The 141,792-nt window shown below is 41.1% G+C and overlaps 9 protein-coding genes and 1 long non-coding RNA gene across 21 annotated transcripts in view; 7 read left to right on the top strand and 3 right to left on the bottom strand.

Annotated features, from left to right (window-relative positions):
- LOC142957686 (solute carrier family 28 member 3-like) overlaps positions 1-10,112 on the top strand; it is a 10,141-nt gene extending 29 nt beyond the window's left edge. The window contains exons 1-17 of the mRNA XM_076099636.1: positions 1-40; positions 605-690; positions 837-928; positions 2,345-2,534; positions 3,259-3,403; positions 3,490-3,603; positions 3,998-4,075; positions 5,350-5,430; positions 5,665-5,745; positions 5,865-5,990; positions 6,441-6,568; positions 7,252-7,420; positions 7,535-7,732; positions 8,094-8,175; positions 8,719-8,817; positions 9,661-9,775; positions 9,995-10,112. The exon at positions 1-40 is cut by the window's left edge and continues 29 nt beyond it. Coding sequence (XP_075955751.1) covers positions 1-40; positions 605-690; positions 837-928; positions 2,345-2,534; positions 3,259-3,403; positions 3,490-3,603; positions 3,998-4,075; positions 5,350-5,430; positions 5,665-5,745; positions 5,865-5,990; positions 6,441-6,568; positions 7,252-7,420; positions 7,535-7,732; positions 8,094-8,175; positions 8,719-8,817; positions 9,661-9,775; positions 9,995-10,112 — 1,942 coding nt within the window. The remainder of the gene's footprint in view (positions 41-604; positions 691-836; positions 929-2,344; positions 2,535-3,258; positions 3,404-3,489; positions 3,604-3,997; positions 4,076-5,349; positions 5,431-5,664; positions 5,746-5,864; positions 5,991-6,440; positions 6,569-7,251; positions 7,421-7,534; positions 7,733-8,093; positions 8,176-8,718; positions 8,818-9,660; positions 9,776-9,994) is intronic.
- Positions 10,113-30,180: 20,068 nt separating this feature from the next.
- Positions 30,181-37,651, bottom strand: rmi1 (RMI1, RecQ mediated genome instability 1, homolog (S. cerevisiae)). Of its 2 annotated transcripts, none has more exons than XM_076099197.1 (9): positions 37,376-37,651; positions 36,851-37,281; positions 35,567-35,677; positions 34,673-34,822; positions 33,919-33,989; positions 33,482-33,605; positions 33,130-33,208; positions 32,792-32,981; positions 30,181-32,199 (listed from the first exon to the last, which is right to left on the bottom strand). In XM_076099197.1, the coding sequence occupies exons 2-9, from the start codon at positions 37,010-37,012 to the stop codon at positions 30,957-30,959; spliced, it is 2,130 nt and encodes a 709-aa protein (XP_075955312.1). In that variant the 5' UTR covers positions 37,013-37,281; positions 37,376-37,651; the 3' UTR covers positions 30,181-30,956. The 2 variants fall into 2 exon arrangements, with proteins under 2 accessions (XP_075955312.1, XP_075955311.1); XM_076099196.1 differs by having other exon boundaries at positions 37,380-37,651.
- A 91-nt stretch (positions 37,652-37,742) lies between these two features.
- On the top strand, positions 37,743-51,125 carry hnrnpk (heterogeneous nuclear ribonucleoprotein K). Of its 4 annotated transcripts, none has more exons than XM_076099208.1 (17): positions 37,743-37,834; positions 38,823-38,896; positions 39,012-39,178; positions 39,402-39,499; positions 40,210-40,266; positions 41,218-41,261; positions 42,771-42,843; positions 43,299-43,406; positions 43,814-43,942; positions 44,320-44,651; positions 45,245-45,292; positions 46,947-46,986; positions 47,760-47,775; positions 48,213-48,245; positions 48,394-48,461; positions 48,931-49,100; positions 50,248-51,125. In XM_076099208.1, exons 3-17 carry the CDS (start codon positions 39,121-39,123, stop codon positions 50,276-50,278), a joined length of 1,305 nt encoding a protein of 434 aa, XP_075955323.1. In that variant the 5' UTR covers positions 37,743-37,834; positions 38,823-38,896; positions 39,012-39,120; the 3' UTR covers positions 50,279-51,125. The 4 variants fall into 4 exon arrangements, with proteins under 4 accessions (XP_075955323.1, XP_075955324.1, XP_075955321.1 ...); XM_076099209.1 differs by lacking the exon at positions 50,248-51,125 and adding an exon at positions 49,690-50,223 and having other exon boundaries at positions 43,293-43,406; XM_076099206.1 differs by having other exon boundaries at positions 37,744-37,834; positions 43,293-43,406.
- A 545-nt stretch (positions 51,126-51,670) lies between these two features.
- Positions 51,671-57,401, top strand: qng1 (Q-nucleotide N-glycosylase 1). Its single transcript, XM_076099213.1, has 7 exons — positions 51,671-51,718; positions 52,804-53,005; positions 53,511-53,661; positions 54,930-55,042; positions 55,681-55,824; positions 56,487-56,682; positions 56,795-57,401. Exons 2-7 carry the CDS (start codon positions 52,820-52,822, stop codon positions 57,022-57,024), a joined length of 1,020 nt encoding a protein of 339 aa, XP_075955328.1. The 5' UTR covers positions 51,671-51,718; positions 52,804-52,819; the 3' UTR covers positions 57,025-57,401.
- Positions 54,698-73,996, bottom strand: LOC142957403 (uncharacterized). Of its 2 annotated transcripts, XR_012956132.1 has the most exons (5): positions 73,794-73,996; positions 64,513-73,319; positions 64,198-64,381; positions 58,202-64,069; positions 54,698-58,060 (listed from the first exon to the last, which is right to left on the bottom strand). It is a non-coding gene; the product is annotated as an uncharacterized LOC142957403 (long non-coding RNA). The 2 variants fall into 2 exon arrangements; XR_012956131.1 differs by having other exon boundaries at positions 64,198-73,319.
- Positions 58,247-66,593, top strand: LOC142957400 (kinesin-like protein KIF27). Its single transcript, XM_076099212.1, has 15 exons — positions 58,247-58,544; positions 58,860-59,060; positions 59,315-60,300; positions 60,618-60,761; positions 60,850-61,026; positions 61,200-61,396; positions 62,361-62,482; positions 62,654-62,791; positions 63,240-63,451; positions 63,715-63,777; positions 63,947-64,117; positions 64,274-64,465; positions 64,609-64,836; positions 65,256-65,454; positions 65,590-66,593. The coding sequence occupies exons 1-15, from the start codon at positions 58,247-58,249 to the stop codon at positions 66,195-66,197; spliced, it is 3,936 nt and encodes a 1,311-aa protein (XP_075955327.1). The 3' UTR covers positions 66,198-66,593.
- Positions 67,554-73,358, top strand: gkap1 (G kinase anchoring protein 1). 2 transcript variants are annotated; one of them, XM_076099211.1, is made up of 12 exons: positions 67,554-67,646; positions 68,082-68,343; positions 68,976-69,134; positions 69,522-69,599; positions 70,030-70,168; positions 70,289-70,317; positions 70,504-70,665; positions 71,631-71,717; positions 71,936-71,999; positions 72,089-72,159; positions 72,257-72,334; positions 72,898-73,358. In XM_076099211.1, exons 2-12 carry the CDS (start codon positions 68,101-68,103, stop codon positions 72,937-72,939), a joined length of 1,152 nt encoding a protein of 383 aa, XP_075955326.1. In that variant the 5' UTR covers positions 67,554-67,646; positions 68,082-68,100; the 3' UTR covers positions 72,940-73,358. The 2 variants fall into 2 exon arrangements, with proteins under 2 accessions (XP_075955326.1, XP_075955325.1); XM_076099210.1 differs by having other exon boundaries at positions 68,976-69,155.
- On the top strand, positions 73,759-78,886 carry LOC142957397 (ubiquilin-1-like). 6 transcript variants are annotated; one of them, XM_076099202.1, is made up of 11 exons: positions 73,759-73,996; positions 74,150-74,292; positions 74,878-75,005; positions 75,146-75,408; positions 75,596-75,757; positions 75,860-76,019; positions 76,284-76,472; positions 76,675-76,758; positions 76,919-77,034; positions 77,241-77,340; positions 77,768-77,907. In XM_076099202.1, the coding sequence occupies exons 1-10, from the start codon at positions 73,862-73,864 to the stop codon at positions 77,325-77,327; spliced, it is 1,467 nt and encodes a 488-aa protein (XP_075955317.1). In that variant the 5' UTR covers positions 73,759-73,861; the 3' UTR covers positions 77,328-77,340; positions 77,768-77,907. The 6 variants fall into 6 exon arrangements, with proteins under 6 accessions (XP_075955317.1, XP_075955316.1, XP_075955318.1 ...); XM_076099201.1 differs by having other exon boundaries at positions 73,762-73,996; positions 75,860-76,028; XM_076099200.1 differs by having other exon boundaries at positions 73,765-73,996; positions 75,860-76,028; positions 76,284-76,405; positions 77,768-78,886.
- A 1,456-nt stretch (positions 78,887-80,342) lies between these two features.
- LOC142957611 (putative gluconokinase) lies at positions 80,343-84,242 on the bottom strand. The gene is made up of 6 exons (XM_076099539.1): positions 84,027-84,242; positions 83,831-83,891; positions 83,389-83,419; positions 83,210-83,296; positions 81,795-81,838; positions 80,343-81,245 (listed from the first exon to the last, which is right to left on the bottom strand). The coding sequence occupies exons 2-6, from the start codon at positions 83,866-83,868 to the stop codon at positions 80,882-80,884; spliced, it is 564 nt and encodes a 187-aa protein (XP_075955654.1). The 5' UTR covers positions 83,869-83,891; positions 84,027-84,242; the 3' UTR covers positions 80,343-80,881.
- A 1,947-nt stretch (positions 84,243-86,189) lies between these two features.
- Positions 86,190-136,680, top strand: frmd3 (FERM domain containing 3). The gene is made up of 17 exons (XM_076099360.1): positions 86,190-86,651; positions 103,528-103,632; positions 104,718-104,760; positions 108,414-108,495; positions 111,513-111,610; positions 113,204-113,327; positions 115,219-115,306; positions 117,023-117,111; positions 117,727-117,790; positions 118,156-118,191; positions 118,800-118,808; positions 120,332-120,420; positions 122,603-122,677; positions 124,642-124,710; positions 124,966-125,090; positions 135,244-135,478; positions 136,200-136,680. The coding sequence occupies exons 1-17, from the start codon at positions 86,547-86,549 to the stop codon at positions 136,678-136,680; spliced, it is 1,917 nt and encodes a 638-aa protein (XP_075955475.1). The 5' UTR covers positions 86,190-86,546.
- The last annotated feature ends 5,112 nt before the right edge of the window (positions 136,681-141,792 follow it).

Here is a 141,792-nt window from a genome sequence, read left to right as displayed (position 1 = left end):
TCTAAAAAGGGGGAAAGACAACAAGGCCTTTGAGTCAGAGGTAAGCGGGACTAGTTTGTCAAGCTGTACTGGAATAATACTGTAAGGAAACATTGGAGAACCTCTGCAGTCTGTTGCAACAGGAAACTAAAGGCAATTCTATGTGAACAAAACTGTATTTGTTTGTTTCCTGTTGTTAAAACAACATCTCTCTGCTGTTTTTAATGAATCAGACCATTAGCTTAAATAATCGAGCAAATGTCAGGCTACTAACTTCATACCAAGTTTTGGGAATCGCGTTACAATAATTTAAATGCTTAAAGAGCAGCACCTCTCACCTGCACAAGGTGTTTGCCCAACAACAATGCCAATGTCTTTGTAGGCTAAAATGGCTTCAACCAGACACACACCTGTACATGTAGACACAGACATTCAGCATACACAAGAGAAGAAGCTCTCCTTCAACCAGTTTTCCTTTTTGCTCTGGGTAAATATGTGTCCTTGAGCAAGCAACCTTGTGTAAATATATTCCTAATATTATTTATCCTCAAGCTGTGTGTGTGTGTGTGTGTGTGTGTGTGTGTGTGTGTGTGTGTGTGTGTGTGTGTGTGTGTGTGTGAGACAGGAGCAGGATCAGATATACACTGAGGTGGACAGTGCTACCGAAGTTGCAGACGATGCACACACAAATACAGACCAACATAACAAAAGGTTACATTTTTTCCAAACACACATTCCTCATGTCACATTTTTGCAGTTTCTTCTGAATAGGCAGCCTTACTCTTGTCCCTTTGTAGTAACATTTACGTCCTCCCTCATCATCTTCCCTCTTATCTTTCTCCCTTTTATGTGCCTAGCTTGCTAGAGAAGAAAATCGAGGCATTCCAGTGCTATTTGGCAGAGCACGAAGACCAGATCCGCCTGATTATCCACCTGGTTTTAGCAGCAGGTAAAGTATCTTTGTTAGCATCTGTTAAAGTGTAACTTGGGACCCTAATGGGTTGCAGGTCTCTGTCTGGGGGCCTCCCACATACTCCACGTGTTTTCCCATAAGCGTGAGTATCAGAGTCTTTCTTAATGAATTTGAAGCATGAAAGAGTCTCATTAATGGTGAGATTTTATCATAAACAAAATGTGTGATTGTCTTAGTCGGTAATTTAGATTTTGAGTTTCTGTCTGCGTGGAGGCTTGTAAAGGGTTGTTTAACTTTGCAAACTAACTGCACTGGTCAGAATGCACCTACATGCTCTATGCCTCGTAGCATTTTGACATGAGCATACCTGTGTGTGTGTGTGTGTGTGTGTGTGTGTGTGTGTGAGTGTGTGTGTGTGTGTGTGTTCCTGACTTGGGCTATGTTTTTGGGTCAATGGTTATGGTTATGGTTATGGTTAGGTTCATGTTAGGGTAAGTAGTGGTTATGGTTAGGTTTAGGATTAGTATCCATGAAATGAATGTAAGTCTATGTAATGTCCCCAAAAGTGGCCAAAGTAAAACGTATGTGCGTGTGTGGAACAAGCCGAGAAAAATGGAAAGATATATATATATATTTATATATATATATATATATATATATATATATATATATATAAAAGTAAAAGAAAAGTCTGCAGATATAGTTGCATTAATATCTTAAAGGTGCTGTGTGTATTTGGCGGCATCTAGCGGCACAGTTGCAGATTGCAACCAACTGAAACTTCTCCTGTGCGCCACGAGTGTTGGAGAACTACGGTGGCTGACTCAAAAGCCAGTGTTTGGTTTGCCCCTCCTGGGCTACTGTAGAACATGTCGGTGCAACATAGCAGACTTTTTGAAAAGGACCACCTCAGTATGTAATTATAAATGCCTCATTCTAAGGTAACAAAAAACGATGATTATGCATTGAAGATAATATTATATTCCATTTGTGCCAATAGATCCCCCTAAATGCTACACACTGGTCCTTTAATTCAGTTGAGTATTAAATATTTGTAAATCAGAGGACGTTCAGGTTTACAGATGAAAACACACTGCATCCTTTTAGGACAAAAGATTTAAAAAAGAAAGGAAAGGAAATGAAGGACATTGACATGTGAAATGATCCTTTTAGGTGTTAAGAAGACTTCAGACTTCGTGTTTTACATGAATGCATTTTAAAAGTGCCATCATCACCATCAGAGTTACCGATATGTCAGACTTGTCTTTTAAGGTATTTCTCTGTGTCACACACCAGTCACTCCAGGGCTCACATTAAATACACTTCCTGCTGTCTTTTTAACCGGAGGAACTAAAGCAGCAAATGAATGAAAAGATTTGAATTGTTCTGATTAAAGGAAATGATGTCAGCTCTGTGGGATATAATTCATATTTAATACTACATTTGTTTCAGGCTTTGTTGCCATAGTGATAGCGGCATGTGTCCTGAACTTCAACCGGGCTGTCGAGCTGCTGGTCATCTCCTTGGTAACCGTTATCTTCCTGGCCTGGGATTGGATGATGAAACGCTATGACGACCGGGTGTGGGAGGCGCTCTCTCCTATCAGAGACCTTCTCGGCAGAAACTGGTTTTGGATCAGATGGTGAGAAATGGTTTGTTTCAGTTTTCCTACCCTGGTGTGCATCTTCCTGACCAGGAGACAGACGGAGGCTCACTGGTCTTTAAATGATACTTCAAAAAAGACATTGTAGAGTCAGTATAGTAAAAAAATCTTTTAGTAGCTGTCACCAAAATATATAATGTGAAAGACAGTTCAGACAAGTCTCCTGGCAACAAAAATGTCCTCAGACTGAGGTGAGTTCATTGTTCGTTAAATGAGCATTGAATGCAAACAGGGCAGGATAAAGAAAACAAGAGCAGTTGATGGCAAGTGAAGTGTAAGAAGACCTGCTGTGTGCACTGGCTCAAGGGCACTTACCCCAGTAAAAAGGTGAGGCAATCCCACAAGACTATTAAAACTGTTATAACAATATAACAGGAACGTAACAACTGGGTTAAATAGGCATGTAACTAATGGGGTTAAAGCTTCTCAACTCACCTCAAGGAGTTTGATCTGCTTCCATCAGGGGACCTCTTCAGGATCCTTGAAACAAATACATGCTGCACTCGTCATTCTCTTATTCCCGTAGCCGTGAATATAAAGTCACCTTCTTTTAGTCATCCTGTAACATCCTGTAACTTCTTTACAACATACTTGCCTTCCTCTTAACAATATATTAGACATATTCCTGATGTCTCCAGTCTCTGTTCATCTTGCTGGTGTCCCTCACCTCCCTCCATTGTCTGTCCTATTTCTGTCTCTCCAGGATAGTGTGTGTGTCACTGCTGGTGGCCGTGGTGGGCTGGCTGGCACTGGACACAGCCAAGCGAGGGACCAGACAGCTTGTGTCTTTCGTTGGTTTGCTTCTCCTCATCTTCTTAATGCTGATATTCTCAAAACACCCATTCAGGGTAAAGGATACACACTTACACACACACACACACACACACACAGACACACACACTACTTCTATTCATGTATTACATGTGTGTTGCAGTGGTGTTGGCAAACTTTGCTGTGCGGGATCGGGCTACAGTTTGTCTTTGGTCTGCTGATCCTCAGGACATCATTTGGCTTAGTTGGACTTGAATGGCTCGGAAAACGAGCAGAGGTAGACACTGACAAATCTTGATTTTTTTTTTCAGTGGATCTTTCCTTCCTCTCTTTCCTTATTTCCTTGTAGCCTTCTTTTGTTTCCGAGTTTCTTTCTTTTTTCTTTTGTGTCCTTATTTTAATTAATTTCGTTGATTCCTTCTTTTATTTCCTTGTTTCTTACTTCTGTTTCCTTGTTTTCTTCTTTTGTTTCCATCTCATTTTTCCTTGTGTCCTTATTTTGCACCAGTATCAAAGTCTACTTTTGTTTATGGTAAATTTGGAGATTTTCCACTTACAGTAGCACTAAAACATTCACAAACATACCTGCTGCATCTGTACTTACCAACGATACAAAGAATTCTTTCAAAGTGTTCTGTTCTGTTGTTAACCATTGAAAATCTCCTCCATAGACATTCATGTCATTCACAGATGTGGGGTCTAAGTTTATGTTTGGTCCCAATTATGAAGACCACTTCTTCGTCTTCAAGGTATCACACACAGACCTACATGATGCTCACAGACACACACACACACTGAGTGGATGACTGAATCAGGCAACAGTAAAATCAGGACAGTGACAAGAATTAAAAAGTAGTGAGTGTGTTAACATGGGCATTAGAACCCAATTATGATCGGGTTTCTGGCATATGAAAACATCATATCCTGTTTCAAAAAACAGTGTTTGATCACTTTCTGTAATGTGTGCAGGTCTTAACCCTTGTATGGTGTTCGGGTCTGTGGGACCCGTTTTCATTTTTTAGCAAAAGAAAAATGATACACTACATTTTGTTTTTTACTCAGACTCATTGGCCTTGGCTCATTTTCTGTGAAGAACATATATCAGAACACATTTTCAATGACCACACACTGTACACACCCCCTGTACACATTTACATTACATACAGGATGTTTGGGTCCACTGGACACGGAGCTAATAAAAGTGTGGAAATTGTAGGTCCTGTGTACCTTCACTCTGTCCTCCTCCTGTCTGGGCCTGCTGTTACTATGTGTAGGTAAAATATGCAAAATATGGTATAAAGATCTCGGCTGCCTGTGATGCCACTTCCTCATATGCTTGGAACTTACAACTATACACAGGGAAGACTGATGGAGGAGCCCCTGAGAAAAATCAAGGAATGAGAGTTGGACACATCACATGCGACAATTTTAAACAAAAAACGAGTAGCACTTTAATTCATAAATGTGATCTAACAAAGGCAAAGGGCAAATATTAACCATATATGCTGTTTATATTGCTTGTAATTGGGATGAAGTAAACATCTTTTGAGTATTTTAACATTAAATAGTTTGATTGTGTTGAATTACAAACCCAAAAATGCAGCGGGTCCACCAGACCCACGAACACTGGACTTAGGTAAAGTTAGAAAGATATTGAAAGATTCGGACTTCCCGGTTCAATAAATCGTTAACGAAACGTTGCTAAAATACAAACGATACCTCCCTGTTTCGTTAATGATTTATTGAACCGGGAAGTCCGGATCTTTCAATATCTTTCTAACTTTACATAACCGAACACTGGCTGTATAACAACAATATGAACACCATACAAGGGTTAAGCAACAGTAGCAGTTAGTCAGTAAAACTAAAAATATCATAATAAAAAATGAAAGGACAAATATAAATTCTGAATATGGTGAAAACCAAGAGGAGACTCAGAATCAGGGTACTAGTGTGCAAACAGTCATACTCAATAATACCAAGGATGATGATGCTGATATTAATGATTGTGGACTCTCTCCAGGTGATGCCTATATTGGTTTTTATAAGCTCTGTCATCTCCATCCTCTTCTACATTGGCTTCATGCCCTGGCTTGTTTGCAAGGTGAGGACAGAGAGAAATATTTGATGGGAAATCAATTATTACATACCATTTATATCTAACGCTGCTTTTATATAAGAAATACAGTTTAAGGAGTTAAAGACTGCTCGAAGTAACTCCAAATGAGCACAATGACATGATGAGGACTATGATTTTTTATTTCTAATTTGTATGTTTCGTATTATAATTTTCTACAGTTCAGTTATTTTCCTTTGATTTTCTGTGTTTTTTTCAAAGATTGGATTCATAATGCAGCTTACCATGTTAACATCTCCAGCAGAATCAATGGCTGCTGCTGGAAATCTATTCTTGGGACAGGTAAACAAAAGTTTAAACAAGAAACAAAAACATCAAGCAAATCACTGATGTAGTTATATTAATCCGTAAATCCACTTGTCCAAAATAGTCCAGCACTTTTCCTTATGTCTCCTTTTCAGACAGAGTCACCTCTCTTGATTCGTCCGTACATCAGTGCGCTAACTCGCTCTGAGATCCATGCTGTGATGACGGCAGGGTTTGCCAGCGTCTCTGGTAGCATTTTGGGAGTCTACATCTCCTTTGGGGTGAGGAGGCAGATGCAGTGAACGGAGGGAATGCCAGTGATTTACCTGTACGGTGTGAGTTCTTAAACTAACCCACAATTGACTTTCCAGAGATCAATCAGATCCACGTCAGATCAAAGCAAATACTTTATCTTACAGCAGGAAATACGAGAAAGAGTCAGATAATATTAAGTTATGGTGTCATAGAGTAATCATAACTTGGAATCCCTAGGTTTTGATATTGTTATGATCTCCCATTTATTCCAACTTGAACTTCTTGCGTTACCTTTCATAATTATCTCTTTCTGTAAATAATGACATTTGAAAAGTAAAAAGAAGTTCAAAACTAGTTTTTTTGGAGTATCTAATATACGAACTCTGCCAGGCAGCACAACTGTATTCAATAGTGTATTTTGATCATCATTGAATGATTGACTTCAAAATGTATGTTCTGTGTTCTTCTCTTTTGAGGTTGAAGCAACACACTTGTTGACAGCAACAGTGATGTCCATTCCAGCCTCCCTGGCCATTGCCAAGATGTTCTGGCCTGAAACAGAGACCCCCAGAGTAACAGCCAGTAGCCTCAAAATCAACCATGGGTAGGAGATACAATACAAACTGTTTTAAAAAATGTTGAAGTTTTATTGAAGCATCTCTTATCTCTTTCTTTAACGCCATTCCTCATTTGATCAATACCTAAAAGCTCATCATTCATTCCTCTATGTCTTAATCCTCTCCGCATAGCTGCCCTAGTTTCTGTCTGAGTATGCCTTTGACCTATATAGTTGTAAGAATTTTCACTCTCCTAGTTCAGAATGATTAACAGCATTGATTAAAAGTTTGATTCAATGACATCAGACCCCAAAAATTAACCAATAGTGAAACAAAGCAGTCTTGATTACAAATGTTAAGTCATAGGCAACAGAGTCGGCAGCTTTTTAGCTCCACAAAATTTCTAACATTGTAAGACACAAATAATTGATTTCGTGGATTCATTGATAATATCTCATAGGAACAGAATGTTATCTGTTTAAGGTTCTAAATTCCAAATTCTGAGTATATCTATTATCCAGGTAATGCCTCCACATGGCTCTCAACATGGCTCTGAATTTCAAATACAGCACCTTTAAATTCATTTTTGATTTGTTACCTGCATTGACCTAAGCTAAACTTGTGATCATCTACAGAACTAACCAACCACCATAGCACCGACCACGATATTTCACATGTCATCAACACCAGTATGCTGATAACCATTCAAACGTTGCCTATGTCCCCTTAGAGACAGTAAGAACGTGTTTGAGGCGGCATCCCAAGGTGCATCTTGTGCTATTGGTGCAGTGGCCAACATAGTTGTCAACATCATAGCCTACCTGTCACTGTTGGCATTTCTCGATGGGGCTCTCTCCTGGCTGGGCGGGATGTTGGACTGTCCGCAGCTCAGCTTCTCGGTGATGGCGACGACCTGACGCTTGAACTCTCCAACATATACTAACTGTAGATTTATTCAAAAATCAACCTGCATACATGCACTAACTCTTTGCTTATTTCTCTCTCTCCTTTAGCTCATCTGCTCTTACATGTTCATGCCTCTTTCCTTCATGATGGGTGTTTCCTGGGAGGACAGTTTCATCGTTGCTGAACTGATTGGCTTAAAGACATTTATCAATGAATTTGTTGCTTATCAGAAGTTGTCGGAATTCATTAACAGACGGAAAGCAGGAGGGCCGGAATATGTGGGCAACGTAAAACAGTATATTTCTGTGAGTCTCATTTATAATTGCTTGTGTTCTCACTCTTTTTTTGTAGTTCATAGCGGTATCAGTCATTGTTGGGCCTGTGTGAGATAAAAGCTAGTGTGGAAGGGCCTCAAGTCAATATTATTATCTACAATGTTATGGCCACATTAGATAATTTTATTGCACCAATGAATGTCTCAATTATGATCAACAAAGTGTTTAGCTAAAAATGTATTGAGACTTTAAGAATTTTCCAATTGCCTTCTGTTTTTGTCTTCAACAGCTACATATGAAGTAGGAAACATACATAGTGATAAGTATGGATTAATACAGACATTAGACTGTTTGCAAAAACAATTTATACAAATTTGGTTCTTTCCATCAGGTCCACTCTGAAACAATTGTCACATACGCTTTGTGTGGATTTTCCAACTTCGCTTCGATGGGGTCGGCGATTGGACTGCTGTGTGAGTGCCACATTAGCTGATGATTTAATATGTAAAAACATGTTTCCACGAAAAGAACAAAGAAACTCTCCCGAAGATGAACATTCATACATTTTAATGCCTTCAACATGTCGAATTAGTAGTTCGTCCTTGATATACTTTGAATTAAATCTCTTTGTAGCACAAGATGCAGTGCAAAAAAGTATTAACAAGTGTTAATTATACATTTGCAGGTGTGACAAAATGCCAGTCAAAAATCAGCCTGTTGTTACAAAAAGGGATTGTTATATTTATTATTTATTATAAAATTATATTTATATTTATATATTTTATCTTTTATCATTTTAACATGAAATTGTACCATTTTTCTCTGCAACCCAGAAAAGTGAATAGTGTCTTTCAGTTGTTGTTTCATCTTAGATACAAAACCTGATTAAATATTATGAGTACATATAATGTATACTTAATTAATGAATTAATTGTTTGTTAGTGTACGTAGGGACGTACCTGTTGCTGTTAAAGATTTGCTTTTTGTTATTTATCGTAAAGTTATTCTTTTTCCAGCATCCTTGGCTCCAAATAGACGGACGGACATCTGTAGCTGCGCCCTCAGATCTCTGATTGCAGGCAGCGTCTCCTGTTGTGTGACAGCTTGTATTGCAGGTGACTCTTTACTCTTCTATGCCTCTTTGCCATTTATTAACATAATGTATTTATGGCTGCCTCATTGTTGCAGTTTATAACATTATTGTTGTCTTATTTAGTGCTACTCTTAATTCCTCAAGTGGGTCTGTGGCCCATTCAGTAATGCTTAAAACATGTACTTAAAATATTTCCTCATTTCGTACATATTCCTTCTATTTTGTGCCCCTTTAAATGCACTCAACTCCTGGGTTTTAAGTGAGAATGAACCATTATTTTATGACAAAAGTCAGAGACAGCAGCATTGTCAAATAAGATTTTAATCACAACATCCAGAGCACATTTATGTAAACATTAACATGTCATATTATATTCGTAAGGCAGGTGACAATTCAAAATTAGAGGGTTCACTAGCATGCAGTAAATTGTCTTCTTTTTTATTAAATAACATATTACAATGTACTTACCATGCATAGCCATGACCATAACTATTTGTTTTATATTGTGAAAGTAATCTATAAAGTACATAAAAATGTATAGATTTTAAAATGTTTTTGATAAATTGTATTTATGTTTACTATCTTTATATTTGTATATTTACTGCTTTAAAGGTTCTCTATACAATATTCAAAGCATTAATACTGTACAGCAGCAAACTACTATTTGTTATGTAAGGATATAGTGGAGGGTAATGGCTACCTGAGCAGAGACTGCCTGTCTTACTGTATGTTTTAATCCAAGCTTCCGTGCTTTTGTTGACATAGTCAGGCCACTGGTCATCTGTATGTCCTAGAATATCCGTATATTAGATCTCCACAAAATATCCTGTCACTCAAGTGTTCAAGTGCTCTGTGGGTTTTCTAGGTGTGCTGTACATCCCTGATCTTCCGTGCCCACATTTCCTAAGCACAGAATTCATCAATGCCAATGTGACCAGCAGCTTACAACTGGTCACCTGCTGCACACAACTATATAACAGGTGCGTGTGTGTATGTATGTAATAAAGAAAACTGTTTCCCAGTTACCATATATTTGCTATAACACTATTTAGCATCGACCCACAGCTGGACGGATATTTTTTGTTATCTCTGTGCATTCATAAATCCATCACAAACTGCTTTTTAGAATGAATACAGCTGATGGAGAAGAGGGATATTGTGATTCAGTGTGTGGGTGTTGGTGTGTGTTTTATTTGCAGTGTGACGGTGTATGAGCCGTGGAACGTGACGTTCGGAGAAGGATTCAGTCACAGCAGCCTGCAACGCTGCTGTGCACTCACACCCCCCACACACTTCAACTGCAGCCTGGTGCTTTGAATCACTGTGAACAAAAACACACACGTCAATGGTGGTCAGCCCTGTGATGAGTATTTTGTTTGTATAATAAAATTTTGATACAATTTCCCTGCATTGATTTTGTTAAAAAAGAAATAATAACAATCATGAATAGAAAGTGTGTGTGTGTACGTGTGTGTGTGTGTGTGTGTGTGTGTGTGTGTGTGTGTGTGTGTGTGTGTGTGTGTGTGTGTTGATTTCTAAATATAGAAAAATGCCTATACAGGATACCTATGTTTGGGTAAATGATGTATGTATATATATTTTTTGTAATATGTATATTTAGATACATTATTTTTATTTATTATCATCAGATAATTAGGACATTATTTATGATATATCTGCACAAGTGATGAGATAATCGCTCACAAAACTTCATTTGAGGTTGACAGAAACTTTATTTTAGAGAAGCTTCTTATTTAACAATTCATTTTCTAGAACCGAGAAGTTTGTGAAGACTCTTAGTCATTCAGTTTATGAGATATCAAGTGTTAGTAAGTGATAGGCAGCTGGACACCTTTTTTTTCAGTGAAAGTAGCTAACTTTAGACTTCTACTGCATTACTTTTCAGAGGCAAAGATTGCACTTTTTTCTTCACTACATTTATTTGATACCTTTTGTTACTAGGAACAGACACTGGCAGATTCAGATTAATAATATAAAATGTATAATCTACAAATAAATTAGGATGGATCATTAGATTAAGATAAAAATTGACTGATCCCCAGGGACAATTTCACAAGACACCCATCAGAATGGAGTAATTCAAATGAATCCTACCTTTACCAGCTACAACATAAAAGTGCTACACATTAATGCGCCAATAATTATAATCCAATAATATAATACATTATAGTATATTATAATGTCAATACCTTTGTACTTTTCTACTTTTAAGTACTTCTTCCCTCACAGCTTATTTATATGTAGGCCTTTATTTGCCAGGTAATCTCCTGGTCATGAACATATGATGCTTAACAATCATTTAGGCAGCCAATCTGTATTGTCTCATTTGTCTTTGTTATGTACATCTATGTTGGATGTATATATTTGTTTGTTTCCCATCTGGCTGCTGTCATATCCTCCAAAAGATGTCATAGACAAAGAACACAATGCAAAGTTTTAAAATCACACGGGACAACACCTGCGTCAGAATCCTTTCCAAGACAAAAAGAAAGAAAATCAGCTACATATTTGATAGACAGGACCAAAACTATACCTGGAATGCAGAGTATCACAGCAAGAAGTAAAAGCAGAGTATTGCTTGGCCACTGGATGTCACTGGTGTCTTCTTCTTCCCATTCGGCAATACATGCCAAAGTGCCTGTCAGATTTGTCAGACTGGTTTGACGGGCAGAGCGATTGTCCAAGTAACAGGCTCATTAATACTGACAGAAATCATCAGGCTGGACTAAGAGGAGGGTATCATGGGTTTGCTCTTTCAACAAGTGCATGTGTGAGACGAGCATGCAGTCACAGCAAATGACAGTCTCTTCATTAAATCTACCACAAGCTAAAGGTCAGATGGCTCCCTTCTCGGCAGGCAGGAGGTGTGTTCACTTGTGTGAATTTCACACACCCACGGAGAGGAAAGACACACAGGACATTTGTATGAGCCATGTAACCATGTGTCCTCCATTAGAACAGAAATGTTTGGAAAGCTAAAACAAAGAACAGGACATAACAAGGTTGCGCCATTTGATCATTGATGTTGGTCAATACTTGTAATTCATAGACCGGGATTTTGCTGCTAAAAACAAGGGACCTTTTGAGTTCTATATAATCTTGTTGATTAATGTGTTAGGAGCCCTGCCCTTCCCTGCCAATCTGTCTCGATACCTGGTGGCAGGGGATCGTTAAGGCCTTAACACCTGGGCCCCGTGTTCCCCGTGTTCTATGCAGTATCTGGCTACATCCACTCTACTACGTTTCCGTTTTAAAACACATATATTTTGCTACGTTTACGCCTAGCGTCCAAAAGACTCTGAAAAAACCCCGACGTCATGTTAGTTTGATAACTCTGGGGTGGCCTCAGAGTGTGGACGAGCGGAAACGGGGACCTTTGAGAACGATGACGTAGATACCCGCGTTCGCTACTTGATTGAGTCTTACCAGTCACGTTGTGTGCTTCCCTGATTCGTCAAGCCGCCGGAAGAAAACCAACAACAACAGCCTTGATTATCGCTCGACTACCAGTGGTTAATTCAAAATGGATAACAGATTACAGGCGTTGCTGACCTTACAACTTTACTACTGCCTACATGTAGAGGAAGCAAACTATTGTTGGAGCGATTAGCGAGCGGCGTATCCAGTGGCGCTATCAGCCCTACTAAGCGGACGTTTGAAGTCACAGTTTGCGGCTTTGAGGAGGGCGATGGACACAAAACAAAGGACTTTTGTTTTCTTATCAATGCTTATTGTGTTCTGCACAACTATTGTGAAGTTCACAAAGAAACAATAAACGAACAAAAGCAGTCTGTCTGCTTTTCTGCTGTTGCAGCTCCTGCCATCTCCTTTCAGGCACCCGGTGTTTGTTTTGGTTTTGTTGTGTTGTCTTAGTATAAAGTAAACACTTAAATAAACACTTACGCACTTATTTTTTACTTCTGCCATCACTGATTCCCAAACTCCACACAACATTCAGTACACCTTTTAATTTGGTCTAATTTGGTTTAATAAAATAAAAATTTGGTTTTATATTTTGGTAAAACTTTATTATGGTGTGTCTTGTAGTTGTTGTGGCCTAAGAGCTGGGTCATAATATACAAAACATAATAATAACACAGTAATGACATTTTAATGATAAACAAATTATGCATGTTAGACTGGGATGAAGACGGACTATGTTTACTGTAAAGAAATACTCCTTTCATTAGTTTTTGTAATGTGTATACTTTACATCTATGTTATTTATTGTTTTTAATCCTGCTGTGACCCCATAGTTACTGTCAGTTCCACCAAAAGCAAATTTCACTGATATATTAGATTACTCTTCTGTAAGGAGCTATCATATTTGAACTCCCGCCTACATTTGTCTTATACATTTCCATAAACCTAAATGTTGTTCAGCATAACGTCATATTTAATACTAACAGTCGTAACAAAATGATGATATGAGCGACGGCGGCTCCCTCACACGAGGGCTCATTACCACGGCTGCCGCCCCGCGCTCCTACTACTACAATGGCGGTCGGGAACCTTGCATTAGCTGCTAGCTGGCTAAATTTACACAGTTAATCCTGTTACAGATAAACATTTACAAGACCTAACACAGTGCCACCACCGTACAGTATGACATTATACTAGCCCGGGGTATCTAAATAACATCACCAGCTTACCTGCAAAATACAAAAAATATGCGTTTAGGTATACAGTCGCTCCACAGCGTTTTCTGCTTCCATCATGTACGCAGAGATTCTCATTCTCTCGCGTGTTCACGCGAGACTTCCCTGTGGCTCTACGTCACAGACACTGCTCAGGAAGTGTTCATTCTAGTTAAAATACTGCCGATCTACTGCCTAAAAATATAGCTGGTGATAAATAACGCTGTACCCCAAATAACTACAACAAAGACTTCCTCATAAACACAAAGGAAACAAAATAAACTCTCTGAACTTACATTACACCCAAGAAATGATTGTACTTACTGAACTACACATGACTTATTTTGCCACACCTGCAAGTTATATAATGCCTCCAGCAGGTTCTGGGTGTACCCTGGTCTGCAATTCTCAGGTTCCCAAACCAGACACTCTCTTTCCCCCGGCTGTGCCATGAGATCCTGTAAATGGAAATCACAAACAGGATTGGTGACGAGGGAAAACTCTGGCGGACGCTAACACCTAATGGAATCGTGTTTGACTTTTAGCAGAGTATGCAAACACAGTGCTCACTTTGGTTATACAAGGACCAAATGACTGGTACCCCATATTCCTGCAGTACCCCCACAGGACCCCACAGTGTCAATTCTGGCAGCTATTTTAATTGTAGTCTTAGTCTTGCTTATTAGTTTTAGTCACATTTTTGTCATTTTTAATTATATTAGTTTTGTTCAGTTTCAGTCGCCAAAATGTCTTTTATTTTATTCAACTTTTAGTCATTACTTTTGAACAAAATGTTTTCTCTCTTAATTTTGTGAGCAATATTTTTAGTTAGTCTTAGTTCTGTGTCAAATGTCCCTGTTTTAAGTTAATTTGGTAAATGGACCTATATTTGTATAGCGCCTTTCTAGTCTTCTGACCACTCAAAGCGCTTTTACATTACATGTCACATAGATTCAACAAGGTGTTGGAAACTTCCCTCAGAGATTTTGGTCCATATTGACATGATAGTATCACGCAGTTGCTGCGGATTTGTCGGCTGCACATCCATGATGCGAATCTCCCGTTCCACCACATCCCAAAGGTGCTCTAATGTATTGAGATCTGGTGACTGTAGAGGCCATTGGAGTACAGTGAACTCATTGGCATGTTCAAGAAACCAGTTTGAGATGATCTTAGCTTTGTGACATGGTGCATTATCCTGCTTGCAGTAGCCATCAGAAGATGGGTACACTGTGGTCATAAAGGTATGGACATGGTCAGCAACAATACTCAGGTAGGCCGTGGCGTTTAAACGATGCTCAATTGGTACTAAGGGGTCCAAAGTGTGCCAAGAAAATATCCCCCACACCATTACACCACCACCACCAGCCTGAGCCGTTGATACAAGGCAGGATGGATCCATGCTTTCATGTTGTTTACGCCAAATTCTGACCCTACCATCTGAATGTCGCAGCTGAAATCGAGACTCATCAGACCAGGCAACGTTTTTCCAATCTTCTATTGTCCAATGTTGCCTCAGCCTCAGTTTCCCGTTGTTAGCTGACAGGAGTGGCACCCGGTGTGGTCTTCTGCTGCTGTAGCCCGTCTGCTTCAAGGTTCGACATGTTGTGTGTTCAGAGATGGTATTCTGCATACCTTGGTTGTAACGAGTGGTTATTTGAGTTACTGTTGCCTTTCTATCATCTCGAACCACTCTGCCCATTCTCCTCTGACCTCTGACATCAACGAGGCATTTTCGTCCGCACAACTGTCGCTCACTGGATATTTTCTCTTTTTCGGACCATTCTCTGTAAACCCTAGAAATGGTTGTGCGTGAAAATCCCAGTTGATCAGCAGTTTTTGAAATACTCAGACCAGCCCGTCTGGCACCAACAACCATGCCACGTTCAAAGTCACTTAAATCCCCTTTCTTCCCCATTCTGATGCTCGCTTTGAACTTCAGCAAGTCGTCTTCACCACGTCTAGATGCCTAAATGCATGAGTTGCTGCCATGTGATTGGCTGATCAGCTATTTGTGTTAACAAGCAATTTAACAGATGTGCCTAATAAAGTGGCCGGTGAGTGTATATAAGGTCAGTGAATCTCTCTTGGTCTGGCCCCTCTCCTGGGAGCATTTTGATATGGACCCTACCAGGAGCTATTGCCCCTGACAACACAGCTCTGCAGGGTCACTGGGGCACACAAACACGTTAAGGTGGCAATTCAAATTAAAGATCTAATCTAAAAAAGGAGTCCTGTAGAAATCTGTAAATGTGATATGTAAAATTTACCAAATGCATACGAAACATAATTTTTTGTCAATTGTTCTTTATTATTGTTTGTCTATTGGGCATATTGCATTACACAGAGAATTTTAAAATCTAATTTTAACATATTTCAGGTTTGCTTTTGTGGGATAGTGCACACACTTATTGTGAAATCATATCTCCCTGTTTTTATTATATTTTAATGTTGCGTTTACTGCAGCAGCACAGGGGAGATAGGAGGAAAGATAAAGGCGGATAGATGGAGTGAAAACAAGAAACACAAGAACAGAGAAGGAAAGGTTGAATATTAGGAGGCTGCGACTAGTGGATATTGGATTGTCATGTAGCACCACTCCAACAGAAGGAGAGGGGGATGGAGAGGAGGAGAGAAAAACTGAATGATGGAGATGAAGTTGTCATCCACCAGCACTCCAATGAGCACACAAAAGGGAGAGGAACAGACAGAGATAGTAAAAGCATTGAAAAAGGATCAAAGGATAGAGAGCATATAGCATATATATATATATATATATATATATATATATATATATATATACATCAAAACATCTTATTGATTAATCTTATCAAGCTACACAAACATTTATGTGACTAATCACTGTTCTTAATGATATGTTTTCTGCCTAAAAAACTTTGATTGCTCATTGACACATAAATAGGTGGACGTGTCTTTGTGCAAATTAAACAGGAGAATCCCTGACAAACGTGCAGATGGATAGACGCTCTACATTAATTGTGATGAACAGTGGAGAGGCATGTTTCTCATCAGAAAATTACTCACAAAAGAAGTGGTCGTGTTAGTCAAAATAACATTAGTTATACAAAAACCTATGCAGTGGTTACACCATTTTGAAAGTGTTTTGTTTGAAATCCTATACAAAACCTGGAGACTTGAAGTGTTGCAATTTGTCCTTTTCATGTCCCTTTGACTTTGATATTTTCATTGGCTATAAATATGCATCTAAACTGTATTTAGTGAAACAGTGCAGCAACTACAAGATGTTTTTTTATCTCACTGTCAATATGTCCCTTTTAAACAAACAAATAAAAATAGTTAAATAGTTTGAAATCATAATAAACTGTACTTAATCTTGGTCACTGGATAATCTTTTGTTGCTGTACTGTATGATCCCTGCTACTGTACATGGGCACACTACTGTTTTCTTCTAATATTTCTCCATCAGTTGTTTGTTGCTAAGCTGGAAAATTACAACAGAAAAGAAATTCAAGAGGTTACACTGATAAAAAATAGAGACTCTATTTTAAGGGGTGAAAGAAGTAATCCTTCACTTCAATAAAATTATTATTACCACAATGTAAAAATAGAAGTTAGAAGTAAAAGTCCACCATTGAAAATGTTAAAAATATTCAATACTCAATGCAGAAACATGGTCCATGTGAGCGTTACACTAATATATATTATATCATTATTATTGCTGACACTTTAATATGCAATCAGCGCTTTGCTGCTGTACTGTTGCTGGTTGAGGTACAGATTGGTTTGTTTTTATAGGACTGCAACTTTGAATTATTTTTCATTATGGATTAATATACTGATTATTTCCTCTTAATTGATTGATTGTTTGGTTTGAAAGGAATGAGAAAATAGTGAGAAATGCCAATTATAATAATCCAGAGCCCAAAGTGACACATTTACATGCCTGTTATGTTCAACCCTCATAATTTTGAAATGATCCCTCCTGAGTATAGCAAACGGTCGTTAATCCTGTTGAACCTCTTGTAATTCAAAATGTCTGAGAATTGAATGCCAAGATCAACACCACTCTCATGTCTGTAATAGAGCCAGCAGACAGTCAATATTAGCTCACAGTATTAGCTTATTAATAAATAATAATAATTCATTAATTAGCTGCCTGGCTCTGTCCAAAGGTAACAGAACCTTCCGCCACCTTGAAGGCTCACTAATGAACACATTATATCTCAATGCAAAAAATTCACCATCCAATGGGATTTCATGTGCAGGACTATTCTCTGGTCAGGACCAGAAACTACCTGGAGTCTACAACTGGTTGCCTGGCAACTGGTCCTGGTCCTGCCTGAGATATGATGTCTTTATTAGTGCGCTCCAGGTAATGTAGGGAGATTTGTGACCATTGGACCATTGTTTCCCTGTTTTCAGTTAATATGCTAAGCTACAACAGATCGAGATATTGTGGTAAAAAAAAAGGAGAATCTGTGAACACCAACTTTGTGTGGCCCTATTAAATATCTGATGCTCCACTTTGTTTTGTTGCACAGCTCTCCTTTGAATTATCTGCCAGGACTTTAAAGACCACCTAATCTAAACCGGGCTCTGACCCGAAAGTGGTGCTTCTATGGATCCAGTTGCATTCAGGAGTGTGGGAGATTCAGGAATCAAGAATGTGTTTGCCATTTGTTCTGACAAATAATGCCTTCAACAACGTCTGTTTGTGGCAGGTTCTGAGAAAAACCTCTGCCCTTCATCCCATGTACTTTCACCCCTGCTGGCAGAGCTAACACAGACACACATGGGCACACAAGCTGCACACAAAAACACACCAACTCGCATACGCTTGCTGACCAATGCACACTCTTTCTCTGTCAGTCACACACACACACACACATACACACACACACACACACACACACACACACACACACAGATAAATTCCCTGGAGGCCAGGCGGGGGGTCTGGCGGGGACAGAGATGGACACATGCTGGGATCAGAGCAGCAGTCTGTGATTCTCTCACTCTCCCTCTTCCAATCTTTTGCTTCCTTCTTTCTCTTCTCATTGACACCCCCCCCCCCCCACCTCTCCCTGCTCTATTCCCCCCCCCCCTCCCCGGGCCTTTGAAAACCTGAGTGTTTCAAATGTATTCTGCACACAAACTCATACAAGGACCTTTCCTGAACCTATAGAGGCAATTAGATGTTTGTGATTGAAATCTGGTGATTTTAGATATGTCTCCCTCTCCTTCAACGAGCCGTGTGTTTTCTGTCTTGATCCTACACTCCCCTCCTTCCTTCTGTCCTCATTTCATGTAGCTAACTGGGTACCAAACTCCTCATTACTCTAATTTAGAGAGCATGCTGCTCCCCTAATGGCCTCAGGGGCCCAGAGAATATCAAGTGCTGTTTAATTTTTTTTATTCTATTCAGGCTTTACACTCGTGCCATCCCTCTATCAGCTCTTCTGTCCATCTTTCCATCAATTCGGATCCCATTTACTGTCCCTCCACAAAGATGGCTCGAACCTTTTTTCTTTTTTTTTGAGTGGAGGGGAAGGACCCAAATTTTAAAAGCATATCAAAGCACCACGTCTCTTCTCTATATTTCATGAAGTCTTTTCAAGCCATCCAACAAGTGTTTACATGTTTTACTGTTGTTCATGCTGGATATGTACTTATTTAACTCTATCGTTTTCTGAATTAGACAAATCTCCATGGTTACTGAGGCAGTGGAGAGCAGCTGGAGGGCCCTTGAGGATGCATTAGGACCTTCTTGCGAAGAGGAGACGCATCCTACAGCTTCAAGCTAAACTGTGCATCGGGCCTGTTTCAAGAGCCGATGTAGACTTCATTGGTTCAGCCAAGAATCGTCCTCAGCTCGCTGCACATTTAGATATGAGATGAAGTGAGAGCAATCTGGATGACCAGGTACTGAATATGCATGTAGACATTTAAATAACATTGTAAAACGAGGTTAACTAAAGTTACTTTGAAGAAGAAAACCATTATTTGTATTTTTACTTTTTATTTCTTTGGTAAATACTATATAGATATAGTTTATATAGTACTAAATATAGTTAAATATAGTTTCTGAATTACTCTAAATTTAGCACTATAAGCCTGTATTAATAAGTTGCTTGAGGAAGCGAACAAGCGAACACAATTTTACAGCTTAAAGAGCAATGAATGAAAAGCACTATATTTGCACATTTTTATAAAAGAAAAGGTCAGACAGAGAAAAAAGTAAATAGCAATCAAATGCAGGTGAGTTAGAAACCCACTCAGGGCTTAAAAAAATTTTAACAAAACTCACATATAAAGTACATATAAATAAAAGTAACGATCCAAAAATGTCCTCCTTTCTCCTCTTCATTCTCTTCTTTACTTCTTTTCCATTGTTGTATTTAGGCTCTTCAAATTGAATTCCTGAGCAAGAGGCTTCTTAGTTTTCTTCAGTAACGGATGATTGAAGGTTTCAACATGAGGATGGGGAGGTGATTTTAAGGGGCTGAATGAAGATAAAAGGACTGCAAATGAATATAGAAACTGCAAAGTTACATCTGTTTACAAAAGCTAATTGTGGGTTGCAGTGCTGATGCATGACATTTCATTTTTGTCCAGGCCTGTGCAAACTGAGACTGAACCCTTGCTTGAAAAGTTAAGAAAAACTGCCAACAACCACCAAGCAGAAACAAAAAACATAGATATTCACTTGCATCCTTCTTGTTGGCTGTTGATTTAAGGGAAAGAGGGGCAGAAAAAAAGACCTAACCACTCTCCCTAATGTTAAAATTAAGTAAGTATTTCACTAGATTCAAGATTTACATTTTGTAACATTATGGAAAGCTCAATAAAACACAATTAGGCAGTATTGACGTCAATAGAAAACAAACATGGTTACAGGGCAAGACATTTGCAAGAGTGTGATAATGTATTCTAATGGACGAGCAACAGTTAGCAGCCAGCTGGACCATTTCTGATCGGGTCCATTAGGAAGACTTGATAATGTCCCCATTGACATCCAAGACTTTTTTCTTGTGTGAGTGTGCATAAATGAATGAGTAATTTTGATTGTTTGTATAATTTGTATGTCATTTTTCCTCCTCCTGCAACATAACCCTGCTCTTCCCCCAAATGCTACAGCTTATTTGGCTTTGTGTTTGAGTGTGTGTGTGTGCGTGCGTGAGTGAGTAAGAGAGAGAGAGAGAATAAGAATGAGATGTAAAAACAATTCCAACAAAAGACAAGTTGCATTAGCACCCTACTGTTAAGCCCCACAATGTTGGAAAGAGCCAGAGAGACCACAGTTGAAAACACTTCGACACTTCTTCGACTCTGGACGTGGACACCCCCCCCCCTCCCTGCCATCAGGCCCGGGAGGGGTGGGGGTTGGGAAATAACAGTTTGGTCCATCTGTAGGCTTGAAGGCCCACTGACAGCAGGAACATCTCCATTGGCTGAGAGGATATCAAGAACATGAGAAACACGAACCTGAAGAAGTATCTCCCTTAACTTGTTTTTAAAAGACTACAAATATGATTGATAACTCAATCCTGCACGCTAGATCTCTCCCTCGTGGCTCCGCCGGTTCAGCCTCTTCACTGGCCTTGGGTTTCTGAACTGTCCACATTGGCAAACCTGTGCCGTCTAATGTGCCACGCAGCTCCGATCTGCGATGCACCAACATGCTGAAGATATATTCCAGCAACTATTAAGAGCAATAAACTCAAAAGGAAAAGAGATTAAAGACTAAAAAGCTGCCACAATGACCCCTGCTGCTACGAACGGGGGTGATAAGGCGCCTCAGCATCCTGCTGAGAGAGATGAAGACGAGGAAGAACGGTTCCAGCTGAACCTCAACGAAGAAGACGACCATTCCGAAGACATCAGAGAAAGCCGAATCCATCGAGAGGTGGAGAGTGCGATTCAACAAACTACAATTATCCAACCAGATGCAGGTTTTCAAAAGAGGAAAAGCCACCACTGCATGCAGCTCAACCTCCAATCTGCCCATCAGAGCCATCAGGTGAAACAATACCATTCCCAGATGTAAATGAGTTGATGTTCCTTGGCCAAATCAATTTAAGTCCCATAATAAAATAATCTTAGATAGAAATATTTTAGGCCTAATAATCAAAATTAAATGTAAATCAAAACTAATCTAAAGGTACTTCACAATCTTCCCTGAGGCTTTTCAAACTCTCAGCTGCTGAATGGTGCATAAATGTTTGGAGTCAAATTTAAGGGAAAAACGTCCAACGACGAACTTAATCGATAGATATCAATCAATGATACCTACCAGCAACAACGCTACACACGTTTTCATGTGATCCACCGTTTTTTTGTGTTAGTATAAATTGGCGAAAAGGGGATATTCAGCCTGGCTCTGATTTTCTCCCAGTTTCTTTGAGTTACTCCCAGAACGCTATTGTAATACACCATTGTGTCTGAAACATAAGCATTTGCTATATGTTTAGTATCAGAGTCAGAAACCGTTTATTGCCAAGGTATGTTGCACATACAAGGAATTTGTCATGGCGGGTGGTGCATAACATTAAACAATCAACAACAATCAACACAGTGCAAGAAATAGAAACATATTAAAATTTATAAAAGAATATAAAATAAAGTGCACAACAAACAACAAACAGATAACAGTACTATAAACAAGTATGATGAAGTGTACTGTAAAGTGTCAAGTGTGTTTAAATGAAGAAACAGGGAAGGGATGTGCAGGGGAGTGATGTGAGGAATTAAGGTTGTGACCGGTAGGAAATTGTCCTTGGGATGTCAGAGTCAGTAGGGGTCCCGGGCTTTGTTGATGAGCCCGACTGCCGAATGGAAGAAACTGTTCATGTGGCGTGAGGTCTTGGTCCTGATGGACCGCAGCCTCCTGCCAGATGGTAAAGGCACGAACAGTTTTTGTCCAGGGTGAGAGGGGTCGGCTACAATCTTTCTTGCTCGCTTCAGGGTCCTTGAAGCGAACAAGTCCTGGAGGGACGGCAGATTGCAGCCAATCACCCTCTCAGCAGAGCGAATGATGTGCTGCAGGCTGCCCTTGTCCTTGGCAGTGGCTGCAGCGTACCAGACTCTGATGGAGGAGCAGAGGATGGACTCAATGATGGCTGTGTAGAAGTGCGCCATCATTGTCTTTGGCAGGTTGAATTTCTTCAGCTGCCTCAGGACGTACATCCTCTGCTGAGCCTTCTTGGTGATGGGCAGGTGGGGCTACGTTCTTCCTGAAATCCACAACCATCTCCACTGTCTTTAGAGCATTGAGCTCCAAGTTGTTCAGACTGCACCAGGTCACCAGATGGTCAGTCTCCCACCTGTAGGCGGACTCATCCCCGCCAGAGATGAGTCCAATGAGGGTTGTGTCATCCCCAAACTTCAGGAGCTTGACGGACTGGTGACTGGAGGTGCAGCTGTTGGTGTACAGGGAAAAGACCAGAGGTGAAAGAACGCAGCCTTGGGCGGAACCGGTGCTGATGGTCTGAGAGGCTGAGACGTGCTTTCCCAGGTTATTTTTATTTTGAATACATTGCTGTATTTTTCAATGTTCAAGACCACAACATGAACTTTCAGGTTCAAATTTTTTTTTCAAATGAACAAAACTTTCGACCATTTAGCTCCATAGCGTTGGCGCAGAAGCGCAGCACCACTCAGGTACATTAGTGTACGTAAAACTGTTAGCTCTGTCAGCACATCCACCATTGTTTTTACTGCTAGCGCAGTTAGCACCATTAACTATGAGCCTCCTAGCAGGTTGTCGCCATGCTGAGAACCGTTGAGAGGCAATCTAAATGCTATATTATGCACCCTTAAGGTGAGCACAGAAAAACTTTCCCCCGTTCGGCAGATGCATGTTAAAGCAGCCTTCTAGTGTCAAACTCTGCACAAATGTCAGTCTGCACAGTGGCGGTCAAACATCCAAGTGAAGAATCCATAAGCAAAACATTGTGACTTGACTGAGGGCTTTAAGTCACCAAATATATACAGGAGAAATCCACACAAATGTTCACAGTGTTTGCCAGGTAGACCTTCTAGTGTAAACGCAACACTGCAGCTGCAACTTCGAATGATGTTGAAATGTAATAAAGGAGTAAAGTTTGGGATAAACTGAAATACTGGTAAGGATAATTTAAAAGAAGACAATAGCTTCTTCAGAAGAAACATTATTAATACGATGTATGTTTCTCAAAATACACACTATTAATTGTAAATGCTATATCTGAGAGAAGCCTCATTGTACTTTTCTTGATACATGTCAGGAAATGGTTGTGCAACTTGTGGGGAACAACAGGAGAACAAAGCCCCAGTGAATGTATTTGGACTGTTATTTTTAGATGATTTGATCCTGGTATTTGCTAACACGGTGAATATGAATCATTCACTCCCTACACAGATAATAATCTGGTAAGACGCAGCAAGCTTTTTCAGTATTTGAAAATACAGCAACAAAATACAGTACTAGTTATAATACAAAAAAAGATAATTTCTTGTTGTCAAAAGAATGTAATTCTGTCTAAAATGAGTTTTGAAATTCGATTTTTTTTTCTACAGTTAAAGCAATGTGGGGGGAAACGAGACACACTGTTACTTTCAAAAAGGAAAACTGCAGAGAATACAACATCAGTTTTAATAGACTAATAGGGAGGAAGAAAATGAACCATAATAAAAGGAGAAAGAAGAAAGAAAAAGTGAAAGAAAGAGACATTGGAGGGTGAGGAAGAGATAAAAGCACAGAATAACAATACAATAACATAAGAGCAAAGGCTGGAAGGCGGGTTGTGTATAGCCTTCAGCTGTGATTTCTGCCATTTTTCCAAAACAGCCTGAGGCTTTTTTCCTGCATGCCAATCACTACGGTAACAACACAGGCAGTTGCCAAACAGCCTTTCAGTTTCTAGGTGTGTGTGTGTGTGTGTGTGTGTGTGTGTGTGTGTGTGTATGTGTGTGTGTGTGTCTGTGCGAGTGACAGGATTCACACTGATGCCACGTCAGTAATTTTAACCTTTACTTCTCTGCCTCTGCACTTTAACATCCTCTCAGACGCGAGCTAAAACATTAATTTTTTCCACTTTCTTTTAATGGTATAGATTAGAAGCTCCCCATCAGAGTAAGCATTCTCTCTTTAAGCTACATACCTCCAAATCTCTTCCAGTGGATCTCGTTTCCCCTTAAGTCTTTCTTGTCCCAATGGTTTCCTGATGGTGACCTTTCGTTTCATATCCTGCCTCATGAATTAAAGGCATTAACTCACTCACTCTCACACACACACACACACATACTCTCTCACACTCACACACATACACACTCAAACACATACTACATAAATTAACAGGCTAACATCATATACCACTGCGATGTGTTCACTTAACGTGACCGGATGACCAAAAGATCAGCTGCAGTAATACAACATAACAGGAATTCAGTGACAGTGTGCAGACCCTGAACAACTGGCTGACGACTGATAGACTGGCTCACTCTTCAAAGAGTTCAAAGAGCCACGTTGACCCGAACAGTACGTTTGATACACTGGCTGTCATGTGCCTGTTTGTCCGTAGTCTTTTCCAGCCTGCGTATTCTCTTGATATTAACTAGGGGTAAAGAATAAGGCTTCATGATGTTCAAGAGGTGTAAGGGCGCAGCGAAAGCACTCTGCACAGCTTGTCCAATTACCTTCCTAATGGCCAGCTTGTCAGGCTGCCTCGTCTCTGTGGAGAAAGAAAGGACAAGTGGGGGTAGCAATCCATTCTCTTCCTTGTCACAGCAAAATCCCCCATTCGTCTCTTTATATGGTACCTTTGCTTTCTTTTCTTTTAAGTCCTGCTGCTCAAGTACATCCTGCTCGAATCCAAATGGTCGTAATGCCTTGGTAGTATGAGAGTAGGACGTAGAGAGAGGCCAGCTGTATTGTGGGCCTGTCAGTCATTTGTCTGCACTCTTTCAGAATTGCCTGAGCTTTAATAGGCTTTCCCATTAAGTCTAGTTAACCATCATTCACCATCAGTAGGTCGAAGACCAGATTAATTGTTTCTCATTAATTGCAAGATTACATTTTCCAAATCATTACAGTCTTTTCATATCTTGCTCTACAGACATTGTTTCAAACAGCCATATTTCTGCATTTTCCATCAAAGAAAAGATGACGCATTCAAGATTAGTTTTACTGTTGAAATATATTCGACAAAATGTCTTACTTGTGTCTTTTTTTAGGGCTTAAAATGTTTTTGTCTAAGAATGGCTGGAGATTGACCCATTGCATTAAAGGTATATTAAAGTTGTGGACTTTGTTCCCAATGACTTACATGAACGCTCATTAGGGTGGGATCTTTTAATGGCCAGTATGAACGGAAGGAATGATTACATCAAGCAAAACCTGTTTCAGCGTTCATACCGGCACCTGACTATTGTTTTTAGACAGACTTGAAAAATGATCAACCTATCCCTAAATGCTCAAAGGCGATCCGGGCACCGACAGCCATGATCTGGTTGTGTTTGCAGCTGGGGGATTTTTGGTGCCCTTTCAAATGCATGTGGCAAAGTTATTGATCCGAACCCTTTGACGGCCATAAAGGACTTAAAGATCAAAGCTAACCAAGCTGTTGTTGTGGCCTTCTCTACACTGCTCGCTCAGCGACTGCAGCACCATCTCATACACGCTTGCTGGAGAATGTAATGGCCCAACTCAACCCGCTAAAGCATAGCTGCTCTTAGCTCAACCAGGAAGTTTTATAAGATCTGCAGGTGTGGAAGGTAACTATATATTTACTCAAGTATATAGCTGTTGTTAAGTACAATTTTGAAGTACTTGTACTTTACTTGAGTATTTCTATTGTATGCTACTTCATACTTCTACTCCACTACATTTTGTAATTGGGTCCATATTTACTTCCTGTCAGCTGATGTCACTCACATACACTGAAACCAGAAATAGACTGGGACACATTTAGAATATGTATGTTTCAAACTGTGAAACTATTGTATTGTGACACCACAGCTGTACGGAAATAGGTGCATAATACGAGATTGGGAGCCTTTGGATTGCCTCTCAACGGCTCACAACATGGCGACGTCTGAGCCAGCGACTCGTAGCTGACGGTGCTGACAGCATTAACAGCACAAACTACAGCAAACGTGCTCACAGAGCTAACAGTTTTTTACCTAAGGGGGTACTGGACGCTGTCAGTTGGGACGGCGTCATCAGCTGTAACCGCCATATGAGAGCAGTGCAGAGCCACGGCTGTAGCCATTGGGAAACGCTCACATGTACTAACATGCACTAAAAGCACGACAGGCCGGCCAGCTTTGTCAATAAAGCAAGGAGAAGCTTGGATAACAACACACACACACACACACACACACACACAGAGAGGGAGAGAGACTTCATTCTCTGCTCAGATAGACATTTCTCTACGATATCTTTATAGCGAATAGTTGGTCACCACTATATTAATGCTCCTGTATATTGCTCCTTTAAAGGCATAGTTTCTGAATACAGGCTTTGTGTATTTCTCCATGGATTGACCGTTTTAATTAATTAATGCATAAATAATTAATAATATATTATTTAGAAATGGGCCAATCTACATGGTGAGTTTTACTAAGTATTAATTAAGTATAGTTTTATACTAAAACCTATATACCTTTTTTGTATTTCTACGCTGTTGTATTGTTACTTTTACTTATTTATCTGAATGTTTCTCCACCACTGAAGATCAGCCAACTATTTCTGATTTAATTGCAAAATTAGACAAATCTCCATTGATGTGTATCTTTTTTGTTTATTGTTACTCTTTGATATTATGTATGGGTGTATGTGACGACTGCAGACTGGAGTTAATGCTGATAATTCATTTTAATATATTTAAATAAAAATGAAAATGAGACGTCTTGTTTCATAGAAGATCTATATGTTGAGCCATTGACATATTAATTGGGCTTTAATTTACAATACCCAAAACACCAAAAACTTTGATCAGTTAACATAAAATAACACACCAGAAAACGTTATGAGCCTTTCATCATTTCTTTTCAAATCATCCCTTCCATCCACCCAGATGAGCCAAAACAAAGTAGAAAGGTACTTTATTGTTTCCTTAGTCCGAGTTCCTCATATTTTTCAATTCCTTTAATGATTCACATCCTCAAGCCTCGGCAAGCATCCACACACACACACACACACACACACACACACACACACACACACACACGTAAAGAGGTATGTTTTTGCCATGAAGAGAAACCATTTGCTCATTTTGATGGGGGCCTAAAAAAGAGGTTGAGCTGTCTAAGTGGATTTTTCATTACTAAATATAATAGGGCAAAGAAAATTACATCTGCTGTAGCAGGAGGGGTATTAGAATTGCTCATGTACTTTTTTCATTGATATTTGTAATGGCCAAAGAGGTACAGTGCAGCTGTATATGAACATTAGAGAAATTAGCACAGTGCTCTGTCTCCAATGTGAGCGCTCTGTCCCTCCTGTCTCAGTCTCCTCCACTCGCCTGCTATTTGCAATTTGGAAAAGGTACATCCAAACTAACAGGGGAATGAAAAAGCATATTTCTTTTCTCCCTGCTACAGCTCCGGACTGAGACAGAAGTGGAAGCCTAACATCGAGGAAATAATATTGCAAATGGAAAGCTATTAGGGCTGTTGAGCACTTTCTCATGCTTCTGAAATATGTCGATTATCATGTGCTGCATGACAAACTTTTAAAGACTCAAAAATTGTAATTTCCTCACAAGACTGTGCAGTCCAGCCTTTCAATGAACCTCCGATCCAGAGTGCACATGTAATATATTTAGGAGGAAATGATCTCAGCTCTCTGAGAGTCGGATTCCTGCTCTAAGTGTTTGGTTCATGTCCTGTGTGCTGTTTTTGTTCCTGCCCACTTCCGTCTTGAATATTTATTGCCGAAAAGGCTTTATTCATATTATATATATATATTAGCACTGATGGAAGAAGTACACAGATCTTAACTTAAGAAAATAAAAACTAAAGTATTGCACGAAACATTTAATTCGAATGGGCTAAATAAATCTAAAATCTAAAAAATAAAACAAGCCACTATGCAAAATGGCCCCTTTAAGTGTGCTGTATTATTATACATGTTATGTTTATGGATTATTATTATTGACATATTACCGAACATTTAAGCATTTAAATGTACAGATGTTTGAGGTGGGATTAATTGTGACTACTTTACTGTCTCGAAAAACACATCATTTTTATAAACTCATTGGTTTGAATAAAGAGTTACTAGAGCTTTGAAATAGATAAAACTAAAACACTTCCCTCTGAAGTCAAAAGCAGAAATAAATGGAAATATTCCCCAAATTGTATTTCTAAAGTACTTGAGTAAATGCACATTATCATCGTGTAATATATTACTTCACATTATCTGACACTCAGTTGTTAATTAGTTGTAAAAAAAATATTTTGACAAAATATTGAGCTTTCTACCGATTACCTGATGTGCATCAACAGATGGAGTTTGTTTGGTTTTTCTATTTTTGTCTGCCCACTTTAAGGACTTGATGTCCACAGAGACTTAAAGGTGGAGAATTATAATTTATTCTTGACCTTTTGAAACAGCAGATGAGAAAACAGTCTAATAAGTTGTAATTTTGTACAGCAACATTCCTTTTTAAAATCTTTAATTTACATTTTCATGTTCTATTCGATTTACCTTTCATACAATCATATGAAAGGTACAATCATATACAGCTGTTTTTGACGTTCAACACAAAATTTGTGCTGAGGAAACTTAAATTGATTGGTACTTTCATTTAATAGTACTACACTTATATGTGGACCTTACGTTCTTTTATTCCCCATGTAGTAATTTCTCCCTGTTCTTCATCCTTCTTGTTTCCTTACTTAATATACACCTGGTTAATATGACACAAAAATAAACAAAGTAAACACATATTCAGGAAATGTATTTTCTCAAATAAATTAGTTGTAAACAGCTACAGGGGCCTCCCCATAAAGCCGCCTGTCATTAACTACCAGTTAAATATATACATTATGTATACGGTGATGTTTGACTGCAGGATCCCTGTGGCAACACTCCCGTTATGTTTCATTTACTCTATCACCCAATATTTATTCCACTTGTATCTCCCTATGGGATGCTGCGCTCCCCCTCTCCATCGTATCAGGCCTCATTAGCACATAACAGGTTATCTACATGCATAGCAGGGCCCCGATTTAGACGTTCAACCTGATTAGCCCGTAATGAACAGAGACCCGCTACCTGAATGGAAGTGCACACAGAGCCGTAACACAATAACAAACACGTATGAGCCCACAGACACACACAATGTAAGCACACATACGTACCAACATACATTCTCTGCTGTGCATTTCTTAGCCTGTGTCCTCAGTGTGCTCATTTTCACACTGAGGCAATTGAAGTGTGAGAGACTGACACCTAATTACATCGTACGATGGCAGACAAGACACAAATCAATTTGAGTTGCAAATTGTTGAGATGTTTCATCTTCAAGAGACATTTCCGACACCCCTGACGAGCTACACGATAATATTGCAGAGCTATACATTAAATGACCATTATGTGTGCTTAAACAGTGCATATCCCAAAGGTGCTTTTAATAAAGCTATTTCAAACCAAATGAAACACTGCTACTGTGTCCCGTTATTGTTTTTATAGTTATTCTTGGGGAATAAAATACTCATTTGACAAGGAGAAATGGAAATGTGAAATTAGCAGCGAGCTCTTACTTCAAGCATGTTTTAATAGTCAAAGAGTGAGAGAAAATTGTAAAACCTTCAGAACAGTTTTATTTCAATATACAGTAAATACAGGCAAGGCAACGAATTTGGGGTTTATTCATCAAAGACAAAAACAGATGAGGCTCTATAATGAACAGAAATAATCGCAAAGCATGGCCTCTCCTTTATCTCCCTTTCCCCTCATCTCCTCTGGGGGGAGTTTATTAAAGACCCACGCTGCCCTTGGATATTCAGTAATTTTTCAGTCAGAAGCAATGGATGTCCTGAATGAATGCAGAGGCTGGCAATTCATTACAACAATCACAGTATGAATTATTTTCTCCCCCAATTCCCTGCTCTCATCTCACATGCTGCACTCTTCTCTTCACATTAGTGTTTAATGTCACATACATTAAAAAGTTTGAACTTATATGTTGATAACCGAAAATGTAGATATTAAAGATCTGTTCACTTTGCATAGGAGTGATGCAGTGCGTGTCAAGCAGAAAATAGCTCTATGAATAGATGAATGAAATCCTTTGATGACAAATGACAGAATGTCACATTCACATATAACAGATGGGATGCATTGCAACACACTGCCTGCTGATCATCAGACATCCAGTTCACACATTCTGCTCTCCAAATCTAAAGCAGAAGGGCAGGTTGATCACCAAAATGCTTATATTTGCAATTTCCCATCTCTGCTTAAAGGCAATATACTCCTCCGCTGCCTGTAATTTTCTCATTATCGCCCACTTCCCCTCAACCAGTCCTCTGTCTATTTTCTCCCGTCTCTCAGCCTCTGCTCCAGCTCCTGGAATACTTTCTCATTGACTCGGTCCGCCTTGGTCACCACAGCCTTTCTGCCGTCTGGTTGAAGCGCGACGGTCATAACGCAGCACATGTCCACCAGCTCTTCCTGACACCTCTTCATCCCGGTGTCCAGCTCACCTCTCCGGGCTGGGTCACGCTTCAGAGCCGCCTTTCCCGCCACCGAGAAGCCCAGCAGGCCCGTCAAGACCTCATCGGACAGCTCCACGTCCAGGTAGCCAGTTCCATCGGATATTGTGGCGCACACGCGCCAAAGGCCGTTGTTGCTGCTCAGTTTCCCCACGAGAGTCACAATGAAAGCTTTGACTCGGATCTCTGCGGCGTGAGGTTGTGGTTTGGACGTCATCTCCTCTAGCAGGCACAAATATGTAAACGGTGGAGATGTCAGAGTGAGGGCAGGGACCGAGCCGTCACTCTGACGGTCTATTTTTACAGATTCAAATGCTGCATTGTTTGGGTTATAATTGTACCCCTGAGGGGTGTTGTGAGAGCTCTCAAATGAAAACCTTTCTGTTGCACTCCTTGATGAGTCGCTGGTAAGTCTATGACTGGAGCCTGAAGTTCCTGTTTTGTTGGTGAAACTCTCTCGGCCTCTACTTGGTTCTTGTTGAATAGGGAGCTGATTCGACTGTCCGGTCCCACCGGTTTCTACCTCTGCAAGAAGGCAGTCCATATCGTCATCCATGAAATCACTCTCATCATTAGCAACACAGCCTAACTCATGCGATGGCTGGAGAGCTGCTGCTGGGGACAAGACCTGCCCTGTAGCTTCTTTAACACAGCCTTCATAGTCTCTTTTCTGTGTGGTGAATCTTGAATTGCTAGAACCAAGCCGTGACCCAGAGCCATTCAAAGTGTGCTGCTCAAACTGAGCAGTTTGGGCTTTTGTTGCCCCGTTAGGATTTCCCGTGATTCTGTCGCTGCTCTGTGTTGTGCCTCTGTGACTGCTGACAGACTGCGTGGTAGCATTGTCACTTCGTTGAAAAATCACACCGTCCAACTCGTCCAGAGGAAGATTGTCAAAGTCCTCATCGGGAAAGTCATCGACTGCCATGTTGTGATCCGAGAGCTCCTGTTGAATCGAGAGGTCGGGTTCCTCTTGTTGGCTGCGGTGGCGATGACCATGGACTGAACCACCTCTGTTGCTCTGGGCCAAACCACTTCTGTAAGAGCGGGCAGAGGCTTCATTTCTGCAAGAGACCCGCCAAAAATGTTGGACTTAAATAATATAGTTTCAAACCAGCAAGTATTTTCAAGTTATTGGGCCCAATGTGCCAGAGGTATATCCCAAAAATTCAGCTATGGAACATTTTACGCTACATTCTACAGCTACAGAAACAAGGGGATCGAGATATAAGTCAGATATTACTCAAAGCGGTTAAGTCTTATCTTTGAGTAAAGCCTGAAGTTGGTAAATTTACAATAATTTGACACCAGACAGGTTGTTTTTAAATCATAAGTACTGAACTGCCTTTGTCGTTCAAATCAAAATGATCAAATTATGTGGCAATTTACTTTCATTTGTTTCCGACTGTGCAGGAAATTCACAGGACAGCAGGCAGAGATAAAGATAGCAAAGGACAGGAATCATATATAAAATATGTCCGTCTATAGGAAGTAGAGTCAGTAAGTGGTAAATGCTTCTCAAAGTAGAGGAAAGATAAACGCTGAGATTCTTTCTGAAGACAAACATTATGCTAAAATTCAAAATGTCAAGGTGTATTTGCCCGGCGGTGAACACCGAGGAGTTCCGCCATCAAAATGTCAATGTTAACCACCCACCTGGATGAGGCTGTCGAGACGAGGCTCCTGATAGAGGAGCTTCTCGAGGACTGAGTGGAGGTCTCACTGAGCGTCCCGTAGCCACTGTCTGGAACAGGCCCCACCTGAACCCTTTCCACCTGCTCCTGGGCCTCCAGACTGGCCAACAACTCTGCATCGTCTAGCTCCAGGTCCTCCACTTCCTGGTTTCCTGAAGAGAAAACAAACGAGGCACAACATCATGATTATGTTCAATTCTAAAATGCCTAGCTTAAGATAAGAATTAAGGCGTCCATTTTCCTCCTTAAACAGGCCTTATTTTATATCAAATCTAAATTGTTTAAATTAATTGAATATACCTTGTAGTGGTGCCGGGGGGGCCGCTCCCCCCTGTTGCTGCTCCTCAGGGAGTCCCAGCGTCCGACACAGCACCTTGCCCTGTCAGAGTAGAATTAATCCACTGAACCTGTACACATTATTGCATTTAATACACTGCTTTATGACAACAGCTGGGATTTTGTCACTTTAGAAGCTGTAAACGGTAACTGCCGCATAACAACTAGGTGTACTCTCAATGTTGCATTAAATAAAAAATGAATCACAAGGTGATTAGGACCAAATAGTATTCACATCAAATTTGAAAAAAACAAATTAAGAAAACACAATCGGCTTAAATCTGCTTTTGATAGACAAGCGAAACCAACAGTGTACCTGGTTATTCCTCTCCACCAGGTCCTCCACTTCACCACCCAGAACCTTGATGTTGGACGCCTTCAACAGAAGCATCCCGAGTCTGCAGACCATCTGCCCTTGCAGCTGCAGCTTCACGCCAGGCCTGAGGGTTACAAGAGTCAACAATCACAATAAAATGTTTAAAATATGGTACAAAAGTTTCAGTAAAATCAAACTGGCAGTGACGTAGCAGTAATATGTTTATTCATTTCTGATTTCTTGACATTTCCACACAAAATCTAATCTAACATACAAATAAATAACAGCATTCCCTTTATACAGTAACATAACATATTCTTAATTTTAATTATTAAAGACACATTTGCTGTAAAGCAAGAAGTAGAAAGTCATGGTTGGTCTCTTGACATGGTTAGACACCACAATGCAGTTAAATATTTGACAGATTGATTCTTAACCTTAGAGCTGTGCTGAGTGCAGGGACAGACTGATACTCCATGGCCTCCAAGCTCTGGACTCCATCTGTCACCTGTTCAACAGAGACTGTGCATTTGACCAGGAACAACTGAAATCATTGTGACGTTATTGCAGATTTAAATTCTCAAACTATTACCACAGTGGGTTAAATATTATTGCTGACCTAGCCGGAACCAGTTTCTAGAAAATATCTTAGAAATTCTAAAAGTCAAAGATCAAATGGCATAAAAACAAAGGTAGGTTGTTTCGCTGCAAAACTTCCCAAAACCAGCGAAGCTGCTAAAAGCTTATCCGAACGCTTTATTAACCTGCCGTTTGACTGTATGTCAGTGTATGTTAAACCGCTGTGGGTCTTTGCATCCCATGACTCCTAGAACTGAGAGACTTCAGGTCTCGTCGGAAACAGGAAAAAAAGAAAAAGAAAAAAGCCACTGCAACGTTTCTAAGCAACACCAGCACTATTCTTGAGAAACCATAGAGCAGAGACAAGTGTATGACTTAAGGTGAAAATTACAGTCTGTCTGCTCCTTATATTCCAGCAATTTACTCTTTTATATGCTCCCACTGATTGTACCTGTCCACTCTGATTCAGTCAGGAAGAAAAGCAGAATTCTGCATTGTTCTACCCGACCAAACGCAAAGATAAGGTCTGCTCAAAGAATATGGTTGTACAGTTGATCGAGTAGAATTGTACACACTAGCATTGTATTTACAATGGCAAATAATGGCTCTGACCTGCAATAGTAGCATTCGGGTTGGTCTGGCTTCCCAGGGCCTCTGGGTGAACTGTGTGACAGCAGACACCTCGTCGTTGGCACAATCTGAGCCCCTCCACTTCTGCATCTGACCATACGCAGGCTGACTGATGTCCAGCAATGAGTCAACCTAAAACAGAGTGGGACCTTTGATTACGTTGCCTAAGAATTTCTATAGAAAATCTAGTGAGATGAAAAACTACAGTCTTATAACAAAGCAATGTATACATACTGTGCATGAGAATGTCTTATTTGTTATCTTGTGGCTCCCATCTTTGAGCCTTGGAACCAATTCACATTTAATTACTCTGTCTCAGGGTTTCCAGCTGAGTTTCCATACGATGGAAAACTGAAATCCGGTGGTACTTTGTTAAAACATGGATTCTATTGTACTCCAATCATCTTTTCCCCACAGTATCATGATAAAGTGAATGGGAATAATTTAGACTGCTATACTATTAAGCAAAAAATGCCTTCAACCACATTTTTTAAAGAGCCAACACAACAACATACACAAACTTCAGTGAGCGCATTATACCCTGACAGCTACATTACACAATGGGAAATATTCTGTTCATTTCTTTGCTCAATGTGGACTGCCATTTCCACTGTAACATGAGTTTGTTTGTGTTTTTATTACAGGGGATATTTGTATCCCCCCCCCCCTCCTTCTCACCTGTGTTCTGCTGCAGCTGCATATATTGTCCTCGGCATGCTGTTTAGACCTAACGTGGTGGTTTTATTAGCCTTCTAGACCAACTCTGGCTAATATATAATTTTCTACTGATCAATGGGCATTGTCCCGAACATAACATGCAACAATAAACATGAGATTAAAAATACAGCGTAAAATTTATGATCAACAAGCCTGTACCTGGACACAGAAGGTGCCGCTGAGTTCAGTCTTCTGGGCCTGAGAGAGTCCTTCAGGGAGAACAGGGTAGCTCAGGTCCCTGAGGTCCGTCAGCAGCCACTGGTCCAGCGCCTAAAATGTCACGTCATGCAGAGAGGCACAAGTTTATTCCCCACTGTCAGATCTATTTTATGACACTCTGTAATATCAGTTATTTGACAAGATGTTTATACTTCACTACTTCCGTTCACTTCCATGACATAAATGGCCATCAAATTATTAAAAAGTAGGTCTCTTGTTCATGATATGAACATCCTAACCATAATCGTTCAAGTGCACTTCCTGGTTGAGATCAAGCGACCATGTCGGCCACTTCGGTGAACTGATATCATGTCATGTTCCTGGAACCAACAGGAGTTGGCCCGTGCCTTGAAAGACTGAGCATTATCCTCCTCAAGTATCTACTGAAAAAGAAGAAGACGAGATAGACTTTGGCCACGGAGGGATGCAGCTGTTCAGCAACGATATTTAGGTACACTGTGGCGTAGCAATGATGGAGGAAAACATACCCCACATGACGCCACCACCAGCTGGTGACACCAGGACGAATCCATGCTGTTTAACACAAAAGAATTGCCCTGCTATCAGCATGTTGCAACAGAAACCAGGATTTGTCAGACCAGGAGGTGTTCTTTCACTCCTCAAATCGCCCAGCTATGCCGAGGCCTACCCACTGTAGCATGATCTTCCTCTTCTCAGCTGGCAGTAGTGGAGCCGTGCACGGTCTTAGGCCGACGGCTTTTGATGCTCGTCTGCTCAAAGGTTCAATGAGTTGTGCTTTCTGTGTGTTGCATGTTTGTTTAGCGGTCAACAATATTTGAAAATTGCAGATTCATTTTTTTGTTGATTGACTAATTATTTCAGCTCCGCACAGCGATGGGGAACACTATATTGGTTAAGCGGCAAGGACCTTAAACTGAAGACTGAGTGAATACTGGAAACAGACATAATCAGCTGTATGTAAACACCAGAACCAGTTAACGCTTCAACTGGGACGAGGTCAACGGTCATCAACCAGGAGTAAATGGATGGCTGGAGAGGGATCAAGAGGACATTCACATCCAATGCAGGAGACCATCTTAAAATAGAGACAGGAGTAATCGTCTCCCTCTCCATATACGACCACCTGTTGTCATATCGCCCAAGTCTCACACTTAAGTCACACATCATATCACAACTGAGCAAACTCTAGACTGTGGTCATTTTGCATTCAGCTGCACAGACACATCCACACATCCGGCCTACCTGTTGGTTGATTTGCTGCTGTGACAGACGACCTGCGCCTCCTGCTTCTTCCTGCAGCCACTCCACGCAGGCTTCCAGCCAGGCAAAGGGCACCTGGACGTGCCAGGAGGACTGCAGCCAGGCTTGGGTAGCATGTACCACTGCCTGGATCTCAGGGGCCATCCTCGTCCTTTGTTTGTATTTGACTTAGGCCACTTCCTGAGATTTCTCCAATGTTATCTGTTATTATATGAAGCCAGTTGCGTTATTCATACTCAACTACATTTATCAGTAATGGCTTTACTCTGGATTTAAAGGGAGTGTTTATGTTAAGGGATCATCTACTCTCTGTATATCTTGTGGTGATGTATCGCCCGGAGAGACTATTATTTTGCTGTGGTCACATTAGCTGTGATAAGCCCTCTGTCTCTGCGGGTGGTCACGTCTGGGTACTGTGGAGGAGAGAGAGGACAGATTGAGTGAGAAATGCAGGCTGGGATGGCATGCGACAGAATAATAAAACGTCCAAGTTCATATAGAAGTTACCTACGAGTCATGGAGGCAGCCTCTTCCACGAAGTGTTGTGGGAAGTAGTTAAGGCGCCAAAGTTGACCAATGTTGGTGCTACTATGCCTTAGCTTTGAATCCATACAACATGTTCAACGTTAAAGAGGCTTTTACATACAACCGCAGCTGTTAAATATAACAATTGTGCCCCTACAAGTACCTAGAAAGACACCACGTAACATAAGCCTTGCAGATCATGACACCTTATATACAGGAATAACTTGAGCAACCTGCAGATCAAACTGCACCCGGAAATAGAGCTTATAGTGTTATTTTGGAAACGCCTCTGCTGTTTTGATTGACGTCTCTTCTAGCCAATGGTTACTCCCGCCTGTTTGATTTACTCTCTGTTCAACCAATCGGCACTCTTTAGCTCAACGGGTACATTTCCAGGGTCGGTAGAGAAGGAAGGGGAACGAGTAAGGTGTTGCACTGCAGGTTTGTGTTTTGACGATATTTCCCAGTTTTTCGATGCCACATTGAGCTTAATGTAGTTTCAGTGCACAGGTAATATACAAATAAATATGTATTTGGCAGTCACTTTGTTCCGGATGTCGTGTCTGGTGCAACGCTGCTTAATTAGCCTGGCTAGCGTTAGCTCCCCTTGTGCCCCACCGAACTGATTACAACATGGCGAAATTAGCTAGTCGCTAGCTTGAGTGGTTCGGACTGGTCTTTGTATTGACCGATAAGTCGTGTTTCATCAACCCACTCGCATTAGATCACAGACATATCGCAACGTCTTGCCTCCTATGTAACTAGTACAATGTTTGAAAAGGGCGTACGATCATGTATTAATAGCTAACGTTGGTTCAGACCTAACACGACGGAGCTCGTAGCTAACCCAGGCTATTTAGCAACCCTGGTAACGTTAGCTAAGTTAGCACACTTAGTACAACTGTTCGCTAACGTTGCTTCAATTCTGGCTTTAGTTATTCAGTTAGCGTTATAAGATGGCTTAAAATGGAGAACTCGCAGTGTTGACTGGTTTAGATAGCAGTATATTAGCGTTAATCGGTAAAGTAAGCGTTTAACGTCAACATTTAACATTAGCGGTAATGTTAATATTAATGTTAATATTGTTCGTTAATCACTGGCTGATTGACTCAGCTCCTGATTCTCCGAAACAGTGCAAATGCCTTCTTCGCTCTCGACGAAAACAATCTTCTTAATGTGACGAAACCATAACTGATGAGCTACGTTCTTATAATTCTGTTAGTAAGTAAATATTGTCTTTAATGCTCGCTGGATGGATGTTTATGAACCTATTTGACTTGAAATATTAGTCAACGTAAATATCATTTAAAGTCACTCCTACATGGGAATGGAATAAAATGTATTCGATCATAATTGTTGCCTTTGCTCTCGCTGAGCCTTTTTGTCTCAGTATATGTCAGTATTTCAACTAGCCTCTCCCTCCCGACAGGTCGCAGCAGCTGTTTGGTTCTTGCTTATTTAGTTCCGCCTATCAACACGCCCTTGTCCCTGTAATAAATATCGGTGAGTGCCGGTTTTCTGCCAGTTTTCCTCTCATCCCGGGCTCTTGAATAGCTGGATCTCCAGCACAAAGCTTGAATTGACTTATTTCTTTTTCTCCTTTTCACAATGCTGACAGACCTCCACAGCTCACGGGGGCCAATTTTCTGCATCTCTCTCCCTGCTGCTGCCGCCGCCTATTCCCCGGACCGCGTTGCCCATCCCGTCTCCTTCACTCTCAGAAGACCATGGAGACAGAAATTGAACAGCAAGACGATACTTCATTCGGCAACACAGAGACAAACGGTATGAAACCTAGCTTTTTTACATTTTTGGTTATGCTGTCAGAATGCACCAGTTTATTGGCAGATTTTATAAATATATACACCTTAAAATGTATCTGTGTTATGTAAGGATCGGATAGCAATAGTAGTGTTGATTCCTGCCTTCTGTGGTCTTTAATTTTAATTTTTTTAATATCTAGTGGAGGGTTATTTATGCAATGTGTGTTTTTATCTCCCTATGCCAGGTAAGCGCCCTGCTGAGGATGCAGATGACCAGAAATCATTCAAGCGCTCCAGGAACTCAGACGAGATGGTTGAGCTTCGCATCCTCCTGCAGAGCAAAGTAAATCCGTTTGCCTTTCATTTCACAATGTTTCTCTCTGTTTTGTGCAGCCCTTCAGTAAGACTCCAGATTTCTTGTACTTCATCCATTTTTTCATATTTTTAGTTGTTGCCCTAATGACATCTCTATCTTTTGGATAATTTAATTTCTACCCTTTTATTAGGGGTAGTCGTACAGACGTTGTGCTACTGCAAATTCTCGCTAAATATTGTTTAAATGTTTATGACAATATATTATAACATTTTTAAGTCATTGTAGATGGTAAATCTCAGATTTACGCAAAGGAATTTGGCCCTTGGTGTCTAAGGTTGTGAGGCAGAATGAACATGCTACTCAGGCACTGTGACATAGAAACACTTGACTTAAACGTTCAAACCTTTTCACCCGGTGCAGTTTCTTCCTTTTTTTTTAATGCACTATGGACTTGTTTTTCGCTGCAACATACAAGTCTTGCACCTCTATGGCTAGAAGTAGAGAGAACAAAAATGTCTTTAGTGCAGTATAACACCGTAATGCCATAAATCATAAGACACATAGGTTGAATTCCTTTGATAAGCTATCTCTCAAAAATTGGGAAACAATAGAGTCTATGTATCCAACATTTTTCCAAGGGTTACCAATATTGGGGGGGTGTAAACTCTTTTTTTGCGTCCTCTCTTGTCCCCTTTGACTCACTGCTGCTATAAGTTAAGTGTGCTTTGTATTTTCAGAATGCAGGAGCGGTGATTGGGAAGGGTGGCAAAAACATCAAAGCCCTCCGTACAGACGTGAGTACATTTTATACATATCATACGCCCAGAATTTTTATTTTGTATTATTTATTTTACCGTTTTTACCCAACATACCCACCCCCTCTTTGGAACAGCAGTAAAAAAAAAAAAAAAAAAAAATGACAATCATTTACCGTTGATATCTGTTTACAAACTTGCTTTGGTAATTGGCAATATTTTCTTCTGTGTTAATATGGGGTGTGGTTAGCGAGTGTCTGTATTGATATTAGCCCTCTGTTCATGAAAACGTCAGACAAACCATTTCGGGTTGATTTTACCTCTTTATTCTCATATGATAATCATGTGATTACCTCAGCTAAACTGGCCCCTGGCACGAAAGTCCAATTTCATGTCAGTTTGTTTCTCCATCTTGATAATTAATTTTAACAATGCTGGTGTGGCAACACTGATGCTTTTGTTAATCTAAATTTATTGGCACAGTGCGGTGTTCATGAGGTCACCTGAAACGCCAGCTAATAAGGCAACCTGACTAATATTTAATCTTTCAATGTCATTGCCTCTTTCTCTAGCCCTCCACAATTTGCTCTACCCCCCCTCTCTCACTGTCTCTGGTCTATTCCCCAACATTGAACTTATCATGTTCTTGATATGCCATCACCCATTTTCCAATGTCACATTTTCTCCTTTTCTCTCCTTGACAAGCCTATCTCTGAGAGAATCAAATTAAAGTCACGTTTGAACAGTGTAGAGCCTGTATATTTAAAATGTATTCCTCTTCCCTCTTCCCTCTCCCTTGTTTATTATTTTACTGTTGACTTTTGCCCACTTCCTCCTCTGTTGCCCATGTTCTGGATGGCCCCTCCTGCGCCCGCCCACCTGACACCCTGGTTGGCCCTGTCCATAATCGTGCCCTGTCCCTAAATGGGCGCCTTACTTGATTGACATCTGTGCTCGAATGGCCCTGGCCCCTGCCCATTCCACGCCCAGTTCAATGCCAGTGTGTCAGTCCCAGACAGCAGTGGGCCTGAGCGGTATGTCCCTAAGCTCCTCCCTCTCACTGCCTGACTACAGGTCAAACAAACAAAAAGAGATGAATAATAAATAGTCATCCTGCCTCTGTCAAGTCACTGTATTTTAACCTACCTGTTCTCTTAGTATTTTAGCCTGAGTCAAAATGCCTAAATGCGTTCATGTCCAAATCTGCCTGTAAAAGCCATGTCGAGATCCTTTTTATATGCCATTTTTAAAGTCACGTCAACATTAAGATAAACTTAGGATGGTGTTGTCAGGGTTTTTCCACAATCTGCCACTGTCTTTTTAAATCTTTGCTTTAATCTGTGCAGTATATCTGTTTTTTTATTATGTTTTTGCTGATGATTACCCTCCACTATCTTTGCGTTTTCACCTCCCTCCCCCCTCAGAGTGGATATACTGGTGTTCTTGTTTTTTCCCCCATTACTTTCATAAGCTCACCTGCTTCTCGCACCATCCCATTCTTTCCTTGAGATGCTATAATTGTACTGATAGACCCGTGATTGTCCATCCATTCTGAAACGCAAAAGGCAAGCTAGGATTCAAGTGTTGTGTCTGTGTGTGTTTTTCCTTTCCTGTCTTCTGCTTCATCTGAACTTTGTTATTGACTACTGGAGCTATTGAACGTACAGATTATCTCTCTCTATCCCACTCATCCATGCATTCTTTGGTGTTGCGTTTATTTCTTCTCCCATCCCCTTAAATAGCGGTGGCAACCCTAATTTTCCATGGTATAATCTGCTCTGCTGCTCTCCCTCAGTTGTCTACCATTCTACTCCCATGTACAAACTGTGCTTAAGTTACCTTGATCAGTAAATCCATTGTTTATTTTATTGTTTAACTAGGTGGGTGCAGACAACAAGATTCTATATATTATCGTTGGCCAAAATGAAGCATCTACATTTCTATCCAGGCTATTATTGAACGACGGGATGCTTTGATAAACGTGGTTAAAAATTTGAGAGAGGAGTCATTGGTTCTCTCAGTCGTCCCTAATCTTTCAATGTTGTGTTCGGCACTTTGAAGGCTTTGTGGTGTGCATCCACCCAGCTATGCTTTAGGACTATAGAGTTCTCTTTGGCACCTTTGGTGCTTATTCCTGCCAGATCCTCCTCAGATTTACGCCCCCCCCCCCCCCTCCCCCCCCTTTCTCGCCCCTTCAGTGGTCACCAAATGCAGTCACTTTTCTTTGGGTCCTTTTTTATTTTGTCTCTTTTCTTCCTTTCTCTGGATAAATGACTGTTTTCTTTCATTGCATATTTGGGTACCAGTTTTTCCACTTACAGTGGTGAATTATCAGTGACCATGACCAAGTTTAGAAAACACTGGATCTCAACAGTTCATATGGCTGTGTTAGTTTCAGTAGTGAGTTGGTTAAATGGGGTGTGGCTGGTTTTTTTATGGCATGAAAGGGGATGTTATGAGTTCTCTAATCTCAAATGTTGTTCCCTCCCCCCTGGGGTGTCTTACTGGCTACCCCAACCCCATCACCTTTGTGAATTATGAAGCATCCTGAGCATCAGTGCCGACATCGAGACAGTTGGAGAAATCCTGCTGAAGATCATCCCAACATTGGAAGAGGTGAGGACTTGTTGAACTTGGTTTCTTCTCTTCATGTCAAGTCCTTTTGAACCCAATGAACTAGACCATTTATTTAAAAGTGAAAGCAATGGTGGATGTTAACAGTTATCACCAAGCTATGTGTTGTAAATGTCCATTGTGTACCCGAGATGCTTTCTACTTCAGTTTTTTTTTTTTTTTGCGTTTTGTGCGCTTTCGGTATTGTTTGCACCTGCAAATAAGTGGTTTAATTGACTTAATTGAACTTGACTTATTCAAAACATGTTTGCTTGTGTCTGAGCTACCTTTTGAGGCTTTTTATAAGACTGTTGCCATGTGCCTATTTTGTGCCTTTTAGGTGCATGATATTGCTCTAATTAGAAATAAACCCAAGTCTTGGGCACATTTGAGACTTTCAGAGAACTAAATAGACTGTGCCGAAGTACTAACATGCGACATGTTTTGCTCAGTACCAGCAGTACAATGGTATGGATTTTGACTGTGAGCTGCGCCTCCTGATCCATCAGAGCCTGGCTGGCTCGATCATTGGAGTGAAGGGAGCCAAGATCAAGGAGCTCAGAGAGGTATGTTGATGGGGTGTGGATCTGTTTTTTACAACTAAATCAGTTGCAAAGCAGCTAACAGACTGACTTGTGTGAGTACAACATGGATTCTCACACAGCCTACGTCAGTTGTAACAAGAATACTCTTCATGAAATGAAGCTGGAGGTATAACGGGGAATGATTTTTTTTGTCTTGTTTTGTATGGTTTGTGCTTATTATTTGTTTTCCTAACTGTTATTTTCCTCTGGCTCAATCTTTTATGTCCTAGAATACTTCATGTACCTCAAAGATGTGAAAATATACCCATAAAATGACACAGTAGTGATTTGATGTGTGAACTGTAATGTTTTTCTAAAGTGGAATCAGCTGCTGTATCATTTGGATCTTTCTGTGATCCTCATGTGTGCGCCTGTATCTGTGTCTCCAGAACACAAAGACCAGCATCAAGCTGTTTCAGGAGTGTTGTCCTCAGTCAACAGACCGTGTGGTGCTGGTCGGCGGTAAAACTGAGAGAGTGGTCGAGTGTATCAAGACGATGCTGGAGCTTATCGCTGAAGTGAGTATCTCTTGCAGTGGACCAGAGGCCCTTTTTCTGTCATTGGCGAGAATAATACATTGAAGAAATGCAACATATTGAATCCTTTTTCTGATTCACAATACATTGCTTGGAAATATAAAATGTTGCGTAATGGAGGACAATCAAGTGTCAACAGCATGTCAAACTCCAGCAGATTTTTTTTATTTTTTTTTTTTATTATGTTGCATCAATACATTCAATGCCCTTTCAGTGAGATTTAGTTTTATGTCAGGAATATAGTATTGTTGTTGTTAATAGTTGCACATTTATTCCCTCCACACCTGTATTCTTGTAAACTGCATTTGAAATATATTTGAGCAGGTCAGTTGATCTCTCTTCTGTCCACCCTTTTTTAGGCTCCCATAAAGGGCCGTGCGCAGCCCTACGACCCCAACTTCTACGACGAAACGTATGAATATGGTGGTTTCACCGTAATGTTTGAAGAGAGGGGAGGAGGTCGCAGGCTGATGGGAGGGTTCCCCATGCGTGGGAGCAGGTCCAGCGGTGGAGACCGTGGGTTTGAACGAATGCCCTCTAGCAGAGGGGCACGGGGACCCATGCCTCCTTCTCGCCGTGATTACGATGAGATAAGCCCCCGCCGAGGCCCTCCTCCACCCCACCCGAGTAGGGCTGGCAGGGGGAGCGGGCGTGGACGCAGCATGCCTATGGGACACCCGCACAGAGGAGGGTAAGACATGATCACAAAGGATCTACCGTCTGGTGCTCTTTTCTGTCGCTCTCCGACTTTGCTTTTTCTTTTCTGTCCTGCAAAGGCGTGGACACTTAATTGAGTTTGTAAGTAGAGGTGTAACGGACCCTAGCCGATCAGTGAAGTGGGCATGTTTTCGATGCCTAATGCAGATACAATCTTTTACACATTCTTTGTTTTACTGAACACTGAAATGCCAAGTGACTTCATGATCCTACACATCAGTTTGAAGTTGAGAGTCCTCTTACTCCTGTTAACCTCTTGACTTGTAAGTGTTTGATATTTCCCACATACATTCTATAGCACTTGTTTCCTTCTGCATCTGCGTACACACAGCTTAATCCCTCTTCAGGGGCTTAGTTTCCAGTCGGGCTCACTTGCTCAACTTGCTTTGCATTGTCTAATTCAGAGGTTAAACTGAGTCCAGTGTTCTGCATGTAGTCCAGTGTCGCACTATGCACCCTTCTGGAAACATTTGTATTCACGGTTATCATTCCATAAATTGTATGTGCTCATCACTGTATGTCTGGGTGTGTTTGTGTGTCTTTTTCCCATCTCCATCTTGCCCACAGAGAAGATCGTTACTATGACTCGTACCGTGGCTCAGAGGACAGGTCCAAGTAAGTTTCTGTCCCCAAACCTTTGCTCGAACCTCCTAACTTATCCTAACAGGGATACTTTGATGTTCTGTCATTTGATACTACAATATAGGTAGGTGCTCTGTAAAGGCAATTCAACGAAGCAAACAGTCCTCATTAATACCATTGGGTGGTGCTTCCTCATTGTAGAGTAGCATTTTATCCTTTGGTCTTAGTGAGGATCATTTACTAATGTTCAGCATAATTTCCATTAGAAAAAAACTTAAAATTAATTAATATTAAAATTACATTGTATGTGTTGAGGTATTCCTACACATCCCATATTTTCCTGCGTTAATACTTTATTGTTGCATTTTGTTGAATATGCCTGGTTATCTACTTGCTCTCGTAACTCTTAACACTCTGTATCCTTTTGTCTTCCTGTCATCCCTAATTCTCAACACTAATGACTGCCTTACAAACATCCATTGCTCTACTCTCCGTTTGCCTGCAGTCCCCTAGCCAGCATAAGGCTGCATTCGCACCAAATCATGCATTGCAGTGATTAGCACAAGGTTGTGTGTCGATATGGGAGTGTCACTTATTTATTGCCCATTAACACCAATTGGCCGCACAACAATTATTTCCTTTGTTCCCTGGTGGCGGGGTTGTAAAGCTCTAGATCACCGGTTACGTTTTTGGCCACTGCAGCGTGACGTCTGTTTGCGTTTCTCCAAATGTTTGTTCTCCTTTTAACTTTTCGCTTAGTGTGATTTTACAGCGTCCCCACCACCGCAGATTAAACGCACTTCCCACATTCAAATGAATAAGAGGACTGCCGGTTTCGCCGCAATGCCTGATTTGGTGTGAATGCAGCTTCAGTCCCTTACCCTGATCCCAATTCACCTGTCCCACTTTGTAGGGAACTACACTAATGTTGTACAACCACGTCTTTCCTGTGTTGATATCCAATCTGCTATTCGCTCCCAGTTTTCCCCAGGTTGAGAGGAAGTAGTTGTGGTGGTGTATATGATGGTCATGTGCTGATATGAAGCTGATTTTCGTCACCTGAGTGCCCTTGCAAAACGGCATGCTGACTTGTAATTGGAGAAGTCAGTTTTTGATATGTACTGTTGCATTTGAATGCAACATTCTGGCAGACTTTTACACGTAAAATGGGAAGCTCTGCCCTACCCACTATTTACATTAGTACCATTATAGCTAATAACACCAATGTGTAATACAACGTGGCTACGGAGAAACTCTGTCAAGCTAAAGCAACAAGCCGTATGAAGTTCTGTACAGGCTGTAGTTTCACATGAAGGTAACATCCAAGAACAGCAAGAGTACCAGATAAAGCCAAACGTTTCTTCACCAAATTCCTTTATTTGAGCTCAGTTTTTTGGGGGGGAATCAGCCGCCCATGGCTCTGATCATCATCACCACCACCACCTGTCACTTCTCTCACCATAACACTGTCAGAGCTGTTCCTGTTACTGTGTGGGAAGATGGCTGAGAGGAAATGTGTTTATACTGTAATCTTGCTCAGCGTGTGTGCAGTTTGACCTAGACCACAAATTTCCTTTGGAATGTTGTCAAAAAAAATAATTTCTGAGCATTTTATGTTTCTTTCTGCCCCACCCCCCATTCTCTCTCTCCCCCCCTCCCTCCCTCCCCCCAATCATTTCATCACCAGTGACAGAAGAGGCAGACCGGATCGCTACAGCGATAACATGGTTAGTGACCCTTGCATGCAGCTCTTGGGTGCCAGTGTTCTCAGGCTTGCACACTGGTTGGTCCCAGCACGAGGCAATATGCTGCGATTGTCCATTGTGCTGTAATGATAATGGAGTTTACTGACATCACAACTGTAGCTGGTCACTCGTGTGCACACACTCATCTGAGCCCTGGAAGCATTCAAGATAGTGTTTGCATGGCGTAAGCCACCAAATAACCATAATCACCACAGTCGGAGATACCCCATAAAAATCAGCTATAATTGCTCTCTTACTGTGTACTTTTCATGGCCAGCCGGTTTCTCCTGCGAAGACGGGGAGGATGTTGGGGGTGGGGGTGGCCATGGTTGGTTGCTAGGCAATAATAACGCTTTGTTGACAGACTGGAAGGTCTCTCTCCTCTCGCTCTTCTCTCCTCCCGCCTCTCTCGCTCTCTCTGTGAGCTAGCAGGATACTGCCTGCCGTTGCTCAGCAACAGCTTTTTGAATTGCCTGTTGCCCTGGTGACAGCAGCAGTATAATAGCAGGTGAAAATGGGGGATGGATGGATGGAGGGAGGGAGGGAGGGAAAGAAAGAAAGAGAGAGGAGGAGGAGTTTGGCTTATGGATGAAAACGGGTTTTTAGTCGAGTCTGCTCCGTTGACGAAGCTGCATCATCATCATCATAGATCTGTGCTTCCAGTCCTCTGTCCATTCAGCTGGGATGTGTAGAAAGATGAAACGAATTGACCGTACCGTATGTAACCCTGTTGTGTTTCTGTTTGCTTCTTACAGAGTGGAGGAGGATATGGTGAGTACTAAGCCTCTGTCTGTTGTTTTTGCCTGTGTCATTATATGAATGTGGTTTCAAGGCTGTTGGTTTGTGTCTGTGTGGAGCCCTCGGGTTTCTCTTCAGCAGACTGTAGTGTAGCATGTAGTCTGAATGTGTTGTTCATAGACAATATGACTAAATGTGTACAGTGTCAACATGGCTAGAAGGACATTGCAGCTCACATTTAGACGTTGGAGCATTGAAACTCTAGTAGAATGACATTTTACTTCCAGGTACAATGAATTCTCTTTAGATAATCTTAGTTTACAGCAAATGTTTAGGATGACACACAGAGCTAATTTTTTCTTCAGAAGATCTTGTATGATGAGTCACATGTTTGAGTTTAGTATTTAAGTGGGTGATTTGTTTATAAATGTCAGACATAATGTTTATATTGAGTTTTCTCTCCTGCTCAGACAACACTTCCTCCTGGGATAGCTACCAGTCAGGTGAGTCTTCACACCTTCTTTCAATCAGAATCATGGGGAATTTTTGCTGAGCTGTGTGTGACAATGCTGGCGGCCGAGGATTGATTTCAAGTGCTCTACTTACTTTCTCTCTTATGTCTGTGTGGTCCTCCTCCCTCCTGGCCAACAGGCGGACGTGGCTCCTATAATGACATGGGTGGCCCTGTCATTACCACACAAGTGACGATCCCTAAAGATGTGAGTATATGATGGCAACGTAACATAAAAACCGGCACACCAAAGACAAATCTGTGTACCTCACCCACTATACCCTCGTGTCAAGAAACATTCAGTCGGACGTAATAAAAACCCTGCATTACCGTATGTGATCATGTCATCTGCACACTCTCATTAACCTATTTTAAAAATTACATTTAGTTATGCGTTTGTGTCATAGTCTACTATTTGTGCATCATGACCAATAAGTCATGTCGTCTCCCCCACATTGACCTCGCTCTAGACTCAGTAGTCTTTCAGTGTAACCGACAAACGTCCTTTGAGAAGTAGTAGTATTCATCTCTTCCTAAACAGCTTGAACTCGTATTTTCTTGAGCATGTCATACATACTATATTACATTTTTTTTAATCTTCTCCCAGTGCTTAAAATGTTTCTCCCCATGTGTGTCTTTTCTTCCCTCTCATTCTCCCCTCCGTACCCCACCGACAGCTGGCTGGCTCCATCATTGGTAAGGGAGGCCAGCGGATCAAACAGATCCGCCACGAGTCAGGAGCCTCAATCAAGATCGATGAGCCTCTGGAAGGTTCTGAGGACCGAATAATCACCATTACTGGCACCCAGGATCAGATCCAGAACGCCCAGTACCTTCTACAGAACAGGTAAGTTCTCACATTGCCTTACAATGAGTACACTTGAATTCTGTCTTGATTCAGCAGCCTAGTTGTAGTTGAACCATGAAGGTCATGAAATTGTGCTCATCAAACTGACGAGCTTTCAAAACCTCTGACATTGTCATGTAGGCTCTGGCCTGAGCTCTTGTAAAAGCTTTAAGCAACCATCTCAGAGAGTGCAGTCTTGTAAACTCATGCAAGCTAAAAGTATCTACTGATGCTTTCTTTCTCTACCTCTTTCAACCCTTTGTTCCACACATACATATTTTGTTAAGATTATAAATGCATAAATGTCTTTTTCTGAAATTGCCTCTTACTACTAGCTAGCCCACTTGTTGTTGGGTTGTGTATTTCTGTTGCCTGCTGTCTCTTCTCCACTAACCCCCTTCCTTTTTCCCCATGCAACCTGCAACTAGTACAAACCTTCCTCTTGCATGAAATGGCTGTGAATGAGTAAGCAAAGTCAATAGCATTTTATTTTCAAAGGGTCAATGTAATTGACATGCTTCTTTGCCTGTCATATTTGTAAAAATTTATAAAATTTATAATTTATAAAAATCCATCCAAGCCGTTTCAGTGTGAAGCAGGGAGTGGATTGATTCTCCCCTGGCTGCTGCTGTGTGGAAGACTAGTGATTTTGTTGTTTTTAGTTAGATCAACCGACAACAAATCACAGTCTGCCAAATAGCACAGGCTCCTCCTCTTCTGTCTCCCTTGGCAACCAGTAGGCATGTATAATGCACACTACTTCCTTGTTGATGCTAATACAGCTGTAGTGTAGTGTTGCCATGGTAACTAACCCTGCCTCCCTCTTCCTCCCCCCCCCCCCCCTTCCTCTTCAGTGTGCTGCACCTGCTTGGACACAAGGACTAACCACACCCCTCTTTTTCCTCCTCCTCCTCCTCTTCCTCGCTCTCAGTCGGCCATTTATTTCACATCTTCCCCCGTCGTACTCTCTCTGCCCGTCTGTCTTTCCCGCTCTCCGTCTCCCTTCCTGCTCTGCCTCCTCACCCGTTTCCTCCCAAGATCTCATCCTGCTACAGTTGCATAGCTATATATTGACACAATCGTTGACTTGTGAATTGCAATTTTCCTCTTGTGTATTTTATTTATTTTTCCACTCTTTTTATTTCAGTGTGAAGCAGTACTCTGGTCATTTGCTGTAGACCCAGGAGACTCAGATTGAAGCAGACTCAGATTGCCCCCCCCCCCCCCCCCCCCTTTCCAACACATCCCCTTCAGACTATTATTCTGGATTGTGGGTGTCTTTTTGAATTTATTTTTGTATTTTTTAATGAAACATATGTCCAACATTCCTGTGCATAAAAGAAAATGTAGATGAGCCGCATTTTAAGAGTGTGGTCCATTAGTTTATCTCATACACTTTGCTTTTTTTGTTTTTTAACACTCACATCTATCAAACTATTCTTCAGTCTCCTGACAGACAAAAATAAACATAACCTTCATTTTTTGATGGTTTTGATTTTATGACTTGTATTTGTATGCTTGTGTCTCCGGTTTAAATCTGTCGTGTGTGTGTGTGTGTGTGCGCACGTGCTTGGGTTGGGTGTGCTTTCGCTTGTCTATCGGTCCCTTCACACACATTTGTACCACATTACCACTCTGTGCAACATGCAGAATGTAAGCTACAATTCTTTTAATTTTGAACCGTTTGTTTTTATTTTAGAGATGTGGGAAATTTCACCCTTCAGAATGGATTTGGGGATGTTTAAGTTGGGACTCTTGTTCAAACCAGATACAGAAGAATTTGTAAGAATATCCATGGTAGTTGTGTGATGACATCAATTCGAATAATTTGAATACCTCTTCACAAATGGAAATGTGTAGCTAGACATTTGTTTTGACATTTTATTCGAGTTTTGACAAATGATATTGAACGCATCTATTTTGTCCCTGCAATTTCCTGTGCTCTACACTTGTTTGCTCTCCATGCTGCAGACTTCACATTGTCAAATTGTAAAATGAATAAAGATGGTGCCACTTTTTACTGAACCAATTTGCATTTTTTATTGCAAAATCATTGCAGGTGGATCCGTTTCATATATTAATCTGTAGATTATTCTCTGGACCAAGTGAGTTATAAGATTGTCTTCAATGCCAGAAAATTGTGAAAATATCCACAAAAAGCACATTTGCAAATTGGTATGTACAAACTCTAAAATATTATTTATTATCATATACGACCAAGAAAAGCAGCACATCTTCACATCAAAGAAGCTGGACTTTTTTGTGACAATTTTGCTTTAAAAATTACTGGATGTATTGTACCTCTGCAATTACACCATTTTACTTTTAACTGGCCCAGCATATCTAATTTCTATAAAACGGTTTCTTAAAATATATATTTACACGTTGTTTTGCGTATTCATAACCAAGGAACCCATACCGTGTTAAAGGTTCCATGCCCATAACATGGACATCACGTTTTCCGGGTTCCTCTCCTGGCTTCTTATGATTGGTTTATCGGCCGGCGACGAGCTCACAACGGAGGCTCTGATTGGTCAACAGCTGGAAACCAGGTAGTGGAAACACGAAGGATCACGCGCTTGCTGTAGGCGACAGCGTTACTTCCCCTGCATTCATCGGTAAGTTTAGTCAAACGTCCATTTATGAATGGAAAATAAAGCGAACATTGCCGCTGAATAGGAAGTTTGTATCGGAAAACAATCCACTGTGTGAAAGCTGTGTAATGTCCGTATTAGTGGTGAAAAACCTGGATTACTCCACAGTCAGTTACTACATGCACTTTGCTCGCCCAGTTTTCAGTGAAACGTGATCACGTGATGTAGGTTACCTGGGCATATTTTATCAACTCGCGCACAATACTGCTCTTTCCATTAAAAACGACTTTTTAAAAATAATTTGTCTCAGCACAGAAAGAAGAGTGAAAATGAATTTCCTCCAGGGGGTCGCTCTGTTTTGGCGTCACAGTGTCGTACCAGTCTGATAGGGAGCACATCATTAACACACAGCCATTGAACACCTCGGATAGATGGAGTAGATCCAGGCAGCTTTCAGAGGTTCTCTAAGAAGGATCTAATTTAGTTCTTTTGGTTTTAATAATGGGATTGGTCAGAGGGGGTCCTGTGTGCAGGGCTTTTATGTTTTGTGCACCGCGCCTGCATGAGATGAGAGTGAAGTCCTACCCTAAAAACACTGTAACGGGAGTTTGCAAAACAGCACAGATTTTCTCTTTTTAAAAAGACATGTTCCTGCTTCGATTCATCCCTCCTCTCTTGATGATGTATTTTCATTATGAATGATCTAATAAAGCAGGGAGATTATCTTCCAAATGGAACTTCCCCAGAGATGTATGGAGCATATTGGTGTTTCAGTATGAAAAGGGCACTGGCATTCACATCTCCCTCCGCACCCACCAATGCTCATAGAGGCTGCTCACGAAGACTGTAATGTCTGATTATAACCAAGACTCCTCAAACAAAATAACTTGCTTACTCAACTCCAATGTCTTTGGAGTATGAAGGAGCTGAAAATCACAAAAGCAAATTAAGTGCAAATAAATAGGCCTATCTAACACTTCTATTGATGTACAGCAGCAGAAGGAAACATGTACTTATTTACATTGTCTCCTTTGATTCATGTAGGGACTGCCGGTGAATGTATTCTACATTTACATGTGACCCGTCGGGTGTGTTTCCTTTCCATACAGTAGCACAGTGTCCATCATGGAGCCACTTCTGTTCCCACGTGAGTCTGGGCAGTTCATAGCGGAGCGGAGTCGGGACGTGTTCGTCGAAGAGGAAGGCGTGCTGAAGGTGGCAGAGATGCTCTACAACCTCCGACACAGTGACGATCTGACCGCCAGCGGCTGGAAGAAGGCGAATCCGTTGGCTCCAGCACCCACCTCTGACCAGGGGAGTCCGTCAACAGCCAGGACCACCCAGAGAAATAGAATATTAGAGTACATGAGAAGTGAATCACGTAGTGCACATTGCAACAGCAATGAATTAAAAGAGACCAGGTTACCCTAAATTCTTGATTAATGAAAACTGGCCATGAATGGAGGAAAAGCACAATTCTGGAAAAATAATGTCATAGATGTCTTAGAGGTTCATTTTTGCTGAACAGTAAAATAATAATTCAAGACAACCACTGGTGAATTGAATGTTTGTACCTTTAGCATCACCTGTGTCCACAAGTGTACATCCCCTGGTGAAAGACTTGAAAATGTATCCCCACTAAATGAAGGCTTCGAAGTGAATTCACCTTTTTTAAACAGTCTGTTATCCGTTCTTTTACCTGTTTAGTTTTTAGTGCAGTGACTGCCTCCTTGCTCACTGCACAGTTTATGCATTCCGGTTGAAGCCTCGGGTTTTGTTTTCCTGCTCTCTTGATAATTTGTGTTTTTCAACGTCGCAGGCCTTGAACTGGGTGTTTGTGGTAGACACCATGAACTTCTCCTTTTGGCCCGAGGAAGAGACTCAACAGTGTGAGGTGACCTATGAAGGGACCACGTACACGGGCTACATGACCCTGTGTGCTGCCATCACCAGGGCCATGGAGGAAGGTGAGAGCACCAACAAAAGATGAATCTAGTTGTTTTGCTTACTTTGTTAAAGGGCTCTTACAACAACATTTTATACGGTTAAAAATAACACATTGTGCTTTTTAATAGTACATTGATTCAGCTTGCACAAAACCCGCCCTCCTTTCTCAGGTGCAATTTTGAGGTGATGCATCACAGCTGTTACTTACCTTTGGTGGGCAACATTTTAGCAGGATTCATCAAACTTTCACAGGAAATAAACCAGATTGTATTAAGTAACAATCTGGGTGATAGAATGTCAGAACTATTTATCCTCTTGGTTAGAAGCTTCGTCTCTGGAGAGAAAGATGTATAATCGAGCCCCTTTTTGATGTCTCTTTTTGTTCCTATTTGCTGTGGACCTTTGTTGTGCACCGCTATTACTAATTATTGTGTATGTGCCCTTTACTTCAACTTGGACTGCTGGGAAATTGCTTGTAGCTCTGCAAGCGCCTGTGCATCGTTCATAATTGCCGTGAATGACTCCGGATATGAATCAATTATGTCTCATGTGGAATGGTGCTCTCAATGTGTGGTCGCTGTGGCCTTTATAATTACAAGAGATTGTCTCAGAAAAGCTCAGGTAGCTCTGCTCCAGAGTGTGAATCTCGAGGGTTGACAGCATGAGATCAGAACAAATTATGTCTTTTGAGCCTCGAGCGAGAATTGGCTTCTGTGGAGTTATATTCCTGTAATTATAGAATGCCATAACTTCATACCTCAGTAGCTCGAGTGTCTTCTCTCTCTCTCTCTCTCTCTCTCCAGTAGTTCTTGTCCAGATAAAGATAAATAAAATAAAAATCCATCAACCTCCCCTCCTCAGGCAGTGGTGGAAAATAACTAAGTTAATTTACTCAAGGTCACAATTGAGACAGATTGAGAGGTATGACCGCTGGAGGTACTGGTCACTTTACAATAAAAATACATATATGCTTATAAGATATGATGAAGCACTATAATCCACCCAGTGGTATATACCATATCCAAAATTGGCTCCACATTGACAAACTACAACATCAAAATGCTCTTCCATTTATTAGTTAATGATAAAAACTGAATAATAGAATATATTATTGTAATACAATACAGCCGTTTGGCACAATTAGTCAGGTTCTTTCACTTTTGATGCCTTCAGTACATTTAGCTGATAATACTTCTGTGCATTTTTTGAATTCAGGACTTTTACGAGTATTTTGTGATAGTTTTACTTAAGTGGAGGATCTGAACACGTCTTCCACCACTGTCCACAGGTTTACCCATCACTGATCCGAAGTACTTCTCTCAGATGAGTGTGGAGGAGTTGGGACACGTCCTTCGGTCAGACAATGAAACACCTATGCCCATGCTTCAGGAGCGCCACCAGGTTCTGTCCCACATCCCCTGGCACTAGAGATATACCAATCATCAAAATCCACAAGCTGCTTCCATGATTTTATATCGGTATCACTATTAATACATTCGTGCCTTGTGTTTTTACTAAGCGTAGTATTTGACACTCCTGAATGCAAAGCTGACTTCTGCATGAGCCAATGAAAACCCACTTATGTAGCACAAAGCGAAAGCAGGGCTTTTCAATTGAAAGACAAAGACAAACAGATGTGGTGAGAAAAAAGCAGGATGTATCATCTCATCTTTCTGGTCAATAGACTGAACAAAGAAGGTACACAGCGTATTATTATATCCTTACATAGTGCATTACATATATGCATATGTGTGTGTGGAGTCGCACGTGTTATTTAATACATGAAACTCCAACCTTACATACCATGATCCTTGACAGATTAGATTTTATTAGATAAATCTACTCCGTCTCAAATTTGTTTTGTCTTATTAACCAAGAAATACTGATTTTCAGGCTCATATAATTAATGTGGGTATCGGTGTTACATTATTAGCTGAACTATGTTCCCTTAATAATAGGTGGTAATTGAAGGTATGCTGCTCTTAACCTCCTCGTCGTCGTAATAGTTAAATTTGAACATAATGAATCTTTCTAACAAGGTGCTCACTGAAGGCGGCCGCGTGCTGCAGGAACATGGCGGAAGCTTCCGGAGTTTTATCAGCCAGGCCGGGAACGGCGCTCGTAAAATGGTGGAACTCGTCGTGGAGAAGATCCCTTCCTACAGGGACGACGCTACGTACGAGGTCAGAGTTGGAGAGGGCTTAGGGGGATACAGTTATGGAATATTTCAAGTTTGGGAATTTTTGGATAAGTTCATGTTTGCCAGAATAATTTCCCCATAAAACATCCATGACATTTTTATATTTTCACTACCAGTCCAAGTCACACACAAGACATGACAATGATTAAAACATTTACTAAATATCAGGTACTAAAATAATTAGGAATTCTGGTAGGTGTCTATTTATAAACACATCTAAATGTAACTTCCACACCATTTGGAGAAGAATAACCCAGAGGTGTTTTATCTTTTTAATTTTACAGAGTTTTTCTCTCAAATTCATTGCCTGCACAATGAGTGTACTGCACAACTGTGGAGACAATTTGAATTCATAGTATTTCAGGAATATACAAAATGTTTAAAAACATCTCGAAAGCATAAAGGAAGTGTACGTGATCAAAGATAAATGTGTGCGTTTGAAGAACTTAAGATGAATTCTGATGTGAGAGTTCCATCTCCTGGCCACAGACAGTGTGACAATAATTATATTCAACAGACAGCCGGGGAGCAAATTATACTCTGTGCTCGTGCGTTGGCGCCATGATTTTTAATGAAAAGCAGTAGATCGAGTAGCACTTCAAGTATCTAGCAGCGAGTGTCGAGCTGCCCCACTGTTTGTTTCAGGGGAAGAGAATCTCGTTCTACAAGCGAGCCCAGATCCTGGTGGCAGATTTCTGGGGCGTCATGGAGGCCAGAGGGGAGGGTGACATTATTGACATGGACTGGCTCACCATGTTTGCAGACTACAGGGTCCCTCAGGCTCTCGTCTACCTCGGAGCACTACGATACTCTGACGCACTGATGAAGGCGCTGAACAACGGTGAGACAGGAGTGTATGTGCACATGTGTCTCTCTGGTCATAAGGAAATGAATCCTTTAGAAACAGTAATAATCTCTCTGTGTGTTATGCGTTTGTCTCCCGTTTCTACCAGGTGAGCTGCTGAGTTCAGGGGACAGGAGAGAGGTCGAGATCCGAGGTTGTTCGATTTGGTCTGTGGAGCTGATCAAAGACCGCCTTTGCAAGCTGGTGCACGAGAGGGACGGACGGACCTGCGACATCAACTCCGCAGTCATTGACTTCTACCTGTGGCCTTATGCCAAGCAGCACCACAAAGAGATGGCCCACATTCCAATACACCACACACGTTGTATTTACTACTGACGAGCTGGCTGGCACCATTACATACAGTAGGCGTGCAGCCTTGGCATCGTCGCCTTTCCCTGGGATAAAGCCAATCGTGTCTCTGTGCCAGATATATGTACAAATGGGCTTCTCTCCAGCTGTAACAGAAACAGGTGTTAAGCTTTAATGTAGCCTGTTTGTTTAAGTGGGTAGTAACACCGTTGTCCATTGGCAGTCAATTCAAATGTTTACTGTTGTTGATGTGGAACATTTTCTATCAAACGTCTCGCTTTAATGAAGAGCAAGTGATCATATACTGTATGTGAGTATACAATGATGGACACATTGGTGTATCTGCAGCAGCTTAACCTTGTGAACTGACACTCGGCAAACAGTGAAAATAAAATACGTTCTATACATTTTGTAAGTTACTTCTTTTAAAGGAATGTTGCAATGAATTTCTGTGGAATATATTTGACATCAGTGACTGCTTACCTTAAAGCTGTTAAGAAGATAAGCTCAATGTTAAGCATGGAAAAAACAGTATTTATGTAAGATAAAAGCAGCTGGAATGGATTGATAAATTAATATTCCAAAACTCAAATTATGTGGAGGAATCAAATCAATCAGCCTCCAATAAATCTACATATAATATACAACACCTGTGGAATCAGTGTTAGTGACTGTACTTTCCCACGCTGTAACAAAAGTATGTGGATAAAGCATTAAGTTGTTACATTTGTATTAGGCTCTGTACAGATGATACATTTCCCTTGGAAAAATATCTTTAAATTAGAAAAATAAACATATGGCAGCACCAAAATGTTCAATGTCAAGTACATTATCATTATAAAATATATAATAATATTTATATTTTTCTACATTGTATTTTATAATGACATTTTGTATCTATTTTTCTTTTATACTTTCTGGTGAACAGTTTAGTTTGTTTTGTGTACATAACGTCGGACGGGGCGCTGTTTCTTCTCCGGATCACTCGTTCCCTAACATGAGGACTCTTGAACGCGTCTCAGGCTCCTTTCCTCGACTGCTGCTGCGCCGCTGAGGCGGTTTCCTGGGCAACCGAGGAGCGACAACAAACGGGAGATGGGACAAAGTTAACAACACGCGGCGTGAGGACCGCAGTGACACGCACAACACGCACAATATTTGACGGTTTGTTTCGTTAAAATGTAGCGTTAGCTCATTGGCTCACCATCACTGGTATCCCACCAGTTTATTTGTTTTACACTTCGCCGTCATGAGCGAGGTCTGTGTCCGTGTGGCGCTCCGCGTCCGTCCCCTGCTTCCCAAAGAAGTCCTCCACAACCACCAGGTGTGTGTGCGGGTGGTGCCGGGCTCCGCACAGGTGATGCTCGGCTCCGACCGACTCTTCTCCTTCGACCACGCGTTTGGACCGACAGCCAGCCAGGATGAGGTGTACGAGTCCTGCGTCCAGCCCCTGGTGGAGTCCCTGGTCGACGGCTACAATGCCACCGTCTTCTGTTATGGACAAACGGGGTCGGGGAAGACACACACACTCGGAGGGGGGAACCTGGGTACGTTGTTTAAAGAGCACAGGTGGTAGTTTGCATCTCAAGATTAGAAAGATCCAGAGGCTGGTTTTAAGAGAACAGAGATGCACTCATTACTTAGACTGTTTGGGGAAATGACAGATGGGAGCTGCATTTTTTCACTTGGAAGTGTGTTTATTGTGGGGGTAGAATGTGTTATAGCCTGTCTGTTTAGGATGAGAGAAAATGGCATGTCAGCTCATCTTTACTGTTTGTTTTAGCGGATCTTTGTAGTCTAATGTTTCACTTCATGGTCTTTGCAACATTTTGTTAATGTTTTTGTTCCTTCCAAAACCTCAGATGAAGAGGGAGGAATTATTGACTGTGTGGCCGAGGATTTGTTCTTGTTGCTGGGGGAGAAGAGGAAGAGCGGTGATGGTGTGGAAGCCACAGTGCGGGTGTCATACATGGAGCTGTACAGGGAGGAACTACGAGACCTGCTGGAGCTGCACACCATTCATAAAGAGCTTCATATCAGAGAGGATGAGAGGGGAAACACAGGTAACTAAAAAAGTATTTGTGCTTGGCAAGCAAATGTGACAAAGTATTATTTTTTGTTTCTAAATGTTTCACATATGAGGGATGTCTCATGTCCTTAAACAAAGGACATGAGACTTTCAGGCATCACAGAAGGCCAAGTTTGCCACTTGTTTGGACCTAGTCAGTTTGTACATTGGATTACTGCCCACTGGGGAAAGTAAGGTTAAAGAGCTTCACTAGAAAATACCATTGTGTGGTTTTGTTTGTGTTTTCAGTGGTGGTGGGAGCCAAAGAGATGGTTGTCACCTCAGCAGAGGCGCTACTACGTGTTCTGGAGACAGGCAATGCGCTGCGTCACACTGGCACCACAGGGATGAACGAGCACTCCAGTCGCTCTCACGCCATCCTCACCCTTCAGCTTATCCAGTGTTACCACAGCCACAACTCCTCCTTACAATCCGTCCGCTCTTCCAAACTCTGTTTGGTTGACCTAGCAGGCTCGGAGCGTGCTGGAAAAACGGGAAACACTGGAACACGTCTCAAGGAGTCTGTTCTTATCAACACGGGCCTGCTCGCACTGGGCAACGTCATCCGCGCCCTCTCTGACCCTGGTCGAAACCGCCACAGTGCACACATACCGTACCGTGATGCCAAGATCACCCGTCTCCTCCGTGATTCATTGGGAGGCACCGCCCATACGCTGATGGTGGCATGTGTAAGCCCCTCTCACCACAGTGTAGCTGAGACTCTGAGTGTCCTGCAGTTCGCGTCCCAGGCCCGTCACATTCGTAACCGCCCTGGAGCTATATCCACTCATACAGAGGTTAAAACATGTCCCACAACCTGGGACCCTGGTGAGGCTCGCCTGGGCGAGCTTGAGTATGAAGTACAGACACTGAGAGAGCTACTGAAAGAGAAGGAGAGAGAGATGGAAAGGGAGAGGACAGTTGGAAGAGATGGAGAAGGGGACAGCATCAAACAGCCCAGTCAGATGAGGATGTCTGGTCCAGATAAGAAGGTGAACCAAGAGGAACCGTCACAGTACCGTCTCCTGGCACAGGAAGCTGCTGCCCTGCTGGCAGATGTCCCTAACCCCACTTCAAGTCATTCTTTCAGACAGCGGCTGCAGGATTGGCAGGACAGACTGACGGCTGTCAATCACTCGCATCAAGCTGATGAGAAGGACTGTTCAGAGGGGGGTGGAGATCAACCCCACCACGTCACCATATTAAAGCTCAGAGAGGAACTCAGCAAATGCAAGGTAATGATAAGAAGGGGATCACAAAGGTCACAAAACATTAATAAAGGCTACATTCATTAAGGTTTGCCAGTGTAGTCAGGGACCTGCATGCTGGCACACCTGTATGGAATCAAGCCATCCTAATGTTATTAGTTACGCCTGTGTTTTTTCTTTTCCTTTTATTACAATATGACATGTCCTTAATTGCCTAAGAGGAGACCATACAATCAAAAGTTTTAGTTACACGGACAATTAAGCTATTTTGACTTTAAAAACATAAAAAAGAGGGCCTTTGAACTTTGGACTTTAAAAACACTCTCTCTGTCTCTGTCTCTCAGGAAGACCTCGCCGTAGAGGAACATCTATTGGAGCAGAAAGATGCAGAGCTGAGACAGGTTCAAAAAGAAGTAGAGAAACTTCTTCAAGAGAGAAAAACCCATCTTCAGGCCTTGGGGGAGGAAAAGGAACGTACTCGTATACAAGTGAGGAGAGGAACTCTACCACCTACACCATTGTAGTGTATCTGCAAATAAAACATCTGTGCACACATTTCTGTGTGAATGTTTTCAGACTGAACAACTCGTGGACCAGCAGATTCTGATCAACCGTCTTCACAGCGACCTTGTGACCTTTAGGGGTGCAACCTCAGGGGCAACTGTGGAAACCGGGGCTTCTGAGAACTCAGGCAAGAGACCCCACAGTGTGCCTCTGATCAGACGCAGCTGTGGGCACGGACCTCCCAGGAGGGTGGGTAGCTGCACTGTTTTGTTCTGTGTCTGTGTAATTCTTTGTGTGTTGTCCCGGTTGCACTTGACATTTGCTTGTGACTTTGATTGACGTGAGTACCAAACGATGACGCTACATACATTCACATGTTCATGGCTGTGCATCTATCTGTCCGAACGCATGTGTGTTTTTAGATTCACTCCAGTCCCCCAGCCTATTCACTGGAGAGGGTGATGGCAGCCTTTAAGATGCGCAGTCATCTCCTGCTGGCTGAGATTGAGGAGAAGGATGAGGTGTACTGTCCATTTATAAAACAACACGCAGAGAGCAAAGATGGGGATCAAGAGAAGGAGGAGCAGGAGGATTTCTTCATGGGAAGAATGGGATTTAGGTGAGAGCCTGTATAATACAAGCCTACTGTCTTTGTCAAGCCACCAGTGATTCACCGCAACAAATACAATTTCAGCTAATAGGTGTGGAATCATTTATTCCTCACCTGCTCTCGCTTTGTAGAGCAGTGACCTCTATGCACCGAAATTGGAAGAGAGGCACAGTGGAGGGCTTTTCATTGTCACTCCAGTGACAATACAATTTTGGTGCGAAGGATGACTGCATTTTGTGACAGGTCAGCCACCTGCCTGTTCAGAAGAGGTCACCAAAACACTTGTCATTTTAGTTGGTGCACACAAGTCACACAAACCCTGCATGTGATGCTTTTCACTGTCACCTTTTTTGTACAGTACACGTTTCAACTAGTAGAAACATTTGAATCAGCAAACACGCTGTTTTAATTCTGGTCATCTCTGGCCATCTGTAGCCTGCAACTTTAGTCCTGCATTTAAGTACAATGCACTACACACGCCATAGACAGTGCAGTTAATTCATTCAAATGTGTGCAACCAGCACCAAGCTGACGCAAAATACTGTTTCTAAATAACCACACCAATATCTGTGCCCTTGTGTTGATCAAACTGATATAAGACCTGGTCTTGGTGTTCCTCATAGCCATTTCATGCAGTGCATTGGGCATATAGGAGATGTGACATCCCTCAAGGCGCATTGTTGAGATAAAGAAAGGAGCACAGTGCTTTTAAAGAAGATGAAAGGAGTTGTGTGTTCCCATTACTGATGCCAGGCTCTTACATACATTGTTAATGTATAACTGTTTTTTCTAATACCAACCCGTTTCCACGTGTCACATAGGTGCGGCGTGCACCACAGGAATACAAAAAGTGCTTGACCTCCATTTCACACACATCAATACTCTTAACTTTCATTCAGACAATCTGTTTTTCTTACAGCAGTGAGTTGATCTGAAATGATCTGCGTAATGAAATGTTGTGACGTTACTCCAGGCGTTCTTTAAACCGGACATGGACCAGCCGGCAGAAGAAATCCGCCGTGAAAGAGAATAACTCTGGACTAGACCAAACCTCTAATGGAAATCCATCAGCACAACAGCCTCAGCGAGCCACAGGTATCATTTACATGTATTTGACTCTATTTTGCAGTCTGTTGTTTCCTTGTCCTTTTGGCTTGATAAACGCGTGCTTTCTTGTCTCAGAGCTCTTCTGTGACTTACGAAGAAGTTATTACATATAAAATAAGTTGTTTCCTTTTCATATTGTCAGTTGCTATTTCTTCTCAGGGACCAAGGAAAACCACGCCAGGCAAAGCCATGTGAGGAAGGTGAGACTTAGAGCCAGCGTTACTCAGAGAAGGATCCAAGATCTGTCCGTCAACATGCGCATGAAAGAGGAGCTCATCAAAGAGCTTGACAAAACTGGTGGGTCTATAGAAAAACACACTGTGTGTTCCTGCATTCCTGTGTCTGTTGGTTTGTAGTTTTTCTCAACTGGGTATAGTGAGTCAAGCACAATGGCAATTTTGTCCTTATTTCTTTGGGTTAGCCAAGGTTGGTCAAAACATTCCTGCAGTACTGATTAGAACTTCGTTCAGCTTTCAGAGACTTCTGCTCTGTGAATTGAGAAATTCAGGAACGACAACAGCAACACAGAGGAAGACTAACTGTAATGCTGATGATATTTTAGCAATACATACACGTGACTTGATTAGAATCCTGTACTGTTTACAATGTGCATGCTACTTCTTATTTCACCTTAGATCAACTGGGCTTTTGTACTGAAGCTCAACACCAGTGAATCATAACATAATAGTTTCAAAACCTTTGACCTTCATATGAGCATCTCTAAATGTGTGTATTTGTCTGACAGACAAGGAGACCCAAGCAGCGGACAGACATGGAAGGCACTGTGGTGATGGCAGAGAAGCCAGCGTGTTGGCAAGCCTTTCCATGCAGAGCCAGCAGGTCCGAGCGGAGATGTACCGCAGCCTGCAGCACATGAGACTGCAGAGAGCACAGCTTCAAAGCAGCCTCGGGCAGACGAGAGAGACCAACACCAGCAAAGAGCTGGACCAGAACGGGGTTAGTCGTACTGATTGATGAACCCAGAAAAAACCACTACGTTGTCTAGACAGTAAAATGGGAAAAGAGATGAACATGTTAAACTACAATTCAGTCTACCCGGGTCCAAATTAAACCTGGCTAGAAGTATGCAAGTCACCCACACACAACATCTCAGTTGAGTTGAGTTAGACTCATCGGGAAATGCAAGACTGAAAAGATGTAATAGTTGACACGCAGCACGGGTAAATCATTCAGTAAATGATTTGGGTTTTTGTTTATAGGAGCAAAGGGCAGGAGTTTTGACCGTATGCAAAAGCAATCACCTGGAAGAGTTAAAGGAAAAGGTAAATATGGAAGCAGTATACATTCTTAAAACGTTTTTATTTTATTTTTTTTACCTCATTGTCATTGTCTTCTTATCTTAATTCCTCTGTCATCCTCCTTTACCCCGTCCCCCTCTCTGCTCCCCTCTTCGATCCCCATACGCCTTGCTCCTTCTTGTCGTCACCGTAGCTGCATGACTGCGTTTGGCTGGAGGAGGAGGAGGAGCGGGTGTTTCAGAAGAGAGCAGAGCTGCATGAGCTGGAGGAGGAGCTGAGGAGGAGAGAGGAGGTGCTCCTGCGCAGAGAGGCCTGTCTGCAACAGAAAAGCAAACTGGAGATCAAGATGCTCCGCTCCAGTCAGGTCAGCCTGTACATGTGGTGGTGCCCCTGTGGGATTTTTGTGTTTTGTATAATTTAGAAAATACTGTGAAGTCTGTTTACCAATGACACTTGTTGATCTGGGCAACACGTGTTGTTGAAGCTGGAATCTGGAAGTTTTTTATCAATGGCTTTTCAGGCTCTCAGTCGGGACCTGCTGCGTGTGTCGGTGCGGTTGGAGTCTCTGGAGGAGCAGCTGCAGAGCAGCAGCGGTTTGAGGCAGACTGGAGAAGTCACCATGGAGGAACTGGAGAAAGAGAGAGACACGATTAAAAAGAGGAGGGACACTCTGGACCTCCAGCTGAAGGACAACAGAGTGCTCACTGAGGAGGTCAGAAAACCATGTATGATAGACGTGATGTATGCATTGCACAGGACCTTATTTCATGATGCGTTTTACTTTCATTATTCATCGTTTGCATTTTTTTTCTTTTTATTTCCTTCACCGGGGTGTGTGTGTGTCTTCATGTATAGGAGGAGCATTCCCTGCTTCAGCTGGAGGAAGCTATTGAAGCTCTGGACGCAGCTCTGGAGTTTAAAAACCACTCCATCCAGGACAAACAAAAGAAGTTGTCAATCACAGACTCATCTTTGCAGCAGCCACAAAGCGCTGAACCCGCCCAACTCTGTGACGTCATCAGGAAGCTGAAGGGGCTCTCACCACCTGAGGCTTCGGAGCTGCTCGTCAAATATTTCAACAAGGCAAGATAAAATGCATGCTCTCCACTCCAGTTTCCTTACCACTGCCTGAATTTGGCTTTACTTCCTTTTACTCCATTTTCTATTACCTTTCTTTTTATTTGCGAGAGATTTAAGTTTCTCCTTTTCTTTTCCTTCGTTATTTACCTTCACTTGCTTCTATCTCCAGGTGATGTTAGTCAGAAATATGGCTGCACTGTTTCTGTAATGCTAACTAAATTATACCTTGCTTAATGCTCCCTCCATTGTCCATCATCTTTCCAGCTGACTCCCTCCTAACTGTTTTGCTCTGTCCATGATTTTTTTCTCTGCAGGTGTGAGTATAAACAAAGGTACAGCCAACATCTTTGTGATTGTGTGTGCAATAATGTGTTTCTCTGCTCTCTTCTCTGGCTCCCTCCCACCTTTTTCAATCTGCCCAGGTTGTTTGTCTTCGTGAGGAGGAGCGCCATTTGCGTTTGCGTTGTGAAGAGCTGAAGCTCCACGCCGGAGACCAAGAGGTGGCGCTGAGGGAGATGGAGGTCGCCATGCAGCGCCTGGCCCTAGATGCAGACCGCAGGCTCACCCAGCAGCACCATGATCACCAGAACAACATCCAGCTACTGCTGCAGAAACTTAAAGGTGAGGAAATTAGATCAGCCTGGATGAAGCTGTTTAAACATTTGTCCTATTCCTCTCCATAAGATTTGAACAGAAATTGAATGAGCAATGTTGTTTCATTAACTTTTCTCTCCCTGTGTGCTTGTGCGTGTTTAGAGGGTGATTCAGGAGAGGCACAGCAGGCTATCGAAGACAGACTGCAGCATCTGGAGAAAGAACTGTTTTTCTATAAAAGCTCCAGTCGGCAGCTTAAAAAGAAACTCAAAGAGATTGTCAGTGACTCCCTTTACCCCGTCGATCAGCCCTCACACACACAGGAGCACAGACAAAACCACGATGTGCAGATACACGCAAATACAAAGGAACCCCAGACGCACAAGGATGAGGTACAGAGAAGGACACATATTGCAACAACACACAGAAAGATGCACGCTGAGCACGATTCTCATGTGAAGAAACATGCACACCAAACCTCCTGTCCCTCCTGGTCTTCTGACCTCCAAGCACAAAAAACTACAAAAATGCCCGAATACAACCAGGCGCACACACAGTCCCAGGGGAGGAGTGAAAGGAGGGCGGGTCACTCCGGGGACAGTTTAGAGATGACACCAGTCCGTGTGTGTCGCAGAGAGCTGAGACAGATCTCTCCAGCTGACCTGCAGGTCTGTAGTTCTGCCACAAGTAGGCGACAGTCTGTTGTGGAGACCAGCACTGAGTCAATATTAGAGGACTCCATAGAAGTGCCCAGAAACACTGACAGATGATGACCTATCATGGTACCTATGAATCATTTGGTAGCAGCAGCATCAGATTACAGTTGGGTACTAGTAAACAAAGGAAAATATGTGTCATCAATAACCAATCACAAAAATGCATTGAATATGAACGAAACATCTTCTCATCTTGAATAAGCCTTGTGAACGTTTCCATGGACTGTTTGTTGTTGCCTTGATATAATCAAAATACTGGTGTTTATGTAATGCATGTCCATATTCACAATATGCTAAAGAAAATGAAGCATCTATGTTAACTTAAACAAGTTTTGTTCTCAGTTTTTCTTTATAAATTGTCCTTTGTGGAACATGGTTATACTGCTGTCAATGTAATACCACAAAATAGTGAAACCACGAAAAATGTGGTTAATATCGAAATGTCATTCCTGTGAACCAGTTCAGTCTCTTGTCATTGCACTGTCCTCCTATTTATCTGTCTTCCTTGGTGGTCAAAGGCAACGCTGAATGTTGAGGAGTTTAGCCGTTCAATAAGAGAAGAAAGGCCAGCGCTGTCATGACAACAAAGTGGCCTTGATAAATCACTTGGCCGTGTTTTGCACTTGGAAATAGAGAAACTTACCATTTTGAGATTACAGACATTTTCTAAGCTCTTGCCACACCCAAATACAACACAGCACATTACATTTTCCATTGGATCTAGACAAGGACATAAATTAAGTTTTAAGACTGTTTCTACATTGTATTATTTAATTCAAAAAGCAGTACTTTTTAATATTATTTCTGTTGTCGTAAAATAGTAGCTCACCTCACGGTTATCAACAAGTGCTTCCACTAAATTGATTCTCCTCTTTTTTTACAAATACTAGTTAAAAAGATAAAACGTGTTCATCAACCTTTTTTAAATGTAATCAACTAGTGCCTTGGAGAAGTTATTTGTCTTTCGCCTTTATTTCCAGCACTGTTTAGCGCTTAAAATGACCACTAGACTAAATGCAATGCTTCCTGCACTACAACAGTAATATAAAGCTTGGTAGTGTATTTTGATTAATTCAATTTTTTTGTATACAAACTTGTTATATCTGTGTGCACTCTGTGCTGTTTGTTATATGTTGATTCTTGCTGTGTAAATTATATTTTTTCATGTGTGACTCTTATTACAGTCAAATGTATTAAACTTACTTCTATGCATATCTCACTGTCATGCCTCTATTTTGTGTGCTCATTCCCCATCCCACCTAAAGTATTACAGTACATGCTGCAGCCTAAACTGGGTTAACGAGACAAAAACGCTTAGATCTGTCATACTTTTATTTTAAACGTGTTTACAGTTATACAAAGGGGATCGGATAGCAAAAGAGCAACGAGCGAAAGGGCGATCACCAATCGCGTTTATCCTTTTTGGCCCCACCGGGCTGCTGTATTCAGGCAATCACCACTGATAGCAAACCCGACAGTACCCGAAAACACCTTCACGAACAGGTGAAAGTATTCTCTAGCAACTTTTCTTGTGACTACTGTCTTTTCAAAAACAACCCAGCTAGTGTACTATAAACATAAGATTACTGTGAGTCCATTAATGTGTTTTTGACTGTCATGCATCGCTACTTTTGCACTTGTTTCGAGCTAACGAGACCTGCTGCACAGTTAGCTAGGTTAACTTACTGCTATGTAACGCTAGCAGCCAGTCGGCTACTAACTGAGCAGTTGACATCTCATTTCATTTATTACGACGACTGCTTGTTAGGATTAAATACACCTACGTACAGTCTGTTGATATGAATAGAGAGTGTGGCAGATCTATAGTATGTATTTATTTATTTATTTGAAAAGAGCTCGCAACTAGAAGCTAACTCGTTTCACAACCGGCTCCAAGTTATCCTAACTGTATTGTTCTTTGTCTCCTTTTGCCCTCAGTGATTTTTCCTCTTTGAGAATGGCATCGTCTACAATGATCACCGTCCCCACCACCGCCTCCCGCTTTGCCCTGCTCCAGATAGACTCGGATTCGGACTCCGACGCCTCCGACGCGGGGAAGACCACCACCAGAACCGGACGGGACGGGAAGCCTCGACCAGGGAAGGCAGGAGCAGCCGGGGGCAAAGCGGCTCAGTGCAACGACAAGAAGAAGGACAAGAAGAAGAAGAAGAGGGAACAGCAGCAGAGTGAGGCAAACGAGGTGAGCGACAGGAGCATCTCGTGACCCTCTGCTTCGTGCATATATCTGTGGTATTGGGGAGCATGCATGGCTTCCGTTTTGTCACAGACACGATTGTTGTTTCACTTCACCTGAAATGAAACTGCAGAGGATGGTTCAGCCCCGCTGTAAACAGATTGTGTTTTTGTTTTGCTTCCGGTTGTTTTAGAGCAGGTGTTAAGCGTGTAACCAATGTTTAAGACACATCACCAACAACACCAGGCCCTCAGCAAGGCGGTGCAATTTCATTAATATGTCACATTTTATAACAAATAACTGATAACTGATCAATAAATCAATTAGTCGATCCACAGAAAATACACCTGCAACGATTGTGATAACTGATTAATCTTGGAAGTCTTCTTGCTTCTTCGATTTGCTGCTTTTCCTTGTTTTATATTATTGTAATAGTATTTGAAGAGGTCTCTTGGGTCTGGGAAAACATGAAGTGAATTGTTTTTGTTTCATTTGACTTAATAAATGGAATAAGTTATCGATTAGCTCATGCACACACATGGTGATGCTTTCTACAGCTAACAATAGAGCAATTATAGCAATAGTGGTCATAACGAGACACAGTGTTTGAATTAATCTCATATCTTGCTTTTCATCAGTTACGCAATCTGGCCTTCAAGAAGATTCCTCAGAAGTCTTCTGCGCCGCCTCCCTGCATGACACTGTCCGGGATAGCCGGTGAACTTCTCAGTCCTGCTGCAGGGGACCACAAAATGCCTGCAGAGGGGTGGCAGCAGTGGAAGCAGAGGGATGAGCAGGTCAGGAGCGACAACAAATGTGTGAGCTTGTGATCCATACAGCAGATAATGCTCTCTTCATAATTGACATTAATAATAATCCACAGTACGTCCGGCTGTTTTAGTAGAGCTGCTCAGAGGTCAGCAGTAGAGGGCTAGTTTTAGGGTGGTGTGCAGCAGTATCAGCCAGAAGCAGAGTGTTCTTAGAAGTGATTAACATGTTTTAGATGCTACTACTAAAGGTGTCGCGTCCTTTCTTCTCCTGTCACTGCAAACTTGTAGGAAGAGGAAAGGGTACGCCAAGTCTTGTTTGGATTCCGGCATTAGGAAAGAGCAGTGACGTCTGATTTTACAGACGGTAACAACCATTTGTCTCCAATGTCTCCTGTTTCCCTCCTTCCTCTGTAGATAACCTCTGAGCTTTATGAGGCTGACTTGGAAAAGGCTTTGATTCTAAGTCAAATGGATTTTGAACAAAACAAACCGGTAAGTTTCCCACACACACTTATATTTGCAAATTTGAGGCAAGGGGTACAGTAGTCAGACGTATCTGCAAAATTGGACTCTTGACATAAACTTGTCTCTGCTGAGTCTTAGTCCGGAGAGGTTTTGACTACGCTGTCTTTATTTTTGTGTTTTGTAGAGTTTTGTATGGCTCTTGATTCATGCCAGTGTCCCTATGTATGACATTGCAAGGGTTCCTCATAAGAGTGAAGTCATTATAAATATTCTAAATCATCACTCTTGTAAACTCATCATCTGATGAATCTGGTGGATTCTGGTGAATCCAATTTTATAAGAAAAGACAGTACAGTATAGAGTCTCCCTTATATCTGTTTTTTAATACTTACTCAAGTTGTGTTGAAGTTAGGAACCTTAATTCTAAGTTAAAGTGAAACGATGTGCTCTCACTCAGCCCAAAGACACAAACGCATCCTCGCCAAAGTCTCGAGGAGGAAAAGAGGTCGGAGGGAAGAAGGACAAAAAGAAGAATCAGCAGGCAAAGGACAAAAAGACCGTTTCACTGCAGGACTTCCAGGCTGAGGGCAGTGCAGGTGAGAGAAGCCTATCGATCAGTTTCTAAAGCCATCAAACTATGATCCGGTGTGCTGCTGTCTTCAGCTCAACAGGCTCCCAGAATAATCTTCATGTCAACGCACTTTGTCTCTCCGCAGAACATTTGAGTAAGAAACAAGAGAAAGAGGTGAGCAAAGTCCTCGAGAACTGTACTGTTGTCAAATCAATAGAACATTTAGCGGAACATTATTTATTATATTTGAATATAGAATAACTATTTAAATTACCTGTTGATAATTTGCATATATATATATTTTTAAAATGTATTGTTTGTGGCATATCCCGACTGTACACTGACCTCGCTCCCTTGCAGGACGCCAGAGTGGCTAACGTAGCGCTGGGACTCGGGCAGGAGGAGCGTTTTTTCAACAAGCTCGAGGATGACGTCACTCGGATTGTCCAACAGGAGAAGAGACGTGAGCAGTTCACCAACAGCCACGGACAGGAAGTCGCCATCACGACGGAACACGAACCGGTGAGTAGACGGGCAGAAACACACACACACACACACGCACATGAACAGACAGCTGTTCATATTCTGCCTCAGGTATCTACAGAGCATCAACAAATCTTGCACGTGTTGTTGAATTTTATTTGTATTTTTGTTTAGGTTAAAATTCTACAGGGTGACGAGGTGATTCTCTCTTTACCTCAGAGGTTCAGGGGGACGTTGTGTCATTTCTTTTTTTTTTTGCTTCAGATTAACTTTTTATCATGTTGTAAAAGTTCCCATCCTTGATCTGATCAACAGTCACGTATCTAGTTAGTATTCATAAAACTTGAGAGAACAGCGACTTATTGGAGATTTGGGTGAATAGTTTTGTTGTACGGTGAATTGTTGTCCTTTATACTACATTTTGTTGGGTTATTTTGAAAAACGTCCACTTTTTTGCCTTGCCATTTCACACTTTCCAGGTTCATACTTTTTTTCTCAGACCGTGTGTCTGAATACACCTGTATTCACACAAATGCTCAGCTTTAGAGCATTTCCGCCTTTTCAGTTATGAATTTTGTCGTCACTGCCACATTGTAGTGTTGGATATTTATGCCAGCGTAGTGTAATGTGTGCATACTGTAATATTTCACCGGAAATAGTGTGCAGTTCACGTACAATCGGTTTAATACTAAGGATGCCCGTGCTGGTCTGGTGACAGGCTTAAGACGGAGAGGGGAGAGCTGCAGAAGCAGGGTTGTTTTTTTTACCTTTTCCAGAAAACTGCCCACCCTGAGGTACCACTTGAATTACAAAACGCTGAAAGTTTATTATGGCATTTTTGATCAATAATGCCAAGAAATACATTGCCTACCCCAGCTTTAAGTCTGTCCACACGGCTGCGTCTCAACATTTTTAAGTGATTTATTAAACGAATAAATCCACCAAGTGAAGTTTGTGTTTCCTCCCGTTGTGACTTGTTCTCGTCTACCTTTCCTTCCTGTTAGGATCCCCGAGCAGAGCAGCTGAAGTACGATCTGGAGAAGAAAGACGAGGAAATCGATAAACTAAAGAAGAACATTTCACAGTGGGAGGTCAGCAGGCATAAGCAGATTCCACATTATTCTATAATTACACCCCGATCTTCCAGAAAAATGCTTAGAATTATTTTATTTGTTAAAAAAAAAAAGAATATGTCCATCTTTTTCTGTATATAAATGCATTTGCTAGTTAGTTTACGGCCCTTTTAATGGAAACACAGTTACACAAAGTTACACAAAAATGTTTTTTTTCTTGCTTCTCAACTCTGCAGGGGAAATACAAAGAGGTGAAAGCAAGAAATTCCCAGCTGCTTAAGATGCTCCAACAGGGAGAGAGTGAGTTGAACTACATTTAACGGCTCTTTTCTTTCCCAACAATGATTCAGAACGATCCGTCATATATTCATGCTGTTTCTCTCCTTCAGTGAAAGACAAAGCAGAACTCCTTCTACAGGTAGAAGAGCTACTACACATAAAAGAAGAACTGTCATTACAGGTGTGTTATGGTGGTGTAAGGATTATGAGAAGAGGAACACGAGTGTGTGAGATGTTTGTATCTTTATGTGAATTTGATTCATTTTTTATTTATTTAGGTAGCATCACTACACGGTGCCCTTGAACAAGAAAGGTCTAAAGTCAAAGGTCTGCTGTCAGAACAACCAAAACATCAGGTGAGAGTTCAAATCATTTACTTCTGATTAGTAAAGTCACCGTTACCAAGGAGGCATAAAAGAAGAGACGGCGCTGCGTCGTCATATCGTTGGGGTACAACGCGTGTGCAGGTCTGCACTGCCAAACGGCTCACAGGACATGTGGATGCGTGATTTATTCACCGAGCCATTCGCAGGGAGGGTGTCATAGTAGCCAATGTTATGGGGGAGAATTCCAATTCTGCAACTATTGAAAATATATTTAATAACAGACCAGAAACAAATGCTTTCTATTTGAAATGGTTCTATTGTGTATCGACCGCCATCCATTCGATTTTACCCCGAAAGCTATGTCAGGCCGAGTGCAACCAAAGAGCACCTGAGCAGACAGACGCCCTCCATTTATGTCTAGTGCCGTCCGCTCAAACCCCCCAACGTCACGTGTGTGACCGTGTCCCAGCCTTCATTCAAGAGACAAGTTCTCATTTCATTTGTAATGTATTTTTATTGACCCATAACTATGAAATGTGTTTTATTACTAATAGTTAATAACTGTGTACTTTCTTGGCTTTTCTGGTTGGCAGGGAAACAGGAAAGGGAAGAAAGGCCCAGAGATGGATCTATGAAGGTCCCAACTGGCCTTACAAGTCAAATGAAATAAACAAATTAAGAAAAGCACTGCTGATCATAATCAGGGTTCTCTTACCTTGTTCTTTTTTTTTAGCTTGGACTCCATGTCAGCATATAATGCATGCCCCCCCTAATTACACACACACACACACACACACACACACACACAGAGAGAATACACTCCAGAGGCAGCAGGATGTATTACACAGCTGAACAAGAATTGCAGATGCTTTTAAAACTGATTTAAGTTTAAACCTTGTGTTAAAATGGTGGCCTGGCAGTTGGCACGCGGTGCTGCCCCCTGCAGGCACAGGCATCTTTCTGTTGGGTGTTGAATGCCAAAATGTTCGGTTTGTTCTTCTTTTTTTTTTCCTCACTGTTGAGTAAATAAAATACTTTTTCAGTGAAAAAACAATTGTCCTTTTTTTGTGTAGTGTCAGAAATCGAAAGCGCTAAATGCTAATCTAAGAGCGTTGAGCTGAAATACAGTTTTTAGAAGAGATTATAAAAATGTACTTTTGGACCCATAGTGTTACCACGTTGGAGACATTTAAAGTAGCCTGTATATGTTTTTTGACGCTGTGAGAAGATGTCTTTAATGTGAAAGGGAATTTTAAGAGCGTAGTCGATTCTTATTACTGTTTTTTTATGTGCTATATCTTTAAATTGACTCCGGTTTCATAATTCTTCGGCATGAATTAATTTAAGCAGATTACTCGCAGACACCCATGTAAGGAACTGTACATTATTAAAGGTACTAAAGAGTTTGTTACACCACCCTGCGCAGTCGGGTCAAAGCTGGCGCTCATCCACACAACTTTCTGCCGAGTCATCGGGACAAGACGCGCACCTCCGCACCGTGACTGCGCGCCCCTCCTCAGGTCCGCTCCTCCTCCTCATCGTCAGTGCGGACGGGAGATGTCAGACGCGGTGAAAGAGGAGACGAGAGCGCCCGGTGATCGTCGCGACCGGACTGAAATGATCCACGTCGCTGTCAAAACTCTCACTGAGAGCAAGGACTTCACCGTCACAGGAGGCGGCACCGTCAGACAGGTCAGGAGGCCAAACGCACTCACTGGTGCTTCATGCGTAAAATGACTTGATTTGGGCTTCAGCTGTAGTCTTACGTCTTTTTGACAAACGTGTCTATTGATTTTCATGCCGTGTTTCTGCCTGAGAAGCTGTGATGTGTGTATTTGTGTACAGCTGAAATGGGGTCTAGCAGAGCGCCTGGGGGTCCCGGCAGAGCAGCTGGTCCTGATGGACTCGGGCCGGGTCCTCAGAGAGTCAGAACTCCTGAGTCACCTTAAAGCCCAGGATGAGTCAGTCAGCCTCCGCATGATCCAACGGTACACAGACACCTATATGGAATTTACTTATTTTGGTCACAGCAGGCAGACTAGAGACTAGACTAGAGATTACAATTCATTATGTGTCGGGATTTGTTTTAATAATGTACATGCAGCCTGTGGACTGATTTTTAAGGTTTATCCTCCTTTTTAAATACGTTACATGTTAATTTTGTGCACTGAGAGTCTGGAGAGTTTGTAAACCAGCACCACTTTCACCTAAATCATACAGTAAGCCATGTGCAATGTCACATTAAGGTAGAATATGAAGCTCTGCAAAATTTAGACCTGCACTATATTGTATTGAGGAAAAAATGTCTGCACTCACTTCATGTCCTAACTTTATGGAAAAGTGGCACATGTTAGTAAGTGTAGACTGTCCTGTTACGGCACACACACACAAAAATTCATTGAAATTCAACCATAATTTTACATAATGGGGAAATCAATACATTCATACGCCGTATCAGTGTCAGACTCACACAAAAAACATCCAATATGACTTCAGCCCAACGCCTCCTCCTACTGATGCATACTCGGTTATTACCTGGAGCTCTAGATTCAGATTCAGTCCTTCCCTCTCAGGCCTCAGCATCCGTCTGCTGCGCCCACCTGTGATCCAGCACCAGAAATGGTCCAGTCAGAGCTCACAGCCGTTCTGGATCCTGACCCTGAAAGCTTCACACCCTCTCCCACCTCCCCCCTTTGTCTGGGTAAGAACTTCAGAGCACCTCCTTTTTTCCCTGTCCTCTCTATGGGGACTTATATTGCCGCTATGGGTTGATCAGATCCTACTCACCTCTCCAGTTCCTCTACTTACTCTTGTTCTTTTGATCTGATCTTGTTTCCATAGTGGAGTGTCTGGATAGTCTCGGCCTAACAAACAGCGTGCCTAGCTTCTTCCCTGCACTCCAGCACCAGATGGACAGACAACTGCTGGCTGACCCGGAGATGATGCGGCATGTCGTGGGCAGCCCCTTCGTGCAGAGCACCCTCTCCTCCTCCAGCCCTCAACTAACTAGACAGCTCATTCTGTCTAGTCCTCAGATTCAGCAGCTCCTGCAGACGAACCCAGAGGTGGGAGATATGCTTAACAACACAGATATCATCACAGAGGTGGGTATAAAAATATGTTATGTGCTTATGTATTTTAGAAGTAAGACAGGTGTGTGATTTGAATTAGTTAAAAGGAGAAAAAAGGGTACTTTTTCTATTTCACTGCGACTTGAAATTAGTTGCTTTCTCCTTGACTAATTTCTCCCACCCATATGTTCAATATCTTCTGCTCTTGCTCATCTTGCAGGTGCTGGAGCTCGTCAGGAACCCTTGCATGATAGAGGATGTGATGCATAGTGAAGACAGAGCATTAAACAATTTGCAGCCAGAGCAGGAAAACCCTGAGACCATCACTGGTGATTGTGCTGGCCTTCAGAAGACTGCCGCCAAAAGACTCAAATCATCACAGGTCCAGGTTTCAAAATGATGTTTTCCCGAACTGTCTGTTCAGATGATGTCAAACTAATCAGGTGTTTTTCATCTGTTGTTTGTGGTGTCCTTACCCTCTCAGATCCAGATGGGAGCAGCCCCAGTAGTGACTGCATCACCTGGGACTCAACAGCCAACTGAAGGAGAAAGCGACGCTACTCCACCTGTCTCCAGTCCCTCCACAGATCCCCTCAGAGAACTGACCGCCACGCCCAGAGCTGATCCAAACCCTCAGAGCACTGGTACTGCAGGCAAGGAAATACAAATCCACACAGTTTAACTACACCAAGAGAAAAAGTAGAACCTCATGGCCATACGCAAGCGCCATGCAGTAGTGGGGCAACCAAACCAATCTGGCAAAGGTCTGCTTTCTCAGCTTCGTGATGTATTTGAAGTTATTTTAAACAAATCAAGAAACAGGTCATTGTTTTAAATTGGCTAAACTATAAACATTTCTCCCTGCTTTTCTTCATCTTGTATCTGTGGTCTCCTCCCTCTTTCCTCAGGCATGCAGTCACTGGTGGAGGGGATCACAGCCAGTCCAGGACTGATGGAGAGCCTGCTGTCGGGGCCCTACGTCAGCAGTGTCCTCAGCTGCCTCAGCCAGAACCCTGACCTGGCTGCACAGGTGACGCATACACAATTTATGGGTGCATGCGAACACATAAACATGCATGACAGGAAATGCATGACAGGTAATCACATTGCTTATTTTCATGCAATTTATGTTTTAGGTTCCGTTATTTATGAGCATCTGAATTGCTGAATAAAAAGAAAATCAATCCAGAGGTGCGGAACCAGGCTACAATCCTCCCCTCCCCACTTCTTGTGAACACATACCCATAAATCCTACACACTCTGACAGGTGTCCTACGTCTCGTTTTCATACTGTTTCAGATGCTGCTGAGTCACCCTTTGTTCTCAGGGAATCCACAGCTGCAGCAGCAGATGCGGCAGCAGATCCCTCTCTTCCTGCAACAGGTGAGTTTATTTGCCTCACTACTAAACAACCTCTCTTCTTGCAACTAGATAACCAACAGTGTTATGACTGGTCCAACATTAGAAAAATATCTTTTTTCCTACATGGATATCCTTAAAACAGATATTTATGTTGTGAGTGTTATTAATGATAAATATGTAGCTACAGAATCCAGAGCTGCTGTCAACCATGTTGAACCCCAAAGCCATGGAGGCTCTGCTACTAATCCAACAGGGCCTACAGACTCTGGCTGCAGAGGCTCCTGCACTGATACCTACGTAAGTATAAATACGCACAATGAACACTCACAGTACACCTCAACCTGAGGATTACTCAAAAGATGGTTGAGTTGCTAGGTAGAAGCAGTACTTTCATGCAAAGTGCATTAAAGAAACCGTAAAAACATTTGACGAGTTACCACCATATCTTGCAGAGCCGGTGTTAACGATGCCCCTGAGCTGCCATCTGACTCTGTCCTTAACAGCCAATCAGGAAATGGTCCTCGGGTTGCCACGGTGACAGAGCAGCAGCAGCAGCAGTTTGTGCAACAGATGCTACAGGCGCTAGCTGACACCAATCATGGGGTATCTCAGTGTTTCCTTATAACCGTGACTGCTTCTGTAATCGATCTGTACATCTCCTGGATTTGAAATGTCACCAATAAATGTAAATAAAATTTTCAGGCCAAAAGTTGACTGGCCACGTCCAGATGTGACGTTTGATGTGGGATGTCACCTTAAAGCAGTCAAGGATATTTTAACCCATAGAGGCCAGTGCAGCTGGCACTTCTTGTCGAGATGCAATCTAACAAAATAGACTGTGTGATCTCCAGAGAGTCCTTTCATCTTTGAAACTCTATTCATCTGTTTGTTGTATTTATTTAAAGAAAATTAATTCAGCTGAGACACGCATGGAATTTCATCAAATTTTATTTTCCCTCCAAGAGGCACAAAACCTCTTTAGTTTGATGATGTTATTGTAATGAGTAAGACTTTAAATAACTCTCCTCAGGTCCATGTTGACGAGGCTGAGTTCCAGGACGAGCTGGAGCATCTGAGCTCAATGGGCTTCAGAGACAGAGAGGCAAACCTTCAGGTCCTCATCAGCACTGGAGGAGACCTCACCACCGCGATACAACATCTGCTCAGTCTCTGACAACTACACACAGATGTTGATCTGTGCATATACATATTACATAAAATCACTTACACTCAAACATAATGATGTAATTATCAACGCTTGCAAAGTGCTTTACAAAAATAACACAGACTTGCAAGCCATATTGTTATTGCTGTGCTTTCAAAGATATTCTTATATTTATTCCTTAACTCCCCTCACTAACCTCTGTCTGAAGTAGTAAATTATATTCAGTCTTAGTTCAACAGTCACACTCACCTTCGTACACTTTACGTGCTATATCCGTCCCCTTTGTCCTTTAACAGTGAGTACTTTGGGTTGATATTAGGGCAGAAACCAAAGAATACAATCACAGGTCCGTACAGGTACTGAAATCCACCTCACACACTGTAGACTTGTAGCAATTGCAGACATATTTAGCCCCAGGTGATGTATAATTCATCTCTGTCCATGAAGCTCAGGCCTCTTTTCATCTTGCCACCTGGACAATATTGAGAGCTTGTAACACCCAGAGACCGTCAGATGTTCTTAGAAGCTGAGCTCCAAAAAGATTTCCCCGTTTATCACACAGGCACAGAAACTCTGATCTGCACAGTTGTCATTTCACTTTGTATTTATGATGGTTTCGTGCTTTAAAAAGCGTGTTATGTTTCCTCCAAGCCTCCCATGTTCACTGTAATGTTCACAGTTCTGTAATAGGGTTAACTGTACACTTAATTCAACAGTAGTTTTTTTTTTTTAGAGCTGCTACAAATGATCATTCTCATTATCAATTCATTTGATGATTATTTTTGTTTTATGATTAATGTATTGATAATGAAATCTATAAAATGACGTACAATAGGGAAAAATAGTGATCACAGCTTCCCAGAGGCTCAGGTGACGTATTCCAGATGTTTGTTTAACTACGAGTCCAAAACCTGAAGCTTAAAATACATAATGTTGTACCCTGAGTTGTTGTAGTGATCAATAAAGCTGGAAGACAAACACAAACTGGTTTATCATCTTTGATTGATAAGAACATAGTCATTTATTATGTAAGTGACAGATGCATATAATCCACCACTCCTTTCACTGAATTTGAGAGAAAATCCCTTTTTCAAGTAGGTATACATGCTATTCTCTGTAATGTTGTACTATTCCACTACGAACACTAGAGGGCAGTTACACTCAACCTCCACAGTAACATCAGCTGTTCTATTCAGCTGGAATTATGTACAAAATAATAAAATGTTGTTATTCTCATTATTTACATGTAATGTAAGTCACGTCCCTGAAATCTGTCTCTATATTTAGCTCAAACATGACATACCAGCTGGCTAAAACTTCTATATTTATGTATTTAAACTAATATTAAATGTGTGTGTGATTGTCTGAGGGTTGCGCCCTGTTTTCCATCCCTGCTTTTGTGTCCTCACTCTTAAGAGACCGAGTGGATTAACTAACACACGCGACACTTACTCCGACATCAGATATGTGTGAATATGATCCCTTTGACAACCTGTGTGTGTTTCTCTGTTGCTGCCAGACTGAAGGGGGGTTTAATCTCTAATGATGTGTGTGTGTGTCTGTGTGCTGCAGTGTGTGCCCGTTCGTCTGGATGTGTGAGATATGAGAGTAGCCAAAGGGTTTTTTCTGGATTAGAAGCTCCTAAAATATTCGGGTTGAGGTTTGCAAATGAGTCACATCACAAAAACAGCTCGACAGTGCTGAGTGTGTGTTTGAGTGTGCTGGGGCGTCGAGGTCATGGTCACGTATGGGTGTGTGTGAGTCTTCTGAAGAGGCTCATAGATCATGAAATGGGAATCATGAAGCCGTGACCTGATCTGACCTTTAGTATGGTACCAAGCTATTGTCAGAGGAGCTAGACTTCCCTCACACAAGTGTGTAGCAGTTAAGAGTTAAAACTAAACCTTTAATCCTTCTACTGCATCGTATTCAGTCTGAAGATTGCACTTTAAGATGCGTTTGTGCATTTGGCAGGTGGTGTCAGCGCATGAGAGCTGTTTTGACTGATCAAATGATACAAAAACATGGATTTGCAGTCATTTGCAACTAAATTTATCCATTTGCTGATGTTTAAGTGTCAGAAACTTCAGCAAAGCCGCTTCGATTTTTTTAAATCTATTGAGCAGACGAGAGAAACCTGTAAGGCTGAAGGGGGGAACAGATGGATCATCTTGAGTCATGTGGAACAATAAAATTGTATTAAATGAAGTACAATTAGTCAAGAAAGTGTTAAATCATTATAGATAGCTGTAGAAACACTGCATGTGTGTTTCCACGGGTCTTGGATTCTGTTGTCCAGAAGTTAATTGTGTCCTCTAGACTCTAAACTGAACTTTCAGGAATTAAGAAAAGCATTCTTTTCTGAAATGTAAATGAGTTCCCTATAGAGCTGAAGCGATTAGTCTAAATTAATAGGTACAATTAAATATTAAACATGGGATTCAAAAACCATTATCAGTTTATTTAAATTCCATCGTCCCGTACTGAATCAGCACAATACAGTGACCACGAAAAATACATTTTTTTTTCATAGTTAGGTTCATTTTCTGTGCAAAACATTTTAAAAAGCCTTTGTTCTTTTGTAAGACAAAATGTGCTGAAGGCATTGGTCCATCATAACATGCCGTCAAAAATAAAAGTAAAAAAATGACTCTTTATATGTTCAAAAAGAGTTATTATCCAGACTACATTTAACTGCTTGTGTGAACTTCTAGCCTTTTTCTGTGTAGCATACTATTGGACGTTTATATCTCATTTGCACCAAAATAACACATAGTCCTAATTCAAACCTTTGCAACACTCTGCAGCAAGAATATAGTGGAATGGCACTTTCACCAGAGGATCATAAAGATTCTCTACTGAAGCACTAATCGGAAGATAAAATCAAAACTCCCGCTACTGCACAAGCTTCTCTGTGGCTTTGCACCACAACTGAAACGGTGCTTTATTCTAAGACGTGAACTAGATATGGACTGTGGTTTATGTTGAGGACTTGAGGCGAACGATGTGCGTCTGGACCTCCACGGCCATGTCAGTGACGCTCCTGCTGATCGCCAAAGGCAACACGTTCTCTTCATCCGACGGAGGCTCTAAAACGTCAAACTGTGAACGCAGCAGGTCTGCTTTCATGTAGTGTCCCCTCCGGGCCACCATCCTCTGCTGAATAAGATCGTAGTCGCCGTGTAGGAAGAGAAAAAAGACATCAGGAGGGGTTGGAGGCAGGATATTGTGGTCTGGACCGGAGGAGGAGTCCAGGGCTTTGGAGCCATAGAGCAGAATCTGTCTGTACAGGCGTTTCAAAGCGGAGCACGCCACAAGAGCGTCAGAGCGGGAACACCGTCCTCTGGGATGGGAAGACACAAAGTGCAAATAGTTAGCGAGGGCAGAATTAGTAATAACTGCTGAACTGAACACCGTAGTGTTGTGTGGACATGAAAAAGGAGAACTCTGTTCACAAACAGCTACAGGGAAGAAGGAGGTGAAGAGAGTAAAGAAGGGATACAGGGACGAGAGGATAAAGGCTGACTGAGTGTGGAAGAGTTGGAAAAGATCCTTTGATGTCGCCGCAGTCGTTTTAAGAGAGCGATGGCATACTTCTCAGCTCTCCTCTACACTCTCGCTCAGTTAATCTGTTTTTACTCTCCCAAGCTCCCTTTCCTCGCTCCCTCGTTTCAATTTTCAAAACCATCTTTGATAGTTTTGATCTTTTTTTCCACGCCTGCATATATCCTTACCTCACTGCTCGGCTCTTCAGCTCCCTCTAAAAACACACACCATCTTCTCCATTTCTGTCATTTCAAAAGTGTGTTGCGTCTGCGGTACAAAATGTTCACGTGAGTGTGCGTGTGCATGATAAATAGTCTGCGTGTATGAAAGGTCTGTTTGCTTTTACCTCTCAATGACTTCATGTAGTTTGAGAAGCCACGGCAATCTGTCCTGAAGAAAAACAACAACAACATAACTGTTTTATATTTTGTTATCAACAGCATGTTGTGTATTTATTTCATCATTGTCAGCAGCAGTTGTACTTGTTAAGAAATGTTTTTAATCTTTGTGATGATGTTTTTTTAAATTGTAAGATTTTTGTTTACACATCCAGCATTTGCTAAAGCACCGTAAAGCTGAGGGGAGCTGCAGAATCAGCTGTTTATTCTCTGTCGGTTTATCACTACGAGCAACCCCTTTACCGTCGTCATTTGATACGTTGTCAGCACAAAAATAATGATTGTAGCCGCTTTAAAGACGGAAAATAAATCATATTATTTACTCTACCGAAGGAAGCACGAGAAGGCGCTGACTGACGGTTTGAGGACATCAACACTAATTCTGCCGTTTATCACAGCATCGTCCACCAGAGTAACATCACGGGACAGATTACCAAACATATTTTAAACTATGTGAAGACATTGCTCCTCTGAAAAAATATTCAGATATAAAAAACATAAATTAGAAAAAACAAATACTGACGACACAGAAATGCAGCAAAAGCTGTGGAGAAGTGTTTGGAGTGGATCTTACTATTCAAAGTCAGAACTCACCGCCAACATTTTCTGTGTAATGGACTTAAGTCAAAAAGTCTTTAAAAGAACCAATCAGGGAATCAAACCGAGATCAGACAGACGTGGCAGCACTAACGCATCTTTGATTACACAGCAATCAGAAATAGAATCAATCCTAACTTGGTAACAACTGATCTGGAGTAACAAGTATTTCACACTGCTGTGCCTTTTAATATGAAGAGCTGAACTCGAATGAGAGGAATCAAATCCTCTCATGTCCCAGTCGGTGATGCCAAGCTCAACCTGCCAACTCTAATATTGGCATGAAAGAGACATTTTTTTGCTGCAGCCTAACAGTAATCCCACATTTACAATCATTCTCAAACTGCCAACTGTTGAGTATTTTTAAAACATTGGACAGAGCAGGTCCCGGGGTACTTCTACCTGACAATCAAAGCAGATTTCTAAGTGGGAGGTTATCATTAGCCACCAAACACCGCTACCAGCAAACTGCTGCCAAATGTTGGCGGGGGTTGCTCTGCCTGTGTAAGCTTGTAGATTCAACATTGGCAGGCAGCCAGTCAATTGTTTGCAGGTCTACCTTTATTTTGAAAGTCAGCATGGACAGGAAAAAAAGATAAATATTGAACAAAGTGAAGCCTTCTCCGGCCACTTGTTGAGTGAGTTATCTGTGGCTGCGATGATTTACTAATGACAGAAGAGAAATGGCTCACACTGTAAATGACTGACATTCGATTAGAGCTGACAAGACACACTCACACACACACACACACACACACACACACACCTGGTCTGTGAGTGGTTCACCACGAGCCATCTTCTCAATGTTCCCCTGTGGGTGGAAGTGATCCCCTTCATGCAGGGGCCAGCCCAGCTGATGGGTGCATACAAACACATATATGCAGTGTTAAGTCATACTGTGTGCAGATACATTATGGAGGTGTGTTTATGCATGGGTCAATTTACCTTTTCTGACAGGAAGACACCGAAGGCGCTTCTGTATAAGAAGAGGGGGGAGAAATAACAGACAGATTTGACACAGCGCAATAACACCTGATCTACTGCTTAAAGCCAACACTTTACTGACACAGATTTGCTGTAGTTAAGAGCTTAAATCATTTGCGGGTGAACTGATTAATCGGTGAGTGAAAATGAATCAGCAATTATATTGATATTCTACAATGTTATACTAACTTGAATATCTTAGTTTTTTGGATATTTGGCGGATAAAACAAGTAATTTGAGGCCATCACCCTGGGCTTTAGGAAACTATTTCACCCAAAGCATTTACACATCTTTTTTTCCCATGTGACTCAATAAACTCAAATATGCTCTTTAGTCAATGGGCTTCTTATGGAGGCTTGTAAGGCTTCCCTACATAGATCAACAGACAGAAGGCTATACATACTTTCCGCAGCCCGAGACTCCCATAATGATGTAGATCATCCTGTATGTGGGTCTTCACACCCCTGAAGGCAGAACAATCCCTTTATAACTGTTTGCATGAACTTGCAACTCGGCATGGTCGACAAATCTACACATGCGAACATCTCCACCATAGAAACATGTAGCAATAATATAAGCGCACCTGTGATGTAACCTACCGTTATAATGAACTGGCGGGGCTTCCGTAACGTCAGGTAGTAACAGCCTTTAATTAATACGAAACCCCTGCACGGGTGTGGCCTACCACTGAGCACATTTCATTAGTATTAAAACAATAACAACTTACATACTGCACGTTACCGGTGCAAAACTAATCTTAAGGTCTACGTCAGGAGGAGCAGGTGAGTAATATATACTACTTCCTGACAGCGGCTCGTTGCTTTGTCAAAGCACGTGAGGACGCAGCAGGCACGCCGGCTACGTTTGCACTTTTAAAGAGACAGCGTCCCGTTCAGTATACGTTGCAGCCATGCAGTCTACGGTTACAGTTGACTTCATCATTGCTGAAAATAAAATATAACCTCACAGTTAAAATGAGGTTTGACTGCAGCTGTGTGCATTTTTTTAAACACCTTCAATATTTTTTCTCAAAATCAAAAAGTAATTTACCTTTTATATGCTCCTAGCCTAGGAATGTGTACATTTTAGAATGATTTCACCAATAGCCTCACTTGTTTTAATTACCCTTAAAAGAATATGCGTGGAGCCACACACCGTGAAAATAGTCTTTAAACTTTACGCAAATGTAACCTGATCCGTATCAGGCGATCCGTGCGCACACGTTAAACGATCTAGAAATCCATACATTTAAATGTCACAAATATTTTAGACATGTGTAAGCTTTTCGAAGGGGATTTATCAGATCGGTGAAGTTTAATTTGTGCATTTGCATAACTGTTTTACAAGTGTTCAAATCGCTTTGGTATTAGATTGGAACACGCATTTGTGAATACCGAAAATTATTTTTAATTATTAATATTTGTGTATATGAAATTTTTAATTTGTAGACCATGTAATAAACAACATTTTTGTGTCCATAGTTCATAAAATCCGCGAGTGAATAAATAAATAATCCACAGGGCGGGTGATTTACATTCACCAGATGCCAATCTGACACCACACAGGTGGGATCATAATTATAATGTGTGGGAAGAGACGGACATCGCAGTGACCTCAGCAGACACTCAGGTCTCCGTGGTCAACTCAGCAAACACTTGAATTGTAGTGCACCTATATGCTGAAATTCACGGTAAACGCATTCAAACGGAACAGATCGGGAGCGAGCGAAGGATTTTGCAAAATTAGCGGAGGGATTAACGTGAGAAAACATCCGGCTTTCAAAATAAGATGTCAGCTAAACGGGAAAGATTTACGTGAGACAACATCTGGTTTCCATAATAAGATGTCAACTAAGCGTACATACAAATGTCATTATGTGGAAATAAGATTACATTTATTTTATTTACATTAAGTATAAAACATATTACCTGCGTCTCATGGGTTAAAGGGAAAATACAACTACATTTTGGATGAAGTGTCTTTATTCTTTGATTTGAGGGTTGCTGGGAAAGATAATTAACCTGTGGTGAAATTATTTTGTAACTATTCACCATTTCTTCTAAAATCTAATCTGAAATTAGACAAATTGTCTCATGAATGTGATTTGAAGTTAGCTCATTAATGAGATTTTGAAGGGCTTTATTTTGTTAATGCTACATCAGAATATCCTGGTTCTCTCTGAGTGACACCTTGAGGTGGTCTGCTATTAACGTGTGGTTAAATTAATTTGTAACGATGGACCATTTCTTTTCAAATCTAATCTGACATTAGAAGGAAGTTGTTTTATGAATGAGATTTCAATAGGCTTTAATTTTTAAATGCTACATCAGAATGTCCTATTATTCTCTGTGCTACACTCTGATGTCTGCTATTATTCTGAATAGAAATTAGCTTGTAACTATAGACCATTTCCTTTTAAATCTAATCTGAAATTATAAGGAAGTTAGCTCATGCATGAGATTTTGAAGAGCTTTAATTTTGAAATGCTACATCAGAATGTACTGACTGTCCTTACGTGACAATCTGACGTGGTCTACTATTAATCTAATAGTAAAACCGGATGTTGTCTCCCGTTAATCTTTCCGCTAACTTTGCAAAATCCTTTGCTCGCTCCCGATCTGTGCCGTTTGAATGCGTTTACCGTCAATTTTAGCATATAGGCGCACTCAAATTTAAGTGTCTGCTGGGTTGACCACGGAGATCCGAGTGTCTGCTAACCTGACCGCAGTAGACAGGAAGGGAGAGAGTTGGAGACACAGAGAGAGAGAGAGAGAGAGAGAGAGAGAGAGAGAGAGAGAGAGAGAGAGAGAGAGAGAGAGAGAGAGAGAGAGAGAGAGAGAGATCCACCAGTGGGCAGGCAGGAGACGGGTGCAAGCTCTCCTCCCTCTTGCTCTGTTGCATCCATCCATTCTCTTATTTATCCATCCCTCTTTCCATCCACCCATTAATTCACAAGGGCGTCACAAGGGGTGACAAGACCCGACTGAGAGGCGCATACATGTATGCAATTCGTGCGTATGCCTGAGCCCTCCGTTTATGTATGTTTGCCTACGTATGTGCGTATCTGGTCTGCCCGTGGATCCGCTGACATGAGGAGCTGAAACAGAACCGACAGAAGGATGAAAATGCTCCGGTTTCGCAGCCCAAGCATCCGCTCTTTGGACCAGGAGGTCCTCTGCACGATCCGGTTACTGGACGACACCGAAATCTCCTGCAGCATTCAGGTAGACGAAAGCCTTATCCATCTCATGTATTGCCCTCTTTGATTATTGCAAATGTCACGTGGACGCAGTAAATAAATTCTATGCGTGAATTGAACTACTCTCGCTATAAGGCTGTAACAACCCCGTTCATTATCACTTATTACGTCGTTTTGAACGCGCATTGTGCCTCTATAGTTTCCATGCTGCTGTGATTTACTGGAGAGGGCGCATGCTGTTTGCTCCATACCTTCTATATGAGGTATGCAGTAGAGAGAAAAAAAAGAAGCCATACCCACTAGTGATCCGTGCATGTGTGTTGATGTGACCCACATGGAGAGAAGTTGGGATGAAGTTTGATTCATCATGGCAGAGAAAATGATGGAGCTGATGGGTGTGGTGGTGATGATAGTGATGATGATGATGATGATGGGGGCATAGAGGACTGCTGTTTGGGATATTTATTGTAATCAGTTGTGTGAAGCTATGTGTGTGTGTGTGTGTGTGTGTGTGAGCGATAGAGAAGAGAGAGAGAGAGGGGGGGGGGGGGGGGGGGGGGGGGTAGACAGTTGAGCTTACTTGTGTGTTTTAACGTCTGTTGTGATGTAGTTTCTGGCCAGCTGGCTTCAAGTGGCCCTGCCTCCTGTATAGCACTCAGCCGATTAGCAACTGCTATTCTTATAAATTCTTGAAAGGTAGACTATTTGGAAACACAGGGTTGTTATTGACAATAATTAACTCTAAACTTCTCAGAAAACAAACTCATCTGTTTCAGAAATCTGAGCCTTAAATTGGAATTATCAGGTTCAAATCGTTTATCAGCCTTTGAGACTGAGACTATACGTGGAACAGAGGACATCTGCAACCCATGTACAATCTATACTTTCTTTCAAAATGAGAGAGAGTCACAGTCCTTTACCTTTATTGAATACAGAGGAACCACACCAACAAAAAGGACGATTCTATTCATTACCTGCCTTTTCATTTCTGGCTCAATGTGTCACCCATGACATCATGTCATCAGGATATTAAAAAACGTGATATAGTCAGCAGATGGATGAAGGTGTGCCCAATGACTTTACAAGATCATGATCTGCCATCTGCTAAAGTTCTACTCAAGGTGTCTCACTTTGAGCAAAAGAGTTGAGTTGGTACCATCCAGAGCTGCAGCCCTGAACATGTGGTTTTCTGAAAATGTAGCCCGCCTTAGCTGGTTGCATTAACTGTCAATCAGTGTTTCTGACCAGATTTGGATTTGTAATGCAGGACAGACTTAAGTCAACAAGGAGCTGATGCACAAACCGCCACCTTAAAACTTCAGCCCAACCATCTAAAACTGACGAAATGAAACCTGACAGCAGGCTTTAACTATTCCCATTTGTGTTCTAATATTGAACCTTTTGGGCTGCCTGAACAAAGGAAAACACAAGTTTCCCCGTGTTTCCCCAAACAAATTAGATCCTGTGTGGCTCCTGGGCCCCTCCAGGCCTGAGCTGCAGCTGCTGCCAGAGAGATAAAAGTAAAACCCTGTAAACCTGCCAACATATGACGCATGGTTATAAAGCTCATACGTGTTCAATAAAGAAAAGTGCATAAAAATGTGTGCAAAGCTAAACAGCATATTGACACTATGCTATTCTATTAAACTACATTCCGTCTTCGGCATTGCACCAAATTCTTAGCTTGTTGACAACCCAGTGAGTTGAAGAGAGTTGAGAGCGCAGAGAGTGAACGCAGCTCGTCTCATACTGAGCCACCTGCAGAAAAGGTTGTAAGCTGCCTCATGCCCTGTTGTCTGACCCTGAAACACCGAAAACACTCTGCGTGTCGAACTAACTGTCTCGCTGGTCTCCTACATGTAGCCAATCAATGATTTACAAAAAGCAATAAAGTGCACCGCGAGAGAAGGAGGGAGAGGCAGCGGCAGCGAGAGGTTGCGTCTTGTTTCTTCGTGTTGCAGCCCTCACATGCATGTAAACCTGCGTGCTTGTATGTCTCTCAGAGCACAAAAGTGTGTTAAAGTCTGTGTACACGTCTGAGAACATCAGAGTCCTGGCTCTTCACCAAGAGATGCAAGAGATTGTGGAAGTGTGTAGTTCTTTTTAGCCGTGTGTCTGTGTGCGCGTGATAAGGAAGTGGACATTTATGTTTCTAGCTGACTGCCTTTTCCAGGGCTTTCTTTAATGGCTTTGTGTTCCGGTGCTGAGCCGCTCCTTCCTACATATTTCATGACCGCCTGTGCTCCTCATGCTACACTTCTGCTACTCAACAACGTCCCTTCTCCTCTTTCCACTCTGCGGAGACTTCCATCTCTTTACTTTGCTTGTTTTTTTTCACTCTGCGTTATCCCCGTCTGTCTTTCTTATTTTGTCTGGGGCTGCTTCTCTCCACTGTGCTGAATATGTAGGTCAGGATGAAATGCCAAAGACAACACTAGATTGATTTCCATCATAAAGATAATGTGATAAGATTGTTCTTTAATTGTGCATGTGAACAAAGAAGTCAGAACTTATTAGTTTGCTTGAAGTGAGTCGTCGATGCCCTTGTTTCCTTTATCTTTCCTCTCTAAGGCATCAGGAGAGAGGTCTCCGTGGGGGAATGGCTCTGCATGGATTAAATGAAGACTTTAAAATATCTTGAAAAGCAACAAACAATAAGTGTGAATATTTTTAAGGCAAGAATCTATGCAATTTTGCCTAAAAAAATGAATGAAGATTTATGGCCAGAATGGTCACTCATGTCTCATTACTGCAATGTAGAAAAATAATGCAAAATTAGAACATGCCATGCAAATCTCCTCCAGCACAGCGTGCTTTACCCTCCAAACATTACCGTGACATAATCAGGGTGATCTGTGGCTGTGTCCTTTTATGCAATTCATCACTGAGAAATTGCCAGAGATACCAACTATACAGAACAGCATTATCAACATCCTTTATCTACACATATCATTACTCTTAGTTGAAACAAAAACGGCAAGAAAAAAATTAATTATAAACACAGAACATAACATTAGAATCATCTTTACAGAATATCTTGTTGCAAATATAGTCTTTTAACACGAGAATATTAAATATCCGTTTTCAAACAAGTTTTGTATTCTTTCATATCAACCTCATTTTTCAAACCAATTTTTCCAAAAGACTTAAAGAAGCAATAGGAGAGGTTTAAAAATGATTTTAAAAGTAAAGTATGATGATGCTGAACACATATTGCACATATGTGTGCATCAGGGAGAGCTGGATGTGTTTTCACTATCAATAAACAGACGTTGAGATGCATATCCTTGTTTTTGAAAATATTTCAGGTTCTGGGTCTCGACACACGGCGACAGCCTACAGCAGGCGGAGCATAATTATTTTTAAGTTGTTTACTGTGACTCTGAGAATAGCTTGACAGCAGAATATAAGGCAGGTAGAAAGGATGTGTGTGTGTGTGTGTATGTGTGTCTACAGCCTGCGGGGTTGAACGTGTCCAGCCTGCTGCTCTCATGTTCAGAGGTAATGCTAAATCAGACCTGCTGCAGGAGAGACAAGTCAAGATCAATACAGTACCCTCCTCTACTTTCAGCTCCTCCACCCTTCATCATCCACTCCTTTTCTCTCTCCATCCTCCCATCTGTCCTTCTCATTTGTCCCTCTCTTGTCCTCCCTATCCTGCTCTGCCCCCCCTACTTATTCTCTGCTCCACTTTCAGCTTCGTGTTTACCACCTTTTTCTCACTTTCTATTTTTACATCTCTCATCTATATCCCCCCCCCCCCCTCTCTCTGTCTATCTCATTGCACCCTCCTCCTTCCCTTCTCTGTGACACATCATGTATAATTAAGGGAGATCACTGTTCTTCATGAGGCCAACATCAGTCAGCTGTCAGCGATGCGCCACGCCACGAGTGCGTGTGTGTGCGCCTATATGTGTGTGTCAGTGTGTTCTGAGGGTGGGTTTAACCATGGCTCACTTCAATGATTTAAAAGTAGCCACTGAGCCAAAGTTCTGCCATTACGGACATTAAATTTCCATACTGAGCGAGAAATGACTGCTTGGTAATATAGCTTGCGTTAACTTGAACTTTTGAAAGCTTGAAATATATTTTGCTGATTGCTCTGTTTCCAGTGGAAGTCTCCTCATCGATACATTGCAGTCTATTTAAAGAAGCATATGGATGTTTTTCACTGCATCTGCCTTTTACTTGGTCAAGAAGGTGTTTGTGTGTGTGTGTGTGTGTGTGTGTGTGTAGCTGAGGTGGTGTCGACCTTTTATTTACTTGCTTTTTTGTTGCTGTGTGTGTCTGTTAGTGATTCTGAGGCAGTGCTTTTGTTTTGGCTGGTAGGCATTCTTTGAAACAGGTTATAAATAGCATCAGTTTTTCTATTCTTACTCCGCTTGCCGGGGCCTCTTTGATGCTCCTCCGAAGATGACTAAAGAGAAATAATCCTTTTTCTGACTTGTGCTCGCCACTGAGAGGAGGCAGAGAGAGATGAGACGGCGGGAAAGATGAGGAGGAGAGAAACATCAAAAGAAATGGATGAGGGGGAACGAGAGAGAGATGGTTGATGAGACAAAATATCCGATGACATGGTTGGTCACATTACATGAGCTGAGAGGATGATGGCAGCAAATCAACAGGGTGTATGAAGGAGTAGGAGAGGAAACGAGGTGGAGCGGCAGAGGGAAAAACAGATTACTGTAATCAGATTAAAACACGAAACAGATTTGAAATGAGACTGGCAGATGGGGCAGATTTTGAAAATCGAAGACAAGCTGTAGAGAAAGAGGAAAGGGTTAACCAGAAAAGAGGGAAAGTGTAAAAACGGGCCAAATGTTGATAGAAAATAATCTACAAAGAGGTGGAAATAGCCAAAGAATGAACATCAGAGAAGAGAAAGTAAGAGGTCAGAGGTCACACACGGTGCTGGTTGATATTCATTGTCTTGCTCAAGGGAACTTCGGCATCACTCCTCACTCATTGTCACCATGCTGGGTGATAACCATTGCACACATATTTAGAATAAGATATTTTCAGGCATAATGGACAAATTTGACATCTAGGCCTACTTACTTTAATAATGAGCGGATGAGCTCATTAAAGTTATGCACGTCTGAATTTATATAAAGCACAGAATACATTGTCATTTGTTAGAATTTCTATGTAAGTCAAGAGTTGTGTTTACTCCCCTCACTCTCTCATACTGCTGTTTTAAAATATATTTCAAAGAAAATATATAAAAAAAGACGTGACCTTAAGTCATGAGCATGGTTGATAGAAGTCCCTTTTGGTTTTTATTCTCCTTTTTCAATCAATAAATTGTCTGTGGTTTCTGATGTCAATATTCTGTTCAAAACAGCTGAGCCAGCGTACTGGAGGTAACAAGTTTGACATTCAATTCAATTTACTTTATTTCTCCAGGATAATCCACTCAGCATCGATATTGCATCGAGTCCTGGGCCAATATATTAAAAATAAAAAAATAAAACATATCAAACCGTTACAATCTACACAGCCATGCTTGTATTTTCATGTATGTTCAACAAACAGCAGGCTTCCGTGTAACCCTTCCTCATCATTGCTGTAGTTCAAACACCAGTTCAACCACATCTGCATTTCTATCTTTAATTAAACATTTAGAATCTAAGTGGATACAGAGAAAACTGTAGGTTTGTGTGACTATATCATCATCATCATCTTCGTCACAATCATCATCAGTGTGTGGTGTATTAACCTCTTTTCCTGTCGGATTTACACACCATTACTTATTACAGTTAAACATCAGAAAAATGAGAGTCAGGCAGTGGCAAGCACATACAGCGATAAACCCACTCATTTGACCAAATGACATGCAAAAAAACACACACATGAACTCATAGGTTATGTTGTCACGGATTGTTTGTTCGCCACAAAATTCTGAATATCCTGCGGTGCGAAGATAAGACGGCTGCTTCAATGCATCCACAATGTGAACACACTCATAGCAGCAGCAGCAGCGTTGTAGTTACAGTCATCATCGCACGTTCTCTCTGCTGCCATCCTGTGAGTTAGTGTCCAGCCGCACAGAGCGAGAGTGATGGAGATCCTGTATAATGGAATCGGGTTCTCGTCCATATATGGATGATTTATGGCTCTACCTCTATAAGCTTATTAGGATGTGTGGCCAGCCGTGACTGTCGGTTCACGTGACAGGCTTTATATCACGTGTGTTAATTTGTGCAGGCCTTGTGTGCACACGTATGTGTGTATGGGAGCGTCTCCGCAGTATTGTAGGTGATGATACAGTAAGAGGTTTTTCTCCTTTCACACTGGGACAAGGTCACAGTCCCCGTTATGTGTGCTGCTCACAGGGATGGGAATGATTAGGGTCATATGTTAATGAGTTAAATGGTGGCGATTAATTATAGATACAATCATTCAGAACATTATATCACAGTAGATTAGTGTTTCTTAAATTTATACTGACATCATCTGTGTAGTGACTATATCTAATTCCAGCAATTAGCCACTCTGCTGGGTGCGGAAGAAGACCATGTTTCTCACGCACGTCAATAAGGAGATTCCAGGCTGATTCACTGTTGGGTGAGGTTCCCGTTTTATTGAGCATTCGGTTTACAGATTGATTACCTTTATATTGCTAGCAAGCCTGTGCGGTGATATGATGACTGACTTGGATTTGTGGTGTGGCTGCCCAGTGAATACAAGCGTGCGAGCAGTAAAAACCGTGTGATCTCCCCGTCACCCGTGCATCATTAGCCTGTCTGTTGCACCTGTGCCCCGTGTAGAATTTACCTGCCGCACTAATCCACATTGCCACCCGTGGTCAATTTGAGGTAGGCTACCAATATAAACAGACATAAATACATAACTAATGGCTCCTACAATCTCTTTAAACTTTATCCCATGTAAACAAACAAAAATGCTGATGATAGACATCAACAGTTTGCACACCGAATAGTGACGGACACAAGAACAACTAAATTGACTTGAAACAAGAATAACAAGAAAACAAAACCTAAATGGCAAAATCATCAGTTAAGAGGGGTGAGGGGGTTAATACATTTCTTAAAACAAGACCAAAAGTCTACAGCCATGCTAGCGGCTGTGTTAACATCAGCATGCTAATATGCTCACACTGACAATACTATGATGCTCATGTTTAGCAGGTATAATGTTCACCATGATCATTATAGTAGTTTAGCGAGTGAGCATGCTAACATTAGCTTATTATTGCTTAACACAAAGAACAGCTCAGAATGATGAGATTATCATTTTGTTTTGCATTTGGTCCTGAACCAAAGTATTAAATATTTGACCTGATGATGGCGATAGAGGAAAACTCAGAAGATCACCAAAACTTATTGCAAGTCATCCTGAGGGAAACCTCAACGTCTGTACCAAATTTCATGCCAATCCATCCAATAGTTGTTGAGATGAATATGAACCCAATGGTTGTACTGGAGTAGGGGTTCTCAACCTTTTGTAAGTTGAGGCCCACTTCTGATTGTTAATAAAATAAAATCAAGGAATAGCTGTACTAGAGGAAAAGTTAGGCGATCCCTAAAGTCAGTAGGATCCATCCTCTGGGGACCATGAATGTCTTTTGTGGCAATTGTTGAGATATTTCAGTCTGGATCAAAGTGGTGAACAGACCAACAGACCAACATTGCCATCTATAGAGCCATGCGTGGCTAAAAAATGAAGCCTAATAGTAAAACGTTACTACTTTCTTTTTCTGGCTAAGATGCACTGATGCTAAAGGATTTTTTCCTCATGCCATGTCTGTAGCTCCAGGCAACAGTCCATTACTGTTGTGGGTCAGTGGTTGAAGAGGTTAAACCCAACACACTCTGTTGTGCAGCTCATGAGATCAATACTACACTGGAGCTGTGTGGGTTTCACTCTGAGATATGACATAATTTCTTGTCTCTTCTCACTGCTTTGCTCAATTTTCAGGTCTACAACAAAGACAACCTGGATTTACTTATCAAACATTTACAGATAAATGGTGTGGTAGAGGGAGGCTGTTACAGAGAGGGATGGTGGTGGTGAGGTCAAGCATCTCTTTCCAAAGATCTCTCTCCTTAATATAAATTGGATTGCTTCCATGATTCAGCTCCCTGATTGGAAGTGTTTGATCCTCTCTGTTCCAATCTTGTTGTCAGTGTAGCTTCAGAGGATGCTTTGTATGCGAGTCCTGCCAGTGTAGCTTACTTTTAAAATTAGTTTCAAGATATTACCCTCCCCGCTTTCCCCACTTTTATATACTAGCAGTCTAATCATAAAAATTGTTAAAAATAGCCTTTTAAAACCAACTGACTCGCTGACGAGTCATTAGAAACTCATGCTGTGCAGCCAAACATTGTTGAAACCTGCAAAAAAATATTTTAATATCTAGTCGTGTCCCAAAGTTTCCAAAGATACCAAAATACATCAGGTTTAATTTTGGAAAAATGTGTTAATAGAGAAGATATCTAGAATATTTCCAATCGCTCTGATCTTGAGTAAACATCATGTAGCTTCAATGAAAAGCTCAAACAAGCCAATACACAATATATATTTATGATTTGTGGGTTTTTTCAACAATGAAGAGAAATAGAAAGAGAAGAGGTTTTAACTCAGCTCCGATCTTCTACTTTGATGCTTTTCACTTCATCCCTGCGTCCACCACATTGATTTGTCTCTGTTGCATCCTGGTCAAGCCGCTGGATTGATCCATTCATTGGCTCGCTTGGGGGTTGAGTTTTGGGTGTTAAATAGAAACTGGCTTTAGAAATATTGGCACTGTAAATAATGTTGTTGTCACACATGCACAAAAGCCTGCTTACACATTCATCCTAATTGGCAAATAAATCTGCAAATTGGTCCACTAGCGTCTTATATCTCTATTTCTCTGAAGAGTAGCTACAGTGACAACAGAGAAGAAAAAGACACAAATTAGTGAAGCATTTGTCCAAAGGCAGCCACTAGGCTTTTAAAAATGTGTGAAGGTAAAGAGGGGCATATCATTGTTTTTAAAGTCCCACTACTCGTCTCCTCACCTTCACTCATTCCCTGTGTGTGCAGTGTGCAGATCAGAGTGTGTGTGGGTTTCTTCATCCAAGGATTGCAGGAATTTAACGCTTTTTCCCCTTCCAGCGTTTCAGCTCAGCCAATTAGGTATGCCGTGTCATGAAATGAGTCGATAAGGACTATAATTGAGCTGGCATGCATATCAATTAAACAACAAGCAGCGTTTAACTGGGCCAGGGCACCCAGGGTCCTAGTGCTTGACTCGTAGTGGTCAAAGAGTCAGGATCGAACCAAACCTGATTTTAGACAGAAACCAATGGTTATTGTTATTATGACGAACAACATCTTATTTAGAATAAAAAATAACACTCGTTTAAACAGAGAATATACTATTTGTTTATTTTAATTGGTAACTTCTTGCATTTTACATATCAGTGGACAACTATTTTGGTTCGATCAAGACAGTTGTGGAAAAACATGTCTTGAAGGTATTTACTATAAACTAACTTCAAAGACTCGTTTATCCAATCGAACAAAAAGACATTATTTGAACCTGTTACTCTTTACTCTTCCTCATCAAAAATGGGGTATGTATGTAGCTGTATGTCTATGCATGATTTGCATGACCTCAACCAATATTTTTATTGTCAGTACTGTATTCTTTATTTACCATTATTATTTTCCATGATTTTATATTTTCGTAAACAATAATCTGTTTTTTTATTGCTTGTGTCATTCAAAACAAGCTTGTTACTGGTGTTTTCAGCCGCAGCAGTTTTCAGCTAAAATGCTCTAAACCCTTTGTACACGACCAAACAGCACCAAACAGCAAGCGGGGTAGCAAGTGAGCGCGATGGAGCATTTAGCAGCTACAGAGACAGACATTTCCCTCAGTAGTTGGTAGAGCCCCAAACAGAGCTAAAAACAGAATGAACATTGGACTTACATTCACAACTCCAAATTAAGGAAAATGTTTTTTGTGTAAATAAGCAACTGTTTGCTAACAATTTCACTATATCAACTTGTCCATGTTGTGTTTCCCCTGCCAGTGGTCAAAAAAAAGAAATCTGTTATTGCTGGAAAATACCTTAAAAGAGAAAAAGTATTCTTAGTAGCGGGGCATTGTGTACTATCAAGGACAAAACTTACTTGAAGTCAGTAACTTTACCAGATGTTTTTTTGTGAATTTACAGAGATGCAAGAATAAATAATTGATTCCGTGTGTGTTTTTATACTCAATATGCTGATAGTTTCCTATTTATTTTTTCCTTCAAGCTTTTCTTTGCTTGGTCTGCGTCTGGTTGCTTTCTGTGGAAAAAATGGTAGCGGATAGATACACTCGAACATACACGTCAAAGTGCACTTTGCTTCTGCTAAACTGAATTCACTCTACTCCAAGGCTCTATTTAAAGTGTGTGTATGTGTGTTCAAGCGAGGCAGAGAGAGGAGCACTTTGCCGTCATTAGGTGAGATCATGTAGAGACAGGATGACCGGGTTCATTTTTAATGCCCAGCCTTTGGATGTATAAAATATGTATTCAGCCCTTGTTGGACATGACATAGACTCTTAATACCTCTCTTTCTCTCTGCCTCGCTCGCCTTAGTCAATCTTCCAATCTCTCTTTCATTCACTCCTTTTTTAGCTCTGTCTTTGCCGGCTCTCTCCTCCATCCTCGCGGTGTGTTTGGCCCTGATTCACTCTCTGTCTGGTCTTCTCTCTTGGCGTCAGTCCGCCACCCTTCTCCCCACGAGCATCTGCCCTGAGAACCAGACAGAGGAAAGGTGTCGGTTGATGATCTGGCCAGAAACGGCTCGCAGCCTGACTGTTTTCATTCTGCTTCTGCTATTTTTCTCCTCCCTCAGTGTGTGTGTGTGTGTGTCTCTCTGTTTGTTTGCTCTTCAGATTGAACAGCTTAGTAACACTGTTGTCATGGATCAGCCGAAAATCCTAAAGACAGACAAACCCCCCCTACCCACACACACACACACACACACACACACACACACACACACACACTCACCGCAGGCAGGCCAGCATGGAGACACAGACGATCACAGCTACACCCACAGGGGGACACACTTGATTTCGGCTTACTTGTGTCAAAGTGATATAACAGTGAACCTGAACCAGCCAATAGGGACACGGTGTCTCTGAAATCAATGACAGCTGACAATGTGACAAATGTCACATACATCCACCTAGGTGGGCTGTTGATGTTTTTCAATACAGTGTTGGGCAACTAATCAATCAACTCATTACACACAGAAAAAGCCTTTACATTACTTTGTTAATGACATGACCAGCGGAAGTAATTAGTTATATTTGTCAGTTTTGTGCCTTTAAATAACTTTAAATCCTCAACACATGCATGTCACATATTATTGTCATGTTTAGAAATAGAAAACATTCATGCTTTAGAAGCAGACAGTCTACATTTTGGAGGGATTTACTGACCATCACCAGCTAGCTTGATGGTAGCCTCTCCAGCTGTCTGAACAAAACCAGGTGACTCAATGTAGGTTCAATAACGTTAGCTCACCAACTAAGTAGACATTAAAATAAGACAACTTACAGGGAGTTGTGTTCATTACTTTTCTGGTAGAGGCTAATCACATCCAGCTCCAAGCTATTTGACACTGTGAGACAATCTGATATCAAGCCTCCATTTACACATCCAGTCGTCTCAGCCAGAACAATTTGGCCCTAACTGTCAAAGTAACGCAGCATTACTGGGATTAGTAACTCAAATGTAATTACTGAATTTCAAATATTAAAGAAAAAAAGAAAAAATTGTTCTCGTTACTAAAGAAGTAATCACATAAGTGTAACATATTGCGAGGCAATGGGTGACTATATAGTAACTATGCTATTCTGTTTGTGTCTGGCAGCCTACAGTAGATTGCAGAACAACTGGAGATGATGTTTAGTTAAATATTGATATGATAATGTGCGCCGTGTAGCGTGTTTGTGTGGTTAGCCTATATATGAACTCCTTCTGTGTATTGCATACAGTGCACTCGTTTTATTTTTAATTCTTCTTCATTGTTTGTTGCCTTGTGCATTTACTGAAATTATGTTTGTCCTGCTTGGATTGGTGTGTAACATAAAGCTGCTGTGTTGGTGCTGGTGTTGTGGACAGTTTATACTCAGTGAACCGTTTTTACTATTTTTGAGTGTCTGCTGTGTTTTTACAGGGAATATCTTGCTTTGTTTGTGGCCAATCTGTCAACACTTTTTAAAGGAACTAAAAGCTTCCTTCAGCCCATTGTTGTCTGCATTCGCCTAATGTTACTTTTAATGTTATCAAACAAAGAAAGATGTTCTCCCCTCATCTTAACATGGTCATAACTCGATATTAGAGTACTGTTTTATTAATTAAGTGGTACACGAATTGAAGCATCGCCCTTAATTTGGACTCTGGTCCCTGAGGGCGAGATGCAATGAGTTCCACAAAAGGTCGTTTTATTCTCCAACACTTACCTTTGCTTGAGTCGGGAGTTTACCTTCCCCTCTCTCTGTGTGCCGCTGTGACAGCTGCGCAGCGTGAGATGCCAAACCTCCACCTCTCGGGAGCGCGCATGCCCAGAGCGATCACACGGTCAGCTGATGTGCTCTAACACATAATAGGCCAAAAACAATGTAGGCTTAACCCTTATATTATTTTAGCAACTCATAGGTTTTATGTGTAAAACTGAAAAGTAACTAAAAGCTGCCAGTTAAATGTAGTGGTGTAAAAAGTAGCTACAATATTTCCCTGTGGAATGTAGAGGACTGGAAGTATAAAGTAGCTCAAAATGGAGATACTCAAGTAATGTAGAAGTGCACAACAATTGTACCCTACTTCAATTGTACTTTAATATCGAGAGTGAACATACTTCGTTACTTTCCAACCCTGATAATTCTTTACAAACGCGGGTCTGTCGTCCACATGTAAGTTATATTCTTGATACAAATGTGAATGTTTAAAGCAGTGATTACCAACCGGAGGACAAGATAATTAAAGAATCCAGCATAAATAAACATACATGTCTGTTAGACTAAACTTTATCTAAGGTTTTATTTCTTCTTTTTTTTTAATGAAATATTGCATATTTTCCTCTTTGAGAGGCATCTAAAAGCTCTTTAAATTAAACAATCTGAGAGGGATTTATCTTTATTATTTAACTGCTCAAGTTCATATCCACACTAAGGCTATTTCCTGTGATGAGGTGTCACACGTAAGCAACTACATGCTAAAAAGGTTGGGAACTATACATACAAAGCCTAGTATTCAATTTCTGTACTCCTGCTTGACCCCCACATTTAAAATCTACACTTGGACTTATGGCACTTACTTTAAACCTTTGAATAAGTTAAGGGTTTGAGTTATGTAACTGATATAACACAAAAGATCACTTTCTGAATGATCTTTGATTAAAGACCAGGGCTAGTTGAACTTAAATGTTAGACAACATTTCACTACCCTCACTAAGTCATATTTAGGATTGTCTTGAGGTGAAAATATTGATCAGTTTCTAGGTAATTAGCTTTTAGATGGCTTGTTCTTTATGTTATCTGACTTTCAAGATGTGAAAGAAAGGTAGAATAGTTGTTGAGATTTGTTCACACCTGAATGCTTACATTTGGTTACCTTGCTATTTGCTGTGTCATTGAAAATACAATTATTAAATAACAGTGTATTTATAGGCAACTTTTATTGTTTAAAATAATGTCAGCAGGGACTGTTTTTCACATGATCAAATCTGGCCCTCTTTGAAAAAGGTTTGGACACCCCTGGTTTAGAGAAAAAATATATATTAGAGATGTGCATGTCGGGACTTTTTAGTGTTTATTCAGTGAAATAGTGTTTAAACTGCGGCTGGTGGGTCCACAGGGTGGCTGCTCCATGTTGTTTCTTTGGGCTGAGCACGACCCCATGGGCGAAGGCCCGGCCACCAGACACTCGCTGACGAGCTGCCCTCCTTGGTCTGGCTCCGGGAGGGTGCCCCGGTTTCCCTGGTCCGATTGTTCATCGTCTTGAACACACGCTTGCGATTTCTGGTCCGCTCTCCCTTTTGATTATCGTCCCGATTGCAGTCCTACAGTCGGTTCAATAACAGCACAAGTTATGTTACTAACGTTACATCTTAACACTGTAATTGGTGATTAACTTTATTTATGTTAAATTAACTTGCTATGCTGTTAGCTAGCTAACTTTTCTGAGGCTACTTGAGCTCGAGCTAGCTAACGTCACAGAGCTGGCTCCACCAATATTAGCAACCTGATGCAACGAAACAGAACAAGTGAAACATTATCTGAGAAGTTAACAGTTCAATAATCATGAAGACAGAACAATAACGGAGACTTTTAATTTTAATTTCGGATGACAAGCGGCTCCTCGGTTGATCTCCACATGGCTGTGAAGGATGAACTGAAGCTGTTGTGTCCAAAGTCACGTTTAGGAGCAGTCGGTCACGTCTTGTCACTCAAAAATGACTTGTAGGCAATGAGCAGTTTGAAAAATAAAAATATTCTATCGTCATTACAGACACATTAACCTACAATAGACAGTACGATGTAGATGGATTGTGATTCACTGAACTTGTATAGAGATACATATATCCACCACTTCACAAAAAATACTGTATCATGCTGATACATTACAGTATTCTGCTGTTATTGTTAATTCACAGCGTTAATTTATGGCATTAACTGTTAATTTACATGCGAGGGATGAACAATTAACTGTATGTTACAGTCATATGAAATAATGTAAGATACCATTTAAAATCCACCGTAAATTTACAGTAATTCTTTACAGTGTACCTTTTACTGCAATTACTGCACATAACAAGATTGTTTACTGACAAATGGAGCATGATTCACCACGAAAAGATTGCCTTGGTGAGAGCTTGCAGTGTTGACCAAACACAACATATGCACAGCTTCAAGGGTTTAGATGCTGTGTGACGGGTACTTATACTATTTGTACAAAATCACTGAATGACTGCTCTGCCTCAAAAGACAGAGTCACTTTAAGATCTTTTTCACTTTTTATTCACCACAAAAGAGAAACAGTTGGTTCCAAGAGTTCCAAGAGATTTTCTGGAGAAGAGAAGGACTGGAGAAGTTAAGGCACAACCTCAGGTTGCATATCATTGAGTAGTGATGAATTGTACGTAAATAACAATATTTATTGAGGTTGGCAACTATTTGACAATTAGCTCCAGTGACTTGAAGCATCTTCATGAATCGGCCCACGAAGAAAGGAAAGAGGACAAGTGTAGACGCTGCTGGTGGTGAAGTAAAGCCAGCAGCTGTAAGATGGAAATTCTTAGTTAAATCTCCCCAAACATCCTGAAGCTCATGGTGAAGATGGGGGAGGTGTCAGCGAAAGTGATGGAGAAAATTAAACTAAAGAAAACTATAGGCTAAATGTGAGTGAAAAAATGTCCAAGTTCCAATTAACTTGAGATTGATATATTTCTGCTATCACGCTGGGTTGTTGCTATAACTGAACAAAGTGCTCTTTTATTTTATCTGCTGAACTGAGTTGGCCTGTTACTGAGGTTCACGCCTTATTCAACTGCAGCCGCTGTCAATAACTCACCCCATGGTGCGTATAAGATGCAAATGTCTGCACATAGAATTAGTAAACAAAGCTAATGCATCAAGCTAATGCCCTCAGCTTGCATGTTGATTAAGAACAAAATATACCAACCATTGCTGACATGGCAGCCATTTGATAGAAGAGAAAAACATCAGGGATGTCAGACAAGTTTCTGCCTGATTCTCAATCATTTCCATTCAAAGAAGACTGAGACCTGCAGAAAACATGAGGCACCTTTAGTGTAAAAGAAGTGTGTAAAAAAGTGCTTCACAGTCAATAAAGACAATCAGGACAGGTTCCTCCTGCAGTTAAAAGTGTGTCTGGGACACAACCAGCCATGATTAGTCTTTGTTAGTACAGTCAAGTACGTACAATAAGTGATCAGTTGCTATGGAGAAGCGTCATGATTTTTTGGCATTCTGACATTAGTGCCGATTGGTAATACATGTTGTGGCCAGAGACCCAGCTGTGTTGTGTGTGTTTGTGTGTCTCCAGTGGTGAATAAATCACAATAAGGGCAAACTTGATGATTTCCAACTGAATCAATTAGTCCTGCTTAACTGAGCACTGAATCCACATCCATCAGCAGGTTATAGAACAGTCATAGGACACACACACACACACACACACACACACACACACACACACACACACACACACTTAATCACAAGTCTTGAGGTGATCTGTGATGCATATAAAATGACAAAATAGCAATTTAAGGAATATTGAATTTATAGTCAATGGGTTAAGAAGATGAGAATGAAGTGCATTTGTTCGGAGATAGGAGAGACACACGTGCAGCATCATGCGTATGTATATTTTATTTTATGTGTGTGTGTGCGCGCAAGTATGGTCGCACCTTATTGACACCTAAAAGTGTTGTTTTGTGCTCAGCTACATAGACTTAAACATGGCAATGCTTGGGTGCTTCTGTATGTGAGGAGTACATATTGACTATGGGGAAGGTAATAAATGCAGAGTGATTATTGATCTCTCTGTGTTCATGATCTGTTTATGAACTTTATTTACCAGCATGTTAGGAGGCTGTGTCTGGAATATGACCGCCAGAAATACTGTTGCCAAGCGACCTAAAAGCTATTGACATATATGTTTCACCCTGATACGACATGTGCATCACGGGAATATCACCCAGGGGGTAGGGGATTGTTTGTTATGGCACAGCGATGCAGGTGTGAGGTTTATGGGATTTATTATCACCACGGATGGAGACATTGCTCGGATGAAAGAAGCAGACTGTTCACAAAATAATGCCCTTCAATTTTAACAGGATTTGTGTGTTTTATGTCTTTACAGAGAGACACTAAAGGCCAGTTCCTCCTGGACCATGTGTGTAACCACTACAACCTACTTGAGAAAGACTACTTTGGTATTCGATATGTGGACCCCGAGAAACAGAGGGTAACTATCACACACACACACACACACAAACACACATACACACACACACACACACAAACACACATACACACACACACACACACACACACACACACACACACACACACACACACACACACACACTTGCAGAACAACCGAAGCAGTGGTGTTGTTGTTTAGCCTATAAAATGTGTTTGAATAAAAGCCCTGAGGGATGTCTTTAATTTGCTTGTTTTGTCCATCCAACAGTCCAAAAGTCAAAGATATGCAGTTTAAAAATGTATAAAACAGAGAAAGAGGCAAATCCTCTCAATTTAAGAAGCGGATTGACCATTTTTGGGGGGTTAACTTACCAATAAATAATTATCTAAAATGTTGATGATTAATTTACTGTTGATTGATTAACGACTAATTGTTTTGGTACTAGAACAGAAGACTCTCATGATTTTATCTTGAGGCAAGAAATAGTTCTTCAAGTTTGTTTGTATAGAGTTTTCTTAAAACATTGCAGTGAAAAGAAATATCAAAATGAATACAAGTTGTATTATCCCTCGATGCAGTTTTGAAGCCTCTGAAGCACAATCTTCTTATCAACACCATTTATATTAAAATATTTTAATCATATAGCTGCACAAATTCACAGAAGAACAAAGATAAAGAAACTAATGATGACACCCACTAACAGGACACTGCTCTAACCAGCCAAAGTGGGATTGTTGGATATGAATCAGGAGGCAGTCAGTACATTATATTATAAGTTCAAGTGACAAATAATAACAAAATTAGTCTCCATATAAACACCATGAGTACAATAGAGTGCAGTAAAGACAACCTTATAACAGAATAATGGCATCAGTGAAGTTTTTATCTTCTTTGATGGGTGCAGTTGTTTCAACCATTAAAATGTCCAAATGCTGCCTCAATTTGCTTATTTTAAGCTTGAGCAATGAACCAACCAGAGATCTTTGATTCGGAATTGAAATGGCAGCATATTCATTTTTAGCTCGAAAAGTTACTATTCTTATTTCAGGGTAACATTGGTCTTCTCTCTCTCTCTCTCTCTCTCTCTCTCTCTCTCTCTCTCTCTCTCTCTCTCTCCCTCTCAGCACTGGCTGGAGCCCAACAAGCCCGTGGTGAGGCAGATGAAGTGTAAGTGTCACTTCTGCTCCGTTTGTGTTTTTCTGTGTGTTCTGCATCAGTCTGAGTGTACACAAACAATGAACACGACAAACAGACAACAGCACAGAGAGTCTGAGGTCATGACAGCATGCGCACCAGAGTGGTAAATCCACTGGATATTCAAACAATTAAAAAACAAAACATCCGATACCAGCGTGTGCCCTATTGAATGGGACATTCATTATGTGTGGTAAAAAAAAGAAAAGAAAAAGTGTATATACATTTGTTGTTTGTAATGTGCAAATATTATTTAGGAAATGTACTTGTATACAAGTTTTATCACCGACTTCATCCCCAGGACACATTGCTCACATGCACTCACCATGAGTAGTGACAGAGCCAGACAACACCACAGGCAGACAAACAGAGACAGACAGAGTGACACAACAAACTGCCAGAGGGACAAGTAGCCCATTTGAAAATAAACTAACAGACCGAGTGAACTACTAAGACATTGCAGGGGAGCACAAGCCAGAAGGTAGAGAACTCAGTCGTCAAACAAGTAAACAGGCGGCCTTCAGTGGACGTGCAAGTTTAACCAGTGACAAGTTTCATGGATCACGCAAAACTGAAGGGATGATGCATTTACATATGTGCAAAATATTTAGCTCCATTAGCCTACCAGCTACATGGAGTGACACAGAGCGTACTGATTTTTGTCGACCCTCACCAATGAAAGGATGCAGATCTTATCTGAGCCCCGGTAAATTGGATTCATCTCCAGCGGTGTTGATTTTAGGTATGGTGGTGGGAGCCGGGCCTGACGTCTTCATGCATCTCTCTCACAGGCTGACATTGTGTCAGTCCATTTTGGTTAATATGTTCATGCTGACAAAAACAAAACCAAAGGCTTTTTCGGGGATAAGGATAAACTTATTGTCGATTGACTGTTTTTTTTTTTGCTGCTCTGCAGCTCACAACTTTCTTGCGTTTAGTTTTTTTCCTTTTACTCTTGATGTTTGCCTCTGATATGACTCATAGTAGATACGACTCATCTTCTTATGCTCTGCAGCTAATCAATAAGAAATAAAAAAAAGCTCAGCGTGATGTCTTTAATTTGCTTGTGTTGAACAGCTGATCAGTGTAGTTTCAAAAATGCAGATGTGAAGTCCCAATGCAGTGAAGTGTGAGATGTTCTTTATTTATAGAAGCAACTGTTTTCTTACCTTCCTGGAAAGGAGCTGTGGAGCTGTAGCAGCTGAAGGAACAAGGCACGATAAATCTGCTTTTGCTTCCTAAAATATTTAAACAAATTTCACTTTTTCAGCCACCTTTTATCAAGAGCCGAACATTTTATTTAGAATCCAATGCACCTCGGTGTTCTTCAACCTCTTCTTACATATTTTTACATGTCGATCTATTCTCGAAAAATTGTCTCGTTATTCTATTGGACTGATGCCAAATCCTGATGTCTACTGTTGGACCTGATGCTCTGCTGCTACGAGCATCACACTTAGAACAGTGTGATGCTCGTCCATTATCTGTGCACTCAGCAAAAACATATCTGAAGTTAGCCCACCCTTTTAATGGCTGTCCTGTTCTTTCTGTCCTGCTATAAATTAGTAAAGCAGCTGTTAGCGGCGTGCCCTGCTTCATCAGAACATGTGCGTGAGGGCAGGAGGGGAGAGGGTGAGGAGATGGAGGAAGAGAGAAAGTGGGGGGAAACAAGTGATAAAGAGGAAATGTGTGGGGGCTAATTCAGAGGGCTAGAGAGAGGAGATAGTGATAGATAATGTAGAGAGAAAAGAGGAGATTTGAGAGACAGTTGGAGATGAGAGAGGCTGCAGAAAGAAAAAGGAGATAAGCGAGAGGGATGGAGGACGAGTGTTGAATAGATCTGAGTCGTACTGACAAATCATTTCTCCCTGTGGCAGCATTTACTCTCAAATTAGGATGCATGACTTGTGATTTATTTTCTCTTTGTGCGTCTCAGCTTACATGCATATGCGTCACATCGTGTGTGTGTGTGTGTGTGTGTGTGTGTGTGTGTGTGTGTGTGTGTGTGTGTGTGTGTGCACATACTATTGTGCCAATTCACTTTCCCTTGAAACATTATTTTTTGTTGTTTCTTTTAAAAAAAGCAATTTTTTAAAGCATCTTGGTCCCTTAAGCCCTGGCAAAAAGCAACTCAAATTTTTTGGAGCGCGGGTGGGAGGATTGCGTCTTTCATATTGCTCAGCATGTATAATGTAGATGAGTGCTGTTTTTCATAGCTAGATAATACCGCAGAGGTTCCCGTCATTAAAGGCAGAGTGGTGAGGGCACGTTAGATGACACTCTTCTTCCTCCTCTTCTGCCATTTTCTTTTCCCTTTTCTGCCTTTCTGGCTTAGTTTATGGTTGAAGTTTAAGCGTTAACTGTTCATCACATATAAATGTGTTGCATGTCATGTGTAGACAATTGAACTGCAGTATCATGTATTAGTCATGTGCAAAGCTTATGGTAGACCCTTAAGTTACAAGACATGGAATTTAAACACAAGATATGAAACCTTGCTTACTTTACAGTAATTGATGAAAGACAGCATACAATTACCTATCACTTCAACAATCTAGCCACATATGACCTACCATACCGTAACAAAATAACTTTTGGCTTACTACTTACTACTTAATAGATTCACCACAATATCAGTTTCACACCATTTCTTTCCAAACTTTTTCCCCTTTCCCCTAAAATGCTCACAGTTGTGAATCCCTAGTGCCCCATTGCATAGTTGTCTTCCAGTGTACCTACATACAGTACAGTACTAGAGCCAGTAAGCATTTCATTAGTTCCTAATTCATACGACAAAACTTCACTAGAAATGGTTAAAAGAATAAAACGGATTGACAGGAAACAGGATGCAAACAGCTCTCATAACCCTCCTGTTCCAACTGACGACTTCGATAAGTAAACTTTGAATGTCAGCATGTGTGTGCATGAATGTGTGTTCGTATGCAATGTTGAGAGATCAGTGAGACCCCGAGAGGGAGTTTAGACGACTGCTGTCGTTTGATCCGAGCACCACATCGTTGACTGTGTGTGTTTGTGTGAACTTATTTAAGTGTGTGTATGTATGTTACCATGCCTATTAAAATATCATTCAAAGCTCAAATTCTCTCCAGCAGCAACTACACACACACACACACACACACACACACACACACACACACACACACACACACGAGTCAGAAATGAAATGCATCAGAATTCAGATCAAAGGACAAAAAGCAGACCCCAGCTCAAATGAGGCACTTAGTGTGTGTGTGTGTGTGTGTGAGGCACTTAGTGTGCGTGTGTGTGTGAGGCACTTTGTGTGTGTGTGTGTGTGCGTGCGTGTGTGTGTTTGTGTGTGGGTGATGACTAATTACTGTAATCATCAAATGACTAATCAGTATTAGAGGCATACCCTGATTTCTTTTTTCGTCTCCATCTTATTTTTCTCCTCAGTTTTACGTAATCCTCATTGCTCTGCTCCTCTTCTGTCTTGCACTCAGTCATTTATCTCTCTTCTCTCCTTTTTCCTCTCCTCTTCTAATTGAAGACGTCTACTTTTCTTCTCTCATTTCTCTCATCTTTCTCTTCTGCTTCCTTCTTTGCTAAATTCTTCTCTCTTCTAAACGGCCTTCTCTTGTTTTCAGCAGCTCAGCAGCCGTACACGATGTGTTTCCGGGTCAAGTTTTATCCCCACGAGCCAATGAAAATCAAGGAGGAGCTCACCAAGTAAGAACCAACACACACAATGGATGGTTTACGTGTGATGAATGGAGAAAGTGTAAAATAAACAATAAATTAAAGAACCTGATATGCCTCTGTCTTTAGAGCAGCTTTATGACATGTACATGCATATTAGCTTGATTTCTATAGCTTGGTGGTACAGTAGTTTAAGAGCTATAAATGGTTGAGCAATTATTCCCGATAGTGGTCGATTGTCTCGGGGCCCTTTGGTTTCTAACACTATCCCAAGCCTTTTGAAAGAAAATGTATAACATTCATGTTAGTAACAGCCACAGCAGAGATTCATGTAGTCTTTTGATATGCAGTAGTGTTTTGTTGTAATTAAGAAAATGTAAAATCCCCGACACATAATATCTAAGTTTTGCCACCACAATTTAGATTGTTGGATTATCTAATTTTCACCCAATTTCAAGGATCAATTTTCTTCTCTTTCTTTAGAAAATAGATTTTTTTCTAAATAGATTCAGAAATACTGATGTTTCATCAGGCGCTAATGACTTTGGCAACATGTGCTGACTGTGATTTCATGCGAATATGCAACAGAAAAGTTCTCTTTCACTTTTTCATCCATCCAACAAAGTAGCTTTCCTGTGTGTAATTAATGAGCGTTGGACTATCACCTTCACACCTTTCAGTAGTAGCCTCCTTTCTGATATGTCACACCGCAGATGCATTTATGCACTTTATTAAAACAACCTGTGTTTGGTAGATGTGATTTAAAAAAACACATTTGAAGTTGGCGTAACTTGTGTGGTAACTGGTGGTTTATACACACTTTATAATGACCCTCCTCCTCACATGCACACACACCTTCTCTCAGGCATAGTGAGAGATGCTCACTCAGCAGGGACTCTGTTTTCGAGCTCTTTGTCCCATCTGAGCTGTCATGTCTCACCGACTCTCTCTTCCCTTCCTCCATCCCTGCTGCATCTTTCTCTCTTCCAGATCTCTACACTCCGTCTCTTTTTCTTATCCCTAAGGTGTCTCCTCACTCCCTTCTGTTGGTCTCTCTCTGTCCTCCTCCTTCCTGCCAGTTATCACAGCCCACTCTGCTCCCTCAGGTGTCTCTCCACATCTCTCCTCTCATATTGGCATGACTCCCAGTCCTCAACTTTTATAATTTGAAGCTGGTTTTGTGCATCATCAATGTCATTAAAACCTTTTTCTCTCTGTTTCTCAGCTTCCCCCTTCCTTGAGTTGTCCTTCAGTTTCTATAACGTCTCTCTAGATTTTTTCTTTAGCGTCCTTTTTTTTACCTCACTCTTCTTGCATTTAAACTATTTGAAAGGACTGCATTTATATGTGTTCATTTATTTTCACCAGCTTGTCTTTAAGAAAAAGCAAACCTAACCTCTGTGTCCTCAAGGAGCACCATTACACTACATTGAGTGGGCAGTGAACATTAAAGTCGAGCTGAGTTGGGAAAGTTCAGACGAGCTGCAGTCAGTGATGACAACCAATGAAGTGCTCAATATCAAGTTTTTTGGGGAGGGATTTTTTTTTTCCATCATGAAAATCCCCAAAACGTTTATGCTAATGTGTGTGTGCTGCATGTGCCAGTTTGCAGGATGTTATTTGAAGGCTTTTTCCCCTTTGACTTTCCCCCCCCCTAGATGAAAATCCATATTAGGTGATACGTCATCAGTGCTAAAGCAGAGAGCGATGCACTTCTTATGTATTGACAATATTGTAGAAAGTGAATTAAAAATGTCAGCATTGAATGTAATGGAAGGGTTGAATTAAACATCCAAAATTGACATTCTTGTCTGGCAATAAGGTTGTAAAAACCCTGCCAATGTATATATGGCTTCTGTTCTGATAGAGTTGAGCTTTAGCTCAGCTGTAAAAGTGTACTGCATGGACGTAACCTGCTCGGTGATCCCACGGTGTGCAGGCAAAACACTGCTGACCTACACAAATGAAACCTGAGGCAGTAAATGAGAAGAGTAATAATAAAACCACAGTGTGGATAAAACCACAATGTGGGAGAAGTAGAGACAGAAGGAGTGATGGCAGAAAAGAAGATTGATTGAAAAATATATATATATTTGTTTTCAAAGTAGGGTGCAGGGACATAAAAGAGCTAAAGTTAAAGAAACAAACAGGTTTTGGAATATTGAATGAATTCATGAGGCTTCAAGTTCTGTAGTCATTATGTGAGATGATTATTTTCATACTGTATCAATTGACAGAGATGGACTTCCTGTTCCATAAAACAAGAGGAGTGTAAGAGATACTGTAACTGTAGGATGGAAACAAGAGTTCAGGGAAGGAAGTAGAAGGTGAGAAGACAGAAAGAAGAGCTATCGCTGCATGCGTCAAAGACAAGAGAGAAGGAATACAAAATTAAACACAATCGAGAAGGTTATGTAAATAAAGATAGCTGATAGCTGATAGAAGTGTTTTTAGGTCAATTTGCAGAACCTGCATGCAGCCACAGACCGACTATATAAAAAACTCTTTAGCTCCAGCAGCAGGCTTTCCTCACCGTTCAGTCTTTGGTGCTTCTCTTCTGCGGCTCGAGTTATAACACAAGTGTCAGGAGTCAGGTGACCGCGGTGTGAGTGGCTGAAACTCACCTGTATCCACGGCGTCACATGTCCCTATAGGTTCAGCATCACTGTCATTTCTTGTCTCCTTGGTTACACAAATCGGCATGTCAGCAGCCGTGCCTAAACTTGACTCCATTGAAGCGGTTGCCATAGTAACTACAGAACCAGTCACTGCTGTATTGGTGGTTGTTTCCATAGCAATGTTCTCTTTAATTGCCACAGCAACACAGCTATAGAGCATCATGAGTCTGTGTTGGTTTTATGCATTTTATTTGTTAACCATCCGGAACAAGTTATTGTGAAGATAACGTGATGTTAGAGACACAACAGTAACAATTACTGTACACTGAACCAAACACACGTTCTACTTGAGTAACACATATAACGCACAGTCAGGTTAAGTGATATTGTTTTTCGTTCTTCTTAACTGTGTCGTGTCCGTGTGTCCAGGTATCTCCTGTACCTCCAGCTGAAGAGAGACGTCTACCACGGTCGTCTCCTTTGTCCTTTTGCTGAAGCTGCATATCTTGGAGCCTGCATCATACAGGGTGAGGCCGGTTTAAATGTGTTGACAGTGAACATACTGGTGATTAAGACCGCTACAGTTGAGTTCCTTTTGTATTTAGGATGTAAACACGGATGTGAGCAGGTTTTTGCTGTTTCTGTTTCCTAGCTTTATCGCATTTGCACTTCTTTGTAAAAACTAGAACTGTGCAGTTTACAGAGGCTGGTGTGTACATGACTTTAGTGGCAGATTCATACTGTCTTTAATACTGTCATTTTCATATTGATCCAGTTTATCGCTCTGTGTTCTGTAATTGAACTGTAAGTCACTGTAGGATTTAGGGGCCCATCATATTAAACTAACCTGCTAATCCTTTGTACGTGTAGCCTATTACTTTGTTTTATTCATATACTGGATGCATATATGCATGTTAGTCAGAGTTAGCTAGTAGCCTATATGCAGTTATTTACTCTGACATTTTTAGCATTTAGCGTTTTAATTTGAGGTAGCCTTTAATGTGTTCATTTTGTGAAATGTAATAAATCAGTGTACAGTCGGCCACATCCCTCTTATTTTATTGTACAACTTCAGATTGGATTCACAAACGCACCGCTAGATTGTTTTGGTGTGACTTGCCGTGTGATGAAGACCTCTAACACTCGACAACTCACACCAAAAAACTATATAGATTGATAAATACTACTACAGTTCAGAGTAAAAATATGTATTTTTGATTTTGGGGTGAACTGTCCCTTTAACACATAATATAATGTCTGAAAGAAGAGCTCCATTTATCTGCTCTCTGCCTTTTTAACTGCTGCAGTTTGTCATCAGACTGATGTTGTAACCTAACATTTTAAAACACAGCAAGATGTATATGGACCGCTTGGAAAAGGAATAAGAACTATTTTTTTTCTCTCCAGTTAATTAGCAGATACAGTTTAATAATGAGCCATTTGCTTTAAAATGGATTACGAGTGGAATTAGCTGAGCCATACGATGTAAATGAACCCCTCTGGCTGCTACACAAATCTCTGAACTTTGCAAACACTCTCTGATTGGCTCATATCCCCAGAGAGCAGAGCGTGACTGGCTGAGTTATCTCGACCGAGAGAGTGTCTGCAGCATATCATTGGCTGCTCTGATTAACGAGGGCAGGTCCCTGTCCCACTTTGTCAGGGTGTTGATTACGGAGCTGGAGAATAGGTTGAGGATTACTGTTTAATTAAACTCCAGGCAAGTTTCAGATTTAACCTTTATTGTGACTGCTAATTAAGAACGGATTTAAAAGGGAAATTAGTGTCTGTTAGAGCTTTGTACTGGATTCAATAAGGGAAATATGTATCCATCAGGGTTATCTCAGCTGCTTATGAGTATATTCTCCTGTGGAAATACAAATATTTTTAAAAAGTTCTCCCTGATCTTACTATTCAACAAGCATATAAATGTATTTCCCAAAATGTTATGGTTAATGGACTTCATTTATGTATCGTGTTTAATTCCTATTGTTTGTACGTGTTGAAATGTTCCTTTAAAATACATCTCGCACATATGCACCTAAACTCTAAACTGCTGTTAACGGTTCTAAACCTGATGGTATGACCACTGTCACACTGACATCACTCTCTGTCTCCAGCTGAGCTCGGGGACTACGACCCAGAGGAGCACCCGTCAGACTACATCAGAGACTTCAAGCTGTTCCCTAAACAGTCCGTCAAACTGGAGAGGAAGATTATTGAAATACACAAGAACGAGCTCAGGTAAAACAGCATGTGTGCGCATGTGTTTTGTGTTGTCTGGTGGGGTTGTTTGTTGTCTGAAGCGGCATCCTTGTTATCGGTTCACTGTTTGATTTTGATGACAGGCGTGGATGCTCGCTCCTGTGATCTGTGGTTTTCAAAACGGGCTGTGGAGACAATTTTCTAGTGCAGACAGCAAGAGCGCTTTCTGTTGTTCTGGCTAGAGACACAATTTGATGATACCTAGAGATTTGTGGTGCATTGTATGCAGAAGATATTTCAGCTGAAAGTAAATACAAACTGAAATGAATTTGCAGAGGAATGAGCATGAATTATTTATTTCCAGCTTAGTTTTGAAACCTTGCTGGCTACTACAGGATTTTCTGAATTTACATTTGGATTAAAATCAACCTGGATGGAGTGAAGTGAGCTGGGTGTATGTGATTAGAGGCTTCTGTAAACTCAGACACAGTAAATATCTATAAACTGTGGCATGTTCTCTCCTTCTTTAAGGAGAGAAGTTGGATATGGAATGAAATGCAATGAGAGAATAATTAATAGAATTAATAAAGCAGGAGACTAATGCACGCAGAGGCTGCTGCATAAATATAATGATGAAAATAAATAAGATTCAAATATGTTGAAACGTTAGTCTTACTCTGTACTCTGCACCGACAGAATAACTTCCTAAATTATAAGATCATGACAGACAGTAATCTATACATAAACCCTCTCCCTCGGGGTGTTTATTCGTATCATCATCGCTGCAGCTCATGAGTGATGTTGTTGGGTTTGTGACCGTCACACTCGCAGCGATTATTGAAACATCAAAGACAAATCCTTCATTTCCCACAGCACAGAGGTGCATGATGCCAAGTGCCCTCTGTCTGCCCCAATGCATCTGCCGGACAGGATTAAGAGCATGTAGATTACCACTGAGCCGTAGGAACACACTTCAGGTGATTTACACATGGGGTGGGTTGTACTGTGTGTGTCTGTGAGTTGTCTTTTCAAGCAGTTCTTTAATGACTTTTACTCTAATGTATGTGTGTACTATAAGGTTGATTTATTTGTCTGGTGTAAGGACGAGTATGATCGTAGATCACTCAGTGTCTTGACTTTCCAGCACTAAAACAAATGAGCAAGTAAAGCTTTAACGCTCCCACTGAACACTTCTTCTTCTGTTAATAAGTCTGTTTTTTGCGAAATGTTTACAGATGATCAAAAACTGGGCCAAATGTAATAACTTGCTCAAATGTGCTTATACTGTATGTCACACAATACCACAACGATATCCATCTCAGGCACAGTGGCATATCACAGTTCATAGTTAGTCCATGCTGCTATTATATGTACACAAAGTAGTGGAATAAATAGATCAACTGTAGACTATACTTGCCTGTAACACGTCGCTGTCACCGCCGTGGATCCTGTTAGCACAAAGAGTCTGCACACACTCAAATGGCGTTAGCAATGTCCTTTATTTAGTAGCAATGCAGTTACTCAAGCTCTCGGCCGTGCGCTCTCCTGCCGTGCCCCCGAGCGCACCGCCCTGTACGCGTCCGTCAGGCTCGTCTTTCGTCCTGCCGTCGCTCCGTCAGCTCCTGACTCCTGCTTACTCCTTTCTCTCTCTCGCGTCTCCGTCCCTACTACTATTCATATAGGGAGAGAGACAATCAAGGCCCAGTTTCAGCTGCGGCTAATCAAAGCTCTTCCCAGCACCGTTCCCTGAACCACTCCTCCCCACTCTGCCCCCTCTGCAGCTGCGCCCAACCACGCCCAGCCACCACATTGCCATTTTTAAAGATGAATTCAATCAACACAGCAACATACTTGTGGAAAGGGACATATACGCTAACAGCATCAGCGTACTGAATTTAAAATAAACTTATCCTCGTCTGCTCTCTTTTAGGGGCCAGTGTGCTGCATTTGCTGAGTTGAACATGCTCCAAAGGTCTCACAGCCTTGAGACGTATGGAGTTGACCCTCACCCATGCAAGGTAACTATAGTGGAGAATCAATGCAGGTGCTGGTGTTGTTGATATTGACATGGTCCCTCTTATCAAAATGGTGCATCTCTTTATTAATGTTGCCATCATTTATTCCCACGCCTCAGTTATTTAGACAAATTATAGTTGCATTATATTGATCAAACATCTCACTGCCTTAGAGGACCTCCACCTCATGTGTCCACCTTTGTCACAAGTTGTTCTCTGTCCCTCTCTGTGTTTTCAGTATGTACTGTATGTTTATGTATGAAATATAAACATCACGCCTTTGTACATAATGGCTTTTATATGATAATTTACACACATTTATTAATGGACAAAGTCATTGGGGCAGTTGCTCTCGTCAAGTGATAGTGAAACTTCTGGTTACGGTTCTAAAATAGTTGATATTACAGCATATTTCTCTGCTCTGTCATCTCTTAAGTACGAAGTTACGCTTTCCGTTGTCACTGTAAAGTTTACAGCTTTTATTGTTATTCTGAGAGCCAATAATGAACAAAATATAATTTTGGATTCATTATTGATTAAAAGCGTTCATTTCAATTGCAGCCATCTCATTTACAGTTGTACAGGTGTAAATACTCACCAAAGTTGTTCATGCAGTCGTGCAGAAATACTGTGCCAATTACACACATATAGTCGCCTGTCCTCATTACCCTTTGCCCTTAATTTGCATATTAAACGGACGACCGCACACATGATTAACTTCACTGACAGCAGCCTTTCAGCGAACCCGAGAAGTCACCAAGAGAGGAGTAATAATGGGCGAGACAGAGGTGAAATGAGTGAGGAAAGGTCCAAGTCAGCCGCTAGACAACATTATGTTGTTAAACAAAAGAAATATGGTGTGCACAGAAACCATCACTGAGGAGTCAATATTCCTATTGATTGGTCTGAGAACATCATGGCATTAGCAAGTCAATGTCATTGGCTCAGTCTTACTTTTGGTGTTGTGGTTCATTTGACACTTAAATGTGCCCCTTGCTTTCTACTGTGATACTGACTGCTTGTGCTTTTCTCTTTGTGTTTCTTTTCGTACAATTGTGATAGTTGAAACAGACTGAATCTGATAAAGAAAAGTATTATTTTTGCATCTCGCTATCCGTTCATTCTCGCCCTCTCTGCTCATGCTCCGCCCAGTCAGAGTGTGAAATAGGGACACCCTCCCATGGACAGGCGTATCAAAAGCATGCTGAGCAGATTAACAAGATATTTAAATTCTGTCTTTTGGAGAAGATCCCCTTTATCTGCTTGCCTCTCGCCAGTGGGGCTGCTTTTGCTGGAAATGGCTGTTCTTGCGTCACACATATGCAGATCTGTGGTGATCAAGAATCAGAGAAACTGTTGGGAACACAGAGGGAGAAAGAGTGATTATAGAGAGACACAGATGATAAACAACGATGCGGCAGAGTGACAGGAACATATTGTGGCCTTTTCTTACTCGTGAGTTGGTATTGGTTTCGTTTTGCCTCATAGACAAACTGCACTTTACATACAGAAATACCTGTTCTGTGTTTTCTAGGCCTTGCTGTTGATGCAAATTATGGGGTTGAAGTTTGAAACAAACAAGTGATTCGGTGTAGGTGCCATTACCATGGAGGTTATTAATGGCCCACTCGCCTCCCCGCTGTTAATCCACCTGTATCCCATAATACTGTGGGCTGCTGCTCACTCTGCATGTGTGTATGTGTGTGTGTGTGTTTGCAGGATTTCACAGGCTCCACAGCCTTTCTCGGGTTCACAGCCACAGGTTTTGTGGTCTTCCAGGGAAACAAGAGGATCCACCTCCTCAAATGGTACACATGTGTCCCAAATTCTTTAATAGAAATCTCTAAGCATGGAAATTAGATGTGTAGCCTCTATCAAATCTAATCATAACACCCACTCAGTCTACGTTTCATGTCATTATCACGGAGCTGAATATAATAATTAATAGGAGCAATTCAAAAAGATGGCAGCTGGTCGTGGCCGCACAATTTCTAACTAGCTTACTCTATGTACTGATAATTTAATCTATAATAATGCCAAATATTTTATAAAATGATTATATGCTTTGATGACAATTTTAATCTGAAATTCAAATAAAGAAATAGTGAAATAAATAAAAATAACAATATTTACCTCTCTGAGTATAAATATCTTAAAACGGAAGTTATGTACAAGTAAAGTATAAGCATCCCAAAAGAAAGCACGTGAATAAATGTACTTGTTACATTTCATCACTGTTAAGACGTAAATGTAAACAAACTCACTGTCGACAACAGGCTATTGTGTCATGACGAAAATAAAAAGCAATCCTACAGCGCCACCTTTAATCGTATCCTGAAGAATTTGGTTATTTTTGTCAGCTCAAGTCAACTTTGTTTTGTCACGTACTTATTTCTGAGTCATAATATGATGGTTCTTTGCAGGGCTGATGTCAGCAAGCTGAAGTTCGAAGGGAAAACCTTTTACGTCATCGGAATCCAGAAAGAGGTGAGTGCAGTGTCTCCTCCTGCATGCTCTCTCTCCTCTAAAGGGCAAACATGAAGAATACAACATGCTGTGTAGTTTCCTCCGTCATGATGATGAATTGTGAAGTCTTGTAGTCATCATCATGCTGCCCACTTCTGGAAAAAGCTGCACAGTTTCCATCTGTGTTCATTTGGATTCAGTTTCGTGTTAGTTGACCTCCAAGTACTGTCCACTCTATATTCTCTTTCCTCTTTCCTTCTTTTGTTCCCTTTTCCCTTTCCTCATCTGTGTAATGGTTACATCCGGTAACTGTGCTATGAAACTGTTTGTCTATGCAAACCTGTCCACCATCACACACACTTTACATGTGTGTGTCGCTGTTTCAGATCACCTTAACAGGCAGGATTCACTATAACAGGATGGTGGGTGTGTTTCGACTAACCTCCTCACTCACATCGTGTGTCCACTGTGGCCCAAATATGAGACTCCTTCACTACATCCGTGTTCGGACAACGTCCAACATCTTTGACAAATATAAATGGCAGGACATCTTTGAAACTGACACAGCAGTTCCTGACACACACTTTACAAGTTACAACTAATACAGGTTTTCTTGCATTTGGGACACATGTTTCATCTGTACACTCGGTGTTTGTCTTCCAGTCCAGAGCTGTGGTAGATTCTGAGCAGCAATTGTGGTGCATTGTGCCTCATAAATGTGCATACCATCTTTATTTTTGAAAAAGCTGATTGTGTCTCGTGTTGCTGTTTGACTCCCACATTAACCCGTAGTGATTCAGTCAGGCGCCTTAAAAACATTTGGTCCTCACTGTAAGCCAGGTTGCTCTTTAATCAGCCAATCAATCAGCCAATCAATCTCATAACTATTCTCTTCATTACAGAAGTTCAAACCTGCTCTCTCATCTCTGCTTAACTTTGTCCGTCTGTCTGTCTGTGGCTAGCTCATGAATGGCTGAAGATGCAGTTTTATCTTTGTGTTTCTGTCTCTTCTCTCTGTGTGTAAACATAGTCGTCACTGGTGAGTAAATATTAGAAATAATCGTAGCACAAAATAATTTGACGCCTCTCCCCACAGTCCTGCCTTCACCTCACTTTATGATTGGAGAAACCGTTTTCATTGTTTAGTGTTTTCTGTTTGTATCATTTTGTTTTATATCACTTTATAAAGACGTTGTCATTTCATTCAATTCATTTTTTTTTCCAATTATGTTTAGCTCTTGTGTGTAAACGATTATTTTTGATTCATTGTCAATAAAAATATTCTGCTCTATGTTTGAAATTTCTATTAGCATCCCTGTCCACAGTTACATTATAGGAATAAGATAAGCTCCATTAGGAATATTAAATTGCATAATCTATACCACTGTCCATTTCACGTATTTAATGTCAGACGTCTTGAGAAAGTTATTGATTTCTTTATTTTGACTTCATGTGTGTGTGTGTGTGTGTGTGTGTGTGTGTGTGTGTGTGTGTGTGTATACTGTATATACTTACATTTTTCACTGTATTTTAATCAGGATTTAAATTAGTGTATTTATGTGTCGTCTTCCACTGTGTGACAGGTCACTGCATGACTTCACTCTTTGCCCTCACCTCTGTTATTGAGCCTGGAACACATGAACTTAACTGTCCCACTTTGAGCTGAACTTTTCATGGCTTTATTACTGTAACATTTGCTTGAAATGCAGTTCTTCTATTGTATAATTTTCTCTTTAATTACTTATTGGTGTCCCAAGAAATAAAATGTTAACGGTTAATTTAAATGGTTTTGACCATACAGCAGGTGATAGCAATTGAAAACTAGCTTGCAAATAAGTGCATACCATTAAAACAGAATGCAGAATGTCCATAACTAATACGATAGTATATGTAGTTTAGGAGCAGTTAAATCGGCATCACGTCATTGTGTAACAGTACTTTTGCATGTCAGCCAAAGTGGGACCAAAGACAATTTTCTAATCATTTTTGAACATGGGGTTCTGGTACTTTTACACATGTATGACCACACCCACGCTGACACACACATGGCCACTGCAGCACATGTGTGTAAATCACAACTACATACCTAATATGACTGATGTGTGACACTGAGGGGGTTAAGCAATATGGCTGACTAGGGGGCTTTAGCAAAGGACGCAAACTGGATCAGTGCATTCTCGTGTTATTGATCTCAGTGTTTCCTCTCTCGCACACCCTCCACCCCTGTTGTTGAGCAGCATTGATCCGGTATCTCATACTACCAGACACACAGGACTGAAATTAGATGTTTACAGGAATATATCCCTCCTTCTTGTCCATAAAAAAAAAACGTGTTCTGCAAGCTACAAGTGCTTTTACTGCTAAACACTGTGGCTAAATCACTATATCTGCCTTACGTCGTCAAAGCTTACGACTTCAGGTCGGTGGGTCAGCATTTTGCACAGCTCCCCCTCATGGTGTTCAGCACTTCTCTGGTCCTTATTCTCACGTCTTTTGGTCATCTCATTTCTCATCTTCGCCTTCTCCCTCTCTGTCTCTCTGTCTTTGTCCTTTTCTGTGCAGAAGAAACTGGTGTTGACATTTCACACCTCGACCCCTGCTGCGTGTAAGCACTTATGGAAGTGCGGGGTGGAGAACCAAGCCTTTTACAAGTGCGTCCACACACACACACACGCACACACACACACACACACACACACAGAGGCGTGTTTTGGGGGTATTCCATTGACTTTCATTAATTTCTTGGAGACTTGCCCTCATCCTAACCTTCCCCAATCACGCAAAAATCAGCTTTTTCCTATCTGGGAACATGGCTTTTGTCCCCAATTAGACAAGTCATGCCCAATTAGTTTGAAATGTGACCCGAAAGGTTGCCTAAGTTACACACACACACACACACACACACACACACACACACACACACACACACACACACACACACATCCAGGGAATTTATTGAGCTGCTCTTGAACTCGAGACGCTTGGGCATTATTTCACCACAAAATCACCAGTACTAATTGTTGAGAAAAAATAAAATATACGTAACATAAATACATTATCACATATTTATACATATTTAACTGAAATGGCACTGATATAATTGGTAACTGTTACAGCAGTTTTTAAATATATTTAAATATGATCTACTTTAAAATAGTACTGTACCTCTATGACTTCCCTTTGTCATTTTCTTACTCACAAGTGGCTACAATTTGCTTTCCTTCATGTCCCACCTTGACTTTTAGCACATTATCACTCCTTTCAAATGATTTCCCTGCCTCTCTGTGTGGCTCTGCTTCAATATGCTGCTGTCCTTCACTGGGGGAGCAGCTGAGCACTCCGAGGTCGTCGCTCTGAATTCACAGAGACTATTGACGCTGCCAGCGTGTCAGGAATGGAAACAGGCTTGGGGTGAAGGCGAAAGTGAGAGAATGGAGAGTTAGTCTATGATCATGGTTGTGTCAAGGTTGCGAGCAAACAAAATGTGTTTTTCAGTGGGATTATCAGCACAGCTATAAATCATACTTCATAGTTATACAACAGTGGAAGCTGTTAATATGTTGCACAAAACATTCCAACCGTTTTATAAGACTTAAACTATACCTCCTTCTCTTCTGAAAACCTTGAGCGATCAGATCACAATGAGCCTTTATATATTGTTTTGTAAACCGCTGCCTGTTTCCAAGATCATGAATGAACTCTCAGTCTTAATATTTAAGCCAACAAGTAGATCTGACACGATGACTGGATTAATCGATTAGTTCATCAACAGTAAATCAATCTCTAACAATTTTGATAAATCGTAAAAAAGTTATTTTCAAACAAAAATGCTGAACAATACTCGATTCCAGCTTTTCTAATTTGCTGCTTTGCCTTGTCTTCCATCACAGTAAACTTAATATCTTTGGGTTTTGGAAACAATTAGTTAAAAGAATAATCAGATTAATTGATAATGAAAATAATCTTTAGTTGCAGCCCTACCCACATGGACGAGAAGTTCCTAAAATGTAAAATTTGAACATCTGAAATTCCATAGACAGCCAGCCAAGTCCATCATCTGCTGAGGAAGATTGTGTGACACAAACAACCGCTCTAGACAGCGTGGACCTTGAATGGACCTTGAATGGACCTTGTGGTGAGATAGAACAGAACAGATCCCATGAAGGCAATTAATTGAACATGTTTTAGTTTTGAAATATAAAATTTTCCTTTGCTTTACTATTTTATTTGGCACAACAATGAACCAGTTTTCACACAGATTGTGTCATCTTGTTTACAAAAGGACAACATTGTGATAAAGTCATTAAAGTGTTCTCATAACAGCCCTAGCCTGTCTAACCCTGGATATTGACTTCTTAATGACAGCAGCTCATGTGTCTCTGAGAGGCGGACAGAGAGGGAGGGGATGTCATCTCGGATGTCGGACAAACATGAGAGCCGCTTAATCAAATCAGAGTGAATTGAGGTTGTAAATGGCAGCCAAGCAAAGCTTTGTGAACATACGTAGGTCCTCTATCTCTCTCTCTCACACACACACACACACACACACACACACTAAGCAGAGCAGAGGTGTTTGTCTATACTCCACCATCTCTGCTGCATGATAAATGATCCTGAACCAAACATGAAGGTTTATTTGACTTACGACTTTTTAAAATGGTACACATTGAAACACCTCTTTTGCTCCCTGAGAGTCAGTGCACACGGTTAATGTTACAGTCGCAAACAAAAATGTTTCAACAAGAATGTTCAGTGTTTGAGCATCAGATGCTTTGTAATAATTAAGTTCTTTGTTTGCATCTCTTTTTGTTTCTTCCTCCCTCTCGCTGACAGGTGTGCAAAGTCAAGTCAGATAAAGACAGTTTCCAGCAGTAACATCTTCTTCAAAGGCAGCCGGTTCAGATACAGGTGAGACAGTATTGAAGTTAGTTTGTATAAGAGAAGGCAGACTTCTTTTTTTTTTTACACACAATACAATGACAGACAGAATTTTGACCACAACAGATGTGTGATGTATGTCAAAGGAAAGGGAGCGATGAAAGATATAGGCCCAGTCCCAATGTCCCCCCTAAAGCCTCAAACCCTGAACCCTCGAGGACTTACTGACGTAAGTGGTTGAATGTGAGCGACTGTGAGGACTTGAGATGGTGTAAATAGGAACGGGACAGCACTTTGCTGCAACATATCACATTACCATGAAAACGACAAAAAATATGATGTATAATTGTGGGTATTTATTTTATACTTTGTACTCCCTGATTTAAACGTCTTCCAGGCTCTTTCCTCACTAGTTGAGAGGTAACTTCATATAATCTATTTACTCGTTTTTGTCAAAACGGCTTCAATGACAAAATCAAATATTTGATGAGTAAATAAATAAATATCTTCTGATTTCATGTTAATTTTTTGTTCCATCTTCAACCCTTAATGTTTCTGAGTAAATAGAATATGACAGGCTGGACACACGTGATCCGTCCTCTTTGTTTACCTTTTTTTTACGTCTCCATGCGTCCACTGGTTACCCCGTGTTTGACGTCACATTGCAATGATTTGTGGGTAATTCCCTTAGGCAAAGTCTGCATCTAATGCTGACTTACGGTAAGGGTTCATAAAGGGCTCAAGATATCTGCAAGAGAGCCCTCAAACACTCGATGATTTGACAGTGGGACAGCACTAAACCCTCACGGACTTTGCGGGACCGCGCCTCAAAGTCCGTAAGGGGGGACATTGCGATTGGGCCACAGAGTCAGAAATAACCCCGAGAGAGATTTTAAAAACGCAAATTTACCCACAATTCATCAGCAGGTCAACACTCAACTACTCCATCAATCTACTTTTAATTAATTATGCTTCACCTTGTGCACTAACCTGAGAAATGTACATAGGCTACCACACGTGCTGATTTACTGTAAATCCATCAACATGCTGTAGATCTCCTCTTTGGACATCAGTATCCAGCTTGGCCTTGGCTTCTGTAATCGACCGACCCTCATATCACAGGAAAGCCTAACTAAAGTCTGTTATTGAAGCCGTGTTAGCTCTGATTCTCCCCTCAGATAAAGCTCTTTACCAGCATTACACTTCAGTCTGCTCCATTTCATCAGCTAGCTAAAGCAGTCTGGCTCAAGGGCTCAATGATGAGTAATAGCATAAGGTGGAGTTTGTTGGTCATTTGTGCAAATGCAAAGCGGAAAGCTGGACCACAAACGGAGCCAGTTTTTATAAAGCAGAACAGATCAGATCTTCATCCTATTGGAACAGACGATTGTGGTTCCTTGTACAGCATTTTACAGCATAGACGCACATTTTACAGAACACAGTATTGTTGTGACTATCCACAACTGGATGACTACAACGCCAGATGTTTCATCTCACCGGCTTACTTACAACCTAACCATCAATCTCTGCAACAACAGACTAAAGGGTGGGAAGGTGGAGTCTGCTGACTTGAAACAGTGTAGTCAGAGTCCAGAACTCCAGTCGGCCAAACATCAGATTAACGGAGCTACTGACCATGCTGGCAGGAATCTGCCTGCTCAGCAGCACTGATTATGCAACAACTGCAAAACACAGATGAAAAATCACATGTGTCTCATCTGATGTTGTCTTATCAGTGAGGCTTTCTTGTCTTCAACTTGACATAGACACAAAGACGAGCATCATACTGATTTAAGCAGCTTTTCACTGGCCTCCCGTTCCAGTTTGAGTCTTTAACGCAATTTCATCCTGAGCCTGAGGAGTTTAAGTAGATCTGCATGTATTACAAACATTTCTGCTGTTTTAATCCTTTTGTTTTTAAATGTTGTTTAGTAGAGTTTTGAAAAATGAAACACTTTTCTTACTTATAACGAATGTGTGTTTGTCCCTGTTAGCGGAAGAGTTTCAAAGGAGGTGATAGAAGCCAGCTCGAAGATTCAGAGAGAGCCACCAGACGTTCGCAGGTAAGGACAAGTGAAAAGGACAAACACACTGAACTCCCTTACACAGTTAGAAAATTACGCTATTGCCTGTTTGCAGTAATACCCTCCCACAGCGGGATATTACAAATACAGATCTAACTACCATCCAGTTATGGAACTCAAAATGTGCAAGGAAAGATTGTGAAACTAGAGCAGATGTGCTTTCATTATGCAAGACAACACACACCTCAACGTAACGCACAAAGCAGTCAGTGTAGTTGATGTTTGTGTTTTCAGAGCCCAGTTTGGTCAGAGTCGAAGTTTTAACTCTCTTAGCCATAAAAACCTCATCATGAACATGGAGCCACTGGTACCTGCACTGCCCTCCACCAACGAATACGAAGAGACGACTACAGACACTGGTAGGATGTTACTTATTCTACACACACACACACACACACCATGCCCTTCTGCCTTAGACCTCTGGAAAGTCACATGGGTGTCCCTTGTGTATGAAGATGCACTTGCACATGCACATACACAACCCTCACAGACAGAAAGCGTTAATTGAGCAGCTGATGCTCCCATCAGTCTTGTCTCCCTGGAGACACCAATCGCAGCACGCTAAAAATACCCTTCCCATGATCCTCCCTGAGTTTACCACCATGCCTGTGTGTGTCTTTGTCTCCTTGTGTCCGACTTTGTGTTTGTTCTACGGAGGAAGGTACACAGAAACAGAGCCAGCTTATGTTATCATTACGGAAAACTCAATTAGAAGTAATTTGTTTGGCTCCAAAGGGTCTGTCTCTGTGTAAAGGCTTTGTATGGTTCTGTGTGCACAATGCAATCTGTTAGTTGTTGTGATTTTTCTGTATATTGGTACATGTGAATATTCAGTGTTTGCATTATAATAGTGAAGTGTTTAGCACGCATGCTCAACTATATTGTCTGCAAATTGACAGTGGACTCTGTGTACATGGGTGTGTGAGTGCGTATGCACTTCCATGAATCACCCTTCTCTATTCTGTTTTGTCCAATTTTAGCATTGTTTCCTGTTTGTGTGTTATTTATTCTCCCTTCATATACTGTATGTACAGTAAAGCTTCCTTGGGTCCCTTTGGTAACACTTTATAATAACTACACACTATGAAGCATTAGTTAAGTATGAGTAAACACTTAATTCATCATTTATAAAGCATTGTTCCTACATTAATAATTCATTAGTATGCAGTTCATAACAACAGTTATAAATGTTTTATTCTTGATTAATAAGCCCGTCTATTATGTGTTTCATTATTGTGTTTTCATACTTTATAAATGATGGATTCTCCATTTGTAAATGAAGTATTATATATTTTACAAACCAATTATTAAGGAGTTGTAGATGATTAATAAGATAATTTATAAAGTGTTAGTAAATGATGAATAACTTATTTAGATGTACATTATTCATGCATTTATATATATATATATAATGATTTAGATATGCACTAATGGTTAGGGACTATGTTAATATATGCTTTATAAATGCATATTAATACTGCAATTCATGATTAATTCATGATTTATTAAGGTAGTTACTACTCGTTAGTAAAGTGTTTTGTGTGACCTCATCTAAAGTGAGGACTATTTATGCCTTATAAAGCATTTATAAATGACATTGAAGGGCCAGCAGTGCCTCAAGACACATAGTTTTTGAACAGAAAAGGCAAATAGACACAACACAAAGTGATCAAGAACATATCAATATTTATGTTTATGAAGGCATGTTCGTAATCGTAATTCTCTGTCACTTTTTCTCTCCGTTATTAATCCTGACACTCTCCGCTACGACCTATTATCTGATTAAAGCATAAATCTTGTTGTTAGTGAGGAGAAAGCAGGTAGAGCTCATGGTGAGATTACACAAGACAAAACGAGAGCCGGGATGTAGAGAGAGGAGTTACAAGAGATGTAGAAAACATGAGAGAGGAGAAAATGGACTGTAGGGCTGAAGAGATGAGCGAAGATTTGGAAGGATGTGATCCACAGGCTCAAGTTGGAAATAAGGATGTAGAGGAGGGAGGAGTGTGTGTGGCAAAGCATAACAGGAGAAAGTGAGGGTGAATGTAAGACAAATTTGAGGGTATATTACAGAAGAAATTGGAGATAAAGAGGTGGAAGAGAAGGTAAATGTGTGTGTGTGTGTGTGTGTGTGTGTGTGTGTGTGTGTGTGTGTGTGTGTGTGTGTGTGTGTGTGTGTGTGTGTGTGTGTGGCAGTGGGAATGACAAGGGCATAGTTTTAGTTTTAAAAGTAAAGCTGAAGTCAGGTGTTGTTAATCCGCTTAACAATCAACACATTGTGATTTTATTGATAATGAGACTTTCAATAATAATGTCAATGCAACAGATGAGTTAGAAATAAAATGATTGTAGTATTAAAGGTTCAAGATACGAGATCGGAAGCATTTCGGTTGCCTCGCAACATGGTGACGCCTGAGCCGACGTCTCGTAGCTGACAATGCTAACAGCATCAACAGTACAAACCGCGGCAAAAGTGCTGATGAGCCAACAGTGTTTACACTCCCGCGACGACGCTGTCGGTTGGGACAGCGTTATCAGCCGTAATGGTGGTTTCAGCTGATAATGCTCAGACGACATGTTGAGAGCTGTAGATGTTTACGGTCGGGCTAATTTTAAATACTTTATATATTGTTGGGTACCTCGATCTAGAGCAATACATAGATACTCTTTAATCACATGTTTGTAGCGCTGCTGTCCTGTGAGAACCAGAACATTTCACTTGTTTTTAGTACATTGTCACACTAGAAACTGTTGCGTCATCCTCACACACTGTTTACTGTTTGTGATTGCTCCGATCAGTATTTATGTGTTTCTCGCATTAGAGGCCATGACGTTATGTCCTCGTCCGGGGCAGAGTGTGGGGAAATATTGTTGAACAGAAATGTAATGTGACCGTATCTTAAGCACAAGCAGCAGACAGGGAGGGAGGGATGTCAGAGAGCACTGTGACTGATCAGTTATCTTTATAGGTGTATATCAATGTTCACCCAAAAACATGCAGTGGCATGCACCTCTCCGGGTGCCTAACTCCTTCCCTCCATCTTTTATACACTTCCTTCCTTCCTCGCTCCTTCCCTCCTTCATTCTCACACATCAACCCGACCCGTGGCCCTTAGGCCTTCACACATGTGCAGTTCAATCATACTGTTGTGCCATCACCCTCTTCAAACTCTTGATGGACTTCTCTCTCTCTCTCGCGCCTCATCTGATAGAATTTAATGCCATCACCTCACTTTCTCCGCCTCTCCTCCTCTCTATGTCTTTCTCTCCTCTTCCCTCATCCCATTTAGAGAAAAATCAATTCTTCTTGGCTCATGGTCAAAGAGGTGCAGCAGTAAGCATCCCGTCTGTCTCCGTTGGTTGGTTTGGGAGGGGCAGGAGGTAGTCATCAAATCACGGGCCTCATGCACCACTGACATGATGCAGTCTGAGTAATGGCACAAAATTCAATTTGAAAATGCCTTGTGTCCTACTGCAGTACCTGCCTCTCTGTGTTGTAGGCTACTCAATAAAATATAAAACAATTTAGTTGTTTATTCTTTACAAATGTGTTGAACTGTGCAACAGTGAAGGATTAGCAATAGGCTATTGTTAGAAATGTTTTGGATCCTACATTCCTATTTTTCTGTTCATGGCTTTGACTGTAGTTTCCGATCAGATTCTGGTGGATTCACAACATGTTGCCCTAATCAATCAAAGGTCCTAGGTCAACCTAGACTAGAAGTACCCAGATTTAGGAAATGACAAGTTAGATGACCATGCAGAATATAACAAGTGGTGTAAATATTGATGGTGCAACCAGTGCAGCTGCACACGGGCCCAGAAGCTGTCAATGGCCCATGTAGGAAGGCAGGTTTTTACTGCTGTACTATTGTAGGAGACTTCTCTCACCCTCTCTTGACCGTTTCATTTCACACTTTTTGAGCAATGTTGCTTATGACACAAGTGCTTCTCTCACTTTTTGTGTGTAACAGCGAGTGCAACTCCATGAATGCCTTCAAGTAAATCATTCCTTGTTTCAGCAGTTCATCCAAACTAGTTTGTTTCGAGAACGACCCCTCTTTTGAACAGGCAAGCTGTTTTAAGAAGGCTGCTGCAAGGACTTTGGGATAAAGTGTCCTCGAGATGGTCTAGGATCACCGTCTATATTCAGAGCACTAATCTCAGCCATTAGAGGGGAAACAGGAAGCTGACCCAAGGTCAGTGCTGACCTTGTTCTGTTTGTACAGCCTGTACCCTTCTTATCTATCAAAATCCACACACACACACACACACACACACACACACACACACACACACACACACACACACACACACACACACAGTGGTCATGTTTTGGCTACGGGTATCACTCATGGATGTTTCATGGGGATTAGAGTTTATATTCCATGTCTCACATTTGATCATCACTTCATCGGCTAAACACACTAAAAGGCGCCCTGGGAGTGATGCAACAAGTCTTCCTTTTTCCTCAAGCAAACTACTGAACAGTTAACTTAATTTTAATGCTAGACTTTGTCCTTTCACAGTCTGCGTTTGCCTGTATGTAGTCAAATGTTAGCTCAGAGAGATGTATTTGAGTGACTGAAGTTTGTCTCTGTTTGTCAGTGTTGTAGCAGATCAACTGCCGAGTGAAACAGAAATAAATATGTTTGATAAGAGGAAAAGCCAGATAAATAAAGACTTGCAGAGAGGAAAAGAAAGTGTTCCACATCCCTTCCTGAGTCAGGTCTGCCCCTTTTGTAATCAGAGTTAGATTAGCTGCCCCTCTGCTGCCAGGACCACCTGGTTATATATAGAAAGTGCAGCTCTGGGATTGATCCTCCTCTAATACCCCTCCACTCTTTGTTAACATCGCTGACATTCACTGGAGGGCCAGCCATGTCTCTGTATCTCAGAGAGAGAGAATGTGTCTTGTCTCTCACCATCTCTCTCAGTGTGTATGTATAGGCGTGTGTGTGTATGTGTGTGTGTGTTCCTCCCCATCCCGGCCCCAAAGCTCAGCTGGCAGCATGGTCAGTTGGGGTGTGGGGGTCTAACCACCGACAGCTGGGTTTGAGGTTTGTCATCAGACTGAATGATGGAGGTTCTTGAGCACAGAAAAAGCAGTGATGTTGGAGGCGGCCTCATGCAGAGCAGTTTGGAGCTGGGAGTTGGCGACCGACCCAACGCAGGCGACACCCTGAGCTGTGGGAGCCAGGGCAGGGCAGGGGGACTCGGGCTGGACGTGACCCCAGAGAGGCTTGAGGGTGAGGGAATGGAGGAGGGACAGGTCGGGCCTCTTGAAGTATTCCACCCAGGGGAGTCTACAGATGAACGGGAATCATCTATAGTAGTGTCTGAGGCCTTGAGGTGCCAGGTGAAGATAACAACACGCCGGAGCCTGCATCTACGCATAGCCAATCACACGGCGCAGGATGTTTATGTACGGCTGGTGGGACATGGGGGACGCATCGCCGGAATCAGTACTGGACTTCAGAGAAATACGCTGGAACAGAGTAAGATTGGGTGCCAAGAGGCAGAAATATGTGTCAGAAATACATCAAGATACTTACAAGATTATTATAGTGCAGCTTTTGTCTTTCAGTTTCTTCAAGTTTAAGGGCATTCAATGGAGTTTCATTGAACCCTGTATTTCTTCAACACATCACATGAAAACTGGAGTACAAGCCTTTCCAGTGTGATGCAGCGTTAAACATGTATTTCCACATTTAAATCAGTATTGAAGAAATTAAGCTTGCAAAAAAATAAAAAATGTATGAGCTAGTTCAGCCCAGTAGTTGGGTTGCCAGGTTTGTTGTGGCAACCGCATGGTGCAAACTGTGAGTGTAGTCTGTCAAACATCCTGAGACTCTAGAGATCCCTTTAATGTTTGTGTGTGTGTGTGTGTGTGTGTGTGTGTGTGTGTGTGTGTGCATGTGCTGATGAAGAGAGAGACAGAGAGAGAGAAAGATATTGAGTAGTATGCAGCATGCACAAACATAGTGTGTTGAAGTAACTGCTGTACATACTGTTGATAGCTACAGTATAAGACAATACTTTAGCACACTGTTTCTGTCTGGATGTGTAAAATATGTATGAGAAATGCAGCACACATTTGTTGTAAAACAACAGGGATTGAGGAAGGATTTCTACTTGTAGTTTTTGATTTTATATTAGTGATCATTTGTAATTCATCTTCATGAGGTTTAGCTGTGATGCTTTACAGCTGATCCTGTTTCACTTGAAACTGTAAACAGAGAGCGGGAGGTTATTCCATCGTAGTTTGAGGTGCTTAATTAACGATGTAGTAATCCCTAACATACATAGAGATTAATTGCTAAAACCTTTCTTGAGTATCAGGGGCGAGTTGAGAAATGAATAAAGAGAAGAGCTGAGTAAACATACAGTACAGTGACAGCTTTATTCTTGCACACATGCACAGTCGCACAGATACATTTACTTTGGAGGTGTTTGGGTGTCAATGATGAGGTTGCATGACAAAGATGAATGGCTATGTCAACACTTGCAAAACAGGGGAAAACCCTGCTCTGTGTTGGCACGAGTGTGTTTGCAGTGTTTACGGTGGCCACACAGGAATGTAGTGCCTCGTGGTGTGAATGACCTCTTCTAAGGAGAGGCTTGCATCAGGGCTAACAGACAGAAAGCAGACGGTATATAAAACATGGGAAAACAGCAGAAACTGTGTTGTATGTGTTGAGTGGATTTCTTACTTCGGACCTGGAAAAATAAAACAGTTTCTACTTGGTCAGGTTTATTTAGTCGTGATGTGAAATGACCATTGCTGCCCTCACAGTCAGTAAATAATAATGTTGCTATTTTCATTTACTGATACAGTGTCATTTTAGTCAGCTGAAGCTTAAGTCGCGTTTGAGCAGCCATAAAGAAACAATGATTTACTGTAGTTCAGACACTTTTGTGCTTATGCTGTGGTACCTGGACTGCACCAAGGTTGGGAATGTTGTGTTTCCTTTAAAGGAATACAGTATATAGTTAAATACGAGTGATATTTCTGAATAATCATCTCACCTGTCAAGAGGGTCTGATGAGATGAATGTGGGAAGGGAGTCATGACGTCACATGTGGACTAGCCTCCGTGTTTCTGGGGTTCACTTATCGAATCTCCATCCACACACCGAACCTGGTATAAGAAATTGAAACCTTTGCGATTTCAACAAAATTAAATTACATTTACTGTGAGCACAGAAAAAAAAACTACAAGCATAACAGTTCAGGAACTTAGTCATCGTAACCTGATTTCATGCATATCCATCAAATGTAATGTAATGTATACATAAATATACAACAATTTTCCAATGCAATGTATCACAGCATTTATAGCTATACTGCTATTTTCCAATGCATATCCTTAGAATAGAAGTGCCTTCAAATAACAAATATAAAACATGTTCACAGACTGCAGAGTTAAACTATATGTGCTACATTTTGTTGTCCTATTACGAACTTGCCGAAATACTCATATATAATATTTTCATTGCACTATTGTATATTATAACCTCTTCAGGGGTTAAGTTACTGATGAACTTGCCTTGACCGTGAAGTAATACAGTAAATGAGGTGTGAGAAAATCATTGAGTGCATATATATATGACTGGATCGCCTGTGAACATCTGAAGACCAGCGCCGAGACATGATTCAGGAATGTGTTTATTGTAGACTAAAGATGATTAGTCTTTAGTCTAATCCCGCTCCCTGGGGGATTCCTGTTATGAATGAACAACATTGGATAATTAAAAAAAGAAAAGAAAAAAAGATCCTTAACTCGACATATGAAGCGAGCCACACAACGTACTGTAGGATAAAAGCTGTTCCAGGCTGAAATGCCGTTATTAGAGTAGCTACAAATGTCAATTGAATTTTGAATTAGGTTTCCTTACTTGTGGAGAAGAATGCGCTAGTTCCTGTTTCCCTCTGATTCTCTATTTTTCACTCCATCGATTAGCTATAATTCCTGGGGGTCGCAGGCCCTGAGATGTGGGGTACAGCCTGGTTAGGTCGGCAGTCAATCACAGGGCTGACGCATAGAGAAAGACAATCATTCACATTCATGCAACATGAATGTTGCCCTGAAGGGCCTTTGTATTTGGAGTTTGCATGTTTCCTCCCACAGTCACAGTGCAAAGACGTTGCATGTTGGGATAACAACTCTTAATTGCCTGTAGGTGTGAATGTTTGATTGACTGGCAACCTTCCTCTCACCCAATGTCAGCTGGGATCTGGCCAGCCCTCCTCCCAACCTTCATGGATAAGAGGGCATAGCTAATGCCATGATTATTTTCACACCACATTCAGCCTGTGGACTCTTTTGTCAAGACAATCATTGTTAAGGAGTTTTGTCATCATCGTCATGCATCGTATGTGCCATTTTTGTCGTATAATCATCTCCTCTTTTTTCTGCACGAAAATACAGCTTCTTTACTTGAACACATCCAAAATCATCCTTTGTTTCTTATTTTTTTCCGTATAATAAATCTGTATTCAATAAGTCTGTCTTGCCCTGTATGCAACTGTGCACCGTGAGAAGATGAATTATGACAAATTCTTCACTGGCCAAGTTTGATGGAATATTTTACAAAAGCAGCAACCATTAATGTTCAGATGTTGAACAACTAATTCTAGCTTCTGGTCTTGCTTCCCTGTTTCCAGGTGTATTCTCCCTCGCTCTCCCTCTCTGAGTTCATTCACTCGTTGCCTTTTTGCTGACTCTGTTTCCATGGTAGCTGTCACCACTCGCTCCTCAGGTTTTCCACCCCCTCCCCCGATGTTCGTCTTTAATTTCTCTCAACTCATAGTTGAATCAGTTGACATGGTAACTGATTAGTTAGTTTGTCCCTGAGTTCAAACAAACACCTGTCTTTCTGTGATTTCATCGATATTTCAACCTTTCTCTTTTGTCAATTCTTAGCTCTGTTTGAGAAGGTAAATGTGTGTGTGTGTGTGTGTGTGTGTGTGTGTGTGAGTGTGTGTGTGTGTGTGTGTGTGTGTGTGTGTGATCATGAGATAGAGTCTGGATTACAGAGGTGTTCACTGAGCCATATGTAACTGGACATTTACCCCAAGCTCCAGCTTAATCCATAGCACGAAGACAGCTGGTCTTATTTTTAACATTCACACACACACACACACACACACACACACACTGACACACAAAAAGGTGTTCATGTTCATATTCAGATTCATCGTGTGCTCTGACGCATCAGTGACGTCTAAACTCATCACCTCAAAGTGAAAAGTGAAGTTCAGCTATCTACACACACACACACACACACACAGTCACACACACACACAGTCACACACACACACACACACACTCGCACTATGTCACATCAGGAATGACCCTGCAGAGTCACTTCTTCGAGCTAAAAACTGAAATCAGCCTGAAGACGAATGAGAGTTCAAACAGTATCATGAAGTCCGTCACAGCCTGAACTGTCTTACTCACACTCACAGTCAATGCCCCCTGCCAGCCTCTAAAGGCCAAATCCAACCAGATGAGAACACTTATATAAATAACCATTTTGATGTCAACTTATAGTATAATTGTCTTCTCACATTTTCAGGGTTGAATTTTTCATTTTACATGTCAGTATTATCTGTGTGTACTCTATCCATAAGAAATACGGGATCGCCATCATGTGGATCGAGTGTTAAACTGCAGCATAAAAATCTACAGCTGAGAGTGGCACTTTGGCCCAATTACATAGAATAAGACTGTGTTTTGTGTATGTGACATATTCACACTGTGAACGTGACCCAGAAACTATACTCGTACTGTAGTGGCAGCTTATTTTACCGTCCTTCTTCGCCACTTCTTGCAGGATGTAAAGGGTTCTGACTCGCGTATACTACCATGTCCAACTTACGTGCTCTTGCAGGCTAAACTTTTCTTGTATAGCTGTCCAATGGTGAGGCTCGTAGCTCGTAGTTAAAAGTAGTTTTATTCCATGTAAACAACAAAAAATAGACAAAATATGTATGCAATAAATGGAGAACCAAAACACTGACCTTCTGCTGGCTATAACTAAAAAGTCTATAATCTGTGGTCAGAAAAAGTGTTGCTCCACATCCTGCTCCATCAAAGCCTAACTTGCACTGAAAACCTACTTAAAGAAGTCAACCAAAAATGATCCAATAGCAGGACAGAATAGAGGAGTCTTTATCTTAATAGGGCAAAAAACATACGTCAAAGCACATTTTACAACATGACCAATTATCTTAACTATATTGTATCGTAAATATTTTTAAAAGGCATAACACACATTACTTTCGCAATAAACATAAAATACAAAAAAACTGTTAACAATATATAATGGCTCTTACACATACTCTGAAAAAAGTCAGGTGATGGATAAAGCTCTTCACTCTGATGATGCTGTTTAACTGCATTCCTCATGGGAAATCTTTTTGATTGTATCTCTATATTAAGTTATCTTTAAACCCAGTATACGATGAGATGTAAAACATGTTTCTTCTGTCTTTTTCTCTCACCAGGTGTTGTTGCTGTGAAGGAATCTGTCCCCTTGTCTCCTCTCAAACCTTCAGCTGCACCTGCAAACACAGAGCAACAATGTAATGAAGGAATCTCTGCTTTAGGCAATGACCTGCATCCTTCCCATGTTTCCACGGAAGCCTCAAGTCTCCGACCTCAGACGCCCAAAGCTGAAGATGAAGTGGAGGAAGATGACGAGGCCAGCGGTGCTCTCACCATTTCTGAGCTCGTCTACAGGTCTATAGAGTTTTATTACACTGCTTTAATCGATATTTTCATATAATAACTACATTTTTTGGTTCTCAACTTTACTATTTTGCCACAGCCGGCAGCTGTTGTCAGTGGAAAATCCACTGTACACTATATCTGCTTAGCACCAAACAGAAGACAGACAAAGACAAAAATCAGCAACCAGCTGGTCAACATTTAGCAGCATAAGAGAGAGATATTTCCCAAAGGAGTTGGTGGAGACCAAAAACAAAGCTAAAAGCAGGTTGAAAGGTTGAAAGTCACGAGGATATACCACAGAATTGGCTCACAATTCCTCATATTTATCCCCAGTAAATAGTTAACAGTGGCATAACAGCATAAGATGTAAATTAACAGTTACTTACAATAGTGTAGAACACTGTTGCTGTGCTGTTATGTCAACAAAACACATGCAAATCCATCCTTTTTCAATGCTACAGTGCACCTGGCATGCACTGCTCTTTTGCAGCATGCTTTGTATTTTCTTGGCTCTTGCCTCCCCATTATTGAGGCGTACGTGTCTGTAGCAACACGTATCCGTGTGAATGTCTCTTATGAAAGACGGGTTGAAACCTGCCTTTGCTATTGCTAACGGAAAACACCAGCTCTGACATCAGCCTTTGAGAAATGTGCCTTCTTCTTCTTCTTTTGGGCGCTGGTTATTTTCTACTTATGTGTTTTCTTTAAATATCTTCCTGTTCTTCTCCAGTCCTTGCGCCAGCATGCTACCCACCCCAGTGGACGACAGTCAGGGAGGCGTCGACATGCTCTTCTCCTCTCCGGTCCAGAGCCCCGCCAGGATGCTGAGGGAGCTCCATGCCGACCCTGACATCCAGGCCCGGCTGGAGACTGAGAGGGAGCGAGACCGGGCCTACGAATGCACCCGAATGGCTGCCAGCGGTGGAATGGGTGGCGTCCTGACCAGCAGCCTGCGCCTGCTATCGTCCAATGAAAGAATCAATGCGTGTGTGCTGAGTGTGGCCCACTTTGTTGCCGTGGTAATGGGTATCCTGCTCGTCACTGTGCCCACACTGCTGCTACTGCTGGAGTCAGACATTGACGTGTCGTTCCTCCATGAGATCCGCCAGACGCCGGAGTTTGAGCAGTTTCACTACGAGTATTACTGCCCGCTCCGCCGCTGGATCCTGTGTAGGATCAGCATGGCCATGGAGAACCTCTGGTCAGACTGAGGAAAAGAAGAGTCACTACAAGAACGCCCAAATGTCTGTCTTAATATGTCATTTAATCATATATTCAGTTTCAACAACTGGTGAGACAAAACAACCAGTCTGCCAATGGGATGATGTTATTTCACTTGTTTAAGAGCAAATTCAGTTTATTTTAAGAGCATGTGCAATGGAGCACTCACAAAATTGCAATAGCATAATTTGTTAAAAAGAGGCCTGAGATGGATAAACTGTCGGGCCTTTTTGGACAACATTACTTTTGAGTGAATTAGACCCGAACAAGTAGATTAGTTTCACCTCTTTGGCAGAATAAATTGGAGTCTTGTAGAAAAGAGAGATAAAAGAGAAATACGGTTATAATCATAGGATCCAATCACTTGTTAAGACACTTTTGGCAGCGATGAACTGAGAAGAAAGGACAAGAAAGACCGAGTGTTCGAGGAAAAACCTGTGGAGTGGAAAGATTCATGAAAATATAAAAACAAGGAAAGGTCGTGGATAGAGAGAAAGTCACAAAAGAACTGGTTGGTTTCGTTTGAATAGAACTTTTGAAGGTCTGTTCACTCCTGATGCTGACGAGCTGATTCAATGACTCTTTGGTAAATAGCGCGAACCATTCTGATCGGTTCTGGCCTTCAGATTGGAACACCTGATTGGTCACAGAACCTGTCAGTCATGACGGAGTGGGCGGGGACAGAGAGAGAAATGATTAATTTGTCACTGGACGCAACAATAGCCACACTCAAAGGTACATTATATATATTTAAAAACAAAAGAGAATTATTGGTAACTAATACCTATCTTAAATAAGTTGTTTTTAACGTTTTGTACATTTTTATGTGATCCAGATCTTTCAGGAATTTTTCAGTCAGAGGATCTACCTTGAGCTTATTTTAAAATTAAGAGTTTACAAAAGATTACAAAAAAAAGCAAATTTATTGAAGTTTATCGGGGTGATGGGTGTTGAGAAATTTAAGATATTTTTTAAGCCTACCGTCAGCATTTGTTCACCCGGTAGCACCCTGGGTTTTTTCCGACAGAGGCGATAGCACAAATCTTTTACACAGACCACAGATTACTACCGTTTCAGATTATGTGATGTCATTTTGGAAACAGGAGGGCAGCAGAGGAGAGAAACTTTAGTCTGTTTGTGATGTTTGTTGAACTTCTAAATGTCTTCTGAACTAAATATTAGCTCATTAATTAAGGCTTCTAGTGCATCTTTCAGTGTGTTTTAAGAGAGTTTGAACATAAATGTATGAAGAAACGCTAAGGGACAAAAAGCTTACTTGTAGGCTCATGATGAAAAGTTACTTTGTTGTAATAGTGGATAAAACCGTGATTTTGGGTCATTTGTTAGTCGATGGTGTGCTACTTGTGGGAGATCGCTGTGTGTATTCTCAGAGGGATTTGAAGTGATAGGATGGTACACTCAAAATGCCCAAAGGACCAGGTGTGTATACTCCAACCTGACTGCTGCTACGTGACAAATGATGCTTAACGGTCTAAATCTCTCATACAGGTCTTTCTGTGGTCGTTTTCGGGTGAAGAAGATGTTGATCTGACTGAACGAATGTGGCACAGTTGGAGTACAGTTGCAGGTATTTAACTTAAGCATTTTAGTCGCTAGATAAGAATAGAAATGATTTGTAGCCATTTCTATTAAGATCTGTGATGTGTTTATAATTTAGATGACTGCAACTGTTTATTCACTTTACTGAGTACATGACAGTGACCAACAAGTTATCAGGAGGAATGTGCTTCTGGTTTGTTCACAGACATTCACCGCTGATATGGCTGGGGGTTCCCAAAAGGTCTGGAGGGCTGTTGTAAGAGATACAAAAAAAATCAAGGTTAAAACCCAGATTATGTTATTTAAAAAAATCTCTATTTGGTACAGAGATATAGAAATGAACTGTAGATGTGTTGGTCTTTGTAATGCAGTTTATTTTTGTGTACTTTTACAAAGTTGCGGTCACAGTACGAAACGTAACAGAGACTTCCACAATGTAACCTCATGACTTAGCTCATCATTGGGCTAAAGAACTAAATCAGAGTCCTGTAGCTCTGATGAGAAATTGAATCAGTCACTTTTGGAAACTTACAGCCGTCGCCGTGTGATTGGTCATCATACAGACAGTGCCTGCCTGTTACAGTGGCGCAGCATGGAGAAGAGAACCGAGAGCTACAGAGATGAGAAATTACGTCAGATCAAATGAAAACAGATGGTTTTTTGCTCAAAATGTAGTTCAATTTGGATCAACTTCTCAGGAACGGGCATTAGCGGTTTATGTTCAAATAACAAATATATGTTTAAAAAATAAAAAAGGAAAGAAAAATGCATCTAATCACAACATACGCCATAACATGTATCCATAACCTTCATACTGTACATGTCTTGCTATTATGCTGTTATGAATATCCAAACACTTTATATATTTATACCAAGTCTGTAGCTGGATATAAATATGGCTGTGTTGTTGTAGCCTCATTTCACTCAGCTACATATGCATCCAAACATATTACCCAAAACGATTTTACTGTTGAGAGTAACTGCAGTTTGGCCATCATAGCTGAGACTCCATATTGCTTTATTGCAGAGCGGACTGTCGGTTGGTGTGCTACTATCAAAGAAAGAGTAGCAACATGGAGTCTAGATCGGCCGATCTTTCTATCAAAGCTCTCACACAGTATTTAGGCTCTTATTTAAGAAATCTCTCTCCATACTCTTTGGCTACTACAGAGGCCTTTGCGGGGCACATCACCATCAAAGCCCTCTTATTATAATCCATCAAATGTTGCTGCCTCATGATATCAGCTGCTTTGTCGGGGAACTCTGTTATGCAATGACGAGCTTTATGCATACAGCAAATATGCAGTAACAAAAGAATCACGCTTGTTTGGGACAAAGCATTTATTTTCCTACTACAGCATGAGTGTCAACGCTGAAACCAAGCGAAAGGCCAAACCACTACGATGACAATGTGTGCATTTAACATCACAGACTCTGGGCTTCACTGTAGAGGATGAAGCTGATCTATTTGCACTGCTATATGATCACCCATGATAACTAACAGAGGGGGATATCATCATGAACTATCTTATTTAACTGTTGCTCTTCCAGCACATGCGCCAAAATGCTCGAGTGATTCACTGTAGATTTAAAATCCGAGTTTTTCTCTGTAGAGGTGTCATGTACGCAGCTGTACAGACGTAGTTCGTCCCCGGCTTTGATCCTTTATTTCTGTGCTTCATCCTCCTCTAACTGACCCAGGGTATCTCTTACTCTGACCTCTCAATGCAAATCGCATGCCCTCATCTGTAAATACTGTGTTTATAGTTGTGGCAAAAAAAATTGAAGATTTCCATCCTCCCTCTGTGTGTCTTGTCCCTATTAAGCGTTCTAGATTTAGGCTTGGCTGTCTTGATCATCTTAGATGAATGCATGTTTTCTGTGTTTTTTCCAAGATGAGGAAGAGGCAACAGATTGAGACATTTAAGTATTTTTCTCTCAATAAAAAATAAGCGTTGGTCATCGAAGCAGTTTTGTGACCACATTTAAAAACCCCAAATATGTCATGCAGTGTGCTTTGGGCTTCATTTTAACCATTGGCTTGACAAGACTGAATACATGCGGTTGCTAATTCTGTTAGCTTCCTTTGAGCTGATCTAAAAAAGAAAATAATGTCTCTGAACAAAAAGAAAAACTTCTTGATGTCTGCTTGGAAAAGATAATTTTACAATCTGTTAAAGAGCAGTTCTAAAGCTTGATAGCTTCATTGCGCTTTTGCTGTGTGTGTGTGTGTGTGTGTGTGTGTGTGTGTGTGTGTGTGTGTGTGTGTGTGTGTGTGTACATCATTAAAGCCAATCTCTAAATGCTAACACTCTAACCTCATTGCTAACGGAGCATGCTATTGACTGATTGAATTCAGAAACATTATTTGTTTAGGTGTTCAGTTTTTAAGATGTTTAAAAAAACACAGAAGAGAGAGAATAGAAAGTAAAACTACACCTCAACTCATTGCAAACAACAAAAAGCCTTTCAGTTCTGTGCTCAAACAGATCTTTGGCCCCATATGACACTGTAGCATTTTATTAGTTTGTCGCTCATTTATCAGTTTAGCCTTCATGAGTTTAAGAGGGAATTTCACCCCTTTGAGATTTACAGTAGCTCTTGTTTTGAGCTACTGGACGTGAGCTCTTGTGTTTTACAGCATATATATCGACTGAGAGTACAACTTTTGATGCCTGTACTTTACATAAAACTGTGATTTAAAAAAATGATCAAGATCATTCACCAGTTGATGTCACATCTGAGGTTTTACTGTATTACTAAGGTCCTGACATGAGTCAAGTATTTACAAACCTTAAATTTAATTACCTGCCTTTAATTATCAGTAAAGATAAAACTAAAACACCTGGAATTCAAAGCTGTTTAAATCTAATACACAAATTTTGCTTTTGCATGATTTATTTAAGATTTTAAATATTTGAACTCAGGTCTACTATTATGCAAAACTATTGGACATCACATGGTAAAAGAGAAAAATAAGCTGTTGTTTATCATATGATTTCAGTGTTGTGTGGGCATGTACAGTAGCAGATTCTCTTGCACGGTCACTTTGTTGGTTATTTTTCATTCAGTCTCTTTTTAATAATAAACACTGGGAGATATAATTTAAGAAGAATCAGAAAAAAGAAGAAAAAATATCCTAAATAATAACTCTCCTCTCTTCTGGGACAACCAAGCCTTATGAACTTTGTGAAGTAAAATTTTTTGAATGTTTGTATGTTATAAAAGAAAAGAATGGATTGTTTTATATGTTAATACTGCCACAATAAAGCTCCCTAATGAATATATATTGAAATAAGGCGCCTAAGGTGTGGATTATTTTACATGTTTGTTTATTGTGGTCAACAAGATCAAGATGGGTTTAATCTCTGAGGCATCCAAAAACATCTCAAGCCATTAACATGTACAATTATTGTACTTTTCCATAATAATCCTGTCGGGACACATTGAAGTATTAAAGCTGAGATCCAAGACAATTTTTCCGAAGACTTTCTCAAAGCTATGTCTCCCTCATGTGGTGCGAAATTGAGATTGCACGTTGT

The sequence above is a fragment of the Anarhichas minor genome, unplaced genomic scaffold (assembly GCF_050575085.1).
Source record: "Anarhichas minor isolate MPS153535 unplaced genomic scaffold, ASM5057508v1 ptg000025l, whole genome shotgun sequence".
NCBI lineage: Eukaryota > Metazoa > Chordata > Actinopteri > Perciformes > Anarhichadidae > Anarhichas > Anarhichas minor.
Note: the sequence above shows the minus strand (reverse complement) of the source record. Positions and strands in the feature narration are given on the sequence as shown.

What these genes read in the sequence shown, in the direction of transcription:
- frmd3 (XM_076099360.1), top strand. Translation starts at nt 86,547, where the DNA reads ATGAAAATGCTCCGGTTTCGCAGCCCAAGCATCCGCTCTTTGGACCAG. An exon ending in TGGAGCCTGCATCATACAGG is followed by an intron (nt 111,611 to 113,203) that starts GTGAGGCCGGTT and finishes CTCTGTCTCCAG; the next exon opens with CTGAGCTCGGGGACTACGAC. An exon ending in AGGATCCACCTCCTCAAATG is followed by an intron (nt 117,112 to 117,726) that starts GTACACATGTGT and finishes GGTTCTTTGCAG; the next exon opens with GGCTGATGTCAGCAAGCTGA.
- LOC142957611 (XM_076099539.1), bottom strand. Translation starts at nt 83,868, where the DNA reads ATGATCTACATCATTATGGGAGTCTCGGGCTGCGGAAA. An exon ending in GGAGTCTCGGGCTGCGGAAA is followed by an intron (nt 83,420 to 83,830) that starts GTATGTATAGCC and finishes CTTCTTATACAG; the next exon opens with AAGCGCCTTCGGTGTCTTCC. An exon ending in GTGTCTTCCTGTCAGAAAAG is followed by an intron (nt 83,297 to 83,388) that starts GTAAATTGACCC and finishes TGCACCCATCAG; the next exon opens with CTGGGCTGGCCCCTGCATGA.
- hnrnpk (XM_076099207.1), top strand. Translation starts at nt 39,121, where the DNA reads ATGGAGACAGAAATTGAACAGCAAGACGATACTTCATTCGGCAACACA. An exon ending in GCATCCTCCTGCAGAGCAAA is followed by an intron (nt 39,500 to 40,209) that starts GTAAATCCGTTT and finishes TTGTATTTTCAG; the next exon opens with AATGCAGGAGCGGTGATTGG. An exon ending in AGATCAAGGAGCTCAGAGAG is followed by an intron (nt 43,407 to 43,813) that starts GTATGTTGATGG and finishes CTGTGTCTCCAG; the next exon opens with AACACAAAGACCAGCATCAA.
- LOC142957400 (XM_076099212.1), top strand. Translation starts at nt 58,247, where the DNA reads ATGAGCGAGGTCTGTGTCCGTGTGGCGCTCCGCGTCCGTCCCCTGCTT. An exon ending in AAGAGCTGGACCAGAACGGG is followed by an intron (nt 63,452 to 63,714) that starts GTTAGTCGTACT and finishes TTTTGTTTATAG; the next exon opens with GAGCAAAGGGCAGGAGTTTT. An exon ending in ACAGAGTGCTCACTGAGGAG is followed by an intron (nt 64,466 to 64,608) that starts GTCAGAAAACCA and finishes CTTCATGTATAG; the next exon opens with GAGGAGCATTCCCTGCTTCA.
- gkap1 (XM_076099210.1), top strand. Translation starts at nt 68,101, where the DNA reads ATGGCATCGTCTACAATGATCACCGTCCCCACCACCGCCTCCCGCTTT. An exon ending in TCAGGAGCGACAACAAATGT is followed by an intron (nt 69,156 to 69,521) that starts GTGAGCTTGTGA and finishes CTTCCTCTGTAG; the next exon opens with ATAACCTCTGAGCTTTATGA. An exon ending in AGAACATTTCACAGTGGGAG is followed by an intron (nt 71,718 to 71,935) that starts GTCAGCAGGCAT and finishes TCAACTCTGCAG; the next exon opens with GGGAAATACAAAGAGGTGAA.
- rmi1 (XM_076099197.1), bottom strand. Translation starts at nt 37,012, where the DNA reads ATGGCCCCTGAGATCCAGGCAGTGGTACATGCTACCCAAGCCTGGCTG. An exon ending in GCACTCAGCACAGCTCTAAG is followed by an intron (nt 33,606 to 33,918) that starts GTTAAGAATCAA and finishes TGTAACCCTCAG; the next exon opens with GCCTGGCGTGAAGCTGCAGC. An exon ending in GTCTCGACAGCCTCATCCAG is followed by an intron (nt 32,200 to 32,791) that starts GTGGGTGGTTAA and finishes GGTCTCTTGCAG; the next exon opens with AAATGAAGCCTCTGCCCGCT.
- qng1 (XM_076099213.1), top strand. Translation starts at nt 52,820, where the DNA reads ATGGAGCCACTTCTGTTCCCACGTGAGTCTGGGCAGTTCATAGCGGAG. An exon ending in CTCCAGCACCCACCTCTGAC is followed by an intron (nt 53,006 to 53,510) that starts CAGGGGAGTCCG and finishes TTTTCAACGTCG; the next exon opens with CAGGCCTTGAACTGGGTGTT. An exon ending in GGGACGACGCTACGTACGAG is followed by an intron (nt 55,825 to 56,486) that starts GTCAGAGTTGGA and finishes TGTTTGTTTCAG; the next exon opens with GGGAAGAGAATCTCGTTCTA.
- LOC142957397 (XM_076099205.1), top strand. Translation starts at nt 73,862, where the DNA reads ATGTCAGACGCGGTGAAAGAGGAGACGAGAGCGCCCGGTGATCGTCGC. An exon ending in ACCCTGACCTGGCTGCACAG is followed by an intron (nt 76,406 to 76,674) that starts GTGACGCATACA and finishes ATACTGTTTCAG; the next exon opens with ATGCTGCTGAGTCACCCTTT. An exon ending in TCCCTCTCTTCCTGCAACAG is followed by an intron (nt 76,759 to 76,918) that starts GTGAGTTTATTT and finishes ATAAATATGTAG; the next exon opens with CTACAGAATCCAGAGCTGCT.